This window comes from Phascolarctos cinereus, unplaced genomic scaffold (genome assembly GCF_003287225.1).
Source record: "Phascolarctos cinereus isolate Bilbo 61053 unplaced genomic scaffold, phaCin_HiC Scaffold_1;HRSCAF=81, whole genome shotgun sequence".
In the NCBI taxonomy this organism is placed as follows: Eukaryota; Metazoa; Chordata; class Mammalia; order Diprotodontia; family Phascolarctidae; genus Phascolarctos; species Phascolarctos cinereus.
This window is the reverse complement of record NW_027555514.1, coordinates 199,672,672-199,816,850: the sequence shown is the minus strand read 5'-3', so window position 1 is coordinate 199,816,850 and position 144,179 is coordinate 199,672,672. Positions and strand designations below refer to the sequence as shown.

At 38.5% G+C, this 144,179-nt stretch overlaps 2 protein-coding genes, 2 long non-coding RNA genes and 1 pseudogene across 17 annotated transcripts in view; 2 read left to right on the top strand and 3 right to left on the bottom strand.

Moving 5' to 3' along the window:
- The window catches only part of IL2RA (interleukin 2 receptor subunit alpha), a 55,673-nt gene extending 3,372 nt beyond the window's left edge, over positions 1-52,301 (top strand). Inside the window, exons 1-10 of one of the 8 annotated variants that reach the window (XM_078156375.1) lie at positions 1,098-1,914; positions 4,366-4,738; positions 27,773-27,961; positions 29,382-29,495; positions 33,866-34,054; positions 36,581-36,634; positions 37,460-37,513; positions 38,367-38,420; positions 40,288-40,354; positions 46,865-52,301. In XM_078156375.1, coding sequence (XP_078012501.1) covers positions 4,690-4,738; positions 27,773-27,961; positions 29,382-29,495; positions 33,866-34,054; positions 36,581-36,634; positions 37,460-37,513; positions 38,367-38,420; positions 40,288-40,354; positions 46,865-46,979 — 885 coding nt within the window. In that variant the 5' untranslated portion in view covers positions 1,098-1,914; positions 4,366-4,689 and the 3' untranslated portion in view covers positions 46,980-52,301. Of the gene's footprint in view, positions 1-1,097; positions 1,915-4,365; positions 4,739-27,772; positions 27,962-29,381; positions 29,496-33,865; positions 34,055-36,580; positions 36,635-37,459; positions 37,514-38,366; positions 38,421-40,287; positions 40,355-46,864 lie in introns of those variants that run through there. The other 7 variants (XM_078156378.1, XM_078156391.1, XM_020973665.2 and 4 more) reach the window with 7 other exon arrangements.
- A 1,775-nt stretch (positions 52,302-54,076) lies between these two features.
- Positions 54,077-54,715, bottom strand: LOC110198994 (cyclin-dependent kinase inhibitor 3 pseudogene; annotated as a pseudogene).
- Positions 54,716-63,394: 8,679 nt separating this feature from the next.
- LOC144457814 (uncharacterized) lies at positions 63,395-64,922 on the bottom strand. The gene is made up of 2 exons (XR_013487332.1): positions 64,836-64,922; positions 63,395-64,227 (listed from the first exon to the last, which is right to left on the bottom strand). It is a non-coding gene; the product is annotated as an uncharacterized LOC144457814 (long non-coding RNA).
- Positions 64,883-114,702, top strand: IL15RA (interleukin 15 receptor subunit alpha). Of its 5 annotated transcripts, XR_013487327.1 has the most exons (8): positions 64,893-65,221; positions 91,459-91,653; positions 92,696-92,767; positions 94,474-94,749; positions 95,470-95,502; positions 104,579-104,684; positions 106,085-106,323; positions 112,456-113,342. XR_013487327.1 is itself a non-coding variant. In XM_078156414.1 (7 exons), the coding sequence occupies exons 1-7, from the start codon at positions 65,110-65,112 to the stop codon at positions 113,313-113,315; spliced, it is 756 nt and encodes a 251-aa protein (XP_078012540.1). In that variant the 5' UTR covers positions 64,883-65,109; the 3' UTR covers positions 113,316-114,702. The 5 variants fall into 5 exon arrangements, 3 of the variants coding, with proteins under 3 accessions (XP_078012540.1, XP_078012535.1, XP_078012537.1); XM_078156414.1 differs by lacking the exons at positions 104,579-104,684; positions 106,085-106,323 and having other exon boundaries at positions 64,883-65,221; positions 94,576-94,749; positions 112,456-112,519; positions 113,210-114,702; XM_078156409.1 differs by lacking the exons at positions 104,579-104,684; positions 106,085-106,323 and having other exon boundaries at positions 64,892-65,221; positions 112,456-112,519; positions 113,210-114,702.
- LOC144457813 (uncharacterized) lies at positions 74,766-126,989 on the bottom strand. Of its 3 annotated transcripts, XR_013487329.1 has the most exons (7): positions 125,373-126,988; positions 124,906-124,965; positions 118,329-118,566; positions 113,148-113,307; positions 105,117-105,557; positions 95,494-95,636; positions 74,766-78,248 (listed from the first exon to the last, which is right to left on the bottom strand). It is a non-coding gene; the product is annotated as an uncharacterized LOC144457813 (long non-coding RNA). The 3 variants fall into 3 exon arrangements; XR_013487330.1 differs by lacking the exon at positions 118,329-118,566 and having other exon boundaries at positions 125,373-126,989; XR_013487328.1 differs by lacking the exons at positions 124,906-124,965; positions 125,373-126,988 and adding an exon at positions 120,761-124,861.
- Between the last annotated feature and the right edge of the window lie 17,190 nt (positions 126,990-144,179).

The following is a 144,179-nucleotide window of genomic DNA, read 5'->3' as shown; positions in this document are numbered from 1 at the left end:
TTGTATTATTGTAGGATTTGCTCACAGACTACTTAAAGTACTTTCCCTTCTTCTTATACCACAAGATCGTCTCAACATCCTTGAAATCAAACCAAACATCTCTTAGGAACCTGGGAACTTAGTAGAAATTAAATATAAAATGAAACAAGTCTAGTTAAAATGAGATATTTTCAAGTCAGATATACTTCTAAATAAAGAAGGTTTCTAATATGAGAATATGCGAGACAAAATCTAAGTTCAGAGATCTTGGAGCTGTCAAAGGCTTATGCTTTAGCACATTATTTACATATTACATCATGCTCTTGTATGACTCCAACTACGTCCATAATTAGAACTGCTTTAAGAGTCATAGCAAAAGGGCAGCTGGGTTGCACAGTAGATATAACACCGGCTCTGGAGTCAGGAGGACCTGAGTTCAAATCTGGCCTCAGACACTTGACACTTAACTAGCTGTGTGACCCTAAGCAAGTCACTTAACCCCATTGCCCAGCCAAAAAAAAAAAAAGGAGTCACAGCAAAAATACAACTCATTATTTTTTTCTCCTCTCTTTTCTGAGGAAATATTTGCATTGATATGATGTCCATAGACCCCTACTATCTCTATTCCAGGCTGCATCTACTATGAGAAAGCCGCTGCTCTAAAAGAGGAAGACTTCATCTTTAAATGAGAATGTCTCCAAAGATAACATGTTCCCAATCGCTGGGAATGTTATAGCAAAGAACGTATAACAATTGATTAAGGCTGTTGCAAAAGTCATTTGTATGTGCTACAAACCATACTCAATGACCTCTAAGGGTTGTCTTCTCATAATCTGGCCCTTACTTCTTCCTTCCCCTTCCCTGCCCAAGATTTGCTAAAAAGTGGTTTCTAGGTAATAAATAAGGGGAAGAGAGAGAGAAACACAGGAAAACTGGGGCAATGGAACCCCTGTCTTCTTTCTCTTTGTCCTGAGCTACTGGATTACAACAGCCTCAAGAATGGCTATATTCTAAATCTCTGTCTTGACTTTTATTTCTCTGGCTTATTACCTTGGGCTGGCAGAAAGAAGAAGAAAGAAAGAAAGAAAGAAAGAAAGAAAGAAAGAAAGAAAGAAAGAAAGAAAGAAGAAGAAAGCAAGAAAGCAAGAAAGCAAGAAAGCAAGAAAGCAAGAAAGCAAGAAAGAAAGAAAGAAAGAAAGAAAGAAAGAAAGAAAGAAAGAAAGAAAGAAAGAAAGAAAGAAGAAAGAAAGAAACTGAACCTGACCATGTTTTGTGACCTAGTAGCTCACAAATTATTTGGCTACTTCACCACCCAGAGCCTTTCTCCAAAACAGGAACTGGATAAGTGTATTATTATACATTATTCCAGACTGCTTTGGTTCTCAATTTCTATTGCCCAAATATCCATCAGCTTAGCAACCATTATTTCATATATCACAATAATACAGTAAGCAGTGGTAATAATACAGAAATCCAAGGTGGAAAGGGAACTGTTTGGGAGCACACGACTTTCCTGTGTTAACTCCATCTCACAAAAAAGTGAAGCAAAAACTATGAAGGGGTGGAGAAATTAATGGCTGCTGCCCTCTTCTCACTCCCCAACCCCCACCTCCCAGAGCAATAGGAAGGAGAATTTGTCTTTGCTCTAAGGAGAGCAAGAGTCACCTCACTCAATCTGTTCTGCTAGACTCAACGATCACATTCTCACACTACCTTCAGGCACAATGCTGGCTGGTGTACCACCGTTGCAATAGAATCACATACTCCTTTCAGAGTCTCTGAACTCTGGGGAGAACAGAAAAGCACAAATCTAATGTGAAATGTTGGAATCTGCAAAAGCCTAAAGGACCTCAACATAGCAGGAACTCAACTTTCCACCCCTGAATTGTGACATCTTTCATCTTCCACCCTCAAATTCTTTGAGAACCATCATAGGTAACCCTCAGTTCATGACCTTAACATTCCTTTAGGAAGTCATTCCTTCACATTCAGTTTTTCTAATTTTGGAACAAATATAATAATTCTGGGGGGGGAGGGGGATAGTCTCTGAGCAGCTCGTGATCTTTCTGTTATTCTAAAGCATACATACACACACACACACACACACACACACACACACACGATGTCTATAAACAGTTTGTTAAGCTATGTTAGTGGCCAACTCTATGTATGGGAAAGGTATACATTGCCTGTATGCTGTAATTTTTTTAATTAGTTTTTTATTTTGATTTAAAAGAATTTAAAAATCTCTTCCTCCAAAATTATCTTCCCCACCATTATGCCAGACAGTTTCCGCTATTAGAACCCCAAGTGCCTGAAGGCTTTCTGAGGACTGTGCAGTTCAACTAAAGACATATATCTTACTTTGAAAAGAGGGCATACTAAGTAGTCAACATATTGGCAAACACATTTCTTTGATTAACCTATCAACACCTAGCAGAAAATATGGCCCATATAGAAATGGGCTGCAGAACATTTAAGCTATGATAGGGATAATGAGGTAGGAAAAGAAAAAATGTTTTTGCCTCCTCCTCTCTTCCAGTGAGGCAATTGAGTGGGGGACCCTGGACAGTCAGAGAATATCAAGAAGACAACAAGAGCCTAGATAGCAGAGCATTGAAAGTAGAGATGAGGGATTAAGTGAAGAATAAAGACAATCTTCATCTTAGGACAAACTCTGCCCCTAACACGCTCAGGCAGAAGCAATGTCAATACTTCTGTGCTGAGCCAGAGTTAGCACTTTGGTTGATCCTGGACTATGGAATACAGATCAAATTTGATTATAGCAAACCCAAGAAAGTTGTTCATACTGTTTCAGTGAGCTTGAATGTGGTTCTATCAAACATTGCTTGAAATAGGAAGGTCATTATCTGGAGGTTGAACATCATGTTAATGTTATAAGAAAAAAAATCATTTATTATGGATATAATGAGGTTAGAGTCTTCAGAATCTAAGATACAACTGCTAATGGTATTATCCCTATGGCTACATAGATGAGTCTATGACTGGTTATCTCAAATGGTCAGAGCACTGTGCTAATGAGGTCAAGGCCATGGGTTTAATCATTTGACTCATTTCTATGATTGGCTGTGCTCCATTATTCAATAAGGGAGAATGGGGAAGATAGTATGGATGAATTTATTCATTCAAAAATATTTATTAAACACATGCTTATTGTGCTAGGTACATATGAATCACGGAAAATTCTTTATCACTATTAGAAAAACAACTCAAAGTACACACGCTGACTGATGCTGGCTCATTATATTAAAGATAGTATTTTAGTAGTGATGACTATAATCACACTAGTGATATACCACTTTCATGTCCACCTAGAACACCTGGAGGGAGTTAGACTATAATCTATGGTTACTAAAGAACTCTCCATGTATACCAGGTGTATAAGGCAACAGTCAACTTCAGTCTCCCATTTCATTGAAATGATTTTGTTGCCAGCCCAGACCCCATATGCATCATTAAGGATAATAATCTTTGTGGAGATAGGTTCCACTTTTCCATCTTCAGCATCTAGCACAGTGCCTGGAACATAGTAGGTATTAATAAATGTTTGTTGACTGATTTATTTTGATATCTATGTAGAGGATGACTTGAAGGGTAGAGACACTAGAAGCCAAGAGTCCAATTATGAAGTTGCAATAGTCCAATCAAGAGGTGATTAGGATTAAACTAGAATAATAGCTATGTGAGTGAAAAGCAGACAGATACAAGGGATGTTGTGAAGATGGAATGGGCAAGACTTTCAACTCATACGTATGGGGCAAGAGAGAGGGAAAATATTTTGAACTTCAGTGACAGAAAGTGTGATAGTACTCTCAACAATAGTAGGAGAGTTTGAAGGAGAGAGACGTTTCAGCAAATAAGGCAAAGATAATGAATTTGATTTTGGAAAGGTTGCATTTGTGATATCTTTCTCCAGCTGGAGATATCCAACAGGCAGATAGTATTGACAATATTTGTGTATACATATCATATCATATATTAAAGTTATTTAGATAGAGATAGTAACTCATAAGATACTTTGCTCTAAAGAACAATGAAAATAGGATGGGCAAAGTAGGACAGAGTAGGATGAGGTTTCCTCCCCCCCAAAAAAAAACCGTCCTGAGAAGCCTCTGGGTAAGAGGGGCATAATCAGTATTGCAAAAGCAAATGTTTAGAAAAGTCGGGGTTATAGCGATTAAGTAATAATAGAAGCAAGCTGTAATCAGGTGCTTATAAGTAGAGGGAAGCAAGAGACAGCTGTAATGTTAATAAAGAAATGTGTTTTCATAAAGAAAAAAGTACAAATGAATAAAATAGTCTTATATCACTGTTCTCGTTTATCAAAAGTAAGACTAATTCCTTGGTCTATGTTACCCTCCACAGGCACTCCGGTTCATGTGATCTGGTGGCAACTAATTATCCTAACTGAATGATGGAAATACCCTCTTGTCAATTTTGATTCTCTATATCCTGCTTCTGTCACCTCTAGCTCCCTTTCTGTCTCACTCTCTGACCTCAAAAAAGCAGTTTTGTGTTCCTTCTTTGCATATAACCCGGTTTCAAAGAAAGCACCACAACCTAATCAAGTCTGCCCCAAACAGCCCACAAAACAGAGGAAATTCTGAGCCTCTCAGAAATGGACTAAACCTACTACATTCAGGAACTGCCATTTCTGCCCACGGAATCACCCACCATTTTCTGAAACAGATGAAAATAGATATCTCCCTCAGAAGCTTTGCAACAGCTTCTTCTATTGGTGAGGCAATGAATCACTCTACATATGTGTAGATGGGGTTGTGTGAGACCTCTAAGCAATAGCTTTATGAGTAAAAACGTTGAGGTTTTTCGTTGCCATCGTGTGTCATTCAGGTTGAAAAGAGACTTATAACCTCGTTGTCTGTAGTGTGGTCTATTTAGGGGTTACAGCAATTCATAAAGACTATCCACAAAGGCAGAGAGAAGTTGTGATCTGCCAGTGGATGAAATACTAGTGGAATCACAACTAAAGCAAACAAAAGATGGCCTGATATCGGTGATGCTAGGGAGACAGAGAGCTGCCTCATCCTGAAGGATGCTCTTGAATGCCAAAACAATATCAGGTTCGCCTTGGGTATTCTTGGGTCTGTGGCAGTTCCTCTGAGACTCCCAACAGACCCACACCTTCAGCCCTTAGCACGACCACCACCCAATAACTAATCCATGTTTATATTGAAATATAGCAACTCTAAATATTTATGTATAGATAGTTCCCTTTTTTCCTTTCAATAAAGTCATAGAATTTGAGAAGTGGAACCTTTAGGAATCTATTTTCCCAACCACCTCATTTTTACAGATTAGGAAATGAAGGCCCAGAGAAGAAAGGTGATTTGTTCAAGGTCACACAAGCTGCAGTTTCAGACCTTGAGTCCTCTTACTCCAGAACTCATGTCCTTTCCACCACAACACACAAAGAACACTTTTATAATTCAGTTCAACAAACATTTACTCTGGGAAAAGCATCGTACTAGGCACTAGGGAAGATACAAAAATAAACACGACCCAGTCCCTGCCTTCAAGGCTTTCACAAAGAAGATATTACAAAGAAAATAAGATGTATGAACAAATAATTACCATCCAAAAGATAATGTGGAAAGTGCTCAAAAGAAGTATAAAGTGGGAATCTGGGTCCCAAAAACCCAAAGATCTTTTTTGACTGGTGGATTTCAGAAAGGTCTTGAAGAATAGGTGATAAATATTTCAACTGGAAGGAATGAGCAGGGAGAAAGTATTCCAAGAATAGAGAATAAAAGTGGGAACCTGCTGAAAAGGAAAGCGTTAACTCAGACTCCACTTACTGGAAATTTGATTTAAACGAATCAAAACCAAAATTTTTCTTTGTTGAAGATTATAAGTGTTCATAAATCATGCAAATATATAGGATAAGCTATTATAGATGAAAGTGTTTAAAATCCTTGAAAGGCCAAACTGTAACTTCTTTCAAACACCAATTAACATTGTATTAACAATTAATATGCTAATTATAAATGTCCAGGTGTCAAGTAGCTCTTTAAGAGAGTTTGAATGAATGAGTGAATGAATATTATACAAAAGCAAAAAAAAAAAGCATTTCTTTTAAAAATATCTATTCATATTGGTTTACCCTTTGCCTCAGTTAAGATTTTTAACTGTATTTTCTATAAGAGGGGCAGGCAAAAGGGAAATTTTCCTTACGAAAAATCTGTTTATTAGGTTAATCTATGTTGATTTTTTGTTAATTTATGTTAATTTTATGTTATTTTAAGTTATAACTAATTTATGTTATTAGTATTTGCTTAGAGCTCCAGGACCTTAAACTATTGGACTTCTTCCGAACATAGTATTCTATAAGTTTCCCCATCCCTAGAGGATGACACTGAACTCTCTTCCAGGTGCCTCACTTTACAGAAGACTTTTGCATTAGCTCATCCACAAAGTGAGGTGCACCCTACCCCACTCTAGCCTTTATACCTTAACTAGATGAAAATTAATCTCAACCAATTATTCACAGCTTTAGACCAAGTGTGAAAAGTCTTTGAAGGCCATTGAATGAAGACAAAAGATGCCAGACTGAAAGTGTCTGAGATTTTGTCAGGACCTCTTGGTCTTGGATAAAAAGTTAGCTGGAATCAGAGTGCTCCAGAAAGCAAATGTTCAACTTTAGAGTTCCGATTCCTTGACTTTTAGACAGAGTAGGACCTTATCTACTCCAAAGGGTCCCCACTCTCCCACCCCAGAACAGCAGAAAGCTAAAGGGAGTGTCTGCATCAGAAGCCAAAGACAGACTGGATATAGTTTCAGTATGGTTGAAGGGAAATTTTTAAGTATCCAACAAAAGGGGGAAAGTGATTTTGAGTAATCAAGGGCTATGAGTCACCCCTTTGTCACCGGTGCTCTCTAAACTTGAGCTCACTTTCCCCTAAATTCTGTATATTATTATAGGAAAGTATGTCATAGACTTTGAGGGGGATGTTTTAGATGAACTTTTATTACCACCTTATTAAATATCACCTTATTAAGTACCACCTCGGTAAGTACCCTTTTGTAAAAATTAAACTATTTTCTTGAAGGGGAAGGGGATAAGAAAAGGGGGTGGGGTGGGGTGGGTATAGCCTTGTACATTGTACAGCGTTCAGGCATTTTCAACCAGATCTTTACTAAACAGATTAATGAGTTAAAAAAAACCTAACCTATTTTCAAATGATAATCTTGGGGAAAAGGCGGGGAGCACAGAGGTTTGTAAGTTCTTTGAGGGTAGAGACTGTCTTTTGCCTCCTTTTGTATCCCTAACACTTAGAACAGTGCGTGGCATATAGTAGGCATTTAATAAATGTTTATCGATTAATTGAGTCAATGATATTAGATAATCACACACACACACACACACACACACACGCGCACACACACACACACACACACACACACACACAAACTCACACACACACTCCTCAAATGTACTCCTAGATCCCAGAGGAGTCTGCCTTCCTAAGCATCCTAAGATTCACTAAGATCCTAAAGAATTGAGATTAGCATATTCAGAGAAACTGGGCTAAACATCTCTTTTGCCCAAAGGTAATGTTTTTATGTTGTTTCTACCTCTGAATAAAAACAGAACTCTGCCCTTGAACCACGCTGTATGAGGACTGCGGCATCTGTTTCCAGCTGTTTTGATACCACATGCCCTCTTCAGAAAACCTATTTCAGAGTCAAAGATCTATTCTTTCTCTTAATAGAAAAAAAAAAAAGAGAGATCCTGCTAGCAGCCACTGGCTAGAACACAGAGACCACACGTGTTAGAATTTAGCTCTTGATCTTCACTTATTTTTACTTTTCACTTTTGGCTTTCACTGTTCTCCTTTGCCCAAACCAGACCCACCAGTTTCACTTTCCCTCTCCTGTCATTTGCACTTCTTTGGGGCTAAATCTCTTGTTCAAGTGAATACAAATCACCCTCCTCAACATAGTATGACTATCCTCCCTTTTTGATTATCTTTCTTTTTTCTCATTTACTCATAGGAAAACAGTATGATGTGCATTCTTGGATTTTTTTTCAGGGCCCCTTAGACAAACTTCTGATCTCTTCTAATCCATTTTGTAATCCAGATAGTTTTTGTTTCCCAGGCAACTAAGACTTAAAATTACAAAGGAGTTACTGATCTGTATTAGTAGAGGTTTGTGAACCAGATTGCCTATACTTAAGTTTCATTGTTCACAGCAGCTTCTAGTCTAGTGGCCCCTCACTGTCTATAATTCTTTGTCCCCAAAACCTAAACTACTCTACCTGACATTCAAACTTTTCCAATACCAACCCTCAAACCACCTATCCAACTTAATCTCCCAGAAAAAAAAAAAGAATCTCATTTACTTATTCCCAAACTCCACCCTTTGCTTATACTCCAAGCTCAACCTTTCCGCAATAATATTTTTTTACCTTCCTGTTCAAATTCTGCCTGCCTAATGAAGAGACAGTTCAAGTACAGCAACAAAAGATATATGAAATCATGGGAAAGGAAAAGCATATGGACCTAGTCAGACACCTGGGTTCTTTTGCTTTAAGATATAAGTGGCATATATTTATATTCCAAAATGTTCATTTTCACACACATTGATCTTATGTTAGAAGACAGACAACTTATTTCCCTAAACTTCATGACTGGGATATTGCTTTAATGGTAAAGTAAAGAGAGAGCAAGTGGGCAAGCAGGATGGATATACTCTTTTAACCTTTCCAAAATTCGTTTGAGTTTTGATAAAGGTAAAGTTTTGGTGAACAATGGGCTATATGTATATCTGAGGATAAAAAGTGAAACTATTCAATACTTGCCTAGTATTTTCCTTGCCTGAGTATTAAGTCTGTGAGTGTATGCTTTCTATCTTTTATAAAAATTCTACCATTTTCCACCTATAAAAACACTCAAGGAAACATCTGTCCTGGTTTGAATTCTTTCTTAGTTCAGATAACACCAATACCAAGGCAACACTCCTTTTCTTTTTTTATGTTTTGCATATTTTAATTAAAATTTATTTTTTCTCTTTCCCACTTCCTTTGCCAAGGAAGGAAGGAAGGAAAAGAAGAGAGAGAGAGAGAGAGAGAGAGAGAGAGAGAGAGAGAGAGAGAGAGAGAGAGACAGAGACAGAGACAGAGAGAGAGAGAGAGAGAGAGAGAGAGAGAGAGAGAGAGAGAGAGAAACAAAGAAACAAAGAAAGGAAGGAAGGAAGGAAGGAAGGAAGGAAGGAAGAAGCTAACATTTAAACAGCACTTACCATGGTCTAGAGCTAAACACTGTACAATTATTACCTCATTTGATCCTCACAACAACCCTGGCACATAGGTAATATTATTATCTTCATTTTACAGATGAGGAAACTGAGGCAAAAACAAGTTAAATGACTTTCCCAGGATCACACAACTATAAAGTATCTAAAGCCAGATTTGAACACTCAAGTCTTCCTGACTCCAGGGAGGGAAGGAAGGAAGGAAGGAAGGAAGGAAGGAAGGAAGGAAGGAAGGAAGGAAGGAAGGAAGAAACGAAGGAACTTCATTATATTCATGAGCCACAATTCATTTAACTATTCCCCGATTGATGCGCATCTACTTTTGCCCCAATTCTTAGCTATCACAAAAAGTGTTGCTATAAATACTTTGGGGTATACAGGGACTTGCTTATAAATGGCTTCCTTATGGTATAGGGCCAGAAATGGAGTCTCTGGTCAAAAGGTATGGACATTTTAGTCACATTAGGTACATAATTCCACATTGCTTTCCAAAATGGTTGTACCATTTCACAGCTCCACAAACAATGTATTAGTGTCACTTTTCTTCCACAACCCCTCCAACATTAATTGTTGCAATTTTTGGCCATTTTGGACAATTTGTAGAATGTAAGGTGAAATCTCGAGATTGTTTTGATTTATATTTCTCTTATTAGTAGTAATTTCGAGCATTCTTTCATGTGGCTCTGAATTCTTTGTAATTCTGCTTTTGAGAACTGTTTGTTCATATCCTTTTATCATTTATCTATTGGGAAATGTCTATTAGTCTAATACATGTTTATTAATTGTTTAGATAGCATGGATATCAAACTTTTATCAGAGAAATTTGATACAAAAAGCACTTTGTAAATGAATCTATGCAAGTTTTTTGCTTTTTGAAGGTCTATGCATTTTGTAGTTACTTGGAATAAGATTTCCTTTTCTGTTATTGGTTCTCAGATTTTTTTTATAATTATATAAAAATGCAGTTGATTTCTGAGGGTTTGTTTTGTAGCCTTCAACCTCGTTGAAGCTGTTGTCTCAATTGGCATTAGATTTTTCTAGTAAACCATTACATCACCAGCAAATAAGGATTCTCAATGTTTAAGAATAATTTGTCAAGTAAAGGCATTAATTGTTCTTTAAACATCTGATATTATTCTTCTGGGAATCCATCAGGATCAAGAAAGGTTTTTTTTATTTATTTGTTTGCTTTTTGGTAGTTAATCTACAAATATGTCTACTTTCTTTTCTGAGATTAGGTTATTTAATATCTCTATTGAGTCTTCTGGCAGTTCAGATATTTTATATTTTGAAGGTATATTTCTACATATTTTGCTCTCAGTTTCATTAGCATATAAAAATGTATTCTGATGATTCTTTCTATTTCTCCTGGTTTTGTGGTGATTTTACCTTGCTTGTTTTCTATTTTATTGGTTCAATTTTTTTTTCTTTTGGTGAGGCAATCAGGGTTAAGTAACTTGCCCAGGACCACACAGCTAGTGAGTGTCAAGTGTCTGAGGCTAGATTTAAACTCAGGTCCTCCTGACTCCAAGGCTGGAGCTCTATCCACTGCATCACCCAACTGCCCCTTGCCATTTTCTTTTAAATCAAGCTAACGCTAAAGGTTTATTAATTTTATTAGTCTTTTCAAAGAACCAGCTCTTAGTTTTTTCATCGTTTCTATTTTTTTTAGTTTGTAATTCATTTATTTCTCCTACATTTTTTAATATTTCATCTTTTTTGTTTATTTTAGGTTTGTTTATTTACTGGCTTTTTAATTTTTTTTTAATACAGATTTAGTTAATAGAAAAAGAAGGGCCTTTTTCTATTTTTTCCATATATTTTATAGGAATATAATTTCTCCCTTAGGAATATATAAAAAAGTTTTTGATATATTGCTCCATCATCATCCTTTTCTTTCATATAATTATAAATTATATCTATGATCAATTCTTTGACCTACTCTTTGTTTAGGATTACATTGTTGTCTCCATTTGGATCTTCGTCTTTCATTTGTGGTCTCCAAACCAATTACTTCTTATTGCTTCATGATACATAAAGGATATATTTACTACTTCTGTCTTTTTATATTTGTTTATAATATCTCTGTGCCAAAATACATGGTCATTTTCTAAAAAAAGTTTCATGTAGTGCTAAGAAATATATCCTTTCGAAGTCCCATTAAGAATATGCTCTAATTTTTTTAGCTCTAGTTTCTCCAGCAATTTTTTCAGTTCAATATTTTCCCTTTTGCTTATCTTTCTGTTAGACTAATCTAGACCTAATGAAGGAGTATTGAAGTGTTCTGTCATCACTATATTGTTGTTTTTATATTTTTATAATTCAATTAATTTTTCTTTTATGAATGTTGTTACTAAAGCATTTGGAGGATATATTTATTACTTATTGATTGGTTGTTTATGGTTCTTTCAGCATAATATAGTTTTCATTTTTATCCTGTTTTCTTTTTTCTTTTTCTTTTTTTAATTTTAAACTTAAATACAAAATGATAAAAGAGAAAAAAAACACTGCCATTTACACAGCAGAATGTAAGAGAGGATTTAATATAAAAAAAATTTCCATTTCAAGAAAACCTGCATAATAAATACTATACATTGTTTTCAAAGCTGCCCAGTTTTTCTTTGCTTCCTTATATGTTTTCTTTTGTTCCCCGCTGTGCACTTTTTACTTTATTTTTCCCTTGCCTCCCTCCCCTCTCCCCTTCCCTCAACCTAAAGAAGGCTACAATTAAACAAAGATATAACCAGTGAGCTTTGAAACTTGGCTATGATATTCTTGTAAGTTTTCCTCCTGGGATCTCTTTCAGATGGTGATCAGTGGATTTTTTTTCTATTTCTACTTTGCCTTCTTGTTCTAGAACTTCAGGGTAATTTTTCTTGATAATTTCTTATAATGAGGTATCAAGATGCTTTTTTGTATCATAATTTTCAGTAGTCCGACTATTTTTATATTGCTCCTTGATCTGTTCTCTAGATCAGTTGTTTTCCTAATGAGATGTTTCATATTCTCTTCTATTTTTTTTCATTCTTTTGATTTTGTTTTAATATTTCTTGGTGTCTAAGGATATCATTAGCTTCCCCTTGCCCAATTCTAGTTTTCAAGGAATTATTTTCTTCCTTAAGTTTTTGATTCTCTATTTCAAATTTGTTGACTTTCCTTTCATAATTTTCTTGATTTTCTTGGATTGCTCTTGGGGTTTTTTTCCTAATTTTCCCTTGATTTCTCTTATTTGATTTTTTTAAAGTCTTTTTAAAGTTCTTCTAAGAACTCATTTTGTGTTTGGGACCATTTGACATTTCTCATTGAAAAAGGAATGGCTTTTCTAGCTCCACTACCTTCCTCTGAATATGAACCCAGATCTTCTCTATCCCCATAGTAGCTATCTATGGTTAGATTCTTTCTCATTTGCTAACTCATTTTTGTTTTGTTTTGTTTTATTTTAAGCAGCTATTATTGTAACCAAGTTCTAGTCCCAAGGTATGGGGAATGATGCTACAAAACTCAGGTCCTTCTTACTGTTATTTTCTGACATGTGTCCTGGGGCCCAACCTCGGACTGTGTTCTCTACTCATAAGCCATGACTAGGGCCCTTCAGCCATATGATACCACAAATGATCTGGCTCCCTGTAACTGAAACCAGGGACTCTGCTCTCCTATAAGTGCTCGCAGCCAACAGGATCCCTGGCCCTCTGCTACTACACTCACCAGGTGTGTGCTAGCTCCTTCTCTGCTGCAGCAACAGCCTAGGAGCATCTGGTTAGCACAGCTGTGCTAGGTGTGCCTCAACAGTGGAAGGTCCTTCAATCTTCTCCTACTCAGCCATCAGACTCCCACAGTGTCTGTGAGATGAAAGCTTCTAAGGTGAGACTGCCTCACAACCCAACTACCTCCAGGACTTGTTGTTTGTTGATTCTGCAGAGTCACCTAGAGGTGTTTGCACTTAACTCAGGATGAACCTCAGCCCCTGACAGTCAGGTCTTTCCTGAGGGTCTTCTCAAACTGTCTTAGGAGGACAGCTGCTTTACTCCAACTTTTGATTATTTCTGCTGCTCTACATTCCCTCTGAGGTGATGTGTTGTCTTTTTTTTGTGGAAGAAATTTGGAGAGCTGAAAGTTTTCTGACCTACTCCACTGTCTTCCCAGAATCCCCCTGTTTTATTTTCTCAATGTTTGTTTTTGCTTTGATGACAATATTGGAACTCCTAGGTTGTTTTTTTAAATTCACTTAATAGAAATATTTTATTCTGTTTTATTTTATTCTATGTACATCTTTGTTCTTTACTTGTGTTTCTTGTAATCAATAAATTGTAGAGTTTTGTTTTATTATCCAATCTATTGTTCTTTTTCATTTTATGGGTGGTTTAATCTATTAAAATTATGAGTTAGCTTTATGCTTTCTTCCATTTCTTACTAAAATTAAGTTTTTAAATTATGATTTTTCCCTCTTCCATGATAAAAATAGTACTATATCTCTTCAGTTATTTTAGCTTAATATTTTTTAAGGTGGCCCTACTCTGACTCTCTTCCCTTCATCCCCTTTCCTGTTTGTTAACCCTTTCCCTTTGTAGTTTTCCTTTTTAGTTCCTGGTGGAGAAGTGGGCCTGAGATACTGCAGACAGAATCTTGTAGCACCTCACCTATAGGTGAATCAATTTTCTGTGTATGGCACAAAATTATAAAATTGGGGCATGAATGGAAGCCAGAAGGGGAAGAGAAGGTTATAGCAGAGTCTGTGATGAAAGGAAAGAAAATTTCCATACTTTAATTAGTTATTTAATTCATTCCCTCTTTTTTTCCCTCCCTCAAGCAGTCAAACTCTTCCTGTTTTCCCCTTCAACTAGTTTTATTCATTAGCATTTTAAATTTCTTTTTTTGTGTCTCTTTGCAGAGAGGATTTCTCTCCTTCATTCTCTTCACTATCCATACACTTTTCCTGTCTATCCTAGACTTTCATTCTCTGGTTCATAGCCCTTATACTTATTTAGTCCCTCTCTTTTCTCTGCATTCCTGGTACGATCAAAACTTGTGTTGCATCCATTCTGGGTTCTCCTCTCTAAGCAGTTTCTGGATAAGAGACCTTGGAAGTATAAATTAAAACAATTGGAAATAAATAATCTAATTCTAATGAATAAGTAGATCAAAGAACATATGATAAAAAGAGTTAATAATTTCATGAAAGATAGTAACAATGATGAGCTGATTTTATAAAATAAATCACTGGTTAATTTGATTACAAAAAAAAAAGAAAGAAGAAAACTAAGTTAGCAGTATCAAAAATGAAAAGGATAAATGCACTACCAATGAAGATGAAATTAAAGCAATTATTAGGTGTCATTTTGCCCAGTTATAGGTCAATAGAATTGACAATCTAAGTGAAATGGATGAATATTTACAAAAATATTAATTTCCCAGATCAACAGAAAAAGGAAATAGAATACTTAAACAATCTTACATTTTTTAAAAGAAATTGAATAAGCCATAAACAAACTTTATAAGATAAAATACCCAGGACCAGATAGATTTAAAAGTAAATTCTACCAAATATTTAAAAAACAATAAATTCCAATATTATAAAGACTTTGAAGAAATAGGTAAATAAGGAATCTTACCAAATTCCTTTTGCAACACAAATATAGTTTTGAGACCTAAACCAGGAAGAACAAAAATAGAGAAAGAAAACTATAAACCAATATCCCTAATGAATGTTAATGAAAGATTTTAAATAAAATGTTGGCAAGAAGACGACAGAAATATCTTACAAAGATCTTATACACTACGAGTAGGCTGGATTTATACCAGCAATGCAGGACTGATTCAACATTAGGAAAATTAAAAAGCATTATTGACCATATATAACAAAAACAACAAAAATCCTATAATTATATCAATAGATGTAGGAAAAGCTTTAGACAAAACACAATACCTATCCATTAATAACACTAGAAAGCATAGGGAAAAAAATGGGGCTTTTCTTTTTTTATATACTTTATTAATTTATTTTGATTTATCAACAATCACTTCCATAAGCTTTTGAGTTTTAAATTTTTCTCCCCCTCCCTCCTCACCTCCCTCTCCAAGCCAGCATGCAATCTGATATAGGTTATATGTATACATTCCTATTAAACATATTTTCACATTAGTGATGTTGTAAGGAAGAATTAGAACCAATAGGAGGAACCACCAGAAAGAGGAAACAAAACAAAACAGAAGAAAAAAATAGCAAATAGTATGCTTCAATCTGCATTCAAACTCCATAGTTCTTTCTTTGGATGTGGTTGGCATTTTCCACCATGGGCCTTTGGAGATGTCTTAGATCCTTGCAGTGCTGAGAAAGGCTAAGTCTATCAATATTAGTCATCACACAATGTGGCTGTTACTGTATACAACATTCTCCTGGTTCTCCTCACTTCACTCCGTATCAGACCATACAAGTCTTTCCAGGTTTTTCTGAAGTCTGCCTGCTCACCGTTTCTTATAGCACAATAGTATTCCATTACATTCATATACCACAACTTGTTCAGCCATTCCCCAATTGATGGACATCCTCTCAATTTCCAATTCTTTGCCACCACAAAAAAAGCTGCTATAAATATTTTTGTACATGTTACTATCTTTCATGTACATGCTATAAATATTTCCCATTTGTATGATCTCTTTGGGATACAGCCCTAGAAGTACTATACCAGTCAAACTACCAAAAAATTATTTTATAGAGTTAGAAAAAAATAATAACCAGATTCATTTGGCATAACAAAAGAACCAGAATATCAAAGGAATTAATGAAAGGAAATGCAGAGGAAGGTGGCCTAGCCATTCCAGATCTTAAATTGTATTATAAAGCAATAATCATCAAAACTGCTTGGTACTGGCTCAGAAATAGAGTGGTGGATCAGTAGAATAGGTTAAGTATGCAAGACACAGTAGTCAATGACTATAGTAATCTATTATTTGATAAACCCAAAGACCCAACTTCTGGGATTAGAACTCACTATTTGACAAAAACTGCTGGGAAAACTGGAAAAGAGTATGGCAGAAACTAGGCATAGACCAAAATCTCACACCATATACCAAAATAAAGTCAAAATGGGTTCATGATTTAGAAATAAAGGCTGATACTGTAAGCAAATTGGGAGAGCAAGGAATAGATTATCTCTCAGCTTTATGCAGAACAGAAGAATTCATGGCCAAACAGGAGATAGAGAATATTACAAAGTGCATAACAGATAACTTTGATTACATTAAATTGAAAAGTTTTTGCACAAACAAAGCCAATGCAACCAAGATTAGAAGGAAGGTAGAAAATTGGGAAAGAATTTTTATAATCAGTGTCTCTGATAAGGGCCTCATTTCTAAAATATGTAGAGAATTAAGTCAAATTTATAAGAATACAAGTCATTCCCCAATTGATAAATGGTCAAAGGATATGAATAGGCAGTTCTCAGATGAAGAAATTAAAGTCATCTATAATCATTTGAAAAAAATGCTCTAAATTGTTATTGATTAGAGAAACACAATCAAAACAACTCTGAGGTACCACATCACAGCTATCAGATTGGCCAACATGATAAAACAGGAAAGTGATAAATGTTGGAGAAGATGTGGGAAAATTGGAACACTAATGCATTGTTGGTGGAGTTATGAAATGATCCAACCATTTTGGAGAGCAATTTGGAACTATGCCCAAAGGGCTATAAAAATGTGCATACCCTTTTGGAGCTTTTCTTTAAATGACAGATAATATCTACCTAAAACCAAGAGCAAACTTTGTAATGGGGAGAAATAACATCTTCCCAATAACAACATGAGTGAATCAAGGGTGGCTATTTTCACTATTATTATTAAATATGTACTAGAAATACTAGCTATAGAAATAAAAAAGAAAAAGAAATTGAAGGAATGAGAATAGACATCAAGGAAACAAAAATATAACTCTTTACAGATGATATGATAGTATATTTAAAGAACCTTAGAGAATCAACTGAAAAATTAGTTGAAACAATTAACAATTTTATCAAAGTTGCAGGATATAAAATAAACCCATATAAATCATTAGTGTTTCTATACATTGCCAACAAGACCCAGCAGGAAGAGATAGAAAGAGAAATTGCATTTTAAATAACTGTAGACAGTATAAAATACTTGGGAGTTTACCTACTAAGAGAGACTCAGAAACTCTATGAACGTAATTAGAAAACACTTTTCATACAAATACAGATCTAAGTGATTGGAGATATATTAATTGCTTATGGGTAAGGTAAGCCAATATAATAAAAATGACAATTCTACCTAAATTAATTTACTGATTCAGTTCCACAGTCAGCAAACTACCAAAGAATTATTTTAGAGAGCTAGAAAAAAAAATTCATCTGGAAGAACAAAAGGTGAAGGAAAGCAGCCTAGCAGTATCAGATTTCAAACTAAGGTACCAAGTGGTAATCATCAAAACAATCTGGTACTGGTTAAGAAACAGGAGTGGAACAATGGGATAGATTAGGCACACAAATGCAGAAATAAATGACTATAGTAATCTAGTGTCTTTTGTAAACCCTAAGATCCAAACATTTAGGTCAAGAACTCACTATTTGACAAAAAATTGTTGGGAAAATTGCAAAGTAATCTGTCAGAAACCAGGCATAGACCAAGATCTCACATCATATACCAAGACAAGGTCAAAATGGATACATGATTTAAACACAAAGGGTGATATCATAAGTAAATTAGGGGAGCATAGAAAAAAATTATCTGTCAGATCTATTAATAAAGGAAGATTTTATGACCAAACAAGAGATAGAAAGTAGCACAGAGCACAAAATGGATAATATCAATTACACTAAATTAAAAATGGTTTACACAAATAAAATCCAACGCAGCCAAGATTAGCAGAAAAGGAAGAAACTGGGGGGAAATTTTTACAGCAAGTTCCTCTGATAAAGGCCTCATTTCCCAAATACATAGGAAACTGAGCCAATTTTATAAAAATAAGAGCCATTCTCCAATTTATAAATGGCCAAAAATATGAACAGGCAGATTTCAAAAGAAGAAATCAAAGCTCTCAATATACACATGAAAAAATGCTCTAAATCACTAATAATTAGAAGAGTATACGTTAAAATAACTCTGAGGTACCACTTCATACTCATCATTAAGATGATTAAGATGACAGAAAAGGAAAATAACAAATGCTAGAGGGAATGTAGGAAAGAAGGTGCCCTAAAGAAGTGTTAGTAAAGTTGGGAACTGATTCAACCATTCTGGAGAACAATTCAGAAATATTCCCTATAAAACCTGCTATAAACTATGCTATGAAACTATATCTTATAGGCAATAAAACTACGTATGCTCTTTGACACATCAATATCACTTACTAGGTCTGTATCCCAAAGAGATCAAATAGAAAGGAAAAGGACCTATGTGTACAAAAGTATTTATAGCAGGTCTTTGTGTAGTGACAAAGACTTAAAAATTGAAGGGATGCCCATCAGCTGGCGAATGGCTAAACAGGTTGTGGTATACAATTGTGATGGAATACTATTGTGCTGAAAGAAATGATGAAGAGAATGATTCTGGAAAACCGGGGAAGACTTACATGAACTGGTGCAAAGTGAAGTAAGCAAAAGAAGGAAAACACTGTACATAGTAACAGAAATATTGTAATTATAATCAACTGTGAAGCAACTGTGTGTTGTGCATGCACTCTTTTCATTTTTTATATTAGCAATTTGGTTTCTTCTTTCTTTTTTGCAATCAAATTAGTTACTGCCCTGCAGGATTTACTCCATGGATTCCCCTTTTCCATTGTGCCTTACTCTTAGAACAATACCTATTATTGCAGGTAGCAGAGAAAACACTGATAGGACACTCCCCCCCCCTTCCCCCCGCATACATACTGAACTATGCCCTCTCTTGTTGATCTTTTTTCTCTACTTTTGCCTGGAAATCTCCTCTCCAGGTCCATGCTTTCCCAGTCCTCCAAGTGCCAGGTGCCTCAAGGGGTTCCAACTCCCCCTCATTCCACCCACCCCTCACCCCAGGATACATAGACTTTCCAAGCACCAAATCCTCCAGGCCTCATCCAGGGTAAGGTCCTCATCTCTCTTCATTCACAGAAGTATTCATCATTGGAACGCCCTCTCACCTCTAAAGTAAGGCCTTCTTTCTTTTCTCCCCTTTTCAGTCTTTCCTCTCTTCTTCTCACCCACTTCCCTGTAAACTCTTCACTTTCTAAGACCACAGAGGTCACCTTCCCCTCATTATTAGCCCTTGATTTGGCCCTGGGACTTCATTCATTCCTTTCTATCCCCCTGCTCCTCCCTGCCCCCTTTGATGTACCCTCCTATATTATAATGTAATCTCACAAAAGAAATATTGTCAGGGCATCACTTTTGAGGTCTAAGGGTGCTGAGAACCCCAAAATTCAAGGGCAAAAGGCATAGGTCTACCTCGAAAAAATTCAACTCAAGCCTTCTTTCAGTCAGAGACAAGGTTTATTGTATCACCAACAGAAGCAGGCAGATTTTAAGAATCTGAGCATTTGGTAGTTAAGACTGACCATTGACCTTTTTCTTAGGGAAAAAAAGATTGCGGGAAGATTTAGTTGGGATCAAAAAGTGGCTAATAGGCCAGGGTGACCTGGAAGTAACAGAGAAGGGGTCTAGATGGGATTACGGGTATGGTGGTCTGGAGTGGTCTGGAGGTAACAGACAATGAAGGGCTAGGCTGGGTTAGAGGTAACAGAGAATTGAAAGTCAGAGCCACAATGAAAGAATAGTTGAAAGGATTATTCTGGGATGAGCTGATGCCCCAGAAGAATGCCAGGGACTGGGCCACATGGGAAAGTTCAGGGGCTTTTCCTTTTTGGGGTCAAGATCCCAAAGACATGGTCTTTTCCTTTTAGGGGTTCAGATCCCATCCCCATCATCACCAGGTTCTGTTCATAATCCACCTGTCCACCTCTTCATTGTTATCCCTTCTGATTTCTGCATTTACCTTCGTCTCCTTGTGTACATTTGGGGAAAAAGTCTCTTACTGGTCTTTCTGGAGTTCTATTGCTGTTGCTGTCTGTATTTATTCACTCCTCCTGCATTTCTGTTGTTTGAGGTGTTTAAGAAGTAAATAATCTTTTCAGTTCTGGCAGTTTTTTTCTAAAAACATTTCAAGCTCTTTTTTTTTTATTATTGAATATTCATCTTTTGTCCTATATGGTTAAGCTCAGATTTGCAGACCTAGACTTCGGCTATCTTGAGCTCCAGGGCACTTCAGAATCCATTATTCCATTCCCTCCTTTTTTCTAGTGAGTATGGAGTAATGGAGTTATTCAAATGTCCTTTTCTTTGCATTTGAAGATTTTTCTCTGATCGCTTACAAAACTTGCTCTTTCTGAATGGAATTCTTAAATTTAACCACACTGTGTTTGCAGCGTTGCATCCTTGTTGGAGTTTGCAGCCTTCAGATTTTTTTTCTGGACGTGATCTGTGAATTCTTTCAATTGGAATTTCCTTTTCTATGGTCAAAAATTCTGGGGAGTTAACTTGTGTTCGTTCCTTTATAATGGTGTTAAGGCTTTTTGTCCTGTCATGTTCTTTTGAAGACTTATGATCCTTAAGTTGTCTCTACACATCCTGTCTTCAAGATCTGTATGTTTTGCTTACATAGTGAGCATATTTTCTTTCTCGGGTTCTTTGTTTCTCTTCTTCTAGGTTATCTTTCACTTTTTTGTATTTGCATTCCCAATCTATTGTTCTCTCTCATATTTCTTTAGTGAGGCTTGTCATTTCAAATTTAAGTTTTTCTATTCTGTTTATTATTTTTGCTGTGCAAGACATAAATTCTGCTCTCATAAGTCTCATTTCTCTTTTAAACCACTCAGAAGAAGCACACTGTAGTTCCATTTTCTCCTCAAATTCCATAGGACCCTCTGTCTCATCAGCTATTGGATCATTTGGGGGTCTAGATCTCAAAGTGTCTCAACCTCCTCCCACACTGGATAAATCGGTTCACCAGCCAGGTCTCTGCTTCAGCAGATTTTGGGTAGTCAGAACTAGCCATAGCTGGATGCTATGTTCTTCCCTTAGGCTTCGTGGAGTGCTGCACAGTTCCCCATATGCACAGTGTCTTACCCTGGTGACCTGTCTGACTCCCTCTTCTCCTTAGTTCTCTGACCTGGCATCAATGGTTCAGAGCCTGCTTTCCCTGGCACTGGTAATTCAGAGTTTTGCAGTTAAGGTACAGCAACCATTCAGAACTTATGGAATTGTTCCATTCTTACTGGGGGCAGGGAGACAGACAGAGGAAGGAAAAAGGAAATGAATCTAGTTGTTACTGTGGTGTTTTAACTTTCATTTGGAGATTTTGTTTCATATTTTTTCAATTTATTATAGCCTCTTTTTTGCTTACTTATTTTTAGTCTCCCTACTATACTGGGAATGTTTTTCTTTGTCAGTTTTTTGTTTCCTTTCCCCTTTTTTTCTTTTATTATTGCTTGTAATACTTGATGTTTTAAGAGGATGAAGGAAAGCTAAGCTTAGACATAACCATTCACTCAGACATATTGCAAGAAGTCTTTCCAAAACAATGTACAAAGAGGTAAAACAATACACATTTAAAGGATTGTGTTGTACATTGGGCCACTTTTAGCTCATTATCCTACTCTCTCTCATTTATTTCCTCTGAGAGAGATGGGAAGAGCACTATACATGATTCTTTTTAAGATGAAGAGCATCAGGTGCAAATAATTCTCTATTTGGAACTTAGAGAATTAACAACTCATTCATCTCTGCCTTATGGAATCAATTTTAGGAAATCCTACTGATCTAGGAAGCATCCATTTGTTGAGGTGCAAGGCGTGTGTCCTGATGTTGTCTCAAAAGAATTCAGATTCAGACTGTCTCCAAACCAAGCAAGGGTATTTATTCAGGGTGACACACTGGGCAGACTCTTCTCCTTAAGGGAAGCAGCAGCCCTAGCCAGGAGAAGCTAGGATTTAGAGAAAATGTGCCATGTGGGCAGGGAGATGAGGTAATCAGAGATAAGCAGGCAAGGGGTGACAACTCAGAGTTCTGCACGTATCCTGTTCAGACACATCATCATTTCATTGGCCAGCCCATTTACCCAGGGCAGAAGGACCCCTGTTAATTTCACCATTTCATTGGCCAGCCCATTTGCCGGCCATCACATGCACAGAATTACAGAATCTTAGAGTTGGAAAAGACCTTGAAGGTCATCTGGTATAACCTGTATTTGAACGATAATCCACTATACATTGTACCTGACAAGTGATTATTGAACTTTTGCTTGAAAACTTCTAGTGAAAGGAAACATACTACTCTTCAGGTGGTACATTCCATTTCTAGATAGTTCTAACTGTTGATCACTTTTTTCTAACTTTGACGCTATTTATCTCATTTCATCTTCTACCTCATTTTTCTAATTCTGTCTTCAGGGGCCAAGAAGAAAAAAGCTAATTCCTCTCCCATTACAGGTCTTCAAATACTTGAAGACAATTATCATCTCCCTTGGGTGTTCTATAGGATATATCCCCAGTTGCTTAAAACTAATCTTTATATGTCATGGCCTTGAGACATTTCACCAATCTGTTGCCCTCCTCTGGACTGTTTATCGATGTCCTTCCTAAACTACAACATCCAGAATTGATCACAGTGCTTTAGATAGGGCCAAGGCACCAAAAAATGGAAGCCAAAAGCTAATAGTGACTGACAACTCAGAAGTAATTGGGCTAATTCCATTTTTATCATCAAAGGAAGCTACCTTCACATTGGAAGGAATAGAATCACTTGGCTAGAAGATAACCTAGCTGTATATGTGAGGAGATAGTAAAATAGTCCCTAGTTAGTCTAAATGAATTTATCTCATCTTCCAGATGAATCTCCTCAAGGGAACTGAAAGAACCTGCAGAGGAGCCTGCTGAGCTACTTAGAAATTAGCTAAGAGGTTTATGTGCTTTAGTTGACCACAAATTCAAAATAAGTGGATATTTTGATGTTGCTGACAAAAGTTAATTTGATCTTTTACCCTTTTCTACTTCCTCATCCAGAAACCAATCAATGTGGGAAATCTCTCTTAAAGATTTACCTAGGCCAAGATCTAATCAGACAGCAAAAGAAATTCTAAGTTTGGGCTAAAATAAGTTGGGTGTATTCCTGTTCGTTATGTTTGCTCAGACAGGCCTGGGAAAATGTCAATTCTCTCATTCTTTCAAGACAGGTATGGAAATTAATGTCTCTTTTGTCAAAATGTCAAGATTTGAATGACCTAAGTCACTTTCCCCAAGATAGCCCACCTCCCATTGAGTTAACTAATCAGAATTGATTAGGCACTCCTGAGGAGCACCTACTCTTAGAGAGGATTATAAACTGTGAGCCCACCACCATGAGGGGTCTTTGGTCTAAGAGAGAGCCAAATGACCATCCTTTTATTAATAACCTGCTGGCTTTATTAAGAAAATGATTAAATTACCCAGAAAAAAAATTGATCTTAAATGATATTAATAAACACACAATGCCCATAATGAAGCAGTCAATTAATGAGAATATTTTGATCTATCAAGGAAACATGATTAAAGTCTCAAAAAAAAGGCCTAATCTTTTAGCCTGATTACTCTCTATATTTCTAAACACTGGCTCAGCAGGGTCACATTAATTTTCCGCACTGAACCTTGTTGCAAATGCTGAAATGGAGCAAAAAACTCCAGGTTCCAAGTATCTTCTTACTCTTGATGATTTTCTGTGGTTGAAAAGAATGGTTTCCAACAAACCTCCAATGCAATTTTTTCCTGGTATGGACATCCTTATAAGCATTCACTGAAAAGCTCCTTTTAAGCCTTCTAGGAAGTTTCTTCCACATTCTTCCACAGCAACTAAAAACCTAACCTTATTGGTTTACTTATAAGTCACATAGAAGGCAGTAGGACTGTGCACATAACCACACGAGCAGGGTGAGTTACTAGGCTTTCACGATTCTGGGAACTGGTAAGTAGGTGGCTCACTCAATGGATACTTTTTTTTTCCCGAGACTCTGCTCTTTCTTTGTTTTTCTCCTACCTGCATCACCTCTTCTGTTTATTCATCATCCATCCATACCACAATGACCAGCTGTGCTTTTGTCCTAGATCCTTTTCTCTGTTCTCTTTACACTCTTTTACTGCATAACTTCATTAGCTCCCAATAACCATCTTTATGGAGATGACTAGTGTGAAGCCATCTTTTTTTATCTCTGTTAGTAAGATGCTATGTTCTCCATCTAAGTCTATAGAATGTAAAAATTTTTTTAAAGTGTGCAGCGTTATTGTTATACACTAGACACTGCTAGAAACTGGGGGTTCGACAATACAAAATTAAACAATACCTGCTTCACAAATAAATATATACAAAGTTGCATGAAGTAACTTTAAAGAGGATTTCCCACTTAAAATTAGCAACTTCAGGAAAAGCCTCCTTGAGGAGGTAGCATTTGAGTTGTGCTTTGAAAGAAGCAGCTAGGTGGTGCAGTAGAGAAAGTGGTGGTCCTGGAGTCAGGAAGACTCCTATTCCTGAGTTCAAATGTAGCCTAAGACACTTATAGTCGTGTGACCCTGGGAAAGTCACTTAACCCTGTTTGCCTCAGTTTCCCCATCTGTAAAATGAGCTGGTATCTTTGCCAAGAAAACCCCAAAGTCATGAAGAGTGGGACACAACTAAAACAAGTAAACACCAACAACAAGAAATCCTAAGAGACAGAGATGAAGAGGGAGTGCATTCTAGATATGAGAATGCCTGTCCAAAGGCACAGATCTGAGAGAAGCAATGTCATGTACAGAGGACAGCCTGCAGCTTACTTTGATCAAAATAGAGACTGTGTGAAGTAGATTAATATGAAATAAAATTGGAAATACAGACGGAAGCCGTATTTTGGAGGACTTTAAATGTTAGGCTGAAATTTTTTTATTTTATCTTAGTGGTACTAGGAAGTCACTGAAGATTATTGAATGGTGTGATGATATGATCAGATCTGTGCTTTATTAATATCAGTGCAACAGCTGTGTGGAGAATGGATTGGACAGCAGAGAGCCTAAGATGCTGTTGCAATTTTGTTCAGTCAAGGCCTGAGAAGGGCTCAAACCTGTAGAGGCTGCATGAGTAGTGAGAACAGATACAAGATATGTTGTAGAGATAGAAGTGACAAGACTTAGCAATTGATAGGATGGGTGAGGGGAGGTGATGAAGGAAAAAAATAAAATATGACCCTACTATTTTAAACCTGACTAGGAGAATGGCAGTGCCATTGAGAGAAACAGGAAGGTTTAGATCAGGAATGAGTTGGAGATGTGGGGTGGAAGGTTGGTGTGGAGGGAATGTATTGAGTTCTATTTGGGGCTTGTTGAGTTTGAAAGACCTATGAGACATCCAGATGAAGATATACAACAGGCAGTTAGTGATACTGGACTAAAGTTTAAGAGAGATATTAGGTCTGAATAGATTTGTGAGTCTTCTTCACAGAGAAGGGGAGGGGAAAGTAGAGAAGAGGAGAGGAGAGGAAAAGAGGGGAGGAGAGAGGAAGGGAGGAGAGGGGAGTATAGAAAAAGAGTGTAGGAAGAAATGAGAAAAGAATCAAAGACAGAGCCTTGGAGAATGCCCATAGTTAGCCAATGGGAGCAGGATGATTATTCAGCAGTGGAGAATAAGAAGTGTTCAGAAAGGTAGAACTATGAGAAAGCAGGAATTTTATAGTTGTTTGTTTCTTTTTTCTTAAATTTTAATTTTTTGTTATTCTTAACTAGCTAAACACAAGAATGAATATTTTATATATAGTTAACCTTAGTAGCCTCTCCTATATCCTCACAACTGCTGAAATACAACAGTATTTCCTTTGCCCCCCAAGAAGCCCCTCTGTTCTGGATGCCAATATTCCCTTTTTACCAGACATTCTGTTTTTACTATTTCTGAGGCAACTTGGCTTCTAATGAGAGATTTTAGGCTCTTTGTCCTTACCCTCTGGCTCATTAAGTCCCTATCCTGCACTGAGAGGATGATTTTATTAATAGTTCACATTCAGGGCCTCCTATAGAAAAAAAAAAAAAAGGGAAGATGAAAACAAGCAGCATTCAACATATACTATGAATCAGGTATATGACAGGTCATTTCTTGCTATGCACTAAAGCAATGCTAAACACAGGACTTTCACAAGCACGCATTTGATGAAAAAAAATTTTCTCAGATATATTTCTATGTAGCAATGAAGGGGCCTTGTCTATACAAGCTAAGTGTTAGAATATGCTTCTTGAGTATTTCTTTCAGTGCTGTGGCTAAAAAACTTCCTTTTACTAACTATTAAATGACTGATTTCATCCCAAATTGAAAAACAGTGTACTGACCTGAGTCAGGCCCACCTCTCACACAGGTGAATTGTCACAGTGTTCCATTGGTATCTTCTTGATGTTGAAAGAAATCAAGGAAGGTGTCAAGCATATTGGGTGAACCCTTTGTGGAACTTTTGGGAGAATGTGGATAAGGGTCACATAAGATAAGCAAGATTGCATGGAATGCAATCTGAGTCTTTGGAGAGAACTCCTGAATTGATGATATCACAAAGCTATTTGAGTAAATTTGTACATATTGGCTCCCCTGACAAAAAATGAGATTCTGAGCTGGGATTGTTTCACTTTCATTTTTGTATCTGCAGTGCCTGACACGTAGTAGGTGCTTAATAAATGCTCACTGATTGATCTCCCAAGCACACAGGTTATCCAGGATGCTTTTGGTATTTGGCCAGAGTTGGAACCCTCTAGGCCTCTCTCTCTTTTTTTTTTTTTTTGAATAGGCAATGGGGTTAAATGACTTGCCCAGGGTCACACAGCTAGTAAGTATTATGTGTTTGAGGCCGGATTTGAACTCAGGTCCTCCTGAATCCAGGGCTGGTGCTCTATCCACTGCACCACCTAGCTGCCCCTAGTTCTCTCTTATAGTGGTAGTTCCTGACTCAATCAAGCAAGTAAATATAGAGATTAAATATTCTCAGCAAGTGTTGGGTTAAGTAGGCCAGTGCAGGAATGTAGGCAGTGACATCTATCTCCTTAGAACAAGAGGTAGTCACATACAGAGAAACTGAGTCTAGCAAGGTCAAAACAGGGCAGCTGTTTTGGGTAGGCAAAATCAGGAATGGCTTCTGGGATTGCTAGTAAAGAGGCAAAAAGTGTGAATAGAGATTTGTTGCAAAATGTTGTGTTTAAATAGTTATTCTATGCTTCGTGGAATGAGCTCTTGACCTATGGCAGTAGCTTTGTCTCTTTTAACCTAGTCTTCCACTGAGTCTGTTCAAAGAGGAAGCAGTTCTTTGTCCTAGGGTGGTAGAGGAAGTCTTCCAGGTCTCAGAATAGCCAAGAACCCTCCACAAGATCATGGCTGTTCAATTCATCCCCTGGGGATAAAGTCTTTGAAAGGTACATTTGCCTAAAACATTTGTCTTAATGTGCTACTGATTTTTGTCTTTTTGGGTTTTTGTCTTTCAGAAGAATGCCCACATCCACCTCAAATTGACTTTGCCTCCTTTGAAACGCAAATTTATATGAAGGGCACAATCCTAGACTGTTCCTGTAAACCTGGTTATGATAGGAAGGAAGGCACTCCCTTACTTATTGTGTGTGAAGACACACAAGGGCATCTTTCCTGGAATGATAAGTGTCAGTGTAAGGGTAAATGTAAGTGTTTCTTTTTGTAATTCAACAAGGAAGGAAAACTGTGGTTTGCATATGGGAACTTCATAATTCTATAAGAATTCTGCACGTGATCCACAGACTTCTCTCCTTCTCTTATAGAATTTCTGCTAATAAAATGATATTTGGGTTTTTGTTTCTGAAAATAATGAATAATTTATTGACAGCTCTCCAAAGACAGAACAATTCCTATTTTATTTTGGTCTACATACTTGGAAACTCCCTCCACCAATGCTGATCAGTAACTCCTCAGTGACAGTCTTAGAGATCTTGCCTGGGGCAATGAAAGGCTAAGTGATATGCTCATGGTTACCCAGATAGTGTGGGCAATCAGAGACAGAACTTGAACTCAGGTCTTTGTGACTCCATTCACTCCTGTATATGGTCATTTACATTTAAAATTGGAAGCAAGCTTAAGGGTCATCTTTTACAAATGAGACCCAGGGAAGCTGCAATATCAAAAGTCGCATAGAAATATCATCAGTAGAATTCATTATACCATGTTGCCTCTGCCTCTCAAATGAATCACACCTCACAATGATTTCTGCCTCCTTGGTGTCCAGTGCTGCTTTCCTCAGCCTTCTCTAACTTCCAGTTCATGGTGGCTGGTACCATCATTTTTGGCCACTACAAGTATGTGGCGGACCAGACTCAGAGTCAGGAAGACCTGGTTTCAAGTCCTACTTTTGACACATACTAGCTATGTAACCATTATGCAAATTAGTTGTTGATCTGTATGGAGGAAGATATCTTTAAGAATTCACTAGACCAATGCAATGACAGATGTGGATGGGGGAAAAAAAGAAAGAGAGAATGTTCCAATAACCCTTTCTCTTCCAACAAAGCATAAAAATATCTCCATCATTTAGCAAAATTACAAAATTGGAATTGTTCAAAGAACAAGTCTCTGTTGCTTCTAATTTCTGATACCCAACTAATAAAAAATTTAGGCACAAGTGTACAGCTTCTGGGGTCTGGAAGGTATCTCAGCCCTGATCAGAGGTCAGAGGAAGTATCTTGTCTATTCTGTCAGGTGATTTATTTATAGGTGGCGACATCAGCCAGTGACCCAGAAGGAGCACAATAGACATCCAAAAAAATCTGACGTTTGAACTTCGAGAACTTGGTTCTTTTTCCTGTTTCTCCTACGGGGATTTCATCCCTGACACCTGCAATCATCAACATTAAAATGATAGTAATTATAAGTAATTGCTTGAGCCTATATGTGTCACAAGACTAAGAACAGCTGTTGGTGCATTTGACCAGTTTGCTAATCACTTACTGTTATTAGTTAAAAGTACTGTGTAGTAACTACTGCAATGCAATATTTTCATAGATTGGTACGAATTTCTACATAATTTTCAAGTTTTACGTTTGTTTGCTTTTTGTTCACATGTACGCTTAGCCCCTCAGAGCCAGGAGGAACAAAGTGTTTTGAGCGCTCCTATTAACTCTAGAGAACAGACAGACAGAACTCAAACAATTACAGACAACAGACTTCAACCTTACAACCTCACAGGTAAGAAATGGGGCAGGTAACAATAGAATTCTCTGACTCCTCCAGCAGTGGATATCTTCCTTCTCATAAGTACACAACGTATTTTCCTTGAAGACTTTGAAAGCTTAGAATATCATATTATCTGTTCGCCTCCTCTTAGGATATCACTTTTGCAGGAGATGCCTACCACTGTCTCAGACAAATTTACACTGTGGCAATCTGGACTCAGTGTTCTCCTAGAGGTAATATAGACTATCAGTTTGGGATGGTGAACTAATAAAGTTGTGAGTTGGAGCTGCACTGTATTTCTCTTTCAGGCACCAAGTATCAAACCATGAGCAAGAAAGAGTTTAGGGAAATGAAAGTAACAATTTCTTACATGTCATGGTGATTAAAGACTGACAAATGATCACAGGAGATGGTAGAAATTCTGAAGATACTTAAAAACTGGAAAGGCAATTATCTTTCTTGCACATCTTAATTATAGAACTGCTTGGAGGCAGGATGCAGAATTGAATAATAATTTACAATTTTATAGAATGTTTGGGTTATCAATATACTTTATTTGCAACAGTTTTGTGAAGTAGTTTTACAGATGACCAAACTGAAGTTCACAGAAGCTGTCAGTTGTCTAAATTCACAAAACCAATAAGTTCTATGATTTTATAAGCAATTCTCCTGTCTACATGACCAACCCTGTGACTCTGTTTTATTAGTAACTCCTGTCACCATCGGTTTTGTGCACCTTTCTACCTGTCCTCCCCATATCTACCTTAACATGGATCAAAGAAACAAAAAATATAAAATAATTAAAAGTGATTAACTTTTTTGGTCACTTTCATCATCAAAAGGAATCTCCAGTTAAGAAACTCTTTCTACCTACTTATATATTTAGAGAATTGCTTGGTGCACTGAGAGTTTAAAAGCTGTGGGTCACACAGACAGAATGTTTCAGAGGATGGACTTGAATCCGGGTCTTTCTGGTTCCAAGGACACAATGACTACTGACAGGTTTTTTAGTCCTCTTTCTCTAAACATAGGGTCTTTGAAATTTTTTAAATATTGTGATAACTATTTCAATTTAATTAATTTCCTTTGAAATCTTAAGTATTTGGTCATACATTTAAAAGCCTTATTCTGAGAAGAGGTCCACAGGTTTCACCAAACTGCTAAAAGGGATCTGTGACACAAAAAAGCTTAAGAACCTCTGCTTTAAATAGAACTTTATTCAAACCGTCTTTGAAAGCTAGATTCTGTTTCCTTCTTTATATTGGGATGCCCCTTCTCTTATACATGAGAGGCAGAAGTGTGTAAGTGTGTGTGTGTGTGTGTGTGTGTATGTGTGTGTGTGTGTTTGTGTGTGTGGAGAGGCAGAGAGAAGAGGAGAAGAGAGGAGAGAAGAGAGGAGAAGAGGACACAAAGAGGAGAGGAGAGGAAGTATAGAGGAAGAGGAGAAAAAGAGGAAAGTGGAGAAGAGAAGAGGAGAGAAAAAGGAAGAGAAGAAAGAGAGAAGAGGAATAGGAGAGGAAAAGAAGAGGAGAGAAAGAGAGGGCAGAGAGGGGGGATGGGAGAGAGAGAGAAAAAAAGAGAGAGAGAGTTTGACCTTGAAATCAAGGAGATTTGGTTTCATGCTGTCCCTTTGACACAAATTACCTGGATCCCAGGCACTCACTAAGACTATAAGTTTATATATGTGAAATATATATATTTCCGCACATATGTAAAATCTGAGGCCTAGACTATATATATATGTGTGTGTGTGTGTGTGTGTGTGTGTGTATGTGTATTAAAGGGTTAGGAGGATGACCCTTCCTATGTAACAGGATGACCTGGAACATCAACTTTATAGTTCACACCTCACAGCCTGCCACTAGACTGGTTCTTATATTTAATCTTATCCTTACCTCAAGCATAATCCAGGGGTATGTTTGTACCTTTTCTCATTAATAAAATGTCATCATATTACTCAATCAACTAAGACTCAGAACTCTAGTCCATCGTATGTTATTTATTTAATAAACTAGAGAAACCTCCTTTTACAAGGGTAATTATTAATATCTTTCTATATGTTAAATCCTTTAATCTCCTGGGCTTTAATATAAAATTTCTGAATAAATAATTTATTAACAAATCAAACAATTATAAGAGCAATACAAAGATAATTTACAATATTTTAGCTGTGAGAAAGATAACAGATTCATCTGAAACCCTTCCTATAACTGCAGATGCCTCCTCTTCACTTCTGAGAATATGGTGACACACCATTTAGTTCACTTGAATTAACAAATAAATCAGACCTCTAGTTAAATGGAATATTCAGTGGGAAAAGCCTTGGACTAATAATACTTATATAGCACTTTGCAAGCATCCTCTCTTTCTCTTCTTTCAAAAAAAGAAAAGACAGATCCCTTTCATCAATGATCTCTTCCTCTTCTTTCTCTCTGTCTCCTCCAACTTATCTCCAGCCATAACAGGAAAATAATTTCTTCAGCTTCTCTCAAGTCATAATTCTTAAATGTCTCTTTATAGACTCATTCCTTTATAAATTTCTTCTTATAATGTTTCCTCAAAAAATAGCAATTGAGATAGTTTGCTCAAGAAAGTTTCTCCCCACTCTCTCTGTCTTCTCCAAAGTTTCTCCCAAATTATTTCCTCATAGATCCTCATAGACCTAAGTTAAAACTCACATGCATCCTGACTTTAGAGACTGACACATTATAGAATGGTAGCATAGAATGGTCTTAAAAAGACAGTAATAGTTTCTGTTGTCTCCTTAGAAGTTTTTGAAATAAGGGTCACACATAGATAAATATGTAGGTAAAATTTATTTAAATACACATAATATATTTCATTTGAGCCTCATGAATTGGTCCAAAAGAAATTATTAGGCTTGCTTGATAAACAGAGACAATATAAGTACCTGGTGCTTCAGTGGTATCTATGTGTGACTTAGAGAGTTTGTTCTGAGGGGACCTCCTCCAGGAGATCATCACAGTGAGGAAACATACTTTTAGGCAGCTTGTCACTATATTGTAGTCTGTGCCTATTACTCTTTCCTCCCCTCCTTTCTGGAATGTTTTGGGAATGAGTTTAATTCTAGTTAAGTTTTTGCCTCTTAGACTCTCTGGAATCTTAAAATCTTTAAGACTCTACTCAAATGCTACCTTCTGCAGGAGATCTTTTCTTGTCCCCACAGCTGGTAGTTCCCCGCTAAGATTATTTTCCATCTGCTCTCCTTGTGTGTTGTGTGTGTATATTTACTTATTGTCTGCCCCATTAGAAGGCAAATTCCTTAAGAGCAGGGATTGTTTTTGCCTTTCTTTGTATATTTCAGTGTTTAGCACAGCACCTAGTAGAACAGAAAGTTTAAATAATTTGTCTAATTTCCCAGAGAGAGGTGGTAGCAGGTAGCAGCAGGACTGGAACTAGACCTCAGGCCACTTGATCAATGGATGTATGTGAATGTAATGTATGTAAAACACTTTGTGAAGCAGCTGGTAGCTTAGTGGATAGAGCTCAGGAAGTTCTGAGTTCAAATCTAGCCTCAGACACTTAGTAATTGTGTGACTCTAGGCAAGTCACTTAACCTATGTTTGCCTAAGTTTCCTCAATTGCAAAATGGGGATAATAATAGCATCTACCTCTCAGCTGTTGTTATGAGGGTCAAATGAGATAATATTTGTTAAAAGTGCTTGACACATAGTAGGTGCTACATCAATGCTTATTCCCTTCCTTTCCCTACTTTGCAAACCTTAAAGTGTTATATAAATGGCTCTTTCCACTGATAATTCCACTTAACTATAGGTCTAATTTATTTATAGTTTCAATTACAAAAAAAGGTAAAAGAATCTAGGTTAGTTGTTACAATGTGATTTCTCCACCCTTTCAACTCAATTGAGATATGTATTAGATATCTACTATGTATAAGGCACTGTACGGGTGCTGAGTAGCAAAGATAATTAGCAGTAGTCTAACCCTCAAGCTTATATCCTAGTAATCGTTGGGGAGTGTTGGGGGTCGGGGGGGGGAGTAGGTTGAGCAAGAGCATATACAATATGCACAAAAATTAACTTTCAAAAATATAACGTGATAGAGCCACTACAGTTTAGCACCGGAATAAAATCTCAAAAATTCATTTAGTTCTGCGTTTTGCATTAACACATACGGACAATATCATATCCATAAACAGTTTTGAAGTTCCTAAAGTAGAACTAAGACAAATTAATGTTTTTCCTACAAGGAAAAAAATAATAAATGTCTGACTTTGTAAAGTCAGCAATGAATGAGTACCAAAGCTCCATTTCTATCCACCCTCTAGGCAAAAAGTCAATTACTTGTATTCTCGACACTACCTTCAATTTCTGCTCAGATTTTTTTTTTCTCTTTTTAAGGTCACTGCCTGGAACCTGTACTTTGGAGCCATGCTAGCGAAACAAAGAGTTATCAGTTTGTTGTGGGACAGACACTTCAATACCAGTGTCTCAAAACAGCTAAATATAAGGGTACTGCTGAGAGTACCTGCATAAACAGCAATGGAAAACCAACATGGACTAAACCACATCTGAAATGCTCCAATGTCAGTTAGTATAGTCCTTTTCCAGTTACCTCTGTGATCCCTACCCTCTCCTCCACTCCTCCAACCCCGACTCCCAGCCTAGTGTATGGCTTCTCTTATAGCCAGTAGCATGACTTTAGCTTCCCAATCAAAACACTGCAAAGTGTTAACCCAGTGTTATCCATAACAGATTCCCCATTTTGAGGTTCAGTTTAAATACTAATTAGTTTTGATCAGTCAGATGACCTCTTTGGTGCCTGATCAGTGATTCTGAATGGTTTTACCATGCAGTTTGAACTGGGGTAAGGATGACATGGAAGTGACAGTTCATTAAAGTCAATGCCTTGCTTCCAGATACCCAAGACACAACAACATCTCCTGCCTTCTGGTTGGACTTTCAAAGTCTCCTGGAACACAATAGCCACCTTTCCTTCTTTCACTCTACCCCAATTCATCAACCAATTCAGATTATGATGACATTCTCTCTGTATCTCTCTGTCTCTATCTCTGTCTCTGTCTCTCTCCCCCCACCTCTCCCCAATCCCTGCCCTCACACTAGGGAACTTACTGCTGATATTCCCTCAAATACTCTGACTTCTCAGCTCCTCAATCTATTCAGCTCCCCATGACCTACCCCTCCATTCCATTCAGCTACATAAAGAGATATTCACATCTTTCTTTGATTATAGTATTCCACTTTCACGTTCAAGATATATATGCAATTGGTGTTAAGTGACTTGCCCAGGGTCACACAGTTAGTAAGCGTCAAGTGTTTGGTCTGAGGCCAGATTTGAATTCAGGTCCTCATGACTTCAGGGCCGGTGCTCTATTCACTGTGCCACCTAACTGCCCCCCCCACTATATTTTCCTTCACTTCAGCATCTGATGATGAGATGGCCTTCTTGCCAAGGGCAATCCCTCTATATGCCCCCTTGATTCCATCATCTCTCATTATCTCCAGTAGACTGCCCCACTATCATCCTATCATTATCACTCTGTCTCCATCTCTCTCTGTCTCTCTCTTTTCTCTCTCAGAAATTCATTCCCTTTTTCATACAAATAAACTCTCTACCATCCCTAAAAAATAGTCACTTATTCCTACTATAGTCACTGACTTTTATCTTTTACCTCTCCTCTCCTGAGTTGTTTTTTGTTTTTGTTTTTGCTTTTGGAAAATCAGTATATTACCTACCTCTACTTCCTCTCTTCTTGTTCTTCTAAACCTCTATAATTTCATCATTCTAACTTCATCTAACCTCATCATTCAACTGAAAATTCTCTCTTCAATGTTCCCAATGATGTTTTAACTGCCAAATCTACTAACCTTTTCTCAGTCCTCAATTCTTCCTGACCTTTCTGAAATATCTGGTGCAACTGACCACCTTTTCCTGTATATTTCTCTCTAGGTTTTTGTAAAATTGCTCTTTCTTAATTTTCTTCCTACCTTTTTGGCTGTTCATTAGAGTTTGCTTTATTGGATCTTCACCCACTTGACACTCACTAACTATGGATGTCCTCCAAGGTTCTGTGTTTGGCCTATTTCTCTTTTTTCTCTATAGTCTTTCTTTTAGTAACCTTAACAGCCCTCATAAATTCAATTATCAGCTCTAACCTACATGACTCCTATGTCTATATCCAGCTCTTTGTCTTTCTCCTAAGCTCCAGTTCTGCATCACTATCTGGCTATTGGATATTTTGAACTTATCAAACTATATCAAACTCAACATATCCCAAACAGAACTGAACATCCCTTTCCCAAACTCACCCCTCTTCCAAACTTCCCTCTCATTGAGAAGAATATCACCATCCTTACAGCCACTACTGTAAGCAACCTGGGTATCATTTTCAAATCTGTACTCTCACTAACCTCACACAAAAAAAATTTGTAGTGAAATTTTGTCTCTCCAATATCACTTGCATACATCCCTTTTTCTATGTTAACACATAGCTCAAGTCTTCTTCACTTTTCTCCTGGAATATTGCAATAACCTTCTCTCTTTACCTCAACACTCACCCCAAACCATCCTCAACACAAGTGCCAAAATGATTTTCCATGGAGAGAAAATATTGATTGTAATACTAGGAAACAGAAAGTGAAAAGTGATTTACTTAAGTAAATGCCTCTAGCAGATACATTGTGATATGTCAGTAAACCCTAATGACTGATATAGTTGATTACACGGTGCAAAGGTGCAGCCAACCTTTCCGTTTCCAAGAAACCCCAATAGAGAGGGGAATGGAACAGGTATCAGTACCCTTGGCTTTACTCTGATTTCATTCATGCAAGGCTTTAAGGGAATAAAAAGTAGTTACTCCTCATGAAAAGGTAAAAGATCCTTAGCCTTGAAGACAAAGTGTGGCAAGTGCTGGAAGGTTAGAAGGAGGGAACTAGATTCATTGTCTACCTTCCTACTTCTCTTTACCAGACTGTTGAACTTCTGTTCTATTCATGAATCACATTATTGTACTATTTGATATAATTAGAATAACATAGACTCTTCCCCACCTGTCATGGTTCCTAGAAAACATACTCAACAATTCTTTTTTACAGCTTCCACTGAAACATCCATACCATCTTCATTTACTACAGAACATAAAATAGCAGGTAGGTTATTAAACATGTAAAAAGCACCCATTCTAGGTACTGTGTAATATTTGTCAAAGTTAAGGACAGATCCTGACTCTAGCATAGCTCATATTGAGACATAACTTTTTATGATAAGTTCTCAAACTAAAGTCAACCAGTTGCCAGAAACCTAACTTGAAACAGCAGAATGCCCTTTCAGCCAGGAGATATTTAAATGTGATGGATGGGACAAGGGTAAATATAAGTGAAAGCAAGAGTGATGGTGAGGTGAGAATATGATTCATATTAGAGAATATGACTTATAATAGAGAACTAGAGAAGTAGCATTCTACAATTGTTAACCTTTGTTTTCTCATCAGGAAAATCTGACCCATAAGACTACATCTGTAAAAAGTAGAACAATCCTGGGACCATGGGAAGAATTTATGAAGGGGATGACACTGCATTTGGCAAACAAAAAAAAAAGTTAATCATTCATAGAAATATTGAACGATTCTTGTTAGATCAAGAGTTACCTGAAAATTAACTTCCCTATTTCTATAGGGTAACTAGCATTCTTCTAGCCACCTGAGTTGGCAACCAAAGTCATCCTCAACTCTTCATTCTTAATCACCCCCCCATCTAATCAGTTGCCAAGTCTTGTTCATTGTACTTTCTCCACATCTCTTCCAACTATTTCTTTCTGTCTCCACAACCTCCATGCTAGACCAAGCCGACATCATCTCATTTGAACTATTGCAAGAGCTTCCTGACTGATTTCCCTGAGCACATTCTATCTCATCTAACCTCCTCCACACAACTACCAAACTGATATTCTTAAATTCCAACAATTTTTTTCCACAGCTTCCACTGAAACATCTGTACCATCTTCATTTACTACAGAACATAAAATAGCAGGTAGGTCAAATTATTTTATGGATAATATTTGTATCTTAAGAACAGTTATTAAACATGTTAAAAGCACCCGTTCTAGGAACTACGTGATGTTTGTCAAAGTTAAGAACAGATCCAGACTCTAGCAAAGCTCATATTGAGACATAACTTTTTATGATAAGTTCTCAAACCATAGTCAATCAGTTGCTGAAAAGCTAACTTGAAATAGCAGAATGCCCTTTCAGGCCTGGAGATATTTAAGTGTGATGGATGGGACAAGGGTAAATATGAGTGAAGGCAAGAGTGATGGTGAGGTGAGAACATGAATAGAGAACCAGAGAAGTAACTTTCTACAATTGTTAACCTTTCTTTTCTGGTCAGGAAAATCTGACCCATAAGACTACATCTGTAAAAAGTAGAACAATCCTGGGACCATGGAATAATTTATGAAGAGGATGACACTGCATTTGGGAAACAAAAAAAAGTTAATCATTCATAAGAATGTTGAATGATTCTTGTTAGATCAAGAGTTACCTGAAAATTGACTTCCCTATTTCTATAGGGTGACCAGCATTCTTCCAGTCACCTGAGTTGGCAGCCAAAAAGTCATCCTCAACTTTTCATTCTTTAGTCACTCATGCCCCCCCCAAATCTAATAAGTTGCTGAGTCTCATTGATTTCAGTTACTCAATTTTTCTTCCATCTATTTCCTTCCATCTGTTTGCACAACCTCCATGCTACACTAAGCCCACATCATCTCATCTGAACTATTGCAAGCACTTCCTACCTGGTTTCCCTGAACATAGTTTCTCTCATCTATCCTCCTCCATACAACTACCAAACTGATATTCTAATATCCAACAACTTTTTTCCACAGCTTCCACTGAAACACCTGTACCATCTTCATTTACTACAGAACATAAGATAGCAGGTGGGTCAAATTATTTTACATATAATACTTATATCTTAAGAACAGTTACCAAACATGTTTAAAGCATGCATTATAGGTACTATGTAATGTTTGCCAAAGTTAAGGACAGATCCAGACTCTAGCATAATTCATATTGAGACATAGCTTTTTATAATTTTTCTTAAATCTCAGGTTTCACCTAAAGCATAGGTCACTCACCAGAAGTTTTTGAGGTACCCTATTGTCTCTAGAGTACAAACTCCTCTGTTTGACCTTTAAAGTCCCTCACAACATGTTTCCAACATATCCTTCCAGTCTAATTACACATTATTCCCCCTCACATGCTCTACCTTCCAGGCCAATTGACCTTCTTGCAGTTCCACATACTTCACATTCTATCTCCTGCTCTACCTCACGCCTGGCATGTTCTACCTCACTTCTACCTTTTGGTTTCCTTCAAGACTCAGCTGAAGTACCACCCCCATCAGAAGATCTTTCTTGATTCTTCTGATTCTTAGTGCCTCCCCGTATCACTTTTCTCATATTTTGTATATGTCTGGTATTTACTTCTACAAAAAAATTGTGATTTTCTTCTCCACTCCCCTTCCCCTAAGTAAAATTTAAGTTGCTTGAAGACAGGATTTTAGTATTTGTATCCTTAACATCCAGAACAGTGCCAAGCTTGTAGTAGTTGCTTAATAAATGCTTATTAATTGGAAATGAAATTGGATACATAATTTTGCCAATATATTAATGAAATGACAAGTGAAATGAAAGAAATAATTCTTAGTTATGTATTGTTGTAGGGTAGTTTTTATAATGGCAGTGTTCTATTAAATCTGAATAAATTGATAAAATATAAAATAAATATATTAGTAAATATTATTCCATTCAGCAAATACTTAGGGTAACAAGTAATAGGACTAACAATAATAGAACATTAAAAAATCATTGGTTTAATAGATTAAATGTGACAGTTACACATCAAAGATGATAACATATACCTAGGGATAGCCAATAGTCAGGTGTTTGTCTTACACCTGCCCCTCTTTCCCTACCCTCCTCAAACTTTCCATTCCCTACTAGCATCTATCTTGAGGCCCAAGATCAGCTTACTATTCATCAGTGGGGGGAGGTAATTTCTTTTACACATAATACCTCACTCTCTTGCTCTAGAGATTAAGAAAAAATTTTTTTTAATTTGGTACCTATTAAGCTTACAGCTGTGAGAAGACAGAGACTGGTTTCACCCTGGGAATTAGCTTGATACCAGTAAATGTGAAAAGTAAAGTTAAGATCTCTGAGTTGGACTTCGCTGGGTTCTACACTTGGCTTCACTCTGTAGTCTAGACCCTACTCATCACCTCCCTTCCTATATTGGCATGACCCTCTGCCTTCCCTCCTGGACAGACTTTGAGGGAGGTGACATGAATAGCCTTTGCCATAGGCTAGCTCAGCTATCATGAGTCTGGATGGCATTGGCTTAAGTAATGTATAGCATTGGAAGAGGGAAATAAGTTCAAGATTAATAGGCCTGAGCTTAGTATACTCTCTTTTCTGGTGTGCTGAACCTTTCTGAATTATCTCCTCTCAGCCTTCACAAGTATGGCATAGTAGGTATGACACCACCACATTTTCCACGGAAAAGCCTTCTCCTCAACCCTGCTACATTAGCTTCTAAGAGGGCCAGTAGAGAGAACCTGAATTTTTTGCTCTACTCAGAGTTGGACAAGGAAATAGCAATCAATCAGTCAATAAATATTTGCTTCTTTGGGGAGTCCTTGCCTAAATACCTAATTGTAAAAGAGATTTGCCTAGCCTACCAGGCTCAAGTTAGCTACTACCTCCTATAAGCTGATAGACTTAATTTTGTACATCTCCTCGACAGTTGCTGCTTGTATTTTCCTGATGAGTTTTCTAATCTTCCTGGTCTGGATCACCTGGAGGAAAAGATGGTAAGTCAAGTACTAACACAAACATTTTCCAGAACTGGAAAAAGGCTTAAGAATAGAAAATAGTAATGGACCTGGGCAATATCCTTGTCAGCTACAAATATAACATCAATCAATGAATCAACAAGCATTTATCAATCCCCTACTATGTACCAATCACTTTGGTAAGTGCTAAGGATAACAAAAAAATGAGAGTTCTTGTGAGCAAAGAATTTATACTTTTCAGGGAATGTACATCTTCCCAGACATGTAGATAGAGGCTATATGTACTAAGTACATAAAAATGAGGGAGGATGAATGATACTGACATTTGTGGGAATCAGTAAAGATGCATTTGAGCTGTCCTTGAAGAGAGATAGAGATTCCAAGAAGCAGATATAGAGATGAAAGATCATTCCAGACATGATAGACAGCCTTTGCAAAGCCACAGAGGCAGGAGATAGAACACCCTGTACAGAGAGTAGTAAGAAGGCCAATTTGGCTAAAGTATAGAGTGTGTGAGAAGGAATAATGTATTGGCATCCTACAAAGAGGGGAAGGGAGGAGTTTAGATGAAGAACAGAAGCACCACTCAGGGGAGAACTGTTAACAAAACTTCATTGTTACTAACAGAGGGAAAGCCAATGTGAAACAGTCTTGCTTAGAGGCCTCCATTGCCCTTTGGTAGCAAAACATTGGGATGTGGTCCCCAGGCTAGTTTTTCTCCCAAGATGTGAGGGCTACAGAGCATGTGTCCTAATGACTATCAAATGGCCAAATGGGAGAAATAGACATGTTCTGGGTCTCCTTGACATTGAAACCCAAATGGTTGTAGTACCAGGATACTTTCAAGGGTGTGAGGTCAGGAGAGAGGGAAGATATCTAAGGTATGTCTTCTTCCCTTACTTTGCTTTTTTATTTTTTTATGTTTTGCTTTTTAGGCAATTGGGGTTAAGTGACTTGCTCAGGGTCACACAGCTAGTAAGTGTCCAGTGTTTGGTCTGAGGCCAAATTTGAACTCAGGTCCTCCTGACTTCAAGGCCGGTGCTCTATCCACTGCGCCACCTAGCTGCCCCCTTCTTCCCTTACTTTGAAGGGAGGGGAGAACTACAGGGTTGTAAGCCAGAGATTCCATTCTAGCAGAAAACAAACTTTCCAAGCTATCTCTACCTCCTTGTCCTCTTCCTCCTCCCTCCTGTTCCTCCTTTTCCTCCTCTCTCCTCTTTCATCTCTTCCTCCTTCTCCTCCTCCTCTTCCAAAGTATGCAGGGTTCCCCTGTGATCTGTTCTAAAGATGAGCTACTCTGGATCCTCCTTGCCTCAAATCTTCCGTCAGGGGTGGGGAACCTGTGGGCTCGAGGCCACATGTGGCTTTCTAGGTCCTTGGGTGCATTGTTTTGGCTGAGTCCAAGTTTTACAGAACAAATCCTTTTATTAAGGGGATTTGTTCTATAAAGTTTGGATTCAGTCAGAGGGCTGCACTTGAGGACCTAGAGGGCCACATGTGACCTCAAGGACGAAAGTTCCCCACCCCTGTTAAGTTTATACCATTTATCCTGCTTAACCAACTACCTAACCTCTTTTATTGAGGCTGCCTAGGGGTGGGGTGGAGGGCCCTGCATCTCTGTATTTCTGCCATAAGACGGTATTAGGGGCTATGTCCTATTGTGGTGGGGGAAGGGAGGGGGCAGTCTATGATCTAGCAACCATCACCACATGACCTTTTGAGAAAGAGATCCTGAGGGAAGTCCCTGACTCTGATTGCTGTTTTCTGACCTCCCATTCCCAGAGTCATCTCTCAAAGGAATCCCAATCCTTACCTCAATTGGTCTCTAGTCTATAAGCAAAACTTTTTCTATCTTTATCCCTTCCTCCTCCCTGGGTCCTCCTAGTCCCCATTTTCTTTGCCCATTTCCCTTGCATAATGATCAACAGCATCTGTCTACTTGTCTAGACTGCAAAGCAAATGCAAAGGAGGGAAAGAAGGTCTTGGCTGCTTCCTGATTCCCGCTAACAGCAGTAGTTCTTTTTTTTTTTTTTTTTTGGCTAGGCAATGGAGTTAAGTGACTTGCCCAGGTCGTACAGCTAGTAAGTGTTATGTGTCTAAGGCCGGATTTGAACTCAGGTCCTCCTGAATCCAGGGCTCTATCCACTACCTGCCCATTAGTAGTTCTTAAAAGAGCCTTACCCTTTTTGCCTGAAAGGCTTCTTATCTGTTAACAAAATATTGCTACCTGTTTTCCTTCTCCTCCCTCTGTCACCTCACCGGGAGAGGAAGATGTGGAAGAGAAGCTTCCCAGACTACCTATTTGTAAATCTCTTTGATAGCAGCAAAAAGGAGTCTGACAGAACTGCTACTGTCACGTGAGTCATGCAAGTTCTCTCTGCATTCTCACCTCTTTTTAGAGTCAGCTGATCGGCAACTGCTGGACAGATTAGAGTTGGTTTTGAGTTTGCCTCTATTGTTCCTTCCTCCTCCTGGGTAAGAGCCTCTATCACTGTGATAAGCAGTTAGGGATAGAATCTTCTTTGAGGTTAATTTCTGATCCCAGGAAAATTAACTCTAACCCTGTCATGAAAACAAAAGAATGAGGGGAGGGAGGCAAGTAATTCCAGGTCTCTGAGTTTATTAACCTTAGCAGAAATGCATCTGGGGTGGGTGGGGGAGTGGACAGCTGAGGCTGTACCAGTAAAACCAGTTTTCACCAGCTCAGATAGGCTGGTGCTAGACTATGAAGAGCTTTAAAAGCCAAATAGTGGAGTTTATATCTTAGGGGTAATGGGGAGCCATGGTTGCTTGAATGACATATTCAGACCTGGGCTTTAGGCTTATGGTTTTGGCAGTAGTGTGGAGAATGAATGACAAAGGTGAGAGATTGAATACGGAGTGACCAATCAGGAAGATATTACAGCAATCCAAGTGAAAGAGAATGAAAAGAACTGAGTAAGTGGAAAGGAGGGGACAGATATGAGAAATGTTGAAGAAGTGGAATGAACAAAATTTGACAACTGATTGGGAGAGAGGCTATTATAGTTTTAAGAGTGGTGGGGACTATAGGTGTTCGCATCCTAAATCTGCCATTTACTACCTGTGTGACCTTGGAGAAATTACTGAAGGGCTGCTCACGATGGCAATGTGAAATGTCTAGAAAAGTCTGGATCCTTTAAGAAACACCCCCAGAAAAGATTTTAAAGAGCACTAAATGAAGAAATGATACAATAAAAAAAAAGGGGGGGAAACATCAGTAAACACCTCCATCCATTCTAAGACAAGAAGATGGCCAGAGGCCTGTGTGTGCTTTCTTTAAGTTAAAGTCAGCATGAATGAATTCCCCTGAAGCCAGTGCAATCTCAGTCCTAAACTGTCAGAGACATATCAGTCGTCAAAACCAGCTCCAAAAAGATAGAGATAGAGATAGGACAGAGCCTCCTTAGGCAGCTGATGCTGGGATTCCCAAGGAAATATGTGCCCAGGGTGATTTCAAATCTCAGACATATTGTTTGACCTGTGAGCTATTCAACAAGAGAAAAGGCCAACTACCATTTGGTGACTAAGTACAAGAGGAATGAGGCCGAGGCAGAAAACAGACTAGCATCTTTGGTGGGTTACTAGAGGATGATGCAGAAGACAGGGCTTGGTAGTAGCTCCAGATCTAGCTCCTTATCCCAGGTTAGGATTATGGAAGAAGGCAGGGAGGGAGAACTAGGATGTAGCCTCCCCATCTAATAGTATAGGATAGAACCTGGCAAAGCACAAAGTCATGACTGAGGAACTAAGACGAGAGACATGCATGTAATAGGGAAATAACTAAAAGGGCTCTAGTCCTGGCAATATGTGCAGGGTACCCAGTACCCACCTGGATGTTTGATGGGCATACTGATAGGGTTTGTAATGAGGTAAAATTCCAGAAGCAGGTTCACCAAACTTCCAATGGGGCTCCTGCACGTGTGGCCAGGATTGGAACCCTATTAGTTAATCTCCTGTTACATGAGTAAATGGAAGAAAACTCTTAACATGATGAAGAAATGTTATGGGATAACAGAAGTCCAAAAGGTAAACCCAGAAGAAGAGAGTAACTCTAAAACAAGTAACAAACAGAACCTCTGAAAAAAAAATGGCTTGGCCATAAGAACTCCAAGAGTGGATGGAGGAAATAAAGCAGAAGATTAAATTAAAAAGGTGATGTATACAAATGATATTGTGGAGGCAAGATTTGGCAACTAATTTTCTGTGTGGGTTTAGTGACAATAAGGATTTTAAAGTGACACCCAGGTTTCTTACATGGGTGGCTGAAAGAATGATGTTCTTAGTGAGAGGGAAGTTTGGAAGAGCTGTGAGTTTGGCAATGTACCAGAAGAATACACAAATAGGGAAGTGCAGGCTGGGGAGTACAAACATCTCACGCACCACATGCTTATTTAAACCTGGCACGAATTTAGTGTGAAAATACATTAAATTCAATGGGAGAATAGGGACAGAGAAAGGGGAAAAGGGGGAAGGAAAAGAATATATTCAAAAGTATAACCAGTTCCAGCTATGGAGGGCAGATTATAAAGAGGGATTAAAAAGGAGAGACAGAAAGAGAATCAGAGATTGGAATATGAGCTAAAAGGAAAGGAGGGGGCAGAGGAATGGGACCAGTTATACATTATTAGTGTAGATTCTATTCTCTTTTTTTCTTTATTTTCTTTGAAGGGAGGTAAGAAAGGAAAAAAAATTATAAGATGATATGATGGAGGAAAACAAATAATTAACAATCATAACATTGAATGTGAATTCATAAAATGGAAGATATAAAATTAAAAGAATCCAACAACATATTATTCACAAGAAAAACACAAAACATAAAAATTTGAAAAGAGATAAAATTAAGGTTGGAGAATAATTAATTATGTCTCAGTTGAATTCAGAGAAGCAGGAATGGCAATCATAATCTCAAACACAGAAATAGTAAAAATAAACATCATTTGAAGAGATAAACAGGGAAATTACATTATGCTTAAAGGTACCATAGTTGATTAAATATATATGTACTTAATGGCACAGTATCTAAGCACTTAATGGAAAAAACTAATCAAGCTACAAGTAGAAATAGACAATAAAACTATAAAACATTGATAGTGATGTCAACACTCCCCTTTTGGATCTATATAAACATAACAAAAAGATAAACAAGAAAGTTGTTAAGAACCTCCTTATCTTTTTTGGTTAACAAGCGTTTCTTTTCTTTCTCTTCCATCCCTTCCACTACTACCACCACCACTGAGGGGAAAAAAAGGAAAAACAAACCCTTGTAACAAATACTCAGAGTCATAGTGACATCATAAACAAATTAGAGGAGCAAGGAAAAAACTATCTTTCAAGGATATAGCTAGGAGAAGAGTTCATGGCCAAAATAAGGGCACAAGATAAAGTGAACACTCTTGATTACATAAAATTTTTAAAGTTTTGAACAACCAAAACCAATACGGTTAAAATTAGAAGGTAAACACATAACTAGGGAAAATCTTTGCAGCAAATTTCTCTGATAAAAGCCTCATTTCCAAGATATGAGAATTTATAAGAATAAGAGCTATTCTCTAATAGGTTAAAGGATATGAATAGGCAATATTCAAAGGAAGAAATTCCACCTACCAAGAAGCAAATGAAAAAAGGCTCCAAACCACTAATAATTAGAGAAATGCAAATTAAAGAAACTCTGTGGTTCATTCTCACACATATTAGGTTGACAAAGATAATAAAAAAGAAAACGGCAATTATTGGAAGTATAGTGTGGATACATGCATAGTAGTATACTGTTGATGGGACTGTGAACTGGTTCAGCCATTCTGGAAAGCAATTTGAAGATGTGCATCTCCTTTGAGCCAGCAATACTACCTCTGGGTCTATGCCCCAAACAGATCAAAGGAAGAGAAAATTATACATGTGTGTAAAATATGTGTAGCAACTCTTTATGTAGTAGTAACTACCTGGGAACTAAAAGGGGGCCCATCTATTGGAAATGACCAATCAAATTATATACAAACGTATTAGAATAGAATTGTACCATAATTAAGAGAAACCTGGAAAGAACTGTATGAACTAATGCAGTATGAAGTGAGCAGAATTGGTAGAAAAATTTATATAATAATAATAGTATAAAGAAAAACAGCTTAGAGGGCAGCTAGGTGGCATGGTAGATAGAGTCAGGAAGACCTGAGTTCAAATCTGGCCTCAGACACATGATACTTACTAGCTGTGTGACCCTGGGCAAGTCACTTAACCCCAAATGCCTCACCAAAAAGAAAAACAGCTTAGAAAGACAGTCAGTTTTGGTCTCTAGTCTAGTGAATCACTGAAGATTTATGAAAACTTGTACCCAAATATTGTCAGTATCCTGATAATAATAGTATCCTGGAATGGAATTTAAAACTAGACTATCTGTAAAATTTTCATTTTAATTTCTTCTCCTTATAATGAGGATAGAGAACAGCAATTTATCTGGAACTGTATTATATTATTTTATATAGCTGTGCTTGTATTGTGTTACTACAGGAGAAGAAGACGGCAAACTGACAAAGAAAAGACCAAAAAAAGAGAAGTAAGAAGCCAACAATATTGTGGCAAGAATCACATGCCTGACCATCCTGTAGGACTCTTGTCTGCTTAGTGTGCTAGAAGCCATTCTTGTTTTTCTCTGCCATCCCAAGGAGCAACCACATAAGCTAAATGTTCACCTATCAAGCCCATATTAATGGCAGCAAATCTTTCAGAAATGTCAGTTACTGACATATTTGATCCCCTGACTTAGAAGACACAGCTCTAGAGTTATATCAAAAACAAAGATTAGCACTCATCAGGACTGCTTTGCAGAATAAATGTTGTGCTCTGTCAGCTTCTAAACACAGTCTATCTTGATCCATCTGTTGTGAAAAGCTGGTGAGCTTTCTATTAGCATGGCCTAGTAGAGACATAGAAAAAATAGAGCCCTTCGCTAGGCTAAAATAATAACTTTCCTTTGGGTGTCAAATCTGATTCCATTCGTTCAACAAAATGTTTATTAACCAATAGCTATGTATTGTGCAAAGGCTTGATGAGGTACAAAGATAAATAAGACTTGTTCTCCACCTTAAAAGAGATTTGTATTTGGCTGTGGAGTGAGAGAGAAAGGACATGAACACACACACCCCTCTAATGCTTAGTAATATTTTTCCAATTATAATGCATGTCCTTTTCATTCTCAAGGGAATGGAATAATGACTATGTTTGACCTGACTTCCCAGGCTTAAGAGCAAATGAGAGGAGAATACCCATTTTTAAATCTGGATCTACTATTTAACTCCTAATTCCTCATCTCTAGCCTTTAAACTTTTAGCACAAATAAACCACACGATATTCCTTCTCATCTCCAGTATTTAAGTATATCTTTCACTCTTTTCCCATATCCAGGGTACTCCTTCTTATTCCCTTTGTGTCCTTTTCTTGACCCTTTTGAATATATTGCCTGTCATCTGTATCTCAGAACTGGAGGAAACAATGAAGAAGCAGAAGCAAAGAGAGGGGAAGTGATCTGCTTAAGGTTACAAAAAAAAAGTTTTAAAAACAAAACTAGAACTATAGCTCCTGTCTTACAGTACAACCCTGTTGCCACCATTTATTTAGTGGATGTCATGCCTGAAACTTAAGATTAATGAGGAAAAAGATAAGGATTATCCAGAGATGACTTACCTACACACTACTCTAGTTTGTTTTTATGAATGAAGATTTGTTAGCTAATAAGTAGGATATTCCTCAAAACTACATAGAGTGTAAAGAAAAAAAGGCTCCTTTGGGATTTGCCTTACTTTTGCCCCAACTTCCTAACACAGAATGACACAACCATACAAAATCCCAGCACAAATAAGTGATACCTGACCCTTTTGCTCCAATTCACCCCACACCTTGACAACCTGCCCTGGTTTCTGTAGACTCTTTGAGTAAAGATTGCTTTGTTTTGTATTTGTATCCTCAGGCCTGGCACACTGAGTAGAGCATAACAGGCATTTTAAAAATGTTTGATTATTAATGAATTGATGGTAAACACACTAAAAGCTATAGACAAATGACTTTTCAGTTTTTCCTTTTTAGCTTACAGTTCCTTTTTTAGCTTGATTCTACCTAGTCTTCACTGGGAATGGCTACTTAGATTATAAACTCCTAGAAGGCAAGTGACATGGCTTTATAACTTTATGCAGCATTCAGCACAGTACTACATCCATTTGGGCACTATGATTATAATCATAGAAACTTAAGACTCAAAGGATCTTAAATGGTCATCATTGGGACTAGACTCAAATACAGCAATGTATTTGTGATGTCATTGATTTTAACATTTTCCTTCTGATCATAAAGCTCTCAACCCATTCAGGTTTGCCCATCCTATGTAACTCTTGCCTATGTCTTCCCATAAGTTTGCTATACAAGGTCCACTCCACATGCCAAAGGCCTTCTTTATTTTTTCCTGACATCCCAAAGATATCAGTGAAATACTCAGGCTATCCACTTATAATCCTCTACCCCCAGCAGGTGACTGACTATAATATGTGAAATTTAAACATAAGCTAAGTCAATCCATTGGTTAATTGTACTTCTCTGACAATATTTGGCTAAATCAGAATGTATGATAAGACTAACACTGACTAACATGCATAACAGAAACCACTTCTTAGCAAATGCATGAGTTGGAGTTCTTTTTGGTTTCATCACTTTACCCAATTTCTAAATGGTCCTTGGTAGAACCAGCATGGACCCAACAAAGTTCCCAACCCAAAGATCACCTTGGGCTCAAGTCCTAGGAATCCTGGCTTCTTTGCTAGGCTGGCTGCAAAATCTGGCCTCCAACATTATCATGGCTCAAGTCCAGATCCAGGGACTCTAGCACCTTTGCCTAGAACTATAAAGAACAAGCAAAAAAGCAAAAAGAAAACCTGAGCCCGTTTCTTGGAGCCATAGGGTCTGATGGGGGGGAGGGGAGACACGATGTGAGTGAACAGGATGTTTCCCCTTTGAATGCTGCCAGAAAGAATGTCTGTCTGTTAGTTTTAAAGCAGAAGCCTGTTCTGGCTATGCAACCTATGGGAAAAGGCTATCTTCACCCAGATGGTGAGGGAATATAGAAGGTCATCTCCCACATAGGTGATCTGAGTAAGCACAAAGCAAAGCCCCACATAAATAAAATGATGCTTTACATGTTAGTTGCTATATATGTTACAAACCATGTTTAGAAATCTATTTTCAGATAAGCGTATGGCACCTATTCAATTTTTTAAATATGGATTTTAAGGGTCATTTGAAACTATTAGGACTACTAGCTCTGAGTAGAGCTAGTCCAAACTGATAATTTTCTGTCCAACGAGTTCTGCAGCCTCTTTGACTTTCAGCTAAACAAAATTCTCAAAATCATGCATAGTAGAGAAGTACTTTTATGAGTTGTTTTATTTTTTCAGCTTAATACAAGTTAGATATTAAATAATGTTCATAACACAAGGTAGGTATTACAATTTCATTAGGAATAGTATTTCAAAATGAGTTGGTTTTAGATGGGTTTAAATGGTGTGAATCAATCCAAACAAACGTGTATTATGCACTCAGAGTATAATTCTTTTGATTTGTCCAGGGCTTATTTACCATTAACAAATAGACGCCTATTTACAAATGGACCAGTTTCTAAACATGAGCCATAACAAAGGAGAAACGTGAATATCTGTAAGTGAGCTCCTAATTATTCCTCCAGTAGAGCAAATTTTATCTTATAACCATATTCCTTCTTCACTAACTCCTCCCACACTTAGCCTACAGCAAATCACCTTAAGGTTTTCAAAGGACAATGCCTAGCTTCATTCACAGAGACTTCTTCCCAAAATTAATTGACTCTTATTCTCTGCAGAAGTTGTAAAAAATGTTGAAATAGTTAATAAAAAAAAAAGATAGATGACTTTTGCTTCCAAAGAAAATGTCACGAAAGATTTCAGGAGCATTCTCAAATAAGAATAAGAATATGTTCTTTTTCTCCTGGTGTGGAACCATCGAACAGCTCTTGTCAAGTATGTTCCAAGGACAAGTGTTTTTCAGACAGCTGGCTGTAACTAATAGTAATTTCTGGTTATAGAAAAAAGTCAGCAAATAACCTTGGCTTCTCTAGCACTATGAGCTAACTCACAAAACAGGCACAGATTCACTTGGAAGGATTTTACTTATTGAGATCTGTGATTTCATCAATGTAGGCAATGTGAGGAAACTCCCTTTACAATCCAGATCAGAAAATTACAGCTTAGACAGTTGCCTTGAGCACTGAAAGACAAGTGATTTGCTCAGGGTCATACACCCAGGATGTGTCAGAGGTGAGTCTTCAACACAGAATTTTCCTGATTCTGTGACTAGTTCTCTTTCACTTTGCTACACTGATTCTTTTAGAAAGAAATCTGAGAAATCAAGCCCAACACCCTTATTTTACAGATGGGGATGGGAGAGAATATATGCACACATGTGTATATATATATACACACACACACACACATATATATATATATATATATATATATATATATACATATATACATATATACACACACACATACATATATATGTATGTGTATATATGATATATAAATGTGTGTATATTATATATGTGTATATGTAAAAACATATATATCAAAGAAAATATCTTGGAACTTATTAATTCTTTAAAAAGCAACCAAAGAAACATTAATAACTACCAACCCATATGCATATTCTCCCACCTGTACAAAATCTTTTTTTAATGTCAAATTTTTAATGTTTCAATTAAGTTGAAAAACAAATACAGAAATATAATACCTTTTTAGGTGCTGTTGATTTGTAACAAACAATTTATCATCCCTTCCCCTTGGGTTGTCCGTAAGTGCAGTATTTGTTGAGCATCAGTTTTTATGTAAGTTAACATTAGAGTGTACCTAGAAAATCCTATATACAGCAGCTGATTTTCAGTTGGTTTGGACATTTTGTGCCAAGAAATTCATCAAAATTGCAAATGCATTTCTGTGGTATCTCTGACCTTTCCATAGCCTTTTAATAAACATTATACATCTGGCAAGAAATTGTATAACTGCAAGTTATTCAGAAGCACTGATGAACAAGAACTATATTTTGACATAGTAATAATCATTTCAGTGTAGAAGAAAGTCTTGTTAACTGTACCACCAGTAGTGAAGGATATTCATTCTTAAGTTTTTTCAACTTTTTATACCAGTTGTAAAAAGTGAAATAATTTATATTGTTATTTTACCGCCAACAGGCTCTTTAGTATTAATATTGTACTTGTTTACTACTGTTCAAAGAATATTTTGGCATTAATAAATTCCAGTGAATCAGTATATAATAGCTTGTATTCAGGAAAAAGCAGGGTTCTTCTATTATCATAGCTATTACTGTCTGAGATGATTATATTTATAAAAGATACTGTTTTAGTTAGACTAAGGATATAGCTTTAATCAACAAATTTTAACTCTGGCATTTGGTTTGTTGGGAGTTGGAAAACAGTTTTAACTATGCGGTGCTGCTACAATGTTGTAATAGTGTCGCTTCAGAAGCACTAGTAATTTTAGTAGTGTTCATTGTGTATCTGTAGATCTATTTAAAGACCATCTTGATATATTTCAGAATTGGTATTTCACATTTTAAGTTTAACTTGTCAGGTTTTTTCTATATATAATCTACTTTTCCTTAGTTATAATTTTCTTGTCTTCTCCCTGGAAGTAATAGTGCAATTAAGTAGTATACTGGAATGAGAGATAATTCTGGACATTAAGACTGACAAGACAACCAAAATATAGTTTATTTGAGCATTTAGCTTCTTTTCTTAAAATTATCAAGTTTTAACCTTACAAGGTTTTATATGTGACTAAAGAAAATTGGTACTTACAACTCAATGGATTTATTCTGCATTTGTATATTTAATAAAAATTGTCACAAAATATTTGTGGTTTGTGTGATTTATGTTAATGGCGTCCTGGGTTGGTACATTAAGCTATTAATTTAAAATGCAGTTATTTCTTATTTGGTTTGTGGATTTTCAAACTCTTCCAGATTATTTTTATTCTCTCCTTACCTCCCTCCCCCTGTTTTGGCTGTGTCATTCATAATGAACTCCTTCACCCAAGATCAGGCAAAGAAAATGTTTCCTCCAACTATCATGCCATATACTAATTACATTTTCTTGTGGTATTTGGAGCAGTGAGTTTCTTTTGTCTTGTGTTTCCATTATACAGAAAATTATGTTTACTGCTTAAAATAATTTAGTTAAGTGGATTCTACATGTTAATAAATATAAAAATAGCATTTAAATAGAAATTTAGATATAACAATGAGTATTTAGTTGAGCTTAGTTAACCAATGGCATTACCTTCTGCTATTATCCTGAATAGAAGAGTTGGCAGCGTGATTTCTAACATGTGAAAGCAAAATTAAGATTCAAAACTGTTTGGTGTTAGAAAATTTGTTTAGATTGTGCTTTTATTCAAATTGCAGAATGTGATTTCTCATGAAATCTCTGTGCTATTTCATTACTCCTGAACTTTCACTGTTCAAAAATGCCCTTGCTTTTGGTAATATGTAGTGGCATTTGTGGTTTGAGATACTAATTTAAGTTCCTAGGACTTTCACTTGGATATTAATGTGATATGTAATTCTTTACATATTCCTTAGTACTACTATGAGTTGGCTTTCTAATTAACTAAAATAGACATTAATATAATTAGTTTTATGTCATGGAACATGTGGTTTATAGTTCTCGAAAACACTGATAATCATTTTGAAGCACTTCTTTCAAGTACTACAATTATTCCAATAGCAAGATGTGCTTCAGTTGTTGGACTATTTGATGGTCCAATTCAAATTTGATTTGATTTGACAAAGATTTCCTTTAGAGTTTCTCAGTGTTAAAGTACAGTGGAAACTAATTGTGCTTTGGAGACATATCAATACTCTACGGAGTATGGTATCACTGCCTATGGCTAATTAAAACTAAGTGACCTTGAATATTGTTGTCTTCCTTGTCTAAATGTCACGTGAGAGTTTTGGGTATTCTTGGGAGCATAATTCAAAACAGAATATATCTTTACTAAATTGGTTTGAGAAGGAATATTAAATTAGGTTAGATTTTCTTAATTTAGTTGAGTCAATGCATGTGATTCAGTCTAGGTTGATTAAAATCAACAATAAGCAATTAGAGTTAAGATCTTTAAAGAAAACTGATATCCATATAATTTTAAAGGTTAAAAATAGGAAAGTAAGTGAAAGGAATTCAGATGGGGCAATACATAGAGAGGAAAAAAAACAGACAAATTATGTAACAGTCAGGATGCACACCATTAAAAGTAAACCAGGATCAATAAAAATCAAGAACCAATGTACCCAGAGGAATTTCCAGTCTTCTCATAGTCAAGCACTACATAGTGACATCAAGGATAGTTTCTGTTCTTCTTACTAATTAGCACTACATAGGGGTCACGAGGAATAGCTAAAAGATGTTGAATGAAATCATACAATACAGTACCATATAAAACAGACAAGGGGCCCATTTACTGGAAGGATATTTTTGTGCATCCAATACCCTCAAATAAGAACACAAAATGAACACTGTCAAAACATTTTAGGGATATATCTGTATAGGCATGTTTTCATTTGAATTGGTTACACTAGTAACTGTTTCAGAAAGCACCTTATTCATGTGTGGTGAATTGATGTTGTTCTTTATCTAGATACAGATCTTGATACTGAGTCTCTTGTTGACAGATGTGCAGCCAGTTTGTCTGGGAAATCATGCAGATAATTACACTGTTTTATAGTCTGTATGCCCCAGATCCTCTTAGATCTCAAAGGTTGTCAATTGCCTGCTGTGATGATACTGTATCAGATAAGTATAGTGGGAGGCAAGCTGCTACAAGACAAGAGCACCCAAGTCCTCCATAACAATGAATTAAGGTTTTCCATTTTATTTTCAAGACAGACTGCAAGCTATTGCAGGATTCCACAGCCTCAGTCTATGTCAGAGGTATCTCCAGCTGGGATGGGATGACGGGGAGTGATGATTCCATGCTGCGGATAGAAGCCTAAAAGTTTCGGTACCCGATATTTTGACAGCTCTCCTCTAGTACAGAACACAAATAGATCTTGTATATCATAATTCTTAAGTTTGTCCATGTCCTTTTGGAGTTTTCTCCTAATATCTTTAAATATGCTCCCTGAACGAGAACATAAGCCTAGTAACTGAGAACAATTCACAATAGATAAGGGTAGCCATGATACCTGAAATAGAGTCTGCTCATTTTCAACTCGCTCTTCATTTGATGAATCAAACTCACTCATCTGCCTTGCACTGGGCACCTTCATCACCTTCACAGCAAGGCTGCTGAGAGCTGGACCTATACCAAATCTTTATAGGAGTTATCTATATACAAAATAAAGGCATCCTCATTGTTAGGGAAATCATGATTCAAGTAGGCTAGTAGTAATAGTTTTTGGTTCAGCTGCTCCTAAAGGAGGGAGGGTACCCAGGAGCTCAAGTGGACTGCAATTACTGCTTCCTCGGATTTCTTCTCTCTTAGTCCTAAGGCAATATGTATATCTAGGACACACAATACAAAATTAAAATGAGCTGAACTCAGAGTTTAGCGGGCGTAAAAAGTAATGCAGGAAACTAGTTGGATTACTTTGGGGAAATGGCAAAGTTCCCTGAATTACCCCCAAGCTTCCTATGGAAACATTCTACTGGTATTATATGACAGTGAAACATGAATGCAATAGTGTTTGAAGAATTGAAAATGAGTATCACACAGAGAGTAATAGAGAAAAGCATGGTAGGTACACCAGGCTGCAACATATAATCAATAAGAAACTTGAAAGACCAGAAGTTAAAGATGTTATCAAGAAAATGTATGGTAGTAAAGATGATGGACTGGCCGTGTGTCAAGTGGGTGGAATAATAGGCAGATAATCATAGTCAGGATGGACCCCTGTGGCAAACTTATATAAGAACACAAACGACAATCATGCAGCTTGGGCTGACATGCATGGGCTGTGATCCGCACAAGGGAATTTCCAAGTCAGTGAAATCACAGGTCCATTTGAATGTTTAAATATTTGAATTGCTGGTCCTATAGCTGAGATAAGAGTGGCTCCTTCACTAAAAGAGCTTTAAAAAAAAAAACAGCTCTGGCTTTTGAAACAAAAAGGCATGGCAGATCCCACTCTTCTCATGAGGAAGTAAAATTTCAGTCAAAGATTGCAGCTAGAGTCAAAAGCTGGAAACAGATAAAAGCTCCTTTGCCGCATGACCAGTCAAGCCTATTCCAGGAGGCATTTGAGGAAGGCTACAAGTTCAGCTGTGTGATATCCATCCAAAGAGTATTCATCAGAGCAGCACTAGCAAACTATGTGTCCTGTAGAGACCAGCATGGTGGGCGAAAGATGAAATGACTGAAAAAACAAAGGTTTGATCTTTTAAGCATATTGGTTTATTAAGCAATTAATGCCTAAAAAATCAGGGTCAGGACCCTGCCTTGGCTTAGGGCTGGACCCCAAAAATAGTCTACACATTAAAAACAATCAATCAAAGAAGGCCAATTAACTGAAAGGAAATAATACAACATTAGGTAATCTGATTTCTAATTAGAAGAAAGACTAGGGACTTTCCAAGTCGGGAGAGGGAAAGTGAACGTGTGCAATTCCCTGAATTCAGAAAAAAAAGGTGCCCCATTCCCCCCCCCAAGCATCTGTAAACAATCAAAGGAACACAGAAATAATAACTGATTGATCAGTATTGGGCCAGTTTTCAGATAAGACATATGGGTTGCTTGAGATGTACATTTGTGAGAAATTCCTTGCATCAGTCTTTGGATCTGAGTTTCTCGTCAGCTTAACCTAGGTCTTTGGTTAATGGTCCCTAAGTAGCAGGGAGGTGATCCAGTTTCCCGGCTACTCAAAGCTAGGTTCGAACAATGCAATAAGGTTTTCTCCCAATTCCCACAAATGAATAAAGTTTTCTCACAATACAGAAATTGGACTAGACCCTTGGTTGAATAGAAAGATAACTGAGCTAGTTCCAGAACTGACTCACAAGATTGAGTCAGTACGGTTCACTGATTCACACACTTAACCATCTGCTGTCCTAATCCCCTCAATTTCCTCACCAGTGGGGAGTAGGTCTAGCAGGAGCAAGAGGATGAAATATCCAATGAATATACAGCATACTTAAAAGATGATATCATAAGCAAGGAAGAAATTACATTTCACATCTATGGTTGAGAAAGAGTTTGTAATTAAACAAAGGATAGAGAAGCTCACATACAATTTAAAAGATTTTGCACAAACAAAACCAATGCAAGTAAAATTATAGGAGAAACTGATAATTGGGGAAAAGATCTTTGTAGCCTGTTTCAATGATAAAGATCTCATATTCAAGATATACATATATGCACATATGTGTGTACATATATATTCAAATTTCTAAGTATAATGAAAGTCTATGGAAAGACTTATATGAACTGATGCTGAGTGAAGTGAGCAGAACAAGGAGAATGTTGTACACAGTAACAGCAACATTGTGTGGTGACTAACTTTGATAGACTTAGCTCTTCTCAGCAATGCAAGGATCTAAGACAACTCCAAAAGACTCATGATGGAAAATGCTACCCACATCCAGCAAAAGAACTATGGAGTCTGAATGCAGATCAAAGCATATTATTTGTTCTCTCTTTTTTGTTTTGTTTTATTTCTCCTTTCTTGTGGTTCCTTCTCTTTGGTTCTAATTCTTTATAACATGGCTAATGTGAACATGTTTAATATGAAAGTATATGTAGAGCCTATATAAGATTGCATGCCTTCTTGGGGTGGGGCAAGGAGAGGGGTGGAATTTCGAACTCAAAACTTTATAGAAATGAATGTTGAAAACTAAATATAAATTAATTTAATTAATTTTTAAAAAGTATATCCCCTACATGTAGCAGGGATGTTACTGCGTGACTTGAAGAGGGCAGGGTAGACATCTCTATCCTCTTCTTCCTCTACCCTTCCTGCCAGGAAGGGAAGCAAGATGTTGAGCCAAAAGTTTGGCTCTCCTCAGAGAGAGAAGGTACCAGGCTAGAATTATATTTACCTACTCCCTTAAATTCTACTTAGTCTAGGTGATGTGATTTCCAGGTTCAAGCTAACAGACCCCAAGCTTTACATCTAGGGCTTAATTTCCCACCAAATACCAGTTCCACAATGAACATACAGAAGAATTAGGAAAGAAACCAATTTATCCAAATCAATAGCAAAAATAGAGGTCATATAAGAAAACATAGCAGACAACAGAGAGAAGCTCTCCTGTTGAAAGTGAGATGACTCAGCTCAGCCACGAGAGGGAGTCCTAGATCTCAGCCAAGGAGAAATTCTTCATAGTCTGTAACGTAGCAAGCTGGGGATAGGAACACAATTGAGGCTGCTAGTTCCTCTCATGTCAACTTCCTTCCTTCAGCACTCTGAAGAGGGCTTGGAACAGTCCGTCTTCTCTCAAAGCTATAAGGCAGAGAAGCACCTGAAGCCCAAAAAGACTGAAAAGACCTGAAGAGATTCTCAGGCTTAAGGAAAGAAAACTTCTCCCTCCTGCTCTCAGCAACTGCACTAGGCTTCTCACACAGGCACCAATGAAAAGAGAGTCCCATTCTGACGGACTTTGGAACTTAGGTTCCATAAGCATGATAAAATTCCCCAGCAGATAAATGGTCAAAGATGTAACAGTCAGGTTTCAAAGGGGGGGGAAATGAAAGTATCAACAATCACGTGGGAAAATGTTCAAAATTAATAATTAGAGAAATGGAAATTAAAACAACTCTGAAGTTTCACCTTACACCCATCATACTAGCAAAGATGACAAAAGTAACAAATGACGAATGTTGGAAGGGTTGTGGAAAAGCAAGCACACTAATGCCCTATTGTGATAGAGCTGTGAATTGGTCTGGCTATTTTGGAAAGCAATTTAGAACAATGCCCAAAAATTCACCCAGTATTGCCACTACTAAATCTATACTCTCAAAGAAAGAGGAAAATAACTTATGTGTACAAAAGTAATTCTATCTGCTCTTTTTGTAGGAACAAACAATTGAATATTAATGGGGTGCCCATCCATTAGGAAATGTCTAAATATATTATGGGATACAAAAGCGATAGATTATTATTGGACCATAAAAATTACAGAATTGACATTTACAAAGGAAATTGGGAAGACCTGTATGAACTGATGCAGAATGAAGTGAGCAGAACTAAGGAAACAATTTGTACAACATTATAAATCAAAACAACTTTAGAGCTCTGATCAATGCAATCACAAACCATGATTCCAGAAGGCCAAAGGTGAAACATGCCATTCACCTTCTGACAGAGAGATGCTAGACTTAAAATGCAGAATGAGATATACATTTTGAACATAACCAATGTGGAAATGTGTTTTGCTTGACTTTGCATATTTGCTGTGAAATTTTTGTTGTTGTTGTTAAGTTGAGGGACAGGGAGAAGGAGTAATTAATTGTTCAATAGAAAAAAAATAAAGTTAAAGTTAAAAACAAAAAAAGCTATGAGGTAGATAGTACAAAAGTTATTATTTTGCTAATATATTAAAAAAAAAAGTATGTTCATAAAGTCTCAGCTTGGAAGGTAAGAGGGGGAAAAAGTAAATTTTGCTCCTGAATGTCCAATTACTATCATCTGATCATTGTGTTTCAAAGGAAGGAGTAAGGGAGCTATCATCCAAAAATTGAGTGTCCTACTTGACTCTCCTTGGATTCCCCTCCTATGCAGTAATTTACAGGAAGAATGACTGATTATTCAGTTTCTGACTCCTCTCTCCCAGAAACCATACAAATCACCATTCCCAGAAATCCAAGATCAAATATATCATCAACTGGTGAACTCCAGAATTATTTCTGCTTTTATCTCTTTTATTCATAACAGTATTTATAACTCCAGTGCTACATATATTAGACATGATCCACCCTTTTTGAGAGTCAATAGTCAATAAAAGTTTACTAAGCATTTACCATGTACCAGGCATTGTATTAAGTCCTCAGGATACAAAGCAAAGAATAAGACAATCTCTGTCCTCAAGGAGCTCACAATTTAATGAGGGAAAATAATACATAAAAAGAAGCTGAAGGTGCTGGGAAAGCTGGGGTGAGGGGAATGGAATGATGAAATCCTCCAGCCTGGGTAGGGAGGTGGGATTATCTAAGGAGGTGTGAATTTTGGAGTTGACTTTATTTTGCAGAATGATAGTTTTTGGAAACTATGAAATTCAGTAGATCATTTGGGTAGGAAATAATGAAATGAATTCCTTGGTTGCCCTCTTCAAGAACAGGGTCTAGGCTGGGGTGGGATTTGCTCTATGAAGTTTGAATTCAGTCAGAGGGCCACACTTGAGGTCCTAGCGGGCCATTTGTGGCCTCAAGGCCACAGGTTCCCTACCCCTCCGAGGAGCTCCCAGATATACACTCTCACTCTCTCCTATTAGAAGAAGACAGGAACCCCTACCGAGATCAGTAGGGAGTAAGATGTGTACTGTTAGTTCTGCTTCCAGATCTATGCTTTGGGATCTTTAAACATGATAATTGATTGAGGTGGGTTAGAATCATAGGACTGAAATGTCTCTCATCCACCCAAGGCTGGTTATCAAGGTGAATGTGAAGGATCATAGCTATGATGTTAGGGTCCTTAGAGCCATTTGGGCCCAATTGGACAATTACTTTTGGAATTATGAAAGGAGAGACAAGTGGAGGGGCTGATTTTGGAGGTGGAAGCAAAAGAAAGCAAGATTCAATTAAAACTACATAGATATATATAGTATAGTAGCCATTAAACTCTCCAAGGAGTTTGGCCTCTAAATTGGCTGGCCATTGCCAGGAAGATGACCTTAGATTTTTCTTTTTTTGGTCAAGTCAGGATCAAAGGCCCATTGCTTATAGGTTTTTCCCTTGGTTTTTACATATTAATGCTAACTCAGAAGGGGGAATAAGGAAGGGGGAATAAACTTCTAATACACAACAATCCTTTGATCCTAAGGAGACCTCAATTATGAACATAACTATGTATAAAGGTATGCAACAACCCATCACACTTGTTTATTAAATATCTAGACACTAGGGACACAAAGGCAAAAAAAAGAAATAATCTCTGCCCTCAAGGAGCTTACATTCTAGCAGGGAAACAATAGGTACACAAGTAGGTAGAATCCATCCAAGAATTTTTTCTTAAGGGAATTGAGGTTAAGTGATTTGCCAAGGGTCACACAGCTAGTAAGTGTGTCAAGTGTTTGGTCAGAGGACAGATTTGAACTCAGGTCCTCCTGACTTCAGGGCCAGTGCTCCATCCACTGTGCCACCTAGCTGGCTCTCAGTTACTTTTTAATTGACTTTCTAGGGTTTTCTTAAGGAGGGAAGTCACTAGGAGTTGGAGAATATCAGAAATAGTTTTGTGTAAAGTGGTACTTGAGTTAAACTTGAAGGAAATAAGGGATTCTATGAAGTGAAGGTGAAGGGGAAATGCATTCCAGGCATAGAGGATAGCCAAAGCAAAAGCACAAAAATGGAAAATGGAGTATTATATGTGAGGAATGGAGAGAAGGCCAGTTTGGATGGATGCATGTGGAAAAGGGTGTAATGTATACTGGTGTTGAAAAGGTAGCTTGGGGACTTCTGCTTCCGGGAGCCAAGATGGTGGAGTGAAAAGGTAGTCATTCTCACTCTCCCCTATCAACCTCTGAAAACCCAGAAAATATCACCCCAGAAAAAAAAAACCCTGGAACACCTGAACTAGAAGAAAAAGTAGCTTGGGACCAGGTTATAAAGGATTTTAAAAAGGCAAGCTGAGGAGTCTGTTTTATCCTAGCATCAATGGCATTTACTGGGTAGGAGAGAAACCTGGTCAGATTTGTGCTAAAGGAAAATCACTTTGGCAGTGGCACTCTGGCACTTTGGCACTTGTGGAAGGTATATTGGAGTTGAAGGAGACAAAGTAGGGATACTATTATTGTGACTTTTAGAACAGCACTTAATATAGAGCTTGGCACGAAAACAGGTGTTTAATAAATGTTTATTGATGGATCGTATGAGTATATATTTGAGAGATGTGGAGGTGGAAAACGGCAAGATTTGGCAAACTAAGGACGAAGAGGGAAGCATTTATCAAGTGCTAGGTACTTTGCTAAGTGATGGAGATATAAATGGAATATTGTAATAACATTAAACTATTCTATTACATAGAATAACTATTAAACTATTCTAGGAGGCCTAGAATTTTCATGAATTTATTCAGTCAATGCAAGTGAACATAGTTTGAGAAATTCTGGATTACTATTTTAAAATTTTTTGGCACATTTGGAAGAGGTTTATTTTTTAAATTTTTAAATAATATTTTATTTTATTCCAATTACATGTTTATATATTAATCATGTGAAAGAAAACAAAGATCACCACACACACACATACACAAACACACACACACACACACACACACAAAGAAAATGAAAAATAATATGCTTTGATCTGTTTTCAGACTCCAGTTCTTTTTCTGGAAGTAGATAGCTTTTTTCATTATGAGTCCTTTGGAACTGTCTTGGATCATTGTATTGCTGAGAATAGCTAAGTTATTCAAAGTTGATCATTATACAATATTGCTATTACTATGTACAATGTTCTCTTCTGCTCACTTCACTCTGCATCAGTTCATAAAAGTCTTTCCTGGTTTTTCTGCTTGTCAATAGTATTCCATCACGATCATAAACTACAACGTGTTCAGCCATTCCCCCAACTGATGGGCATCCCCTTAATTTCCAATTCTTTGCCACCACAAAAAGAGTTGCTATAAATATTACTGTACAAATAAGTCATTTTCCTTTTTTTTAGGTCTCGGTCTTAATGTTACAGACTACTCTTTCACAAGTATTCTGAAATAAGCATTTCCTCCATCCTGCTTGATTGCAGGTAAAGTTACAGCTAACACTAGAGTGTTATACCTGGAGTCAGGAACACCTGAGTTCAGCTCTGGCTTCAGGCACTAGCTAAGTGACCTTGAGTAAGTCACTTTAACCTCTGTATGCCTCAGTTTCCTCATCTGTAAAATGAGGATAATATTAGCACCTACCTCTCAGGGTTGTTGTGAGAATAAAATGAAATATTTATAAAGTACTTAGGAAACCTTAAAGAATGGTAGCTATTATTACAAGTGGACAGCTAGGTGGTACAGTAGATAGAGTACCAGACTTGGAGTCTGAAAAATTTGAGTTCAAAACTGACCTCAGACACTTGCTAGCTGTGTGACCTTGAGCAAGTCACTTAACCCCTATTTGCCTCAATTCTTCATCTGTAAAATGAGAACACAGATTTAATGATGTCTGAGGTCGCTTCCACCTTTAAATGTATTATCCTATGAATACTCATAATTTCCAGACTATGTGGAATTAAAAGCTTTCAAAATATAGAGACCTAGCAGAAAAAAATTAAACTCATTGTGGGAGGACACATGACAAAAGGCACATGTAATTCCTTTCATCCTATCTGCTAGTGGAGTTGTCCCAAAGATGCTTTCAATAGGTCCAATAGAAGATGAACTTATATCCCAGTACTCCTATTCAATCACCAAAAAAAAGAAAAAGAAAAAAGCAGGCCATATATGGTGGTTGTCCTTCATTCTCAAAGAGGACCAAAATGACATCACTATGTTAGAGTCAAGTTACAGTGTGTCTGACTGTAGCTGATCAGACCAATCTGAGCTTGGAATGCTCTACCACAGGCCAGGCACAAATAATCCAGATGAACATTTGGGGTAGATTCTCTAAACTTGAGCATTCCCTGTTTCTTTCGAGCTACTTCAATTCTGCTTTGCTCATAGAGCACAGCACCTTCTCTGATGAGGGCACGCCGTGCTGGGGCCATATATAATTAACTATAAAAGAATACTAGCAAGGTAATAAGCTGTCTTCTGGTCATTTCTATTTGAACTTCATCAAAAAAGATAAAAACAAGACAATAAACACCTTCCTTGCATTTATAGGACTTTATTTTTTAAACTTCTTTCACACTCATTTAATTCTCACAATAAATCATGATATTTATTCACAATTATAAACACATTAGATAAATATTTCCCCAGATGAAGAAAGTGAGGGGCAGAGACATTAATGCCTTCTGTATAAAGCTACACATCAAGTTAATGAAATAGAGTGACTAGTCTTTTTAAGTTGTCTTTTTTCCATTATGGGTTTGTAATATGGACTCCAGAATGGAGGTAGACTAGATAAAAATGCTACGGGGATTATGAAGCTATAGAAGGACAGAGAGGTTGTTACTTGCCCATGGCCATATAGTGGGCCATGAACATGGGGTTCTGTTTTCATAGCATCTGAATGTGACTCTCTCTTAACTTCAAACCCAGACACTTCTGATGTCACCAATGACATAATCCTTGCCCTTGATTAGCTTTACAATTGTTGTTCAGTGTGTTCCACTCTTCATAACCCCAATTAGGGATTTTCTTGGCAAAGATACTGGAGGGGTTTGCCATTTTCTTCTCCAGCTCATTTTGCAGATAAGAAACGAAGGCAAACAGGATTAAGTGACTTGCCCAGGATCACACTGCTAGTAAGTTTCTGACTCCAGATTCCAACTCGTGAAGATGAGTCTTCTTGATTCCAACGCATTGCTTTATCCACTGAGTCACTTAGCTGCCCAGCTTTACAATATGTTATTGGAATAAGATAGCCAAATAAGTATTATACAAGGAAGAATTTGATGGGGCAAAACAAAGATGTTTCTGAGACCACCTGTAAGATCTTGGACAAATCACTTTATCTCTCTGGAACTCCATTTCCTCCCCTGCAAAATAAGGGAAATGGAATAAATGGCCTATAAGGTCCCTTCCATCTCTAGATGTATGATCCTTGACGGAATGCTACAAGAAACTTTGAAGGAGAGATCACTTTCAGCTGGGCAGGAAGAAATCAGGAGAAACTTCGTGGAAAACAATTTTCTAGCAATCTTATAGTCTCAACAGTTTTCACCCCTCTAGACAGAATAAAAGTAATTGTTCACACGTGTAACCCTCAGGACTGTTACACCTGAAAGTTGTCACTTTTCATAGTACCTAATGGTGTCGTTAGACTGGATAGGCATTTGGGGTAAAGTGGCAGGGAGAAAGAGGAAGAGAATCTCTAGAAGTTGTGCTAAGTGGCAGAGCATCTGGGGACAAATTGCTGCACTCTTCTTTCTAAACCAGCCTCTAGTAAGACGGGTTAAGTACCTCTGGATGCTGGCCCAGAAGTGTTTTGGGATCAGGGTCAGGAGAGATGGATGAGGAATCTTCGTGTATGAGGGAGAGGATGGAGATGCTGCCTTCTCCTCCTCACCTCTCCCCAATTCTCCCTGGAGCTAAAGCAAAAGCAAAAGCAAAAGCAAAAGTGAAAGTGAATGTCACCGTCCCTCACCCCGGACCTCCGCCCACCAGCAAACTGCACTCAGGCTCTTTTCTCTCTTTGCTGGGTCTCTTTAGTCACGTCCTTTCCCCTTCGCTCTGGCTAGGAGAAGCTGGAGCCCCGGAGACCGCAGCCTCCTACGAGTGGAGGCAGAGCTGCTGCCGACGAAGAGAGCGTGGATTGGAGCGGGCACGCGGTTAACTAACCTAAGGTGGCGCTCTGGCGCTCGGACACTGTGGACGGAGCGTGTAGGGGTGGGGAGGGCAGAGGCGGGAAGCCTCAACTTATGGCAAACTGCAGCCAGTTTCTGCGCTGCCGGGTCATCGCCCTGCCCTTGCAGTGGCTACAGCTCCTCCTCCTCCTCCTCCTGCTGCAGCTGCCGCCCAGCATTTTGCGAGGTAAGCAGAGGAGGTTGCAATAAGACCAGTAGGGGAGTTCGTGGAGGGAGACTTTCTGGAATGTGGGGGCCGCCCCATCCCTAGAAATGACGTGTCTCCGCCGGGCTGGGGATTGGAGGTGAAAGGGGGAACGCGGGGTAAGGATTCCTAGAAGCTGCAAGGGGCATCCAGCCTTCTCTGACTTGGAGTCCCGAATTCTTTGCTCTAGAGTTGGAGTCCGGCTTTTGAGAGTAGAAGAGGGACCTATTTACTTTGCGCTGCTCCGCTAGTCCACTACTCCAGCTGCTGAGAAAGAGCCAGACGCGAGTTAACCTCTTAGAACCGCGCGGGCTCTAACAGAAGGTAGGGAGCTAGCTATCGGAAGCCCAAGAGAACCGGACACTGGGACTTGGGCAGAACTCTGTGCCCAGCTTTAGGCCCAGGTAAAACTAAGGCAACTCCTGGGTAGCAGCCTCTTGTAGTCTATGCCAATTTCTTGGCTTCTTGGATGAGCTTACGGGCGGTTTCATGGGTTCGACTTTCAGTTTCAGAGCCTCCTAACTTCTTGACTGGGAGTCACATCTCTCGGTCAGGTGTTTTTAATTGTTGAATTAGCTACCAAGAGCTTGTGTGCTGAAAGATCACTTTTAATGAGCAACAACAAAAAAAAAGCGTGGTTCAGATTTAGCGAGGTTATGGTTTGACGAAAAGTTAGAGAGACCACCAGCATTGGAGGGGTTAGAAAAGGAAAACCTCCTTGTTGGGAAAGGATGGGATCTAGTTCCTGGAGAGGAGACCTTTATACTGGATACTGAGGAAGGGAATATATGCAGTATAGTAATCAATCAATATTTATTAAGAGCCTACTATGTGTTAGTACTATGTGTCAGGCATTGTGCCCAGCATAGTTGGAAGACAGCTTGTAGGGGAGGCTGGATTCTAGTATGCCTTGGAGCAACTTGTTGGAAACTCATTTTCCTCTTTTATGAATGCGCCTCAGGGACTCAGAGAAATACAGGAGTTGAAGTTCCTGAAGTCAGAATGGGTCCTTGGGTCAGAATGAAGCCTCTGGGATTGGAAGATTAATCCCCCCGACTGGAGGAGGTAGGAAGGAGGGGAGACAATTGTAGAAGATGAACTGGAACTAGGCATGAGAATATAGATTCCAGTTTCAATTGGTAGAGACGGCTGTAAGAGCTTCTCCACAGAGTTTAATTGGCAGAAGGAACCAACGTGATGATTGTTGCAAGATGATGAGCTCAGAGGGGCCTCTGTAGGCGTTTAGCAATTCAAGGTGCTAGAACAAGAGTCATGGAAGGCTGGTCTCCGGTCTTGAGAAAACAACTGGAGAAGGGGGCGGGGGAGGGAGGGTAGGAGGCATGGCCAGAATAGACTGAGAGTGCTGGCTAAGATCAACCTTTTTGAGAGCTGCAAGACATTTAATTTTCCATTCTGTCTTCTAGGTACCTGTAACAGGCAAGTACTTTCTACTTGATTTTCTTTATTTCTTCAAGCTGCTTCTATCTTCTAATTTTGTCTCCTATAAACTTTGATCACCATAATTTCACTGTGATTCATATGTGTTAAATAATTGCGCGGGCGGGGGGGGGGGGCTGGCGCGGCGGTGCAGTGGAAGACACCAGTGACTAGTTTGGTATTGGAGTCAGTAGTTTTGACTTCTAACTAGAATGCTAAAGATTCCCTATAAGCACAATGTGAGAGAATTTTATGGTTTTTACTTTTATTGATAACTTTTAGGAGCTCTGAAACAGCAGAAATACATGAACTGTTTGACTTAAGACTGCAACTCTTAGATTACTAATGGAGTCATTGGTGAATCACATTCATAGGGCTTAAGACACAGGTGCCTCAAGGAAGTTCCAGCTTCCAAAACTGGGGGAGTGGGACCGAACCAATGGGAAGAAAAATGTGTGGTTTAGAAAGAATCTATCCTGCTCACATTCCTATGGTGGGAGGGAACCAGAAGAGGAACTAGCTCTTCCTTTTGCTTTCACTTTCCATCCTAAACTTCTAAACTAAATAAGGAGAGAGGGCAAGATTGGACACATTCTATGGAAAAATTTTATACTTGGTGGAAGAAAAAAAATATTGGGGGCAGAGAGGGATGAATAATGGGAATGTACAGAAAAGGGACGGAGGGAAGCAGTCAGAAATAAGTTGTATTTTGTTTCATTGTAGCCTAACCCCTGTAAGGATATCCAAGAATATGCGGCTTTCAGCTCTTTCTGGGGAGAATGAAGGAGAAGGCAAGTGTAGTTAATCTCCCTTTATGTTAAAAAGATCTGTTTAATCTGGTATGAGTATAGCTATAGTCTTTTCGTCACAACTATTCTCAGGGTTTACACAGATTAGCACTGAAGCACTTTGCTTTCAAGGATGCCCAAAAATCTTTTCTCAGAGGCTGACTATGCATTCCCTACCGCCGCTGGCTCTCTTGATATGCCAGCTGTTGTTTTTGCCTGTGTTTCCATTCTCATCTGGCATGAAAATGAAGCTGTAATTTAACTCTTACAGATTTTCTTTTTGTTGTTTGATTGTGTCTTCATGACCCCAATTGGAGTTTTCTTGGTAGAGATACTAGAGTGGTTTGACATTTCCTTCTCCAATTCATTTTACAGATGAAGAAACTGAGGCAAACAGGGTTAAATGACTTGCCCAGGGTCAAACAGCTAGTAAGTGTCTGAGACCAGATTTGAACTCAGAAAGATGAGTTTTCCTGACTCCAGGCCTAGCATTCTATCCACTAGGCCACCTAGCTGCTAGACTTTTTGAATTTGAAAGGTTTTCCTTTGGTTGGAAGAGGAGACAAAGACTCTTCTTCCCTTCTAACCCAACCCAAAGGATTCCTTTTCAGATGTTTGGATGAAGCTGTCTGCCAGCATTTCTGGCCAGTAGAATGGTAGATTCCAAACTAGTTTGCTACTTTAAAAAAATAAAATAAAAATCCCACAGGGCATAACCTGATCTTCAAATAATCTCATTAGTTTATACCTGTGATTAATTGATTCACTGGAGCATCCGGCCTTGTTCACACCTCTGATTAATTCAATCAAGAAATCTGGGTACTCTGTTCTTCTGTAATGGCGAAGACCCCTACCCTAACAAATAATAATGAAATGCTGCAGCATTACCACACAAAACAGACAGGATTTAGGATGTATTAATTTTACAATAAAGAATAAACATAATTTATTACCCAGTACAGATATTAGATTTTTTTCCTACTTTTAGCACTTTGCATTTGTGTTCTTTGTTACAGAATGGAAGAGAGGACAGTGGGAAAAAAAGGAAGAGATTCATTCACTCATTTGGAGATTGTAGAATTGAAGAGTCAGTCAGTCAGCTAGTATTTATTAAGTGTCTATAATGTGCCAGACACTCTAAGAGGTTTGCAGAAAGCTACAAATTCACCATCTTGCTGGTGATACGAGAAGCATTGTAAGGGGGGAGAAGAAGGTAAACATTGGGAAATATAGGGGATATAAAATCAAAAGGTAGCAATAAAACCTTAAAAAATAAAAATAACCATATTATTTCTGGATGACTGGAGAACGAGATGATGGTGGAAGTAAGGCACTTTTTTAAAAAAAAAGGTTATCACAAGCATTTATTAAGTACCTACATTAGACACTGGGCATATGAAGACACAAAATAGTCTCTATCCTCACAGAACTCACATTCTATCAGGAGAGACAATATAATCACATATACATATATATGTGCAGATATATCTGCATATATTATATGTTTGTGTATTTATATATGTATATATGTGTGTATGTATGTATGTTAACCATTGTATTCCTGAAACTTCTGTCTTTAAAATTCCATCCTTCTAGGAAGGATAGTATATTCAATTAATAACACCTTTCAATTAGTTTTTTTGTTGTTGTGTCAGTTGTGTCTAGCTATTTGGGGTTTTCTTGGCAGAGATAGTGAGGTGGTTTGCCATTTCCTTCTCCAGATCATTTTTTACAGATAAGGAAACTGAGGCAAACAGGGTTAAGTGACTTGCCCAGGATCACACAGCTGGTATCTGAGGTCAGATGTGAAGTCAGGTCTTTATCATCCCAGGCCCAGAGCCTCTATCTACAGTGCCATCTTATTTCTCTTCATTCCTACCTAGCATTCACCTGGGGCACTTAATCTCTTTATCAACTTCAGTGTTGTCTAATCTTCTGTTTCCTTTGTCCTCATTTCAGGTCTTACCTCTGGTATCCTATGCTGTACTCCAGCCATAATATGGTTATTTAAAAAAAATACATTTGTATTGATATCTTTTGACTTTACATGTCCTGTATTTACCATTGTATCCTTTCCCCTCCCCCCATACAGTACTTCTCCTGTACTAGCAAGATGGTGGATTAATAGCTCCCTGCATATCTCTCCAATCCTTCAACCTCCAAACAAAGGACTTAAATACCATATGGGGAGTAATTAAAGCTAAAGCCTCAAGGAAAGAAGACAGAACAGTGTAAGGTTAAAAAAAAAGTCTTATGAATTGACACTGAAGAACTTCAATACTTAGAGCACTAACTTAGTGAGTATCCTCCCCTTGCCTCACGTGGCCATGGCAGTGAGCATAAAATAAATTGCAGGATTATTCATGGCACAGTTCTAATGTAGTAATTCTGTCCAAACACCTCTGATATTTGATGACACCAGTGAAGAGGGAGGCATCAGAATGAATGGTAGATAAAAGAAGACTACAAGACAAAAGATATCTAAAGAAAAAAAAAACTTCAATGAAACAAACTAGCAAAAAAGGATTCTCCAGATCAGGGGGGGAAATGTGCAAAACCCTAAAGAAAAAACCAAGTACAATTAGCAAATATGAAGGAAAGCAAATAGTGTGTGATGAATGAGTTTCCTGTAGTGTCCCCTAAAGATCATGGAATGACATCAAGAAATGGCTCAAAATGACAATGAAACTCATAAAAGAAGAAATTATGAGTGAAGGTCAGAAACCAGATCTCTCTTTTTCTGTACCTTTTTTCTAAGGATTTTTCTGAGGATTCCTTTACCTTGTTCTCTTCATTAATCTCTACCCTTTCTATCTATTCTGAACTTTTTTTTTAATTTATCATATATACATATGCTTGTTTGTTCCTTCTGAAACAACCTCTGGCCACAAACAAATTTGTTGCTAGAGGGTACTGCCAGGGCATTATTCATTCATTTATTATTCATTCACTCAAGGATCTGACCCTAGAGTCCTGTTCCTAAGACCGGGTCAGCACCTCATAAATCTGAAGGGTAGAATGGAAGGGGAGTTCCCTTTTGCTGAGGCTTGGGATTCAGGCTATGGCTTTTACTCTTTGGTGAGGTGTATCTGCCAGGGGTCCTACTCACAGCCTTGGTCAGCACTCATGGCTCTAAGGGAAGAGGGAGTAGGGGAAAAGGTTCCTCAGATAAATCCTTGCTTTGGAGTCTTGAATCATGGCAGTGGTTCTCGTTAGGATAGCAATGGTTTATAATCTAGTCCCTATCACTGAAGCATGGGTTCAGTGACTGAGCCCTCACTCTCACTGGTAAAGATGGGGTGGAGGGGACAAGACAGTTGCTGATTCCATTACATTCATGGAGGTGTAGCTGCCAGGAACCTTATTTGTATCTTTGACCAATGACTCTTGGATTAAGGGTACTCGTGATCCAGGCTTGGGCTTGTTACCCATCCAAGTAGTTCATTTGGATTTTGTCAGGAAGGGGTGACTCCAAAAGTCACAAGAAGTTTTATTAATGTTAATACTTATAAGCACTGGCAATCAGTGGGTAGACTGCAGTGGTCCTGAGGCAAGGTACAGTGGCAATTAAACCTAAATGGGGACAGGGGAAGGGAGAGGGGCAGTGCCTTAGGGAGCCTCATACAGAGGGTTAGGTGATTTCTCTGAATTGGAGGAATTGATCTCTGGGCATCAGCTGAGAGTGGGAGACAGTCGAGCAGTACAGGGACATTGTTCCACTAGCTAAGGATTTGTGTGAGGTTTTTATAGTGGGTTTTTTGTTTGTTTTTTGGCTAGGCAATGAGGTTAAGTGATTTGCCCAAGGTCACACAGCTTGTAAGTGTTAAGTGTCTGAGGCTGGATTTGAACTCAAGTCCTCCTGATTTTATAGTGTTTTATAGGGCGTTTCTCCCAACCAACTGAACAGGAATAGGACAATACTCCTCTGCCTCTGTAGGAGGATGTGACATTTCCTCTAGCTATGAACCAAGGAGGGTTCCCCACCACAGCCTTGAGGTGAGGCAGAGCAGTTATCTCCCAGCATTTAAGCAAAGAAGGCCTTCTACTTGGTAGATGAGGGATGACCCAGTGTCCCAACCACAGACATCTTGACAGTGACGGCCGTATGCCAAGGAACAAGGGTAAAGTGTAGTAGCTTATCAGCATACAGTCAGAGGAAGCAAAGCATGGGGGACTGAGCCAGCCAGCCAGCTAGTTAGTTTCTATAGCCAATTAAAACTGTGTCACACATCAGAATTACAAGATGGGTCCCAAGTGGAAAAAAAGGAGTTTAAGAAACATCAAAGGCTCACACAGCAAGACATATTTCCTTCTACACCTTGAATTTGTAGTTCTTCATGGTTTGGGGAGAGAAGAATAATTTGAGATTAACCTCATGGGGAACAGCAGAAGTTTTTGCAACTCTTATGGAGAATGAGGAGAGAGGAAAAGAGAAGAGGGGGTCATCCTGTGGCAGTGGTCAGTATCTGCCAAATCTGCAGTTTCTTTAAGACCGTGAAAGATGACTTCTAAAGGGACAAAGTGGGAAGCATGTGACTCTGTTTTTATTATGGCATTTGCTTCAGTAGCAAAAGAAATTGACAAATCAACTAGAGAAACAGAAGGGCCTTCTTTCTGCTTAATTGTGGTGTATGGTTTTTTTTCCAGTATTTTGCTAAAGAATATATTTGCAAATTTAATATTATGTCTTGTAAACACTTGTGGTTGACTCTGTCTTGATATTGCCCAGGGACCCTTTGTTTTTGGCATGAGAGCAACATGGGAACCACACAGGAGAGAGAGATCTTTCCTAGTGCAGAGCTAGGAGCTCAACCCACAGCATAATGATGGTTTGCTCTATAACTAGGGGGATGAGCACAAGCCACTTCATAACTACCTCTCTAAGTGCAGAATTACTGTTTTGTAAATCTGCCTCATGGACACAAGCTGATGTTATCTTGTGGGAATCTCTTCCTGGAATCAATTTTTGTTTTTCCTTCAACGTTGTCCAAGAACTCATTACAGCAATATTACCAAAGTTTATTTCTCATCTTTATTTGGATTAATTTTTGTTATAATTTTACTATCATTATTATTTGTTTTATCACTCGAGTTGGAAGCTGAATAAACCCCTAAGCCACCCTAAGTGGCTAATTTTGAGCAGAATTTTAAATATCAAATGTTATCAAATTTATTTGGATTTTTTTCTGAGGTGGGATATAATTTTTTTCCTGTTTGTTTTGGAATTGATTTGTTTTTCAGATCTTAGCAAATACGACCCTTATACACTATCCAAGCATTATAAATAATAATGCTTGACATTTGGTGCCACCATAGAATGCTACTTGTTCTGTGACTGCTTTTATTAGTATCTCTATAATTAGAATGTTGCTTCCACATGACTAAGTTTAATGGTTGTTACTGTTGCGGCTGAGTTATATCAGGTTTGACTAAATTGTTTAGTAAGCTGTATATTGTTCTTTGGTAATTGGTTAGACATTGGCATTTTGGAGCAACATTGTGATCCTCCAATATTATTATTGACAAAATATTGTCATCTTGCAAATATTGATATACATAAAGGGTTTAATGATACTTGGAATACTGGGATACTGGATACAGGGAATGAGGGTGTTAGGAAAGTTTTGAAGGACAGGCAATATAAGCAAGGTAGAGTACATTAGGATGGTCTATCTAGGAAGGAGGTTAGGACAAGCCGCTGTGGATGTGCTATAAGAATTGTCAGAGTCATGTGAACATAACAAATTACCAGAAGAAATTCAGACTGGGAACAGTTCATGAATATTGGTGTGTAAACTGCCCCCTCCTTGTGAGGTAGAAGAGACCTTGAATAAATAATGACTCTGAGCAAAGAGGGCAACACAGCACAGCACTTGATAATCAGACTTGAAAATACATTTGGGTCCATAACTATTTCAAGATGCTAAGAAAAAACCTTGGTCAGCTGTAACAGACAACAAATGTGTTAGTGATGGTGAGGCCATATTCTATGGGGCAAAGAGTCTGCCTTTTCTTATTACTAGAGCTCCAAGACAGTATATGTACCCTGAGACTATCAACATGGCATTGGGGGAACAACTCAATGCCAAGTACATTAGGATACTAGAAGACAGATCTCACTGAGAATGTTGTTGTGCATACCCATTTTCTCTGAGTCATACAGTGAAACCTCTGCAGAAAGCCAAAAAATAAATAAATAATAATTAATTAATAAAGGAAAGGCCCCCTGGTTGGAGCATAAACACTCCTCCAGCTGGTGAGCGTAGGATGAGGTATATCATAGCAAGAAAATTTTGCTGGCTTAACTTAGGAATTTTCTCAGGAGAAACTCATGCCCCAGGGAACAAACATGGGAAAACCAGCTTACATGGATGTCAGTGGTACTGCATAGTTGAAGAACCTCTAACATAGTAAAGAGGGATTAGCTGACAGAGAATCTCAGTAGAAATGTTTGTTTGTTTTAAATTGGTGGAACACCCAGGGAAGCATTTGCTTCTCATTTGGAGGAGTAGCCTCCTCCTCCCTGTTTCAACTTCTGCCATCCCCTTTGCCTCCAATGTTTTTCTACTTTTGGGAGGCCTGATGTCCAGGAATCCAGATGTGATACGGCAAAATTGCTTACAAAAAGTTGGAAAACAATCTAGGGCTGGTGAAACATCAAGTCATTATATCCCACATTTGTCACATCTATAGATGTAGAAATGAGATACCATAAGATGTTATGCTCTGAGTGGATGCAAAATTATTGAGATTAGTAGACCTAAGGACAGTAATGGCTGAGATGGAGAATGAGGTCAGCTTAGAATAAGTACGTGCAGACCTCAAATATAATGAATTCCTTCGAGTACAGTTGGATAGCTGAGATCTACCTAAGTCTGAAGAGTTGCTAGACACTGTGACATGGAAAATAGGCCCAGGAATGTCCAGAAGAATACCCACTGGGAAGCCTAAAATATAAATGGTCCAGGAATTCATGTCAAAGCATGGACTAAAGATATGAGGTGGAACAGTTACAGAAATGGAAACAGAAGCTCACAAGAATGCTTCCAAGGAAAATCCTAGGTACAGCATTGGTCTCTGGGATATGACCAATGTTTTGCTGACACAACTTCCTTCACTCCCAGTTTCCTTTACACAGTTTTCTTCTCACACACAACTTGATTGGCCCCAGCCTTTCAGACATAGTTTCCTGGCTGAGAGGCATAAAAAGTCCTAGCCACAGATAGTCTAGGTCACTCAGACTTGGTTGGTGCCTAAAACCACGGGAGTTTGGAGACAAGAGTGGAACTGTCCAGAAAAACTAAATGCCACTGTATCTTTATTGCATATTCTTTCTGTGTTAAGGCAAAGTAAACCTTCTTTGTTAAATATTCAATGACATGAGAGTACCTCATTTCATCCCATAATTGAACCTGAACTAAGAGGGTACTAGCTTGGACCATGCCTACAGTAATCCTCTTGGAAAAGTCCTGGACTTCTCCTGGATTGGAGAACACCAGTAAAATGACTGATATGCATACATTGTAATCTGGGGAAGATCAGGGAAGTAGAATTGACATCCATTACAATTGTGGAGAAAATGGCCACATAAGGCTAAATGTATTAGAAAAGAGAATGCAACCTTGGAACTTCAGAGGCCCAGGACCATAGGACCAGTTTCAGGGGAAAGGAAGTTGGACCAGGGAAGGAGGTCATCCCAGCTCCATCAAACACAGTGATCTCATACTCAATGCTACTGGCTCTTTTCCACCTGGTCTTATAGGACCTCACAAAGAGGTGTCCATAATAATTGAGAATGTGGAGTACACTGCTGTCGTGGACAGTGGAACATGAGTGATTATTATGTTCCAGTCATTTGGAGAGACATTTGTAGAAAATGTACAGCCATTTTTTAGGTTTTAGCCTTGGAGGACCGAGTAACAAAAACTACCCATACTTGGGGTACACTGGAATAGCTTGGGAATTTCCTGAAGATATTGCTGGTGTCAAAATAAAGTGACATTCTGGCCCCTGGTTTGTACAGGTATTGGTGAAGTATCAGCATCACTTGGAACCAGTTCTAGTCTGTTCAAAAATACTGCAAACAACAAGCTGAGACTCAATATCTGCACATTTTGGCCATCCATGGAGCTTGCAAGGAGATGTACCAGAGGATAGGGTGAAGTGGTGACAGTAATCACCTCACTCCTCAATTCCTGAAGTGGACTTAAGGGATTCTCCAGGGCAAGAAGAATGGAAGGAGCAGCTGAGGCAGAAACTCAGCAAAGAAGACAAATGTATTCTCCTTGCATGTGTAGGATGTGCAAGGGAATAACTCACAAAATCCAGCTTACCAATTCAAGACCATTTCATGATTGATCTAGAAATATCCATTTGTCTGTGGATGATGGACTCAGAAAATATCTTAAGAACCTGCTGGTGAATGGAATCATCAAGAAGTCCAATGGAATCCATGGTGGTATTACCAAAGAATGGAAAGATGTGTAGACTACCAGACTTTTAACAAGAGAACCAAAGTAGATCAATCTACTATGCTAAGTGCTCAAAATATCTTGGATTTTCTATTAGGCTATGGTTTTCTGTACTGGATTTGTGAAGTTAAGGTTAAGCACAAATAACAGAGGAAGATAAAGAAAAGACCTTCATCTGTCCATCTGGATTTTATCAGTTTGAACTTATGCCCCAAGGCATCCCAGGGGCACTTGACACCTGCCACCACTGGAAAAAAAGTAGTTAGTGACATGAATCACCTGCAAGTTTTGGTATCCTTCATGATATCTTCAAAAGTGTTGTAACAGCTAGAGGAAAATGACTTGAAACTTTCAATTGGCAAATACTAGTTTTATAGAGACTCCATCATTGTATCACAAAAGGACATGAGCATCAACCTAGTGAAAATAAAGGCTTTCCTGACGTAGCCTAAGCCAAAAAATCTTCATATGGAGGACTTTTTTCAAATAGTTATTATTGAAAATTTGTTTAAAATTATACTGCTGTTACTAACCTACCAAATGACCTTACTCAAATATACATGATTAAAGAGACACAGAAACAAGCAAGAAACACAAAGGTGTTTTGAAACTGACATATGGCAGGGCAGAGCCAAGATGGCAGAGTAAAAGCAGTGACTCGCTTGAGCTCTCCCCCAAACCCCTCCAAATACTCATAAAAAATGGCTCTAAACAAATTCTAAGGGCAGCTTAACCCATAAAAAGACAGAGTGAAACAAATTTCCAGCCCAAGACAACCTGGATGATTGATTAGAAAGGTGTATCTCGCAGGGCTGGGAGCAGAGCACAGTTCAGCATGGGCGCGCAGGCTACAGCGAACCTGGAGCAGGCCTCAGAGGACTGAATCGTGGGCAGCTGTGGAGGTTTCCAGACTCCTCAATCCACTTATGCCAAAGACAACTTAGAAGGTCAGTGGGAAAAGTCTGTTTCTGCGGTGCTGAGACAGGAAGGTGGGGTTTCAGCTCCATTCCCCAAAAGCATGGCCCTGACATGGGCAGCTGCTTCCTGAGCTTCTGGCCCACAGACTGAGGGGGAATCCAGTGGCTGATCAGAGAGGGACTGCAGGGATCTCTTTGCCAGTGCTGAGGCAGCAATCTCTTGCTTTGCCCGTGTTTGGATCTGGGTCACAGTTCTGGGCTGCGGTTGTGGGGTGAGCTTGTAGTGGCTGTGGAGAGGAACCCCTCCTCACAGTTACACTCCAGGAAAGGAGTAAACACCTTGCCCCTTATCATACCACCTTGGAAGAACTGAAAATTTACAGGTCCCTACAAGTATCTCTGAAAACAGCTGTACAAACCTTTGAAGCTTGGGACAGTACATTCTCCACACTGGAAGGAGACCCCTACTTTAATAAAGAGATTATAACTCAAGTAATTGTCTGGGATCATAAGCAAGCAGCACAAAAAGAGTCAGACTATATTATCTTACTTTGGTGACAAAGAAGACCAAAACATACAACCAGAAGAAAACAACAAAGTCAAAGCTCCTACATCTAAAGCCTCCAAGAAAAATATGAATCAGTCCCAGGCCTTAGAAGAGCTCAAAAGGGATTTTGAGAAGCAAGTAAGGGAAGTAGAGGAAAAACTGGGAAGAGAAATGAGAGTGATGCAAGAAAATCATGAAAAACAAGTCAACAACTTGCTAAAGGAGACCCAAAAAAATACTGAAGAAAATAACACCTTAAAAAACAGCCTAACCCAAATGGCAAAAGAGGTCCAAAACGCCAATGAGGAGAAAAATGCCCTAAAAAGAAAAATTGGCCAAATGCAAAAAATGGCTCTAAACAAATTCTAAAGCAGCAGAACCCACAAAAAGACAGAGTGAAACAAATTTCCAGCCCAAGACAACCTGGATGGTTGATCAAAAAGTTATATCGCACTAGGCAGGGAGAGGAGCTCAGTTCAGTGTGGGCACCCAGGCAAAACAGGCTTCAGCGAACCTGGAGCAGGCCTCAGAGGACTGAATCATGGGCACTTGTGGCAGTTTCCAGACTTCTCAACCCACGAAGCCAAAGATATCTTAGAAGGTCAGTAGGAAAAGTCTGTGACTGCAGAGAGAAAGAAGCTCGGGGTCCCAGCCCCAGTCCTGATTGCATCCCTGGGGTGGTGGCTGCTTTCAGAGCTTCTGGTTCACAGACTGAGGGGAAATCGAGTGGCTGATCAGAGGAGGATTGCAGGGATCTCTTTGTTGGTGCTGAGGCAGGATTCTCTTGCTTTGCCAATGCTTGGATCTGGGTCATAGTTCTGGGTGGCGGTCGTGGGGTGAGGAGGAGCGCTGGAGTGGTGGCAAAAGATAAAGCAACAATATTAAGGGAAAAAAATCAAAAGAGAACATCAGTTCTATGCAAACAAAAGTGACTGACCTTGAAGACAGATGTGTAGAGATAAACTGTCACCCAGAACGCATGACTTTTTTTTTAAGTAAAGTGTCATAATACAAGAAATTATGCAAAAAAAAAAATTATTCAGAACCTTTAACTAAAGAAAACAAGGTGAATACACAGATTTGGTGGGGGTCTGGAGGAATCCTGCACTTCAGTCTCAGCATAGTGGCTAAATATGATAATTTTGATAACAAACAGTAAACTTTGCAAATAACAGGAGAAAGGTCAATTATGAAAGAAAGGCAATTTGAGTAACAGGATTATTCTATTGTTACTAGAACTCAGAAAATACAATGGAAAAATATATTTCACAGGGCAGTGGTGTTCAAGCTGCAACCAAAATGACATATCCTGAAAATCTGTGTCTAATAATTTAAAAAAAGAGATAACTGAAGCATTCCTACTCACATTAAAAAAATAGAAAAAGAGACAAGCCGACTGTTTCACTTTTGAACACCCCAAACAAAATCACAAGGTATAAAAAAGTATAATTATTAAGAGTAAGCAATGACATCAATTATCTAATGCTGATAAGCTGGTGTTTTAAAACAAAAGAAAAAGGCAGGCCTATAGAGTAAAGGAAAGAACAAAGGGACAGTTGAGCAATAAAAGGGACATAGAGGCTGAAGATTTCAGGGAACTTAGACGCAGGAGTTGAACTGGCCTAAATCCGCTGAGCCTTCACTTATGAATCAATACCTTTTATGGGAAGGAATAGCAAAGTAGGAAACTGCATAAAGGGGGAGGAAGACAGAGGAGAATAAGCAATGTTTTCCTTACCAGATCTGCAGTTGAACAATGGAAGACTGGTGATTCCTATTACTTATCAACAAGAAGAGGGGAGAGGGTGATAGGAGTGGTGGAGGGAAGGGACTTTTGACTAGGGGACTGGAAATGAGGGGAGGGCCTTAGGGTAAAGATTATCACACAGGACAGGGATGTCATGATGGGTTTAGTTTGGGGGAAATGTATGTTGTGCACAGCTAACTCAGCTCACCACAAGAGCAAGGATCCTATACTAACTCTGAAGGGATAAGGCCAGCTTAACCTTCTATCTCGAATGCGCATTGATGAGGTGGGAGACAAGATGGAAGCAACTTCATTTAATTTAAACAAAGCATTCACATAAGTAGTAAAGTAACAGGAACTTCTTCTCAAGTTACAATAGCATAGAGCTCATGCTTGCTAAGGACAGTGCATGCACATCCTGTGCATTTATCTGACTCCAATCACGATAAACTGCTAATGACCACACAGTAACTAAGGGAGTTAAAGATTATCAAAGATCCATATAGTGGAGCACCGAACCAGGCGACCTTTAGTTATAGATCAGCACCCGAGAGGGGCCTCTGCCGATCAGTGAGACCTCATGAACAGCCTGTGGCCCTCTACATCCTTACAGATCCCCAACAAATGTACAAATTGGGATCCCTTCTGGGATGAGCCTGACTCAGACTTGGTCCCCTGGTAGTTTAGGTAAAATGAGGCACTCATAAGTCATTCTCCAATTAACAAAAGATTAGCCATAGTGGGAGGATATTCAACTGGAAAAAGTATTGATGATACCTGGAGTTGATTCAGCTGAGTAGTCCACCTGAAAATCCTGGTGAGTGTTTTATATCAAAATAATGAGGGGCAGCTAGATAGCACAGTGGATAGAGCACCAGCCCTGAAGTCAGGAGGAATGAGTTCAAATCTGGCGTTAGACATGTAACACTCACTAGCAGTGTAACTCTGGGCAAGTCTCTTAACCCCAATTGCCTCGCAAAAAAACAAGGAAGTGATATCAACAATGAGAGGCTCAGAATTTCTAAGCCTTTAGTCTCTTGATCCAACCAAGTCTCGTGGGCTTTGGGGTAGGGGTTATACTCTTTATCATTGTTATTATTGTTTTTTGTAGAGACCAAAAGCCAAACGTGAGAACCATGGTTCCCTTCTAACCTCTCTCTCCAACATCTTAGATCACTGTTCAGGATTTGTATTTTAAGAGGCCCCCAGAAAAGCCCTAAAGGAATGAATAGAATTCTAAGCATCAACCCTCAAGAAGATGGGAGAAGGAAACATATTTGAAGGTAAAAACTAGACCTAGGGGTGCCCCTGAAAGTATACCGCAATAGAATGTCAGCTCCTTAAAGTCAGGGAGTATTTTTTACTTCGACCTGTATAATTTCAATGCTGAGCACTAGACCTTGGACAGAATAGTTTCTTTTTTTTTTTCTTTTTTTTTGTGTGTGAGGCATTTGGGGTTAAGTGACTTGCCCAGAGTCACACAGGTATGAGTGTTACATGTCTGAGGCTGCATTTGAACTCAAGTACTCCTGATTCCAGAGCCAGTGCTCTATCCACTTTGCCACCTAGCTGCACCCCCCCAGAATAGTTTCTTAATAAATACTCCCTCAACTGAATTTAATTTAATTTAATTTAACTGGAGGATGATCTAGATCCTCCCTTCCTTCTGATCATCAATGGCTTAGGAGATTAGATTGTGAATTTCAAGCATAAAGTTGCTCTCAGCAACTGGATGGTATATCCAGAGCCAGAAGAGGCACTGGGATATGTAATTCAATCTCCTCATTTTACAGATGTGGAAAGTGAAGCCTAGGGAGATTCACATGACTTGATCAAGGTCACCCAGAGATGGCATTTGAGCCTAGGCCAGTGTTCTTTCCACTATATCACAGCTTTTTGTTCCTAGTATATTATGGGGTTAAAAAAAAAGTCTTCGTAAAAAGAACAAAAATTTAGATTGTTGTACCAAGAAATCAGTGAGCGAGACCCACACGTAATTTAAAATGTGGATTTATTAGCGCCGCGGCTGCCAGGGGTATACACATCGAAATCAAGCAGCCCCATTCAGGGGTCGAGCTAGGGTTTATATGGAAAAGAGCATGGGAAAGAAATGCCAGGAACACTGATGAGGTAATCCAAAGGTGTCTTTGGGGGCTATGGATGGGAAAGTACAGGGAGTATACCGGACAGGGAGGGGGATGGATCTTTGGAGTCTGGCAGGAGGAAGAGTCCTTGGGCTGGCCAAGGACACCCCTCTCCCTCTGTCTTGATGAAAGAATGCTCTGCAACAAGGGAAAGCTTTCTCACAACACAGGAACTTACTAAGGAATTGGGAGGCTTCCAGAGACATGATCTGCAGGCTGGGGCCTGAGCAGCCCAGCTCTGTGTAGCTGTACCAGGGAGACAGATAAGGGTCGTGCTGAGGCCCATGCATGAATAACTGCTAGGCACAGTGTCCTTGGGCTGGGGAGTGGTTGTCAGAGACAGTGTTTCTGAGACTAGGGAGAAATTGGGGCACAAGTACAAGCATGAGCACCCCATCATTACAGGTCAGAGACCACACAAACCAGACCAGGTGTCCTGGTCTCTAGTATAAACATAATTATCTAAAGCAATTATATTGCAAGCTTTCTTACCCATTTGTGTTGGAGGTACGGGATATGCTGAGCTATGCAAGAGTACATTTCACTGTTGTTTAGATTTAAGAGGAAAGAGGTCTGGGGCAAGATTAAGCACCAACTTTTGCTTTCCATGGATTAAAGGGCCCTTCTACCTAAATGGCAAAATAATGTTCTGTATTACAAGATACTGATAGTACCAATAAATTACTGATATAAACTGTTAACTCTTGGGCTGCCTCAATGCTAACACAAATGGGAGCTTGCAATCCACTAAGCCCCATCCCACTCCCAAATTTTTTCAGACAAACTTCTGAAAAATTATACATCCCCCATTTTGACTTGTGAATTTGATTTTTTTTATACTCAAGCATAAGATTTTATCTTTATCCCTATTGATTTCCAACTGATTAGATTCAGTTCAATGCTCTAATCTCTCAAGATCCTTTTGGATTGTGACGTGGTCATCCAGAATACAACTAAATTTGTATTATCTGCAAATACCATGTTTCATCACGTAATCATCACAGATTTTATGCCAAATTTTTTCACAAAAAAAGGTAGGGTGTGACCATTATGTGAGGCTTTTAAAAAATTGTTCTGGTATCACTTGTCTTTTAGTTTCCATTAGTTCTTGTGCTAAACTTTTCACTTACTGAAAACTATCTTTCCTCAGCTCTGTTTCCATGCTTGTTCAGCGAACACAATCACTTTCAGCTTAAAGCCCACAGAATAGCTTTGAAAAAATGCTCCACATGTTAATGTATCACTGGCAAACAAACTGTACAGTTTGGCTAGCGAGGGAAGATGCAAGTCTTACCATATCATGTGACTTACTCATGGCAGCTTTGCCTGCCTACCCACTCCCCTTGCACCTACTTCACTGGGTTAAGTGACAATACCATCAGTACTGCAGTGCTCTAAACAAACCATGCAAGTCAGCTTTTGGAAATAACTGAGAATTCTAGGCTCACAGCTCACAATGCATGAGAGATGAATGCATATCTGTACGCAATTGATGAATATATTACTGTTCTATTTACCTTTTAAGCAGCATGATGAACAAAATTATACCATGTGACAATTACACCATGAAAGGTTATAAACCAATTTTTGGACTGAAAAAAAAAACAGGGTCCAACGATTATGTAGTGAAATATGGTATTATAAGTATACTATGTATGATCTAAATATTCCTTAAAAATTCAAATATTGATAATATCCACACAATGAAGGGCTAGGCTAGGTTAGAGGTAACAGAGAATTGGAGGTTTGGGCATGGGGCCACAATGAAAGGCCAGTTTAAAAGATTATAGCCTCAGGCAAATGCCATAGACCTAGCCATATGGGAAAGTTGAAGAAAAGTTCAGGGGGAGGTTTCCAGGGCCTGGGCCCTATCAGGGACAATAGTAAGAATAAGCCATATATATATTGTGACTACCCAAACACAAAATGGGAAAAGTAGACAGAGAAATTCAAAAAATCATTCTTTCTACTGAATAATTACTGCTGCCTGAGACCAGGGTAAGAAAGGATATGACCATCAAATGGAAGTATGGGATTGAAATTTTGCCCTTTCCTACCCAAAATAGTTACATAGAATTGTTTCTGAGAATAAAGAATGGCTATCTAGAACCCTACATTAATGACCTTCCAAGTCAACATTTTTACTCATATGAAATTGGATTAAAATCAGGAGTGTGCTGGTAAATGCTTAATAACTTTCTCTTAAAGAATATACAACATACACTTTTAAGTTTATTCTGCATTAATATTTTCTAGACCAGTGCTTCTTAAACTGTGGGTCATGACCCCATAACCGAATGTGGGGGTTGTGAAAAATTTGGCAAAGGTTTCTGAACACATAACGACCAATAATTAATTCAAAATCAAACACATAATGAATCCAAGGTTTCTGGCAGTGCTTGCCTGTGTTGCATCATACAACTTCACACAACATGTACTGCACATGCTGGCACGCCACACAACACCAGCAAACAGTGCCAGAAACACCTCAGCTCAGACTTGAGACTGTTGCATGTTATGAATTGCAGTGTTTTTACTGTACATACAAAATATTAAATGAATTTTGGCTTGGGAGTATGACAGAATTTCTAACTATTTCTGAAATGGCCCTAAACATACTTTTGCCATTTTGTACTATGTATTCATGTGAAGTGGCATTCTCAGCATTGACGATTATAAAATCAAAATATCAGTCAACACTGAAAAGCATTGAGGATGTGCTATGTCCTGTAGTATCAAATATTCTGCCAAGAATTATCTCTTTATGTAAAAATAAACAAGCACATCTATCTCACTAGTATGCACATTTGCTTTCATCTTTAATAAATGGTAAAATTATGTGTACACCAAAGAATTGTTTTAAAATAAATTTCTTTATGATTTATTATCAGTAAATATTTGATTTATATATGTATTTTATATACCTATTTCTCTGGAGTCGCGTAAAAATTTCTTGGGCAAAAATGGGTCATGAGTGGAAAAAGTTTAAGAAGCCCTGACCTAGACAATCAACAGAATAATAAATCAAGCCCTGATATGTATACAGCATTGGCATATTTGCTAGGTGTAAATGCTCACACTGAAAATTTAACAATCCTTCTGGATCAGTGGTGTCAAATGCAAATAGAAACAGAGCCCACTAAACCATACATAAGGATCCCCAACTCAGAAAACCACGTTTATTATATGTTTCTTTTTTTATTATGCATTAGCACATTAAATTAGAGAAGAACGACATTTTAATCTGGTTCAGGTGCAGCTGGGAAGTGCTGTGTTTGACATCTCTGCTTTGGAGAATCCAAAGGATCTAGCTGAAACACACGCCTGATTGAAAGGAATATCGAGGACAACCTTGAAAAGGAAAGAAGTCACAAAGGAAGAGGGGGAGGAGGGGAAAGTGAAAAGAGAAAGGGGCAATCTCAGCTTTGGCATAGCTTTGGTGTTTAGTGACTGATTGTATGTTTATGAACCTAAGGTCTTTTATTTTTTTGTTTAGCACTAGGGTGTACCAACATTGCTGCCTCTCTAAATCACTGACTAGGAGTCAATGGGGTCAGATTCTCACCAAATACTAGAGATGGCTCTTGGCCAAATAGCTAAACTGAAACAGAACCTCCCTATTGAAATTCTTTCTGCCTTGAACGATCTGTTTTAGAAGAAAACATTTGTTCCTTAGAGGATTTTCAGGGAGAACAACAAAAAGAATTAAAACTTGGGGAGGGAGGGGAAGAAAATAAGACCTATAAAGAACTTCCGAAATTCAAAGAGCTTAGATTATTTAAACTAGAATTTAAGATGTGAAGAGGAGAAAGAATTAAATGATTCCATTCCTAATTTAAAAACAACAACAACAATAGCTAACTCTGAGCACACCATCATCAAACTAAGGCTTTAAAAAGCACAGGAAGAAAATACAGGGGCATAAAGGATGTCCAGAATGGTTTGCACTCATTCTGAGGCGGAAATGCAATCAAAGATTGTAGTGGCATAGTGGATACAATATAAGACCTGGAGTAACAAAGATGAGATCAAATCTACCCTCAGACACTTAATAGCTATGTGACCAAAGGCAAGTCACTTAACCTCTCTGTGCCTCAGTTTCTTCATCCATAAAATCTGTCCAAAGTAGGCAGTGGTAGTAACAACTGTCCATGAATCACCAACTCACAAGACTGTTGTGATGATCAAGTGAGATCATACTTAAAGTACTTTATAACATGAATATATAAAAGTCACTTTTAGAAAACAGCCTCCACAAAACTGTAATGTCTCATAGTAATATGAAGGTAACCTCGGGTTCTACAAGACTCTGACAGTAGAAAAAACACTCTAACAGGATATACCAAGAGCAAAAGTCTTGAAGTGTAGTGCTGGCCACAGTCTGTGTCAGCTTTCCAAGGACCAGCCTACCTAATACAGAGAAGCTCCTTGCCTTCTGGCAAGCCTTCAGCTCCTGCCTGGCTACTAGGTGATGAATTCCTTGGCCTCTGTGACCCAGGAAACAAAAATACAAAATGACTTTTAATTCTGTGGGATCCCCTTCGAAAGCTATAGCAACAATCACCAAGAAGTGAGAAGGGGTAGAGGAAACTCATTTATACATAGTACTCTTGGTATTCTGTCCAGTAACCAACCTACAAGTAAACATCTTACTAGATGAATTAACATACCAGTCTTGGCATTCTGGCTATAAATGAAACCAGATGACAACAGGAAAGTCATCTAAATGACGGGCTAACTTCCTTGGAAAGACAAAGGAGTAGGTAAAGTTGGTTTTATTATGCACCCAAAGGCAATAATAGACATCATTTCATGAGGCAGTTGTGCATCCAGAACTGATCTTCTTATGATGAACACTTGCAAAGAAACTACAACATATAGAATGAAACGTATATTTTGAGGGATGACAAATGTAGATTTCGTTGGCTTGACTGTGATTATTTGTTAGAAGGATTGTGTGATTTTAATTGCATGGGAGGAGTGGATTAGGACAGGAGAGAAGAGCTAACAATAGGTTACCCCAAAGAAAGAACAGAAAGAAAAAAGGGTCATTGAAGCATTTTTTAAAGTGCAAAGAAAAAAGGAAGTTGAGAAGGGAACAAACAGCTTTGAAAATAGCATGCTGAATTATGTAGTTTTATTCTAAAAAAGGGCAGCTAGGTGGCACTGGGCCTGGAGTCTCATGAGTTCAAATCTGGCCTCAGACACTTATAACTGTGTGATCCTGGACAAATCACTTAATCCCCTTTGCCTCAGATGAGGAAATCTGTAAAATGCGCTGGAGGAGGAAATGGCAAGCCACTCCAGTATCTTTGCCAAGAAAACCCCAAATAGGGTCACAAAGAGTAGGACATGACTGAACAACAACAGCATATTCTAAAACGAGCTGTACATAATGGAGATTCATCTTTTCACATGTAATCTTCCTTTTCTTTTTTACTTTGCCTATAAAAATACTCTCTTTTCTGTTTGTTAAATCCAAAATGGTTTAAAATTTTAAAATAACTTTTAAGAAGATAATTGCATCTTGAGATGGTAGATAAATTTTATTTTAAAAAGCTCAATAAGACCCTCCAAATTAAATCAGCATGAGGGTAGATGGCAAAAAAAAAATGTGGAAAATATGGCCCAAGAATTAAAAAATGAAAGAGGCCAAAGGTTTGTAGACTACCCAGGAGTTTCATATGTAAGTACTTGCTTCAAAAAGAAAGTCAAGTGGATAGAGCACTGGCCCTGAAGTCCAGAGGACCTGAGTTCAAATCCGGCCTCAGACTAAACACTTGACACTTACTAGCTGTATGACCCTGGGCAAGTCACTTAACCCCAATTGCCAAAAAACAAACAAACAAACAAAAAGAGAGTCAAATAGTGCTGGATGTGGTAAGAACTTGTTAGAGCAAGGATCAAAATAAATATCAAATCTAGAAGGATAAAAATGAAATGACATGGCATGCAATTAAACAATTCCATACTATGTTTAAGCAAACTGTTGATATCAAAAGATAGGAAATCAAAAAAGAATGGATATCAACACAAATTACCTCCATTTTTTAGTGAAGTTTAACTGACAGAAACCAGTGAGGTGATCAGGAAAGCCCAGAAACTATTTCAGCCAACAAATACTTGATATTCTTGTGAAGCAGAGAAATATGATAACCAAGGCAGCTCTTCTCTAACTTTATAGTCCTATAAACTAATTTGTACCATCTTATGGAGGGAGATGTTGATTATGAAGTGTTAGGAACATCAAATTGATAGAAAGCTGCATCACTCCCAAGAGTATTTATGGATGGAACTATAAGGATAGTAAACAGGTGAAATATGGGGGGGGGGGAGAATAAAAACATGTCAAGATATTTTCTCTATCAGTGATAGTGATGCTATTACATGCTAAGACTCAGGATCACAGAGATTTTGGAAGATTTACTGGCATCTCGGAGACTTTGGAGGACCTTCCAAGTCCTTGAAACTAGACTGTTCTCAGGCATTTAGAAGAGCTGAAGTTTTGAAGTTTGTTTTGAAGTTCCAGTGGCCTTGAGGAAGAGACTTCCATCAAAGTTTTGGTGTGAGAGCAGGATGCAAACGGATAAGTACACAGAGAGGAGAACAAGAGGAGAAAAGTATGTAGCAGGAGTTTAAGGGCCCAAAAGGCAGTTGTGACAGTTGATGAAAGGCAATCTGAGTAAGTGACTCCTTTCTCTTCTCATTTTGCCCAAAGCACATCTTTGGGGACTTTTCCCCCCAGACTTTTCCATCCAGAGTTTAAATTTCCATCCCTTTTTTTGGGAAATCTCCCTCCAATCTCCCTACTTTCCTTTAAGTCCCAACTAAAATCCCAACTTCTACAACTCCCTTTAATTCCAGCATCTTCCCTCTGCTAATTACTTACTATTCATCCTATGTATTGCTCGCTTTGTTTATATTTGTTGTCTTCTTGTCTCCCCTATTAGATTGTAAGCTTCTTGAGATCAGGGACTATCTTTTACCTCTTTTGTATTCCCAGCACTTAGCACACTGCCTGGCACATAGTAGGTGCTTAATAAATGTTGTTGATTGACACCAGTTGGGCAGAGTGGTGCAGGCTTGAGACTTTTAACGTTACATTCCCCAGTATGCTACATAAGGAAGTAAAAATGGCCTTAAGTAAACATGGAAAGGAAGAGCAACTGAACTATACTCAGAGGAGGTATATGCTTGAGACAGCAGAGGAGACTGAGAAGGAGCAGTTAGACAGGAAAACCAGGAAAGCAGTGTAATGAAATTCCAGAGAGAGAGAGGACAAAGTGTCCAGGAGAGGAAGGTGTTCAATAGTGTCAGATGCAGCAAACTAGGTAACATAAATTTGTAGTGGTTGTATTCGGAATGATTTCATTATTTCTTCCAGCAGAGTTCAGCAGCTTAGGAATAGGAGCAGAAGAGGTAGATGGTAGGAGCTGCCCAAGATTGCAGATTTTTAGAACAGAAAAAGTGGTACATTGAGGGAACAAAGCAATTAAGAGAGAAGAGGCATTATTGAATTGCCTAATCACAAGGTAAAAACTAAGTAGGGAAGAGTTAAACTACAGCAAGACTGATAAACTAAAAGTACAGTGAGGTAGTGAGCATTATTTCACATTACTCCCCTTCATGTATTCTCTGTTCCATATAAACTGAATTTTCAAAATCTCCTCTTGCAGTCTCCCACCTCTGTGCATTTGTTCAGACTTCCCACCATGCCTGGAATGTGTATTCTTCTCACCTCATATCTACCTATTAAAATCCTTCTATTCTTTCAAAGGAAGGCTCAGGTGTCACCTTCTCCATAATCTTCCCCTGATCTTCCCATCTTAAAATGATCTCTCTCACCTCAAATTTTCCCATAATATTTTATCTTCATCTTTCCTTTTTCATCCCTCATTTTATCTCATTTTATCCTTATTTACGTGCATGTCTTATCACTCTCCTAGCAAGTTGTAAACTCTTTTAATTTTTGTGCCCCAAATACTCACAAAGCGGTACATTAGTAGGTACTTTTAAAAAAACGTGAGTGCTGAATTGAATTGGTTTGAACTGAATTGAATTCAGTCAAATGATGAATGATGAATACTATAATAAGAGCTCAGAACTGGGATTGGAAGGAGTAAGAGATGGAGGACGAAGAGGCAGAAGTGATCAAACTATGGTCAGAGTAGGAAATTTCAGAATTGAGGATCTTGGAGGTAGAGCAGTTTTGAATGATGATGAGGTCCAAGACTGGAGACCACAATGATTAACTTAAGTAAGGTGGAGATGAAGGTCATAGGAACTGATAAATTCAACAGTCTGGAGGAAAAGGTGTTAGAATGGTTTTCAGGATAGATAATTTAGACTACAAAGATGCTGGCAAGAAAAGAGTGCTGAGGAGACTGTGAAGCAAATGCTGTTATAATAGAGGAAAGGTGGATGAGCGATCTGAAAATTGATAGATGATAGTAATGAGGATTGGAAGGGATCTGAGTAGTTGGCTAGTATTAACCTTAAATGAAACTCTCCCAAAAAAGATTTGAATGAGAGGTTATTGACAGAGATACTGGGAAGCAAAGAGTGTGCTAACTATTCTCTGGTCTTGAGAGATTAGGGGTGGGGAGGTAGGAAGAGTGAGAAGACATGTCCAACTTTATAGTTGATAGCCCAGGTTTTAGTTAATTAGAGGAGATAAAATGAGTGAAGGAAGATAGCAGGAAGTTTGATAACAATGAAACAGGACTCTCAGGGGACACAGTCAGTATAAAGGTCAGGATAAGGCCTAAGAGGAATCAGTGACAGGTAGCAACAAGACAGGCCATATGACTAGAATAGTATACTTGTGTGGCAGAGATTAGTGGCATATTATGGTGGGAGATAAACTAGGGGAACCTGTTAGCCATCATTGAAGGTAGATATGAAAGCAGGCAAAAAAAGCTTGCAGAGTTAAGTAGACATAAAATTCCTTTTAAAGCACTGGTATGGAAGAGTGTGCTTCCGCAAAAAAGGCACTGAATTTAGAATCAGAGAACGCTGGTTCAAATTCTGGTTTTTTCACTAATTTCCTATGTGACCTTGGGGAAGTCACCAAAACCCTCCAGTCCTCATTTTTCTCACCTGTAAAATGAGGTAGTTACACTAGATGACCTTTAAGGTTCCTTCTGGCTCCAGATCCTCTGAACCAGCAAAGTTTACACCTTAAATTCCTACATGATCTCTCTACAGTAGAGCTGAGGGGAAGGGACAGAGTTTGCCAATTCAATTATCTTTCCACTCAGATAAAATTCACCTCTTTACTTACTAATCTTGATTTCAGTGAAAATTTTGTTGGTGACCACGGACTAGACCCCATGACACATAGGGATAAGCCAATAATATTGACTAAAACTTTATAGAAGTTAGTCTGTATGGTTTAGCTGTAACATAGCTGGTACCACTGTTTCGTCTTTGTTTGTATTTGTGTTCCCAGCTCTTAACACAGTGTCTGGCATATAGGAGGTACTTAATGTTTATTGATTGACTGATTGTTAAGGGAACCCTTTCAGACTTTTCATAACATCAGACTCTCTACCTTGCATCACCATCATAGAATACACATATTTTAGATGTTACCAAGATCTTGCAAATGACCATTTTCCCAAGATTCATAGAAATTTATATTAGGTAAAATAGTAAGTAATATTAATTTCCTTCATTTTTGTTAGACTGTAAGTAAGCTCCATGAGGGCAGGGACCAGGTCTGATTCTTCTTTGTATTCCCCAAATACCTTGCAAATGAAGAGTGCTCCATAAGTATTTATATAGCACTTTAAGGTTTGCAAAGTACTTTTCTTGCAACATATGTGAAGTAGTAGGTACAATTGTTATTATTCCATTTTATAGGTGCAGAAATTAGGGTTTAAGTGATGCGCCAAAAACCACATAACTAATAAGTGTCTGAATCAGGATTTTAGCCTAGATTTCTTTCCTCTATTGTACTATGCAGCTTTCCCTGTGCTAATGCTTCTAGCAGTATAGCACTGATATGCTAAAATAGGGCTGTGAGATCCTTGGAAAGACCTCTAGGCCACAGAAGTTTTTTCTTTTTTTTAATCAACCTTCTAGAACTTAGGGCATTTGTTTTAATGGTCTAACAGTAACAATAGCCCTGAGTATTCAATCTTCCTTCTTCTCTGTACTTTTACAGAAGTGACATGCCCTACTCCCAGATCTGTTGAACATGCAGATATTCAGGTCAAGAGTCACAGCGTGAAATCCAGGGAGCGGTATGTTTGTAATTCAGGCTTCAAACGTCAAGCTGGGACATCCAACCTTATTCAGTGTATACTTGACCAGAACTCGAACACTGCCCACTGGACAGAGCCCAGTCTGAAATGCATCAGTAAGTGGCCCCTTTTCCAACAGCTTTCCTGGGTCAGTGGGAAAGAGCATACTAAAAGCTATGTAAATCACTGAACGATCAAAGTACAGATGGCTTGTTAGAAAGAATTCTTTGTTTGACATATAGGCCTTAATGGATTAATAGGACTGTTGTCAGCATTCCCTCACCAGCTTCATTGCCAGTAAAGTTGAATTAGGTAGGCAGAAATATGTAGGATTTGCAATCATGCCCCAAAAATTGTCAGCTAGAAGACTCATCCTAACCAGCTCAGCCATCATCTTGCTATGAGGTCCAAGATAATGCTGCCCCTCGACCTGTCCCACTGAAATGACTTGAAAGTTAATGGCTCCAGAGTGCTTAGAAGACAAACATGGGCTGGAGAAAGAACTAACCCAGGCACAAAGCCAGGAAAAGACTTGCTACAGACTGTGTGTCCCTTCATGACACAGGCTGAATATGAATAAGGCTTCTTGAGTCTAGACGAAGAAGAGGTTTCCATTTAGGTCGGAAGTGCCAGGAAGGTTGTACAAATCTGAGAAGCAGTCATCAGATGGAGATTGCTAAGGAAAAGGGACAGAGGCAGGATGCTGGGTTTTGCTCAGGTATGTGAATCAGTATCACAGCAGCTGAAGAACAAATGAAGAGAGATGGTCTGTTCAAGTACTGGGATAATTAGGGGAGTTCTAGAGTTCAACAGAATTTATAGCCCACATAGTCCTTACATGTTTTTATATCCTGGTAAAAGAAATCAGGTTTTACTCCTAGTTTCTCCCTCCTGCCACTGGTAGTATTACCTTCAGAGGAAACTGCCATCTATATATGTAAGCCATGGCTGACACCCAAAATAGTAAAATCCTATAATCAGCTGGAGGAATTTCAAGGCAATCTTTAGTTTATTACTTGTACCTCTAAAGTCAGCCAGCGTAAAAAGAGAGTCACTACCTCTTTGTTAAAAAGAAAAAATAAATAACAATGGTATTACATTTATGAACTACCATAGTTCAGACCTTAGCCGTAAATATCATCTAATTTTCTTCTCTAGGAGATCCCGCCCTGGTTCGCCAAAAGCCAACTTCCTCAACAACAGAGGAACTTCTCACCCCTACTGGCAAAGGTAGGACTATCTGAATCTGATGCTGTTGTAGGACTCTTTCTCCTGCTATAACCTTTATTTCCATTTCAATAAAATGCATAAATTGTGCCTAGGAAACTTAGCAAACTTGTAAAAAGATAGCTACAACTAAAGCCCAAAGGAAAGGTCTAACATCATCTTAATTTCAGTTCTTTAAAATCAAGAGAACTTGACTATTGTTTCACATCTTGGTTTTATGTTTCCTAATTGGCATCATTTTAAAGTGAAGTGTTGAGTGGCTCAAATCAAATCAGAATTATGATAGTTGGTTTATTACCATGATGTGGTATAGTAACAAATGCTATCGCATTTTGGTTGAGCCTGGGGTAATCTTCCATCCCTGTTTCTTCAGGGCTGTTCATTCTCAGGATTCGTCAGTTAACAAATTTCTAGAATGATACACTCAAATCTTAGCTGGTCATACTCTTATTTTATAGTCAACTGTAGATTAGTTAGAGATAGATTATGGTATTTGCATATCATCCAGTCCCTTTGTTTTTTCTGCTGCCTCTTCTCCATCTATTTCACTATCCATTAGTACATCCACCAAAGAATATATGGGGAAATGAACAGTAAACAGTTCCAGATTGTTTTTTTTTAAAAAGGAAGACAGAACAAAAATAAGTTTGTGAATTTTCTGTGGATTTCACTTTTGCTATGTAACTTACATTCCTGAGCCTACCCTTGTCTTGATCAAAAATCCTCAGCTCCAAGCCTGATAGTTCTGCTGTCAAAAACTCAGACAACTTACCATATGTGTGCTAACTTTGCTACTCTAAGATATCTATGGAGGAGGAATGTTTATCATGTAAATGGTGCTTTGGCACATTTCTATGGGCAGTATATGATAAATGGGAGTGGTAGCAAAGAAAGTAGAGATTCTACACTGAGTTTATAGCTAGGGGAGTATACAGAAGAAGCCATAAATAGATATAACCAGAGAGACATAGAAGGACTTGCTTTTCAAAAAGCTGCTTTCATAGTGGAGTCGGCAAGCAAATTTGAGGCTATCATTATCTGGTACTATGGGGGGTTATGTTAGAAAGTTGTGTATTAAACTATAATTCCTTTTATGGAAACTGGCAGAAATATCCCATTATATTGGCATTTTGCAATTATGTACCACATAGGAATGATCAAGCTAGGTCTTCCAACCCATGCTTATCTCTCTAGCATAAGGTCAGAATAGAGTTTAAGGTACTTAACTCTCTGAGCTGGGGGAATTGGACAGCTAAGGGTTTCCTTTATTTCAAAGTTTTGAGAAAAATTTAGAAATTTGAAACCTGAATCCAAGGAATCTTTGGTAAATATAGTAAGTATTTGGTTTGGTTTTTTTAAATAAATCATCCCAGATACTTTGCTTCACAGATTTTATAGAAATGCTTCTTGCTGCATGTCTGTACCTACTAAAGCCTTTGTATCCTTTTCCTTACATTGTGATAGAATAAATAATACTGGATCCTCTCTACTTCCCAGAATTTTGGTAGTCATTCCAAATGAGATAAAATATTACACTTCAAGAGATGTCCTAAAAGGTTAGTTTCAGAAAGCAAAGGTTAATATTAGATTAGTGTCGTAGGGTCAGAACTAGATTCTGATTATTGGATTATGTTTCTAAATCAGCCTTCACCCCAAACCCTGCCACAAAAGAGACTTGCTTTAAAATATTTATGTTCTCAATATCTCAGGCTTCACTGTAGAACCAGAAGCTTCCAAGTCAGACACCACAGTGGCAACAGAGACAGTCATGGTGTCAACCTCTATCTCCCTTTCATCATCCATATACACAGCATCTCCAGCATTAGCAGGTACGGTCTTGAAGCCAGTCTCCAAGGACATATCATCAGAACCACCTTCTGCAACAGTCACAATAACAACCCGAAACTGGTCCTTCACAGCCCTGGCTCAAACAACAGCACAGACCATGGAGCAATCCTCCCCCACTACCCATGGGATAATACCAGGTTAGCCACTGACTCCTCTCCACTTTAAGAAAGATTAGCTACACATTTCTTGTCACTTAAATTTGGTCTGATAGCTAGGGCAAAGCAATTTTTGCATGTTGTTTGTTACATCCCGGTGCAGAGTCAAAGCTGAGTTAGCTCTCTCCCTTTGGCTCCTGGGTATTCCCACAGCCATAAAAAGACTATAGTCTTTATTCTATGGAATAACTTAGCCAAGTCCACAGGGAAAAGGGCATACATCTTCCAGAAACAAAAAAGCTGACCTTATTAACCTTCACGGCAAGGCTGGTTCCAGAATAAGATTGAGCCATCAAATTATAGCATCTCCTTAGAGATCCCCACTACAGAGGAATAGAGGATACTTTCCAATGACAAAACTCTTCATGTTGTACTGTGTGTACTTCTTTTAGAAGTTTGGGGGTGCTTTGCATTTCAAATAGGACATTATTTGGAGTCTTGACCCCCTTCTGTCATGTGTTTGCCAGGGCTTTTCTTATCCAAAAGTCTGGCCCCACTTCCAGTGAGTCACATTCTTCCAGGACACATATTGTGACAGCCCTTACTTCCAAAAGAATGAGTCAAGCACCTACACTTAAGTCATACTTTTCCTGTGTCTCTTTGGTTAAAGTTCAGTGGGGTAGGGGGCATGAAACACTTGTTTTATTTAGCAGCCTCAGGGGTTCAGCAGTAAACGTTTTTCTTCTCCTCTTTCCTTTGCAGATGCACAATATAATGTTATCCTACCTGTTTCTGGTAAGTGCTCTTTAGCTGGATCTTGCTGATGTCCCTTCGTAGTAGATCCTCTTTATTTGACAGTGTCATTTGTGTGAACATCCATATCTTCTGACAGTTTGCTAACGTGAACAGATTGTAAATGAACATCACGCCTGCCAGGAGAAAGGGTTATTTTAAAGTTTCATCAAAATTTGTCCTTAGTAAAAGCCAACATTTGCCAGAACAGGGTGGGAGATAACTTATTCACTCAACATATATTTATGGTGTGCCAACTATGTACAGAATACAAAGTCAGAAAAATATGGTCTCTCCCTCTAGTAGGGAAGAGATATCGTAGATGGAAACACCAAAAAAGAAACCAGTAATCAAAGCCTTTAGTGGGGAATAAAGGTGGAACTAAAGCATATATAATTAAGGTACTTGTGCCAGCATTTCCATCTTTTTTTAATAGAAAGACATATTATCAGACTAAAAATTTCATTCCTTCTTAAAGACTGAAAGTTCTCTAATTGTTTTAGAATTTATTTCTAAAAGTAGGCATAAAAAGTATCAAAAAGAGTTGGCACAGAATAAATATGGAATGTCTTCATGGGTCAAGCAGAGAAGTTATTTAATAAAAATTTCAATGTGATTTTGGCAAAATTTGAATTGTATGATGAGTAGAACAAACGATGACTACAATATTTAAGATATTAGTTATCTCTTCCACATCTCGGGGGATAGGGGCAAGGCATCGCCTCAATCTGGAAAATTCACATAAATTTTTTTGGCCCCACCTTCATCCCAAAGAAGAAGTCTGAATTTTTTCTTTTTCTTTAATGGGGTGTTTACAGTGCCTTATTGTAAATTGTGGGCTAAGTATTTGGTCCTAGGCTTTGTGGCATCTTCTGACCTTCACATATCATCTGCGGCTTCTACAAAATTCCCCCCAAATTCCCACTTAATTTCTTATGCCGACCTGCAATTTATCAAAACCACAATGGGGAAAGTCATGAGGTGGCTGGGATAGCCATACTATCATATCTTACTGTAGCGTTCTTTTTGTCCATCCCACGTGTAGAAATGGCAGGGGTTCTTGTTGTTGCTGTTGTTTGTTTTTTGGAGCATGTTACTAATATGAGTCATGGTCTAGGCATGTGAAAATCCAAAAATAAGCTCTAATGAAAATGGATCTGACCTGATAGAATCTGCCCAAGTTAGAACTCTACTGGTAAAGCTTTTAAGGACCAGGGTCACCTCCAAGTGACAATGTGACATCATAAAAGAAAGTTCAGCTGCCCAGCATAAGGAAAGGCCCAGAAGTTATAAGAGTGCAGTGACAGGTCAGATGGTAAGGCCCAAGGGGCTTTAAATTAAGAGAACCTTGAGAGCACCTAGATTAATTCCTTCATTTTAGAAATAAGAAAATTGAAGGTTAACAATGCTAAGTGACAAAACCAATATTTTTTTTCAATTAAGAAATATTTTTAATCTATCCCACCTACTAACCCTCATTGATAAATTAAAAAGTAAACTCCCAAATATAGTTCTCAAAACAAATTTGTCCATTATATCTCCTTCTGCATTTAAAATATATCACCTCTTTATCAGGAGATGAGTGGAATATTTCAATTTCATTCTTTTGGATTCATGGAGTATCATTGCATTGATCAGAGTTCTACAGTGTTTCAAAGTTATTTTTCTCTATAATATAATTTTTATTTTATTTATTGCTCTCATAGTTCTGCTTACTTTGCTTTGTATCACTTCACAAAGATCTTCCCAGTTTCCTGTGAAATTGTCCATTTCATCGTTTCTGTGGGTTCCATCACATTCACATATGACAATGTGTTTAGTCATTTCTTAATAGAAGGATACCCTCTTACCTTCTAGTTTAGGGTTACATACACACATACATACATACGTACACACATACATACATGTATATATATATATGTATATATATATATATATCTTTTATACATACACACATATACACATATAAAAATTGAGAGAGGCAGAGCTGCTATAAATATTTTTGCATATAGATTTTTGCATATATATTCTTTTCTTCTTTCTTTGATCTCTTTGGGGTATAGGCCAGTTAGTGGTGTAGGTGTGTCAAAGGGTGTGCACAATTTAGTTACTTTCTAGACTTAGTTCCAAATAGTTCATAGTTCCATCAATGGTGCACTTTGTTTAGTCTTTTTCAGTCACGCCCAACTCTCTGTGACCCCATTTTCTTGGCAAAGATACTAGAGTGGTTTGCCATTTCCTTCTCCAGCTCATTTTTACAGATGAGGAAACTGAGGTAAATAGGGTTTAAGGTTGTCTAGTATCACACAGCAAGCGGGTGTCTGAGGCCAGATTTGAACCCAGGAAGATGTCTTCTTGACTCCAGGCCCAGCATTCTATCCACTGCCCACCTCGCTCCCCTATAATAGTGCACTAATACCTATCAGCCACAATGACCAAGGAAGAAAATGGCAAATGTCATATAGGCTTGGGAAAATTAAGCACAACACATAATAATAACATAATAGTGCACTAATGTGCCTATTTTTCTTTATCAGAGAAATGTTGCAAAAAATTTTTCCCAGTTATCTGGTTTCCATATAATTTTTACTGTATTAGATTTGTGTAAAACCTTTTTTAATATTATATAATCAAAATTGTCCTTTTTATTTTATATGATCCCCTCAATCACTGGTTTAGTCATGAACTCTTTCTACATCCATAGATCTGAAAAGTAATTTTTTTCCTTGCTCCTCTAAATTGTTTATGATGTGACTCTTTGTATGTCTTTCGTATTCATTTGGAGCTCATAATGGTTTATGGTGTGAGGTGTTAGTCCAAATCTAATTTCTGCCAGCCTGCTATTTTCCCAGAGGTTTTTGTGGTATAATGAGTCTTACACCACTAACTAAATTCCCAAACTTTACACTACTGTGTTTGTTGTATATCTAGCATGTTCCACTGATTACCCTCTTTAAAAAAAAAAGGTACAAATAATCTTACTGATACATTCATATAACATAATATGTTTAACTATTTCCCAATAGACTGACACTTCCTTTAGTTTCCAGTTCTTTGCTACTTCAAAGAGAGCAGTTATAAATATTTTTGCACCTATGGGTCTTTTTCCTTGTTCTTTTATCTCTTTAGGGTAATAGACTTGGAGTCAAAGGGTAATAGTAGTAATAGTGTCACCAGGTCAAAAGGTATGCAAGGTTTAGTGACTTTTAGAGCATAGCTCTTTCTAGAATGACTAAACCAAATCATGATTCCACCAACAATGTATTAGCATGCCTGTTTTCCCACAGCTTCTCCAATATTTGTCATTTTCCTCTTATGTGTCACCTTTGTTAATCTGATGGGTGTGAGAACTTCAGAGTTACTTTAATTTATATTTTGATAATTACTAGGTTTGGCACATTTTTCATATGATTATTGATAGTTCATATTTCTTCCTCTGAAAACTGCTTGTTCATGTGCTTAGATTATTGGAAAATAGTTCTTCTTTTATATATTTTTATCAATTCTTGGATATAAGACCTTTATCAGAGAAACTTGCTGTCGCACTGCTTAGAAAGCCAGGAAAACGTCTGTCCTTGCAACTTGCTTGCTGACCACAAAATAACAAAAGAGCTTTTTTAACAATGAAAGGAAAGTCATTATATATCATCATCAATTACAGGATAGTAACTCAAAGTCCCAAAAGATTCCTTAATGAATATTTCCCAATGTCACATTCTCAAGCATGTGGAAGCTTCTTACACCATCACACTTTATTTCTATAAAATCTATTCCTGACATGTGTATTTGTCTCCTATTAGAATATAAGCTCTATGAGAATATGGATTGATACATTCTTTGTGTGTGTGTGTGTGTGTGTGTGTGTGTGTGTGTGTGTGTATAAAAATATAACCTGGCACATAGTAGGCCCATTGACTGATTGATAAAGGGGGTGGAGCACACATAAGGTCCCTATCCATTTTCCCCATATCCAGAATAAAGACAATCCTGGATCCAGGGCACTGAAAAACAGTTCAGCAGACAAGGACTGTACTAGATACAGGGAGGGATACAAAGACAGGATACAAAGAAAACAGTCCCACCCTTAAAGGAGTTTTCATTCACCTAGGAGGGATATAGGTACTCAGATCCACAGAAAGATAATTTGAAAAGAGAGAAAGCAGCTGGAGGATCAGGAAAGCATACAGGGGTGACAAATGTGCTAAGTTTGAAAGATGTTAGAAATTCTAACAGATAGAAGTTAAGAAAGAGAATATTCCAGTCATGGAGGATGAGCTGTGTAAAGGCAAGATAATGGAATGGCTTTGAGTAAACCAGGATAGCATGGATGTTCCACAGGAGACCTTAGCTGCTACTCGGCAAAAGGCAGTGAGTCTCTTGCTTTTATACACATATACATATATATCCCAGCCCTCAACCTCTATCGCACTTGCCCCAAATCTTTTAAACATAGATATCTTGAACTGAGATTCTCATTTATGTTGTTGTTCAGCTGTTTCAGAAGTGTTTGACTCTTCATGACCCCATTTGGAGTTTTCATGGCAAAGATACTAGAGTGGCTTGCCATTTCCTTCTCCAACTTATTTTACAGATTTCCTCATCTGAGGCAAAGAGGGCTAAGTGACTTGCCCAGCCAGGGTCACACAGCTAGTATCAGAGGCCAGATTTGACTTTGGGTCTTCCTGACTCCAGGCCCAGTTCTATATCCACTGTACCACCTAGCTGCTGTTAATTTATATAACACTATCCAAAATATATAGGGAGGGAGGAGATACAACAGATTAAATCCTAGACATTTGCAACACGTATTTCATAAATCTCTCTTTCACCCTTCTCTGGAAAGGGACTTAGGGTTACAACTGACCTCCATCTTGATCAGCCGATAATTCTCTGAATCCTTAAGAATTGAATAGTATGGCAGTTGACTGGCTGTATACCCCTAAATAAATTGAGAAAAGCAGCATGGTACCAGGAACTGGATTTGGAGTCAGAGCATTTTGAGTCTGCTGTAATTGCCTGTGTGGCCTTGGAAAAGATAGTTAACTTCTCTGGGCCTCAGTTCCCTCATCTGTAAAATGAGAAAGTTGGACTAGATAATCTCTGAAATCCCTTTCATTTCTGAATCTGTGATCCCAGCACTCTTGATAAATAGGGAATTCTGCTCAATGTATGAGGAGAGAAATACTAATGAAGACCAGCAGGAACTTTGGGGAAAATTTCTAGCTCAGTACAACCATATAAATCCATCAAAAGTAACTTTTATAAATCAAGAATATAATTATTATACTTTAAAGTTTATTGCCTCATTTGAGTTAACTTATAATTATTTTAAAATTCCATATAATTTTTATATTACATTCATTTTGTTTTTATTTTCACATTCATTCATTTCCAAATGTATCTTCTCCTTTCCTCCCCAGTGAACCGTCCCTTGTGTCAAAGATTGCAAAAGAAAGAGAAATCAAACAGTTCCACAAAATTAACCAACACATGGACTGTATCTAACAGTATATTCCATACTTATAGTTCCCCTACTTCTTCAATGAAGAGAGGGAGGTACATTTTCTCAGCTATTCTTGAGAGCCAAGCTTGGTCATTGTAATTATGCAGCATGCAATTTTGGTTATTCTTTCCATTTACATTGCTGGAGATTTTAATGCCCTCAAGCTACTTGAGGGCAGGGACTGTCTTTTGTCTCCTTTTTGTATCCCTAGTGCTTAGCATGGTGCCTGGAACATAATAGGTGCTTAATAAATACCTATTGACTTAGGTTAAGAATCCCGATATAATTCTTAACTATAAATCTTGGGATTGGAGAGAGGAGGGAGATAGATACAGGGATAAATCTAGGCAATGTAAAAACAGAAGAAAAAATAATTCAAAACATATTAAAAAAATAAATCTAAAGACATATGCAGAACCATTCCTGAAAATAGGATGGAATTAAATTACCTCCACTCAGTTCATGTGAACCTACTCTGACCAGGGTTAAGCAGGCTTCTCCATTCCAATCCAAGCAGAGAAAGGCACATAAAAATGAGGACTGAAGGATAAAGACAAAGATCACTACCTCACATTCCTCTGTCTACTAGAGAAGAAAACAAGAAGGGACAGAGGAAGAAATTAGAGGCAAAACTATGCCTTCTGGATTTGAAACTCAGTATCACATCTGAGGGCCACTGGAAAAACTACCTCTTTTAAAGGGACAATTCAATTTGAGGAGATCCAACCCTGTTACAAACAGAAAGCCCTCTCCTTAGTCACTGCTGCCCTTCTTTCTTTATTTTTCTTTATTTTTTCTTTTCACATTAGTGATGTTGTAAGGAAGAATTAGAACCAATAGGAGGAACCACAAGAAAGAAGAAACAAAACAAAACAGAAGAAAAAAATGGCAAATAGTATGCTTCAATCTGCATTCAAACTCCATAGTTCGTTCTTTGGATGTGGATAGCATTTTCCATCATGAGGCTTTTGGAGAGAGATATCTTAGATCCTTGCATTGCTGAGAAGGGCTAAGTCTATCAAAATTAGTCACTGCACAACATGGCTATTACTGTTTACAACGTTCTTCTGGTTCTGCTCATTTCACTCAGGATCAATCCATACAAGTCTTTCCAGGTTTTTCTGAAGTCCGCCTGCTCATCATTTCTTATAGCACAATAGTATTCCATTACATTCACATACCACAACTTGTTCAGCCATTTCCAATTGATGGGCATCCCCTCAGTTTCCAATTTTGGCCACCACAAAAAGAGCTGCTATAAATATTTTGGTACATGTAGGTCCTTTTCCCATTTGTATGATCTCTTTGGGATACAACCCTAGAAGTGCTGGGTCAAAGGGTATGCACACTGTTATGGCGCTTTGGGCATAGTTCCAAATTGCTCTCCAAAATGGTTGGATCATTTCACAATTCCACCAACAATGCATTAGTGTTCCAGTTTTCCCACACCTTTTCCAACATTTATCATTTATTTGTTTTGTCATGTTGGCCAATCTGATAGGTGTGATGTGGTACCTTAGAGTTGTTTTGATTTGCATTTCTCTAATCAATAGTGATTGAGAGCATTTTTTCATATTCATATTTCATATATTCATAGATGTCTTTAATTTATTCATCTGAGAACTGCCTGTTCATATTCTTTGGCCATTTATCAATTGGGGAATGACTTGTATTCTTATAAATTTGACTTAGTTCTCTATATATTTTAGAAATGAGGCCCTTATCAGAAATACTGGTTATATGCTGCCTTCTTTTCTGAAATATATTGTTTAGGCTGGAGAGAGAGAAGTTTGTTCACTACCCCCAATACACTCATAAAAACACATTTATTTTAACTAGCAAGGCAGTGTCAATATAACATGATCCTCCTGACAAGGATAGCTAAGAAGGCCCACTCTAACATCCTCTACTTGTTACCTTAGGAAGACATGCTATCAGAGATGGTTCTAATGCAACACCCTCTTCATTCAAGTTTGATGTTTAGACAAAACAAATGCTCAGAAGTCACTGAACAGTTAACAAATGGTTTCCTGTGCCCTAACACATAGCAAGGTTATGCGATAAGAATACAGCAGCAGTTAGCCTTATATAACGTTTTGGTGTTCTACTATCTCATGACAAAGATATATGTAGAAGCAGTCTATATTTTTGTTTCCTTCTGATTGTGCCTATTTTCCTGACATCTTCCTGGCTGGTTCTGCAAAATATTCTCATAGCTGTGTCACTCCTCAAATCCCTTATTTCCTATTATTTGTTTGTTTTTTAAAGAGATTAATTCATTCTACCTAAGCTGTTTTACACACTCTCTACTTTATTTTTTTAATGTGTCACTAATTTTCTCATCCATTTTCTCACCATTTTCTCACCCTTTTTTCCCTCTTGATTATTAAATCCTGTTGATTCTATCTCCACAATATCTCTCATCTCCATACTTTCCTTTCTCATTCTGTAATCACCCTAGGTCAACTCATCTTCACCTCTCATCTGGACAACTGCAAAAAAGACTCCTAACTGACTAACATAAATCTGCCTACAACAACTAATTCATTCATTCAACAAGCATTTCTTAAGTGTCTACTATATGTCGGGCACTGTGCTGAGATACAAAGACAAAAATGAAACAAATCTCTCATATGCACACAGGTTAGAAAAAAACATAAAATATTATGCTCGTTTTCAGTAAAGGGATTATTATAGGTTTTCTGCAGATCATGGCATTTATACTGACATCTGGAGGAGTCTAGGCAGTCTATGAGGCAAAGGTGAGGAGGAAGTACATTCTGGGCAAGACAGCCCATGCAAAGGTGGTGAGACAGGAGATGGACTGTCCTGTACAGTAACCAGAAAGTAAGTCTCTTTGGCAGAAACAGACTGTGTATATAGTATACATAGTGCAATATAGTAATCAAAAGTCAACATTACCTAGCAAAACAAAAGTTTTTGTTTTGATTTATTTGTAATAACAGAACAATTAATGTTTGTCCACACCCCCTTAGAAAAATACCATCGATTAAGTCTGTTAGTTTCAGGGAATCAAGATTATTCCCTGAAATTATTTTTCTTCTGTTAATGAAAAATTGATTGGATTTTTGATTCAGATGAGTCCAAGGACTTCAGAATAAAACACTGTCATGATAATTTTCTTATTAATATTTTATAACACAACTGAGATGGATCTTATTATCCATAGATATGCTTCTATATTCCCTCCTTTTTTTGTATACTCTCTTCATTTGGTAATGAAGTTTTGTAAACTCTTTTCATTAATTCCAGGATCCCATTTTGCATCTGCTCTCCTTGATCTTAGGATGCATTTGATCAGTTACAAGGTACAACCAACTAACTATGGAGCTTTCTATACTTTGGTTTAATACAGCAGATGTGGCAAAACAATGAGCTGAAGTGAACTATTCCAGATACTATAAACAGTATGGCAAATGGCATAATATTGTTGAGGCATTGCCTTAATTATGACAGATTATATCAATTAAGATATAGAAAGCTATGAAGTGGGTGGAGACAAAAGTCCACTGTTCAGACATACCTGAGTCTCCAGTTTTTTATTCTCTTGAACAGCAGCCAGAAGGCTATGAAGATAAAGGGAGCTATCTGGAGTCTGGATGGTCCAATTAAGGGGCAATTGGAACTTCAACGTAACTTTATTCTGCTGATCAGCTAACAAGTAGGTTGTCTGATCTCTTTAAGCTATAGCTATTAAAATGGATGTTCTGAACTTATATATTGATTATCCTAATACAGAACATCCTAATAACTCATCTGAAAAGTGTACTTCCTATTCTTTGTTCAATCCAAAAAAATTTTATCCTGCACTGCAACTGCATCTTTATCTCTAATTGTTATGTACACTGCAAATGCACTGCTTTAAAGTTCAGGAAATTCCTTGATTCCCTCCTTCTTACCAAATATCTAACATTATTCCAAAAGCACTTATGAACCAACTAGACTGTCTCAGGTGCCCTGCTCTCACCACTGAGGACTATTCAATCCCACATGTATCCTCCCTAGAAGCTCTGTAAGCCCTGAGTCAAGATCCAAATTCCTTTAACAGCAACATAGGCAGGGAAGGCACATTATGAGTAGCTGAACTGCCAACCTGAGAACCTCCAGGCAATCCTCCATGGCCTTTGATCAAAGGGATCTCTGGTTTGTTATGTAGACTGTCAAGCCACAGTTGACAAGTGATGACATATTTATGGCCCATATCTGGTGATTCAAGAAATCTTCATCCTCAAAGAATGTTCTTTCCAACTGGAGTGTCTCAACCTGTTAGGCAACCACACTCATCAATGAGTAAAGGCATATTATCACATAGATTCCTGGTGCAAAAATGAGATGAAGCTCTCCCAAACTTACCTGGAACTAATTCAGTTATTTTAATTGTTCCAGTAGTCTCTTTCTAGGCCTTTATATATATCTAGACTGAAACTGCAGTATTAGTGGTCCAATTAAATCTAATTTACCTGTCCCAGGCAGGCAGTAAGGAGACCCAGATGCTAGTCAGGGCTTTGAGTTGTGCCATTCGGGTAGTTGTTCCCTAGGAACAATGAGAGTTTGGGGAAACAGTGGGTTGGTAAAGAAAGGATAATTTTTGTAATCCTAATTTATCACCATCCATCTTCTTTACCAGTTTTAGATTCTGTAGTAAGATAGTGCCATTCCACTTAGATCACTAGTTCCAGGAACCATGGCTATATCTATTTCCTATCCATCTATGATAATCTGTACATCAATCATTAATTGTATACAAATATGTATGCGTCAAATCCCTTCTTAAAGAAAACAACTGTGGCCACTGAGCCGAAGGTGAAGGTGCCTAACAATAAGGGTTAGCTAGCTGCTTCCAAGCTTCAATAACTATAAATCTCATATTTCTAGCTAAATATTTCCCAGTTCCCTCCAGGAAGGAACTCATGAGGACTAGCCATTTCAATTCTCTTAAGGCCTAAACAGCTTTTAATGAACAAATTTCGTCAGAGACACACATAAAAGACAAAAATAAATATTTCTCTCTCTCCTCTCTCTCTCTGTCTCTATATCTCTCTGTCTGTCTTTCTCTTTCAGCCAGCAACCTTCCTTCATAGAACCAACAATGCTCAAAGTCTTAATCTCAGAAGGGAAAGACACTACCACAAGCACAGGCTCTTTGCTCTGGAGTAGCCTCTGTTCTTCTTTGGGGAGTGAAGAGAGCATTGGCCCAGTCATCGTGTCCTTTCCCTTCAAACTCCGTTGTAGCAAAAGTTCCTCTGCAGTGGGATACGTGACCCCAGAATTGAAGACCTTGGCTTTCAGCAGCAGCTTTGGTGACTAACAGTATTTAGTTGCAGAATCTTTGAGCACTGTTTTTGTGATTGTTTTGAAGCTTGCTTTTTGGCAGTAATATAAGCTCTACCTCATCTCATATTCATACTCACGACATTTTTATCATTTGAATATAATCAACTTGTATGTTAACAACAACAACAAAAAGACTCATTCTGTATGCTGCCCTGTGTATCGTGACTGGTTTCCCAGTATTACGTAACTGGTAAATGTGGGAGGTACAACAGTTGGGCTATTGAAGGAAAATTCTCTCCTTCTTGGCTTCCCTGACTTCTTTCAAGTCTCAGCTAAAATCCCACCTTCAGTAAGAAGTCTTTCTTCATCCCTCATGATGCTCTGAATTTATCTTCAATTTATATTTATATATATATATATATATATGTATGTATACACACACACACACACACACACATACACACACATATATGTGTATCTATATCTTATGGTTTACATGTTGTCTCACTCATTAGATTGTGAACTCCTTGAAGTCAGAGACTATTTTTGCCCTTTTTCTATCCCCCCTGCTTCACACAGTGCTTGGCACAGAGTAGGTGCTTAATAAATGCAGGCTCAGTTTCTCTTTTTGTCAAATAAACCATTTATCTAATTTGGTTTCTTGCTTAAGAATCTGCAACTTCATAGTCTGTCCTAATCTTCCTTTTTCTTTTTGAATTTAATTCTTTTTATCACTTTGTTTCTAATTTATTAACAACTAAATCCTGCCACACCATTCAGATTAACCCACTATGGTCAGACAAATCAAGTTCTTCGTACCAAAAATGAAGCATTGACTTTTCCCCAAAAGTGTTTGGCTTGCTTTGTGGATGAAGCACCTCTTTTCCTCAAGAAATGATAAGATGTCTGCTGGTTGATCTGTCCGCCACAAGTCTTTCCTCTCTCCAATCTATCTCCACACCACCACTTTCCCCCATTCCGCAGGGGCTCCCTATTGGCTCTAGGATAAAATATAAAATCCTCTCTTTGGCCTTCAAAGCCCTTCATTACCTTCCTACCTTTGTAGTTTTCTTACATTGCCAGCCCCCTGACCCCAATCATACACATACTCTACACTGTTCTCCTTGCTGTTTCTCTCACACAATAAATACTCCATCTCCCTGACTAAATGTTTGCACTTGCTGACGCCCATACCCGAGATGCTCTTCCTCCTCAGCTCTGCCTTCAAACTTCCCTGGCTTCCTTCAAGCTTCAGCTAATGTCCCTCCTTCTGGAAGAAGGCTTTCCCAGGTCTCCTTAATCTTAGCGCCTTCCCTCTGAGACTACTCCTAGTCCTATCCTGCATGCAGCTTGTTTGTACTTAGTTGTTTGCATGCTGTCTTCCCCTTTAGACTATGAGCTCCTTAACAGTTGTCTTTTGCCTTTGTATCCACAGTGTTTGTAGCACAGCTCTTAGTAGGGACTTAATGAAGCTAGTTTTTTTGACTGCTAGATAGCACTAGCCGTGGTGGAATACTAGCAGTCCACTGGAAGTATTTTTAGGGGAAAGTGGTAGCACTCCGATACCTGCAGTGTGGCAGATAGAGCCATGTCTTTGTTGTACTCGGATCCTCGTTATCTGAAACTTCAACCTGACCCTGTATGGCATCTCTTCATCTGCCCTCTGAACTCTATTGATTCTTTGATACCAACTTACACTTCTGATTTGTCCCTGCCTAACTCACCTGAAGTTTCTGGCCATCCAAACTGGATCCTTCTAATCCCAGCTTTTTCCTACTTTGCTAGTCTGGAGAGCCTTCAGCTTACCCAACCCAAGTTTCCAAGAAATGTTACACATTGATTTCAGTAACACAAGGCCTTTTCCTTGCCACATTTCCAAGAAATGGGTATACCTACCACAAACAATGAAAATTTCTGGCTCTGTGTCACTTTAGTCATTTAGTCTGGTGCTACTTAGAATTTTTTTTAAGCTCTGCTGTCTGGAGTTCTCAAAATGTATGTGTTTTAATTTAAAATGCTCTTGTTCTGTTTTCTTCCACAAAATGACTAATATGGAAATATGTTTTACATGATTGCACATGTATAATCTATATCGGATTGTTTGCCATCTCAGGGAGGGGGAAGGGAAGAAAGGAGAGAATTTGGAACTCAAAATTTTTTAAAAAACCAGAAATGTCAAAAATTGTTTTTACATATAACTAGGGGGGAAATGAAATTATTTAAAATTTTTTTAAATATAAAATAATTTTTGATCATTGATCATTCTCACCTCTCCTGGACTGCTGTCCAGCCTTATACCACCAGGCCCAGAACTAGGCTAGTGCTGGTGACCCTAGCCTGAGTTCAAGAAAAATACAACAGTAGGTTGGGGCAAGAAGACCACTGACAAGGACATCTTTGCATAAGTACCATCTCAAACTGTTTTTCCTTCTCCCTCACAAGCATTACTATGGAACATAAATATCCTGAATTCCTAAATGCTTAGAAACCACAATTTCATGGCCCATAGCAAGTAGGATATTGTCAGGAAAAGGGAGCTTCTGGCCTCTTTCACCTTCTCTCCAATGGTAATACCCTGATTTCTTCAACTCTTCTTACTCCCTTGCATCTCCAACTTTTCTAGGTCACACACCCATCTAATAAGCTCAGTAGGTGAGACAGTTTGGCAGTTGGTGTGTAAATTCATGACCTTAGCTCTACTCTGAATTTTTTCATATGAGGGTGGGGTATTGAAGCAATGGAAAAAGCTGTAAGAGACTGTGGGTTTGTGTTTCAGTCACAAAATTTAGCTGAGGAGTGTCTCCCCTACTCACCACCCTCCTTTTTTCACTTTCACTTTTAGTAATTGTACATTACCTTTAGTAACTGAACAAAAACAGGAAGCAAGTATTATGAAAGAGAAACTAGATTATTGGCATCCACTTGCTTTTTCCAATAAATCTTACCAGCTACAGTAAATGGAATGCTAACCTTATTGTCTACTGTGAAGATAAACCTAGGTGACTAATAGGGACTATTTGGTAGTCCAGCCTTTCTTTTTTAGCTTTCGTGACACAAAAGCTAGTGTTTCATTCAAGTCTGAAAACCCAAATCGTTTCTAGCAATGCTGCCTGGCCTTTCCGCCTCCTTCATGACTTATTTTCCCTAGGATCTGAGTTATCACTGAGTCACAAGAATCAATCCTAATTGCCTGCCTGGTCATTTGTCCTCTTTGCAGTTGGTCAGTTGTCTCAGTGCCTGCGCATCTGGAGGCTGCTTCTCTACATATTTAGGTGACTTCTATGCGTTGTTGTGGTTATCTTACTCACTGTATGCTTCATGCTTTTGAAGGCTGACTATGTCAAGTCAGACTCACTGAACTGATTTGGAGCTTGTTACTATTACACAGTGACTCTTAAAGCTGCTGTCTGATCCCTAGCCTGCTCCTTCCTTCTTCTACCTACAGATTGCATTCTCATTGCTACAGCTAAAAGACTGTCTCTCAGATTGGGACTCACAAGGGAGCAACATCTCACTGAGGTTATCATAGGTCTGGTCCTCAGCTTTGCCCGCTCAGGGACTTGATTTTACCAGTAAACATAGAGGTTATTTGGTTCCAAGTTTATGTTAACCATACAATGTTAGTTTATAAAAACAGAATACCAACTTTTATAATGGAAGTTATAGCTGGCAAGATAATTCATACATTAAAACATACATTATCATTGCACAAAGCACTGACTCTGGGTAGTTCTACTCAGGAGACCAAACTGTAGGTCAGAAATCTTTGGTAACACAGAATTACAACAGAGAGAGTTAAATGTTAAGTGAGATTCCCATCAAGACTTATTAGCTGGTTAATTGGCCTTCTCTATTCTAGGACTGTTTGTCTAGTATAACTGTTACTGATCAATAGAACACCCTGAACAATACTGGATAAACACTAAACAAACCTTACTTTTTGGCTCTCTTTTTACTAGACTTCAAGCATGTCTTCCCCCATCTTCCTACCCTACTAGAATTTTATCCATGATCTTAGATTTTTTACAGTTTATTATTATTATTATTATTATTATCATTATTTTTGGTTAGGCAGTGGGGTTAAGTGACTTGCCCAGGGTCACACAGATAGTTAGTGTTGTGTCTGAGGTCAGATTTAAACTCAGGTCCTCCTGAATCCAGGGCTGGTGCTCTATCCATTGCGCCACCTAGCTGCCCCTACAGTTTACTACTTTATATTAATTACATGTTAGATTCTTCCATTAAAGTCTGATGCCTCATTGTGACATGGACAGAAATACGAATTCTTTTAAAAAAGAAAAAAGTTTTATTCACATATTTTGTTTTTACATCATAGATTATTGAGTCATTTCTGGAAATGCCCCTCTACTCTCCCCAGAAATGAAACAAGCCGTTTTACCAAAGAAACCTTACACATATATTTAATCCTATACAGGGACTAACAGTACACTCAACGTCCTACTGTCGTAGTCCCCAAGGTCTCAGCTGGGAGGAGGGAGCAGCCTTTCATTATCTTTTCTCTGAGACCATTCTTGGTTTTTAAATTGCTGAGAGTTTGGGGGTAAGCCTGAATTCTTAAACATGATTCCAGCACATCAAAAGTTCTGGATATGCTTTGGGTATAGACTCAGTAATTGCCCAAGATAAAAGCTGGCTTTTGGTTGTTAAATATTTTTCAGCCATAAAAACTCATAAAGACTCCTAAGGTTAAGAGTTTTGTGATGTTTCAGTAGAGTGGCTATACGTATTAAATCGCAGTTTCTTGAAATCTCCAAGTCTCCACTTTTGTTTGGTGCCTGAAAAGGTTTCATTTGAAAATTCTGAGGGTATATCCCTACACATTTAGTGCTTATGGAAACTTGTGTCCTATCTACACCTCCCATCTCATCCTAAAAGCCTTGGATACCTTTCATGTCTCTAAGGCTCCCTTTCCTTCTCCTTGAGACATCTACTTTTTCCTCTTACTATCCCACTCTTTTATTCTTATGCCTCTTGGCTAAATCACACAAGAAGCATATATACATTTCTTCCTTTCCTGTGTGAATAATTTATTCTCTTTAAATACTATGTTCTCTTTTTTTTTATTCCCCCAGCCAAAAATAAAATAAAAGCAACAGTAGAAGAAGGAAAAATGACATCTATGTGTCTATGTTCATGTTCTTTTTCCTGTGGGGTCATGAAAAAAGCCTTGGACTGAAAATTTAGGTCCTCTTACTAACTTCACTCTCTAGGTCTCCTTTTCCTTATCTATTGAAATGAGGCAATTAGATTAAATGATCCTCTACTTCCCTTCCAGCCCTGATATCCTGATATTCTAATGATTATCTTCTCAGACAATCTCTCATTATTTTTTTTTACGTGTGGGTTCAGGGAGACATTTGTACTGAGGAACACCATATATCTTGAGACTTATATTTTTTTAAATTTACACATAATAAAATATCCTCAATAAAATATATTAGCTGGTGAATCAGCCTTCTCCATTCTAGGAGAATGGTGGATAATATAAGTTTTAAAAAAAGTTAATTTCGGAGGGAAGGCACTAGCCTAGGAGATAGTAAAACCAGTTTCTTCCCTTCTAGAAACCTTATCCTCCTTAGAAAGAGTTTAGATTGTATCGATATTCATTGAGGGAACTGGTCTACAATTTTCTTTCTCTGTTTTTGCTCTCCCTGGTTTGGGTATCAAAACCATATTTGTGTCATAAAAGGAACTGGGTAGGGGCTCCTTTGCCTGTTTTTTCAAATAGCTGATATAGTATTGGGATTAATTGTTCCTTAAATATTTGGTAGAATTCACTTGTCAATTCTTCTGGTCCTGGGGATTTTTTTCTTAGGGAGCTCATTTATGGCTTGTTTTATTTCTTTTTCTAAGACAGGAATAAGTATTCTATTTCCTCTTCTGTTTATCTGGGCAATTTATATTGTGAAGGGAGCAAATAACTGAAGAGTAGGAGGAGGACATGTATAAAAGGGATCAGGGATAAGGTGACTGAGATGTGTGGGATTATATAGAGCTCTTTCTACCACAGACACTCAGAGAATTCAATAACAAGTATAAGCTGGTTGCAAATTGTAAAGGATTTTTAGGATCTTCGACATAAATTAAATCTTTGGCTTTATCATGACACAAAGATTTATTTTCTGTTTCTCTTCCAGTGGTTGTTTCCATAAGTATCCCGGTAGCTCTTTTGGCATTATATGTGTTCTGCTTCAGAAGAAGGTAAGTAGCACAAGAGAAAAATAGCAGAATTCATTCTTCATTCCATGTAAGAGAAATTAATTCCCTTATCAGAAAATGGAGAGTTGCTGTCTTCTGTGATTTCATTGCCAGCCACCAAGATGGTTACAGGCTATGACCCTGCTGTTCCTTAGCCTAATAGAGCTCCAGAGTGGAAGGTGTAGCCTGCTCTGCTCTCATTGTCCCTAGATCAGGCCACGTGAGTATAGAGGGGCTGTTTAGTCCTCTGTCCCTCCCTAAATACACTGTCAAATTCACAAGTCAAAAACTGTATCCAATATGGCTTGGCACGTCTCAGCTTTCTTCCAAAGAGGTCAAAATACATTCACAGATATTATTAACTCATATCTTTAGTTCATCTCCAGGACAAAGGTTATCTAGGCCATTGGCCCACATACTGGGAATTGAAGGTCCATTTCAACTGTGAGGTCCTATGATTTCTAAAGGAATCAAGATGGGCTATTGAAAACCAAGGAGTAGAGTAAATATGTTTTCTATGCTTCAGTACTTGAAAATAGCAATATTATACAAAATATTATTATATAATACTTTGCACTTCCTTTCAGCATCCAGCATAATGCTTTACACATACAAAAAGGTCAATACATACTTGCTGGTTTGAGCTCAGGAGATACTGGACCTTCTGACACTAATGAATTTTCTGTTTTGCAGGGATCCAGTCCCAGAACACCATGTTGAGATCGAAGAGATGCCAATGAGAGGAGGGACTGACAGCCAGAGAAGATGGCGTAGACAGCTAACTACAGAACCTATATAGCAAAAATAGAAAGACAAATTCCTTTTATCCATTGCTCTTATGTAGCAAGATCTGGGGTAAAGAAGCCACATTTACCTTAGTAGCTTTCTTTGGCTTAAACAAACAGGAAGAAACAAGCCAGAATGAAAAATCTAAGCACTGCAGGTGAGGAGGGATTCACAGCTCTTAACTTTAAGCATCTATTGAGTACCCTAACAACAGGATGAAATTTGACTGGAAAAGTTTCTCCCTGGGTACACAGGTGAACTTATAAAAGGCAGGGCACTTAAGAAGTACTTTGTGAGGAACAGCTAGATGTCGCAGTGGATAGAGCACCAGCCCCGAAGTCAGGAGGACTTGCGTTCAAATCTGGACTCAGACTAAATACTTGACACTAGCTATGTGACCCTGAGCAAGTCACTTAATTCCAATTGCCTAAAAATTTTTTTAAAAAAACTACATTGTAGGAAAGTTTGCCAGGCAAAAGCTCAACTCTCCAGATCCTTATTAGTAGGTACTTACATCATTTGGTTGTGTCTAGAGATCAAAAGGAACCCAAGTATTTCCCCCCCCAAAAAAAATCTAACTTCCAAATGACAAAGACAACATATACCTATGACAGTAATTACCTGTAAGTCTTCCCCATGAAATGTCTGGTTAAAAGATTTGTGATTCTTGAATGAATAGCATGAGCATTTCAATGCCTAAAAAACATATCTCCAGCTAGATTGCTTCCCTTAAAATGCACTATAAGGGAGTCACTGATCAGGCAGAAGAGAAATGTGCAAATTTAGGCATAAATGAATCCTTTTGACTGATGACTTTGGGATCAGGGGTTCAAAATAGATGATATACTTATTTTATATGTGTATATGTCCAATTTATATACTTATTTGAATATGTAATATGATGTAAGAGAAAATAAAAATTATATTTAAATTTTTTAATATAAAAGTGAGCAGAATAATGTTTAAGGATTAAAAATTATATTATAGGTGAAGGAAGGAAAAAAATGAAGAGAGTATAAGCTTTCTGTACTTTGTTGTTGTAATATGGGAAAAGAGAAGTGGGATTGGAGAGAACCTGAGGGTTCCTCCTCCACACTGGCATTCCTCTCTGGTGGCTCTTTACAGCACTGCTTTTTTTCTGGAAATATTGGAGCAAGACCCTATGAATTACCATTGGTCCTAGCAATGTTATTTGACACCCACAAGGACTTACACACTTCCCATTTCTATACTATTCATTTCTCTCTCCTTATCTGGTTGTCCAGGGTTCCCAACTGGTACCTCCTCCGTGTCCATTGTTCTTAAGCTACTCCTACCTCCTCATCAAAATTTCCATCACCTCCCTATCAATCTTAGCTAGCTATCATGGAAGAACATAGATAAAGCCAATTAAGTGTTAATGATAAGTATGAGCTTCATAATTCATATTATATTCATAATTCATTTGTAGTACAAGGATTTTAATATTATGGATACTCTACAAACTAATACTTAGTGGTCTTCCTTTCCCACCATTATGCCCTCATCACTGCAGAAGAGGAAGAATAATATACAGGATTGAGGGCCATTGTGAATTGTTCTGTTTCCTGAATTCTGATGAAAGAAAACTCAAAAAACCTGAATGTAAGCAGATAAATTAACAGGGAAGACATTAACAACAGAAAGTATACAGCCTCCAGATCTAATACGCAAGTTTAGGCATCCATGAATACATCCATGACCCTACACTTGATGAGACAGAGGATCCTGTGGAATTTGAGGAAAACATAGAACCACAACATGCTCTTCCTAGAATGGCTGAAAAAAAGAAATCAGAATTGTAAGAGCAGAATTTATGGCCCGCACAGCAAAAATAATTGGCAAAACAGAAATACTTGAATCTGTAATGACACATCTCACCAAAGAAACTAAAGAGTGAGCAATCAACTGGGAATGCAGATTGTTGTTGTTTGTTGTTCTTAGTTCTCCAAGGGCGATGTCTAGACTTGCATATGAATTGAACTGAAGTGAGGCAGAGCTGTAAAAAGTCATCAGCCTCACTCTCACCTCCAGAGTCATCAGAGTCCAGTGGCAAGACAAAAGTCAAAGACAGCTGGTGATGGCCCCGGAAATGAAAATTGACAAAGGTGAAGAGCAATTTAGAAGAGAAACAAAAAACAGTAACATAAAAAGAAAACGTGCTCTTTATCCAAGCAAAGCATGCTGATTTCCAAGACAGGATGCATAAAAACGAACTGAGAATCATAGACTTATATCTGTTAACAGGATGTTACTGTGTCAGTCTCTAACCTGTGAACAGCTGGAGCCACACAAAACAGACCTAGGGACAGGAGTGCCAGGAATCAAGTAGTGGTTTAATTAATCAATTTCAGAGTGAGGAACGGTTTACATGCTGAAGTAAAGGCACAAGTTATATACATAAATCACAAGTGGAAAAAGTGGGGGAAAAGTAGATAACAAACAATCATTTCCACTGCCTGAGTAGTTTCCCATGACAAACTCAATGAGTGTAGGACGAGACAGGTGTTCTGCAGTCCTATGGGAACAGTATTGTTTCAAGTGGGGGGGTCATTACTTGGTGGGTCACAGAATCAGAGTTCTATGACAGCAACGGGTTCTACAATCTTTGATTTGCTTCACTTAAGGTACACAGGCACAGGAATGCAATGATTATGAGAGCACTGTGAAGGATCTGATTGATCATTTCAAGCTGCATTGTAAGCTTCTGACTCCCAAGCCAGAAAAGGTAGCTCTGAGAAATTATCAATTTATGAATTACACATATATCAATTAATAAGAAAATCATAATTCCCTTCACATTCCCTCCTTTAAGTCAAAATAGGAATGACCCTGAAGACCGATGAGAAACATTCGTCTTAAACATGATTTTGATTTTATGTAAGAATAAGTGAGTTACAACTAGAATGCCAAGGTAGACAGCAAGGCAAATCAAGGGGAAAAAAAATTAGACTGGGGAGAAATTTGTTATAAAAGGAAAAAGAAGGACACAGTTATCATTTAACAAGGGAAAAACTCCCTTAGCTCTGTTTTCACTGAGTGTAGTCACAGGATTAACCAGGTAGGAATTTTCCTTTTCCAAATAACACAATGGAGAAATAGAGTCAGAGGGATCCTAACTAGGCTGTGTCCTAGGTTAGCCTCACAACCTTTCCCAGGCACAAATATCCATCTTTGAAGTTCCTAGACTGCTACACATGCCATTTTCTATTATTGGCTTTGTGACAATTCAGATAACCATCCTGGTAATCAAAATTCAAAACAAATTACAGTCCCAGGAATTTTTACCTTAAATAGCAAATTTTTCACTAATCTCAACTTAGGGAGATAAGTACAATGTAAAAGTGAAAGGGAAAAAAACCTGCCACTTCCATGAACATTGAAGATTGAGAGGACAGTAGCAAGGAGAAAGAAAACATTTAGTTTATAGAGGGAGTAACTGCAAACCTCAGCCCACATCTGATGTCTTGAGTTGGTAGCCTACATCTGCTTTCATCTGCTTCTCAGCCTGGGGCCTTGGGAACAGCTGTCTACCTCAGATGTTGGCTGCTTTAGATTCCATTTAATTTTTAGGGTCAGGTCACCAGTAGGTTCCATAACTCCTTTTAAGATATGACAGCTGGATCCAGGACTCCACTCCCCAAGAGTCTGGCTGCAATAGGGGTGATGAACAGGACTTCAAAAGGACCCTTCTGCCTTGGCTCCAAGGAGTGTTTTCAAAGACAATGTTTTCAGTGACTGGGTTGGATCAGGAGCTGTCTTGGTTAGAATTTCTAAATGGGACTGTGAGACAAGTTGGTAGGTCTTTGATATTTTCTGAGCTAACCTAATATAGTATTGTAGGAGGGAGCCTTTGGCTGCTATGCTTCCCACCCACAAGTACAGTAGCATTGGATGTCCTGTCACTATCTCATAGCGATTGAACTTATGGGAACCAAATGATCTAGATCTAAGGCTTAGCAGGGCTAAAGGAAGAGCTTTATGCCAGGGGATACCTATCTCCTCAGAGAATTTAGCAATCCACTAATTCTTTCAACCATTCCTGATGACTGGAGGTGATAGACACAATGGAGGGGCTGAATAATTAGTCAGGATGAAAACAGCTAAGCTAATGAAGCTCCTGTGAAATGGGTACTTCTGTCACTATGTATTTCCTTAGGAAACCCCCCACCCACCCACCCACACACACACACACCATAATGGAATGATTTTTTTCTAAGGACTTTTGCTATCCTAGAAGCTGTGGCAATACAACAAAGGAATATTTCCACCCACTGGGAGAACACACAGACCAAAGCATATTTGTAACCATGGGTGGGTCACAATTGAATGAAGTCAATCTGCCCGGTTTCAAAGGGCAAATCTGGGAGAGGAAACTGCCACAGGCAGGGGTGGGACACATAATCAGTGACAGCAGCCCTTTAACCCCACCCCACCACCAATATTTTCAGGCAAGCTCCACTAGCCTGTCAGGTCCCCAGTGGCTGAATGAATGAAGGTGTTCCATCATAGAGAGGGATAAATTCTTAGACAGTACTATAAATCCATTTGGGCCATTTAATCCTATTTAATCCCAGTTTATCAAGCTTACATCCTTCCTTCTGAAGCTTTTCTTGCTTTGTGATAAGCAATCTTTTCTGGACTGTGGCTATTTCTTCTTTTGCTAGGCTGAGAGGCTTGGGCAGGCCTTCCGGTTGAGATGTAAGCTAAGGCTGTACTTATGGGGCAAAGTGAAAGTTCCATAGGAACCTGTGCTATGGGAGCCATGCTCTCAGGAGTTTGGGGAGTTAAAACTGTGGTTTTAGCTACCACCAGCCAAGTGATTTCCACTGGCATGAATGGTGTTTTCTTGGCTGTGCCCTGGAAATTTAATTACTGCTACAGCCTGGGGAAGCAGTGAACAATCTAATAGACAGGAAACCTGCTTCTGATTTTTAATGGCTGTCCTGAGGAGGTGAGGAAGCCCCAAGGTTTCCATAGCATCCCATGTGCCACCCCAAATGCATACCTGCTATCAGTGTAGATATCAATCCTTTTTTCTTTTCCTAATTCACAAGCCCTGGCCACTGCCTCAAGTTTGGCTTGTTGTGCCAAATGGGCATCAGGTAATGATGAAGCTTTAACCCCATCTGTGGTGGTGGTGATGCCTTAACTAACACCCAAGTCTCCTTCCTCATTTCTGAGGCAAGATCCATCAGCACACCATTCAAAATCTTCTCCCTCTAAGGGGGTTTCCTTCAGGTTCTCTGGGGAGAAAGCAAGACATCCAGATAAATTACCAGTCATCGTCTAAAGTCTCAACCTCACCTTTCCCCTCAGGTAGACAGATGGTAGGATTGAGTGTGTTTATATGTTTAATGGTCAGATTAGGCTTGGACGACAAAGTCACTTCAAAGTTGGCTAGCTTGCTAGAGGATAAATGCCACGTATGGTGTGAATTAAGAGTGTTTCAATGGCATGGAGAACACGTGCTGTTAAGGGAGAATCAAGATAAAGGTCCTCAGTGGCAGAAACAAGCACAGCTGTGGCTACTATTGCCTGGAAAAAGCCTGGGAGACCTTTAGCAACATTGTCCAAAATTTTACTGTAGTATCCCACAGGACAAAAGTTTTCACCACATTTTTGCCTTACAACAAACTGCATTCCCTCCTTTCTCAAAAATTAATAAATCAAAAGAGGGCGAATAGTTGGGGAAGCCTAAAATTGGTGGGTGTTGGAGGGCAGGCAATAACAGCCAGGGGTTCAGAATCACTAAGAAGGAGAAAAAGTATTATAAAGTGGGAGTATGCTAAGGATTTTGGAATGAGTTCTGGAAGATTATCAGTGACTAGAGAGAAGTTTATTGAGGGAGGCAGATAATTAGACAGTTCAAAGTCCTCCCAACCCTGACACAGGTGTTGACATTAAGTCCTGTGAGGTTCTGGAAATTGGACCTCCAGTAAATTGTAGCAGCCAACAGTATAGCCAGGGGGGAAGCAGGACTGGTAGCAGGGGCTACCAATCAGAGATAAGTCTGGTCTGGGTACAACTCTTAGTCTACTAGAAAAGGCCTTGGGGTGAATAGAGAGGCCTGAGACTCGGATTCAAGGCTGACACAGCAAAGCCTGGAAGGACTCAGGATCAAGGAGGCCACAGGTAGGTGGGCTGTGTCTGGGGTACTGTCAAATTCCCTGAGAAGCTGCAGAAGTAAGGAGGTCACTTGTAAGCTGTATAAGTTCCTTTTAAATATGCAATAAATTCAATGTGCAACTTTCATAACTATCCTGATTGTCTTACTTCCTTATGGCACTTCCTTTCATACATTAAAAAAATGTGTGTAGCTATTACTTTGGACACCAGCTACAGCTCCCTCTCATTATTTTAGGGGCATCCCTGAGGAATTGTAGGGTGTCTCTTCCCTAAAGGTTTGATCCAGTGTGATCAGTCAGCAGCCATCAACACTGAGGCAAGATCCTCCACCAGCAAAAAGGTACTACTGGTACTGTACTACTAGTAATTAGCAGCAATTTCATTTAACCAAATATAGGCGTACCTTGGAGATATTGCAGGTTTGGTTACATGCCATCAAAATAAAGCAAATATTGCAATAAAGTGAGTCACAAATTTTTTTTGTTTTCCAACATGTATAGAAGTCATGTTTACAGTATACTGTAGTTTAAGTGTGCAACAGTTATTATGTCTAAAAAATGTATATACCTTAGTTAAAAAATACTTCATTGCTTAAAAAAATGCTAACCATCATCTGAGCTTCAGCAAGTTGTAATATTTTTGCTGGTAGACAGTCTTGCCTCAATGTTGATGATGACTGGTTGCTAAAAATTGGGGTGGCTGTGGTAATTTCTTAAAATAAGACAAAGAAATTAGCCACATTGATTGATTTCACTTGAACACTTAGAGGACATTTGTAGGGTTTTTAATTGGCCTAATTTCAATATTGTTGTGTCTCAGGGAATACAGAGGCTGGAGGAGAGGGAGAGAGATGGAGGAATGGCCAGTGGGTGGAACAGTCAGAACACCACATTAATCAAGTTTGCTGACTTTTATGGGTGAATACAATAGTCTTACAGTAGTAACATCAAAGATCACTGGTCATAGATCACCATAACAGATGTAATAATAATGAAAAAGTTTGAGACACTGTGAGAATTACCAAAATGTGACACAGACAAGATATGAGCACATGCTGTTTGAAAAATGGCACCCACAGACTTGCTTGATGCAGGGTTGCCACAAACTTTCAATTTGTAAAAAAATAAAAATAAAAAACCCCCACAATGTCTACAGCAATAAAGGGAAGCACAACAAAATGAGAAATGACCGAAACATCAAGTAGCCTTTACAAAGATATATTTACTACAAAGATACAGCAAGAACAGAAGTGGAAAGATCTCCTCCCCCCAACCCACTACTGGACTACTCTCTTTTATACTACTTCAATACCTGGGAAGAATGGGCTCAAACTTAACACAGTTTTTTCACAGCATTGATTCCACCAAGTTCATTTCCAAATGCAGCACAGCCACTGGATGGATCTACCTCTCAGCTATCACTGGGTTGGATCTCAAAGTTAAATCCTCAGGACCCCGACATTGGACTGGTTAGCTGCAAAACTCAGCATGGTCTCCATTCCCAGATATCTTGGTGGCTTTTGACCCTTCAAAGCTCACAAGGTCAAAACTGTTTCCAATCTCCACTCAAAACAAGAAAGAATGCAAAGATACAAAGAACAAAGACACATTCCCTTCTGACATTTTCTCTCTTTAACTAGAACTTAGGCAGAAGGAGTCAGACCAAGGTACAGGCCTGGCTAATGAGTGTCTTTTGAATGCACCCTGGTTCCAGTTTCCTGGCCAATCAACAGGGCTTCTATTTGTGGCATGGTTGGCAAACTGGTTATAGAATATCTAATAATGTTCCAAAGTTCACTTGAGGATTATATCAGCCAAATACTCTGAACACGTTCATAAGTACTAAGCCCATCGGCCAATCCCTTGTTGCAAATGGTTTAATGGTTTTCTTTTCCTTTCCTTTTTTTTTGGGGGGGGTAGGGGTAGTAGTGTTGGTAGAAAATTTGTCCTTATACTAAGGGACTTCAGTGTTAACACCCTAATCTCCCAATTCCTGGTCCTCTTCATATCCCACATAACCTTTAAGATTCCATGCTGGGCCCTCTTCTCTTTTCCTTCAATACTACCTGAACAGGTGATCTCAGCAGCTCCCATGAATTTAATTACCTTCCCTATGCTGATAATTCTCAAATTTGCCACAAACTCTTTGCTGACCTCCAATCTCACTTCTCCAATTGCCTTTCAGACAGTAGATATCTTAAACACAATGATCCCCAAAATTAAAGTCCTTATCCTTCCCCCTAAAATTTCCTCCTCCTCCTACCTTCCCTATTATTGAAGATGGCAACACCATATCCCCAATCCCTCAGGAACACAATCTAGGTCTGATCATGTCATCCCCCTATTCAATAAACTCCAGTTTGCCTCCAGGATCAAATACAAAATGCTCTATTTGGTACTGAAAGCCCTTTATAACCTAGCCCCCTTCTTATTCCACTTATACTCTCCAAAATGTACTCTTTAATCCAGTGACACTGGCATCTTGGTTGTTCCACAAACGAGACACTCTATTTATTGGCACTTAGCACAGTGCCTGGCACATAGTAGATGTTTAATAAATGTTAATTGATTGATAACTGGAAAGAGACTCCAGGGAGGGAATGAGAAGGAAGGTGTTGTGGACTGAATTTGTTCATTTCACAAGCCCCAGATCTGCCAATTCTGCTCTCAATTCTTTGCTCTAGTCCCAGTCTATAGTCACTCAACTTGGTCTAGTTGCCCCCTCTACTCCAGTGTTGGTTTCAACAGTCCTCCACTTGTTTCTGCCAGCCTGTACAATGGCTGTCAAACATTCTACACCGTCAATCGAGAATGGAATCTCACTCATGTCCTCTGTCAATCCTGCATGAAACCTTTGTTTCTCTGAGTGGCCACTGTTTTTCTTTGGAAGTCCCTTCAAGGTCAAAAGCTATGGGAGCTTTGAGAACATTGAGTAATATCTGTCTGCTCATGGACAGACATTTCCAAACCACCAACAATCTATGGTCATGACACAGAGCTATACTATAAATACATGAGGGTGAAGAGCTGCAATGGAGTGTGATTTGACCAGGGCTTAGACCACTCTCTAGAAGTTGTTTTGCTTGCTACCTCCCCATGACCACATACTGTAATATTTCTTGCTTTCCCAACATGGTACTGTAAAAGCTTCATTGATTCTTGAGTCAGAGGTGGTTGTTATTCAGTTATTTCAGTCATGTCTGACTCTTTCTGATCCCATTTGGGGTTTTCTTGGCAAAGATACTAGAGCGGTTAGCTGTTTCTTTCTCCAGCTCATTTTATAGATTTCCTCATCTGAGGCAAACAGGGCTAAGTGACTTGCCCAGCCAGGGTCACACAGCTAGTGAATGTCCAAGGCTGGGCTGAACTTATGTCTTGCTGACTCCAGGCCTAGCACTCTGTCCACTGCACCACCTAGCAGCCCTGTTTGAGTCCGAGGACCTAGGTTCAAATGCCACCTCCAACATTTATCATCTTTGGACCTTAGACAAGTCATTAATTTCCCTGGGCATCAGTTTCCCCACAGGTAAAATGTGAAGGTTGGGCTAGATGGCTTATGAGGTCCCTTCCAGCTCGAAATCCCATGATCTTTTCTAGGGATAATTCTGTAATCTTAATTCTCTACTCCAGGTAGGAGATCTCCTCAGGAGATCATTATCTGCTTTGACTTAATCTGTTTCTACTTAAATATTCAACGTTTAAGATGAGAAGGCATCAAGGGAATTGAAACTTTTAGGCTGCTAGGTGGCTCAGTGGATAGAGTGCTGGGCCAGGCAGGAGTCATGGAGACCCGAGTTCAAGACACCTCACACACTTATGGTGTGACTCTGGGAAACTCATCTAACCACTACTGCTTCAGTTTCTTCAACTGTAAAAACCAGAAAAATAACAGCACCGACCTCCCAGAACTATTTTGAAGATTAAGTGAGATAGTATTTGTAAAGCATTGAGCACAGTGCCTGGTATATGTAGGCACTTAGTAAATGCTAATTTCTTCCCTTTCTTCCCCATGTTGATTCAGTCATGTCTGACTCTCTGTGACCCCATTTGGGGTTTTCTTGGCAAATTTACTGGAGTGATTTGTCATTTCCTTCTCCAGTTCATTTTACAGATGAGGAAACTGAGGTAAACAAGGTTAAGGGACTTGCTCAGAGTCACACAGCTAATAAGTATATGAGGCCAGATTTGAATTCAGGGGCAGGAGTTTTCCTTACTTCAGAGGCAGTGGGCACTGCACCACTTAGATGCCCCACGACATGACTTAGGAAAGGCTAATTACCTTCCTGATCTCATTTCAAATCTTTGATAAATCCCATCACCACTCTAGGACAAAAAGCTGGGATGCAGATTCCCAACTCAATAAACATGTGCTTTAACAAGTTCCTTACCTATACAGTAATCATTCCTTTTGTCCGTTTCCCTCAGCCTCCAGAGGAATAAAAGCATTAAAGAGTAAAGGTATATTTGTACAATTATGTCACATTCAAAGAGTTATTTCCAATCTTTTTGGAGTTTTAAGGTTCATGTTTTTGTCATGAGAGGACTAGCCTAGACAATTGGGGGGGAAATCCTTCTACACAACAGTGGGGAAATCCACGGTTTAAACTGAGCAAGATTCAGAGGCAAAATCTCATTGTCAATTTGCTTCATCAAACAGAAGAATCATTTAGTTTTCAGCAAACCCTAAAGAATCACTTTTCTAAAACAATTCAAGATGTCTTTTTGACCACCCCCTGTAAGGATTTTCCTTTCTCCCTGGTCAAAGAACTCAAGACATACTTCCACTAACTAAAGTAATAAATACTTTCTTCCTTTTTCCAGTTTGATCATTGTTAGACGGGCTTACGTTTCCACAGGTAGAATAATGCAGAGATTTAAAGAACAACAGCTCTAGGAAGTAGTACACTGTAGGTGGGCTCGGGCTTAGCCAATAAAATGTAAGTTGATGGTTCCAAAAAGACCCCAAAATCAAGATAAGGGTCAAGCCAGCTCAGATCAGTTAGGGTCAACCTGAGGACATCTGAAAAATGTTAGTGCACCTACTTAATGAACTTCATTACTATTATCTGACACACCCCGCATAAAATTAGAGCCTCATTAACGAATCATGGGATGTATGACCAAAGGAGGGGGAACATATTTGAGCATATCAAGGGGAAACATGTAAGGAAAGGTGTAACCTGGGAAGGGATGGACCAATCCAGGCCTGGGAGGTTTCCAGCTGAATTCAACTGCATAAAAGCACACCTGCCCTTGCACTCAGGGCCAACCTGAAGAGGGGTGGAGCGCGCTTCTGGCCAGAAACATCTAAATCCTCTGGACTTTCTTTGTAATAAATTTTCTTGATACTAAATTTTTGCTGTCAAGAATATTTCTAACAATTTGGCAGCTGTGTGGGACAGCGACCCTAACCCAAATTAAACTCAGAGACTTCTCAAGATGGAAAGCAAAGGTTACCTTTATTACAATCTCGAGAGATGGCTGTCTGCTCCTTCCATGCACGTAGGACAGAGAGGCCTGCAAGCAACAGGAGACTCCTTATAAACCCTAACGCAACAAGTCCCCACCCACCACTATCCCTTATTCTCCTTAACTGGGGGGTGGGCTTACATTGTAAGCTCGAACTTCAAGGCAAGGAAACGGGGTATAGCCAATCCAAGCACACATACTCCCATTCGGTAAACCTGATGCTGACATATCAAGAGGGGGGAAGGGGTTTAGGGCCGAATTCCCAAGAGCTAGGCAATTCCTAGGAAACCGAAATCCTCCCTACCCCCCCCTTTTCCCCTATCCCAGAGATGAGAAAACAGTCGGGAAGCCAAGGGCTCAGGTTGGGGGGCCAGGGCTTATTCTTTCTGTTATGTGCTTAAAAACAGGGTCTGAGCGGGGGAGGATTTTGAAAGTAATAATCAAGAATTATTGACCTTTTGAGGAGGCTTCACTTCTGAGAGTTCATCTCTCACACACCCAACGTGAGGCTCAATCTAGACTTCAGAGGGGACAAGGTAAGACATCCCGGGAAGAGCGCTCCCACAGTATTTCAGCGGTCTTGGTGAGTTGAGCCTTTCCCAACCGAACTCCTGATCTTGGACCAAGTGGGAGAAGTCCAGGGGATTGGGGAAGTCGCCGGCAGACCACAAGAGCCAATATATTGGGCAAAGGTAAGAAACAATCTTTGCTGGTCTCAAACTCCCGAGATCCGGGAATCTGATCAGTTAGCCGTGAGCTAAGAACAGGTTTGGAGATGGGAGGGACAAATTCGAAGGTACCTGGAAAAGGGGGAGGAATCCCCAGGATGACATTCCTTCTGTTAGCCCTCTGGGAAGGATGTTAGAAGGTTGGGAGGATGCTCCCAGGACTAGAGGGAAGAAAATGATTAAATATTGTCACCAGGAGTGAACTAAGGAACCTATCCTGGCACCATCAGTGTTTTGGCCTAAATTTGGATCAGATGAGGATTGGATTAGTCAACTGCTAAATTTGTGTGTAAATGATAAGAGAGAGGCCTCTCAAGAAGAAAAAGGTTATACTGGTTGCTGGGGCCCAGAAGGCTATAGTCCTAACAGCAAGTGCTACATTCTTAAGTGAAGTAAGAGGAAAAGAAAAGGAGGAAAAAAGAAAAACCTTGGAACCCATTCAAAGGGAACCTGGGACAAAATGAGTTTCTCTTGACCAGTGAAGGTTAGAAATAGGATCGTGCGCACCTTGTCTGCCTGTCTGTCTGTCTGTCTGTGGATGTTTTGTGTCTGCCAGAAAAATTTTTGGGTAATTTTTGAGGTCTGAGACTGGAAAAGGAACAGTGGGAAAGACCTTCTGCCTCAGGCTTTCTGGGGGAGATTGAGATTAGAATGAAAAAGGAGAGAATCTCTCAGAAGTTAGCGGTAGATGCAGCAAGCAGCCTTTAACTGATAAGGAGCTGGCTGCCCAAGATGGCTAGGGCCAAAAGAGAAGAAAAAGGGCTGAGGATTAGAATTCAGGTTTAATGGGATCCCAAGGCTAAGAATGGCTGTCTTTATCCCTCCCGCCAATGTGTCTGGTATAGGGGCAATGTGTTTAACATTACTAAAATAAGGGTTTTAACATTATGAAAGCTATTTGGGGAGAGGGTAGTAGAGTGCTTTTCTCTGGATTTGCAATTCTTATGGCCCTTCTGAGTCCAAAGCTGCCCCAGCCTTGGGGAGTGTGATCTGGGTGGGAGACGGATGTTTTAAGGTAAGCCACCCTTGGATATTGATTCTGGGTGACTTAAAGGGGTTTTTAAAATGTGAGGAAGTTTGACTCTGCTTTGGGTAGAAATGAAGTGAAAATTTTGCAGATCATTGTGATTGGAGATTGTTACATAAACGGGCTGTTCAATTACTTATTGAAACTCTAGAAGCTTTCTGCCTAAGGGGAGAAAATTGATTACCCCCAGTTAACATTGAAGTAGGAAAGAAAAAGAGAGATAATTGTTTACAGCAGGAATTATTTACACATGTCTTTTTAAGGGAATATATAAATTTGTGGAGAATATTTCCTTTTAAAGGGCCAAGAGTATTGGATTTAAAACAAAAATGTTTTTAAATGTTTATCATATATAGCAATTATAAATTAGGATCTGATTGGATTTAAGTTTACTGTTCTATAAAGGAAAAAAAAATAATGGTTATTATGGAAAAAAATGAATGATGATTGTAGAGTGCTTAATACAATGGCATATTTTAGAAGTGGTACTATTTATTATTTAATGTAATTGTTAAAAGCACTAAGAGTAATAAGAGAGATAATTTCTATATGTGATAATCTGGAAATTCAATTGATGTTATCTGAAGTTTATTGTTTTAAGTTATTACTGTATTTCTAAATTGTATTGTATTTCTAAAACTCTTAGACTGTAAAATTTGAGAGACCATTATGAGGTAGAAATGGTGTTAAAGTAACTCTTGGCCTGGAATGGGTCTTTAGTGATAAAGAGTGGAGATGTCTCTTTATCTTTAGTGATGAAATTGAGATAATTTGAAACTGTTAAATACCTAGTGAGGTATATTGGGTTCTAAGACTATGACAGTAGATTTTCATTTAAAATCTTGACTATTATAAAAATACATGGTGGTTTAAAGTTATAGTCTCAATATATTAATGATGAGATGAATGATTTTCTGTACAAAGTGACTTAGAAGAACATCCATCTAAATTGATAATGGGTCATTTCAAAGTTTATTACAATTGTGGAAATAATTTTATAATGTATGCCCTGTGGTACAAACATTTTTTATTGTGGAAAAAACTTATTGAAATGTATTTGGAATTAATGAGGTATTCTCTCATATCAGGGTCTCAATTAGAAATTAGAAAAAATATATATATATATATGTTTTTCAAACCAGGCCTTCTTTAGGCTAACTATTGAATTTGTTGGGGGATGGGCTGTATAAGCCAGGCTCTTCAGGCAGAGACTAGCTTGCATGGGGAAGTTTAGGCCAAGTAGTGTCATCAAGGTTGAATCTGCATGTGTTCCGGGGCTATCAGACCCCACAGATAATAAAGAAAAGCCAGTCTAATGGGGTGGGAGTGGCCCCAGGAGACTGCTGAACCTGGTGAAGGGGTTCAGAAAGAAAGAAAAGGTTTTTTTAATAATAATTAATTGGGTCTGTTCCAAGTTTTTAATATACTGCTTACATATTTCTGAATTTTCCTATGTGATGTAATCTGGTAAGCAATTGTATTAGTTATGTTGCTGGAAGAGCAATTCATTTTATAACCTAGAACGTTAAATTAAGAATTGTGCCTTCAGAGAAAAGAGAAAAAAGGAATGGGTAAAGGCTGTTGGGGTACTCTATATGACCCTGTTCTATAACATTTCCTTTTTAAGTACTATAATTTGAGAAATGAGAACTTAAAAGTTTTCTCTGTTTAAAGGAAAGTTTTAGCTGGGATTATCTGGCTCTCACTTATGAAGTTTAAAATTGTTAACTAAGCTATCTGGAGTTACTGTTTAAGTGAATTACTGGTAGAAGTATTTTTGTGTGTGCGTAAAGAAACTATGTAATTATGCAAAGAAAGTTTTGTAAAATCTAATAATTCTTATCAATCCTGTGCAGGAGTTTTGTGAGATGGAACTCTTACTGATTAAGTGGCCCACTGCAGACACCTCTGGACTAAAGAAATTAGGTAACTAGGAATTTTACGGTGATAATCGTTTAAGATCAACTGAACCCCAATAAGGGCCAAAATCCTGAATTGATCTTTTCTTCCTGAGTAAGCTAAGAATGCCCCTTCCTATGTCGACAACTAAAGCTGATCAAGAGCATTCTTGTTTATGAACACTGAGGCGCCTTTAACCCAGACACTACCTTGATGGTGGTAAAGGAAACACACAGATATCCTGGATCTGACATTTGCCTATCTTATTTAAATTTCCTTTCTCATGTTCAGGTTAAACATTTGGAGACCATGAAACTGAGTAACCCAGATGTCCTGAGTCAGTTATCACTAGCTTGTGGTCTCTTTAACCAACATCCAGGTAAATTGAAAAAGCTCTTTTTAAGAAAAGGAGACACTTTTATGAAGAAGATGTTTTGATGAAGTCTTTGATATTCTTTTAGAGGGCCCACTAAATTTCTATTTGCAAGCTAAATTGTTGCAGTAATAATTTATTGTTGATGAAAATTATGTTCAAATCCTATGAACTTAGAGTTTCATTCCTGGGTTTGTTGTGTCCTTGGATTGGGTGCTTTTAGAGAAACAGTCTCAATGGAAGCAGTATCAGAGATCTAAGGCTAGTGATTAATACTAAAGCATCTACATTTCTGTAATAAGCTGTAAGCAGGAAAGATCTTACTGTTTTGATCTGAATTCATTCCATGGCCTAGAAAGAGCTAAAATTACTATTTGAACTTATATGTATAAGATTCGAGTCCTGAAAGTGTCTCATTCTTTCAGATTAAGGATGGTTAGAGGGATAGATAAGCTTGAGAAACAGAAAGGCAAATCTATTTAGAGTAGCAACTTATGATCTTAATGGAAATTTGATTTTACTTAGGATGTTATTAGGAACCAGAACATGTGTAGGAAGTTATGCAAGCTACTTAGAGCTCACTTTGGAGATGTTCCCTAATTAATGTGAAACTATAGTCACACCTGAAACTCTGATGAGGGGAATTTGCTATCTAAGACCTTGGAATCTGTTAATGAACTATTACTTTGAGACTAAAACCAGGTATGGTTAATAACGAACTGATTGAGCTACTGACCCATGATGTCAGCAACCTGCAAAGAGGTTTGTGAGCTGCACCTATGAGCTGCAAGAAGGTGTTCTCATGGGAAGGTCGGGAGAACGACTTTTCTGCATGGCTGAGGTAGGATTCTCCTGACTCCATTTCCCCACTATGACACCTGGCAGACTTTAAACCTGGCTCAATGCAGTTGGTCATTATATAACTTCTGCCTGGAGTTGACATGAATCTAGGGAAGCATTGTTCCCTTACTTTAGTTATGTTCTTTCATGGCAAATTCCTATAATCATAAGTTTGTAAGCATAAATATCGAATCTATTAAACAATAGATTGATGTGGGAACATCTGAGGTTATTATAGTAAGATGCAAAAGATTGAGTTATTTGGCCTAGAATTTCAGAATTAAGTATATTCCTGTATAAGTCAGGATCCTTTAATTTCTCATAATGGTTATGATGAGTCTGGAGGTTTGGGGTGCTGGGACTCCAAGGTCACAGCACAAGGGTCCCTCCAGCAGGAGTTCAGCCCAGGTCTTTCAGCCAGGGGGGGAAGTTTGTTGGAGATAAACCATATAGGCCAGGTGATGCCCATAAGGAAGAGCGGGTGAGAAAGTCTCTGGATCTTACATACATTAAAGCAACTTTGAGAAAAAGAGGAGGGGCTGGGAAAAGGGTCTAGGAGAGAATTCCCATTGGAATGTCTGAGAGATTGAATAGACAATGGGAATAGATACTGAAGGGAACTGGAAGGAAGAAGTTTGAAAGGCATCTCAATAAGATCAAAAGTGGGGCAGGGCTTTCAAAGGAAGATGGGGAGCTGGGGCCCTTAGACAAATGAGAGCCACATTCTTTCTGGGCAAGGGCAGGGGTGACTTGGACCCTTACCCCATCATTAGGGGATAATTAGGCCAGAAGATTGTGGAACAAGGATATTATTCTGTTACTTAGTTAATACTTAATGTTAAATTTATCTCAGTTTGTTACAATTAATGTTAAAAGAGGACTAGCTTAGGGCTTATCTTGTAAATGCCTTGAAAGAAGCATCTATTTTAATTAAGGATTATTTATTTGTACATGACTAGAAGTTGGGATTGTTTTGTTATTTGATATGTACTGGTTTTAAATTAACTACTATGTATTGGAGTGTGTTATTAATTCCTTAGTGGAATCTCATCCTCCTGATGGGGAATATGAATAGGAATGAATAATGAACTAATGCAAGGCATAAGACTAGAAGTAATGCAGAATGTAAGGCTAGGTTCTAATTTTTTTTAAATTTGAGTGTCTTGAAACATGACAATTGGACAAAGTTCCAATTTTGATCTTGTAATGGTGAAGACATAGGGGTTGAGTTAATTTTCATTATTTGCCCTGGTTATTGGCAAGGTAATTTAAAATTGTGTTGAGATCAATCTTGTAGGAGAGTGGATACAAGAAGAAGGATCTCTGCAGGAGGAGAGTCTGCTGGACACTGTTTGAACAGCACTTAGACAAGAAGACTTCACCAGATGATGTCCAGAGTGTCAGACAGCGGTATGAGAAGAGACTTCTGAAGCTTTAAATGGACAATTTATCATTACTTTTGGGTCTCTGTATCTGTACTTAATAAGGGGACTGCCCCCTTTTTAATTTGTCAATGTGTCGGTCAACTCTTCCCTTCCTTCTCTCATATTGTTTTAAGTCCCCAAAATCCCTTGATGAAATGTTGCCCAGCAGCACAGTCCCAGGTAGAACCATCACTAAGACACTGCAAGGTTTAACCACTTTAGCTGAGGAGTTGGCAAAGAATTCTGGGATAGATAACTGATTAAAGTGATGGTCAGAATCCTGGTTTGGCAAATGGAAGGTAATAATAGCAGCATCCATCATCACCTCTCTAATTGCAGCTGTGGGAGTTTTAACTGCAGTAAGGTGCTGTATCAGAGGACTAGCAAAAATTAATAGAAACAGCACTAACTGAAAGTATCCCAATAAGACCGGCTGTGGGAATTCAGGTAACAGGATCAAGTGGAGTTAAGATGATGATTGAGAGAATTAATGATCATTCCTCTCCTTCTGATGAAGAATCTGAACTAATGTTAAAACACTTTGAGGAAAGACAACAGAACAAAAAGTGTGGAAACATAATTCTTATTGAGAACAGGAGGGAACTGTTAGAGTTAAACGGGCTTACGTTTCCACAGGTAGAATAATGCAGAGATTTAAAGAACAACAGCTCTAGGAAGTAGTACACTGTAGGTGGGCTCGGGCTTAGCCAATAAAATGTAAGTTGATGGTTCCAAAAAGACCCCAAAATCAAGATAAGGGTCGAGCCAGCTCAGACCAGTTAGGGTCAACCTGAGGACATCTGAAAAATGTTAGTGAGCCTGCTTAATGAACTTCATTACTATTACCTGACACACCCCACATAAAATTGGAGCCTCATTAACGAGTCATGGGATGTATAACCAAGGGAGGGGGAACACACTTGAGCATATCAAGGGGAAACATGTAAGGAAAGGTGTAACCTGGGAAGGGATGGACCAATCCAGGCCTAGGAGGTTTCCAGCCGAATTCAACTACACATTTGCCCTTGCACTCAGGGCCCACCTCCTGAAGAGGGGCGGAGCCCGCTTCTGGCCAGAAACATCTAAATCCTCTGGACTTTCTTTGTAATAAATTTTCTTGATACCAAATTATTGGTGTCAAGCATATTTCTAACAATCATTATGCTAATTGTGTCAAGGCATGGAAAAAGAGGGTGCTGTTTTTAAGTTGGCTCAATCTAGGACCTCTTGCCCTTAGCCAGTCACCACCCTAACTCTTTCCAAACTAGACAACAAACTTTCTCCCTGAACTTTTTATCCAGTTTCCTCAAAGAAGAAAAAAGGGATTTAGTGCAGGACATTGTTTCAGAATTGATAATTAAATAAATAATGTTTCTCTTTCAGGTTAGTCCAAAGGTTTCAGACTGGGATACTAAAATAGTTTCCTTATTGTAACAGAGGACTGGAATATATACAGAAAGCATTAGCAAGTTCAAATGATACAAATTCTTCATGTTGAAGAGTCTAATGAGCCTGCTTCCAGGGGACAGTGATAATAATATATATAATAGAAATGCTTCCTTGGAGAGACTTTAGAGCATATGTAGACATTCCGTAACTAGCTCCAGTCTCATATGACTAGCTGCAGAAATCAAATTAGGGGTGCATTCAAAAGGCCTTAACCATTCTTTTCAAGTGGCTCCTTTTTCATTTCATTCTTTTGTTGACAGAGTCTGGTAAGGAACAGTGCTATAGGGGATTAGGCCTTGGGTCTTCTCCCCTTTGAAATTTACATGAATGATCTTTGGTCCTTTTGGCTCACAACTTTTTTTTTGTTTTAGGTAAGGAGATTAATCTGGAGACTCACTTTCTGCATTTGAAATGGAGAAGAGCAAGGCTCAGGGAATTCAAGGGCATGAGAAGTTTTGCAGCCAGCCCAATATTAATACCTCAGGGAACAAGGAGTGGCTTTTAGGAGAGATGTGTATTAGTTGTGCTAAGTTTGAGCCCACTCTCCCTTAAAACCAGTGGTATAGAGGAAAGTGTGCTCCAAGGTGTTAAAGGAAAATGATGGTTCTTTTGTTACTACTCTTGTTTGAAGCAACTACCTGTTTTGAAAAACTAATTGATGTTAAATTGTTAAATTGGTGATATTCACTGGCAGCTGGGGGGGGGGGGTCAGCCTTAACCCCTCAGGGTATCTCTAGAATCCTTAGAAGTACAAGTAGCTAGCCTGAATCTGGGATATTGAGGGCAGAGTATACTCACTACATTAATATTTAAAAGGGGATGAGAAGAGCCTTAGTCTGATTCCACAAACCCTAATCTCTCCAAAATAGAAAACTGTATTTTTGACATCAATATTTTTCCAAAGATGTCCAATGGCTACAAGTCACAGGTTTCCACAGTCTCTGAAGAATAACAATAGTAAGTCACCCAAAGACAATGTTTCTGCAGTATATTACCAGTAATGACTTGTGTTCAAAAAATGGTATAGATATAGAACCTATTTTCAGAGGTGAATGACTGCATACAGAAGTGGGCCAGTGAGGTAGTTAGAGCAAAGCCTAACAGAGTAATTATATCCCAGGTTCAGTGGGGGGTATTGAGAGAAATTATAGTTATTTGAGTCATAGAAATGACTCAAGTCCCCACTTGATGCATTATCTACCAACAGATGAGGAGCCATAAATCAAATAGCAGAATAAACAGGATAAATGGCACAGAAGACTCCCAGATAAGAAAATTCCTTATTCCAATGTAGGTCAGCATTTCCTCTACCACTTATTGTCTTAGAGTTAACTTAGAACATAGAGAGGTTAAGTGCCTTGCCCAATGTCACAGCCAGCTTCTGTCAGAGGCCAGACTTGAACCAGGCCTTCCTGGTCCTGAGGCCAGCAGTCTATGTACCACATTAGAGGTATCAAACATGCAGCCCTCAGCCACACGCAGCCCACAATAGTTTCATGTGGCTGGTATGAGATTAAAATGTAACTGGAAAATACTTAAGAAAATAAATAAAATGCAATGAAACACAGATAACATTACATTTTAAAACTGTTCATATACAGCCTGTAGGAATCCGTGTATGTGGTTTAGTGGCTTCCATTTCTATTTAAATATGACCCCACCATATTACAGAAAAATCAAATGCCCTTCATAAATAAAGGGGTACAATTTCCAACGGATTCCAACTCTGCTGATGGTAGAAGAAACACTCCTGAGACAACTCATGCTATGATTCTGTCTCCCAGAAATCAGCTTTGCTTTACTATTTCTATATCCTGTCTCTATGGCTGAAGATCCTCTCTGCCTCTGAAACTGCTGGTGTGTTTCCAGAGAGCTGGAGCTATCATCTGTGCTGGGATGATTTCTTCCTCAAAGGAAATACTATTTTCATGAGGCTAATGGTCCCTATGCCTGAAACCAATCAACACATTTTCAGCTTTTTGTTGTTGTTGTTAATTATACCTGTAAGGGTAGCTAGGTGGCACAGTGGATAGAACTCTGGCCTTGGAGTCAGGAGGACTTGAGTTCAAATCCAGTCTCAGACACATGACACTTACTAGCTGTATGACCCTGGGCAAGTCACTTAACCCCAACTGCCTCACCAAAGAGCAAAAAAAATTTTTTTTAAATCATACCTGTAACCACACCCAGCAGGAATACAAAAAAGCTCTTCAGGCAGCTGTCAAGACCTCTTCCCATGCCCAAACCACTTGCTTTTTCCAATAAGGTAAGATTGAATAAATTTCTTTCAAAATATCAAGGCCCTGGTAGCTAGATAAAATAAGAAATCTTAGATCAGCCTCAAGGAGGAACTTAGCAATACTAGAGGGGATAAGGAGCTAGAAATATTTACCCTGCCTTCCTGCTACTATGGCCCTGATTCCCATTTCTCCAAGTATCAAATGAATGTTATGAACTGTAAGTAAGAAAGGACTTCAGAAAAGGAGGATCACTTTGATCTAGTGTTTGAATCAGGCTTCATGGAGAAGGTATTATTGAAATGGGCCTAGAAGAAAAACAAGACCTAGGTAAGTAGGGTGGGAGAGCTCCTAAGAAAATCTGTCTCCTTTATTGCCCTCACTTCCTCTCTTCTCTTTCATTTCTCAACTCTTTGAAATCTGGCTTCTGACTCATCAATTAACAAAAAATTCCCTATCCAAAGTCACCAATGACTTTGACATTGACAATGACACCAAAGTCATCCAAATACACCAGTTGCTTTATCTGATGGCTTTTTCAATAGGCATGTTTCTGCAGCATTTGATACTTAGGCCCTAAGCATTTGTTAAATACTTATACAGTGGGAATATTTCTGATCTCTCTGCAGCATTTGATGCTTAATCCCTAAGTAGTTGTTAAAAGCTTATACTGGGAATTTAGCACATGACTAGACAACCTAAGATCCATATGTACTATGTTTGGGGACCTGCTTCCAGGAGACTGGAGAACTAACACAGATGGGGACATCCCATTTTGGACTATCATGGAGTTGGGAGGAGCCTTTTGCCATTGGCTATATAGTCTATTTTTCCTAGATTCAAATGAGAGTGAGAAACTTGACTGTCAGAGAGTGGCACCATGTGATAAAGGGGCAAGGTTCTGAGGGCATCCTTCCTTACCCTCCTCAGGCCCTATGGCCCCAAGAAACTGGACTAGGGTTTTGGCCTTGCCTGCTTTTCACTTCTAGGTTCAGGGAGGTGAGGTCTGATCTAGCCCAAAAGCTTGAAAGATCTGGGAATCAAGGCCATGTTGTAGTTAGTCCATAAGCAAAGCCCTGAAGAACAAGCAACTGTGGGCACTAACTACCTCAGGGGCCTTTGGACTTGAATTTGGTGGAACTAAAACTACGTAAGAACTGAGCTTAAACTTGGAGCTTAACTCCCCTCTATATTCATTGGAATAGTGTGTTGAGGGGGAGGAGGATTATGTCCTCTGAGGTACTGGTGAAAATGTTGGGAATATTTCTGTTTATACTTACCTATACCTTTGAGATAAATATCTCTTTGTAAAAACTAATCTGATGTTGTGGTTAAATGAACTGAGGTGTTAATTACTAGGCTCCCAATAAATAGGAAGGGCCTCAAGCTAATGGCAGGGAAGAGATAATCTTCACCCCACCCCTTAAGGTACTGGATATTGGGGGAGGGGATACTGCAGTGCACAAAGAATATAATAGGCTTGGTCCTGATAAAGTGGGACCAGAGTCTGCCATACTACACTTACTATGTGCCAGGCACTGTATTAGACACTAAGGATACAAAGAAAGGCAAAAACATCACCCATCTTCAAGAAGCTCATATTCTATTGGTAGAGACAACATTCAAACTATGAACACAAGACATATACAGTGTAAATCAGACATAATATTGAGGGAAAAGCCCTAGTAGCCAGAGAGGTTCTGAAAAAGTCTGCTTGTAGAAGGTTCGATTTGAGAATAACCTTGAAAGGAAGACAGGTGGTAGAGGAAGGAAGGAGAGCATTCAAGAAATGGAAAATAGTGAAAAAGCAGAAACAGGAGATAAGATCGTTGTTTGGGAGGAACAGCAAAAAAGTAAGGAAAATAGGAAGGTGCCAGGTTGTGAACAGAAGATCTTCTATTTGGTGCTTGAGGTAATAGTGACTGGTGTTTTTTGAGTAGTGACATAATTAGACCAATGCTTTAGGAAAACTACTGTAGTCACTAACTTGTCCTAGATGTTTTCTCGTGTTTTCATAATGTAGTTCTTAGTTCTGCTCCTTCTCGGTCTCCTTTGCTGATTTATCATCCATATCACATCCACCAACTGTGGCTGTGATGGGGTGCTTGGGTGCTTGTGTTTGGACCCCAATTTCTCCCTAGCCTCAGAAACACTATCCCTGACAGTTTCTCCTCAGCCCAAAGACACTGTGCCTAGCAATTACTCATGAGTGGGCCCCAGCAAGACTCTTATTTCTTTCCCTGGTGCAGTTACAAACAGCACCTGAAGGAATTATTAGTTTGAACTGGCTTTGCACTGGGTCATAAAGACATCCTTACCCACTGGACTATCTATACTACTGCCCTACCTCATTGTCTACATTCTGGGCTCCTCATTATCTGTATTCTAGACTTAAGACATATATATATGCTCACATATCTATGTTGTCAAACAAGACATTGATTGGCAGAAGGCTGGACAACTCTCAGTTACCCCTGAACTCCAGTTAACTTAGTGAAGTAGTAGGCCTAAAACCACACCTCCATGTGGGCCCCCGCCCCTTCCTAGCAAACTCTGGGTAAAACGCCTGAGCAGTAGGTACAAGAAGTGCATGTTCCTTTAAGAACTGACCACTCCTTAACCACTCCCTGAATCACCCACTTAGCATATTTGGCACATGTTTTATTATAATTTATCCTATATAAACTTCAACTGTACCCCTCTAAGATCGCAGGTTCCTTAAGAATCCTTGCCCACTGAAAAGCGTAACAATAAACTTTTCTGCCATCTTGACTTAAAGAATGTTTGAGTCTGTGAATTCATTCCAGACGACCCTGTGGTATACTTCAGTGTTTGAGGGGTCACAACCTCTCAGACCTCAACAACTGTACCCAAAGACTCTGACCTAAATAGGCCCTCTCCTCTCTCTAACCTCATCAGCTCCCATGAATTTATCATCTTTATACAGATGGCTCCCAGCCTTAGTTTCTCTTAGCTCATCTAGCATCACCAATTGCCTATCAGACACTTCAAACCGTTATCTCTAACTCAATATGTCCAAAACAGAATCATTATCTTTCCCCACAAATTCATCCCTCCCTGAAACCTCCCTATTTCTGTTGAATTACTATCCTAAGTCACTCAAGTTCATAATCTCAATATTAAGCTTAATTCCTCATTCTCCTCCACTCCATGTATCTAGTAAATTGCCAAATCTTGTCAATGTAACCCCCCATGGTGTCTCTTTTTTCTCTTTACTCACACCACAACCTCCCTAATTCAGGCCTGCATCATCTCTTTCCTGTTGTTGTAGCTTACTAAATGGTCTCCCTTCTCCAACTAATCCTCCACACAATCACTAAAATAATCTTCCTAGGGCACAGGTCTATAAACTCCAGTGACTCCCTTTTGCTTCTAGAATCAAATACAAACTTTTTTTGGTCTATCAAGGCCTTCATAACTGGACTCCAACCTTCCTTTCCAGCCTTGTGTTACTTCCCTTCCTGCTCTCCAGTACACTTAAACCAGCCTTCTTGCTGCTCCTCACAAACCAGAAATCTTTTGCCTATATGCTGAAGTATGAGATGTGCCATATATTAATTGGAATACATTTCATCCTTATTTCTGCTTCTAAGAGTCCCTAGTTTCCTTCAAAACTCCACAAGCTCTCAGTAGATATAAACATCCCCCCAAATGGAATGACTTCAGCCATGAATGTTAGTAGGTGAGTACAGGGCTGTCTACCAAATATGTATTAAGTGTTAGGAAAGCCAAGTAAAAGGTAAATGTATTGCATCTGGAAAAGATGATCAGCACAGAGGTATAAACCATGCTTTGAAAATGGACATATATGGACATTTGGACGGTGTTTGTTTCCATAAGTAATTTGTCATGAATAACTAAATCTATTAGCTCCTCTTTTAAGTTATTCTTTGAGTTTAAAGAAAATCACAGTCCAATTAAATTTCTTCTTATTTGTCTAACCTTATTAAGGACTGGCATTTGGAATAGTTTAACTTACTTGTAAACTTACATTTCAATCATAATCACTCCCCCAAAATATTTTTTATCTCTTAAAAAAATCCTTAAGAAATGAGCATTATGTAGAATATTTTCCACGGTTTTGCAGCTTCATTTTGTTAACAGCCATTAATGGAATTCTGTAGAGAGATGCACATTAAAAGTCATTAGTCTGTGCAAAGCATGTACTAGATGTTTAGCGCTTTTTAAAGAAATTGCACTTTTTATCTTTAAATGGGATTGCCTCCCCCATTTCCTACTCCTCCCTCACCCCAAACCCTTAGCCCATATTCAGGGGGAGGGGGAGGTGGCTCTTAGGAGAGCTTTGCCATATATAAATATATATGTATGTATAAATATACTTTTTTAAGCATGGGAGAGAGGACAAAAGGAACTGCAATACACAAAGGACTATGCACAATTCAATAAGGATGTAGTTAAATTTAATATTTTTTTGTCTTGGCTTTTGCATAACTGTATGCTCTTATTTCATAATATGCCTTGCTCCCTGGTTGTGTGAAATTATAGAAAGATATATTCAGTACTACTGAAAATATTTTCATCATACTGCTGGATTAAGTTATTTTACTCAGTCACTCTCTTGCCAATTATTGTTAGTAAACTATTGTAATAGCTTAGGATGGTGGTCATGAGGTCAGTGTAAATTTTTTTCATTTACATGTTTCCCTTATGTAAGTTTACTAAAACCACAAGCTCCACCCTCAGCAGGCCTTTTATTCTTTCATCTCCTAGTGTTCTGCCCCTTCCCTCCCCCAAATTATCTTTATTTACATATAGGTAGTCTCTCCTGTCCCCTTTCCCTCTCCTGTCCCCTTCCCTTCCCTACTCCCCCCAAAATAAGCTCCTTGAGGTCAGAAACTGTAGCATTTTCTACATATAGCATTGTGACTAAAGGGCTTAATAAATGTTCATTATTTTTTAATCTAGGACATCGTTTTTCAGACCTAGTGACTTAAACCTATTGAGGAAAACTAGATGCTGACCATCTCTTCATTAATCTTGAATTTCTAGCCATCTTTATTTCATAATCCAAAGATCATTGTCCTTGGAAGTGGGGAGAAAAAAAAGCAAAATAAAGCTGGGTGTAGCTCAGCTTTCATATTGTCATCTATCATTCTACTTACCTAAAGGGGCAGTTTTAGTTCTTTGATCTTCCTCTTTTCCCAAATAAGTTAAAATAGGACCTCTTCCATTTCTTTTGGTTCTTAGCATTCATCAGCAACCTCAGCTCATCCTAGATTTAACTGACCCTGCCACACTTCCTACAGGATCATTCTATTCTTTTGTATTTATCCTTCTTTATGTGTCCCAGCTTCTATCCTTCAATACATCTTTTAAAACATTTTTGTTGATATCTTTTGTTTTTACATTACTTATTTCCAAAATGATACATCTCCTTCCTCTACCCAGTGAGTCATCCTTTACAACAAAGAATAAAAGAAAAATAAATGCAGTTTAAGAACATTAACCGTTATAATAACAAAGTCTGATAGTATATGCAGTATTCTACATGCACATAGCACCACTTCCACAAAGAAATGAGAGAAGTATTTTCTCATCTCTTCTTTGGAGCCAAACTTGATCATTATAATTACCTGGAATTGTTTTCTATATTTTCCACGAACTTTGCTATAGTCATTCTGCATATTATTTTTGTTGTTTACTTCATTCTGCATTAGTTTATGTTTTCCTATTGTCCTCCAAATTCATAATATTTACTGTTGCTTATAATTATAACTGGGTATTCAGACTCTCCCTGGGGGTAGAAAAAGGTTCTGAAACAAAACTTTGAATACTGAGAATCGTAGTGCTGGACAATGTTATTTCTTCCTTCCCTGGGAGAGGCTATCATGAACTCAGTGAGAAGTGCAAAAGGTATTTGTGTAGGGGCAGGGAGGTTGACTTCTACCAAGCTTGACTAGGGGCAAGGTCAAAGTTCAGGTATGGTGTGGAAAACCAGTCCAATAGTGGCTAGCAAACTGGTAAGTCGGGAAGACAGACGTCCCAGCAGGGGCTAGGAAGGGAGATGTGGTTAGTCTCCCCTGTTCTCTTCTCCACCTCTGCCAACTCCTGGGAAAGGTACGTGGCCAGAACAAATGGAAGCTTGGCTGTCGTCACATCATGGGACTGGCTTTAAAAGGGCAGTACAGTCTAAACTCTCCCCGTACCGGTAGCTAACAGACATTTTCAACACCAATCTCTCCATTTGTTTAAGCCATTTTAAATTCCTGAGTCCTGTCTCCTATGACTCTTCTTTATGCTAATTTTATTTCCTGAATCACGTGAGTTAATTACATGCTAGATACAGTGCAATGAAAGATCCCTGTGATTAGCTTCACATGAACAGAAATAAGGCCTGACATGTAAACCTCTAATCCAAAAATTCTAGGGTTTCCTTTTCATACCTGAAAGCTGAGCCAATACAGGAATTTTATGGTTTTGATTTTGTTAATATATGCATAAGTTAACAGAGATGAGTCATATAACTCAAGACCATGTACTCCCTAAGCTAACAGAGTCACTGATGAGCCAGACTCAAGTGACTTGGTGTGCAGGTGTCTCGATCAAGGTCTGGAGCACAGTAGAGAAATGGAGCAAAGGAAGGTCTTACCTCCTGCCTGCCCATTAGGAGAAAGGTGTAGTTGGCCCTGTCCGTATTCCTTTTTTGTTTTTTTGGCTAGGCAATGGGATTAAGCAACTTGCCCAGGGTCACACAGCTAGTAAGTGTTAAGTGTTTGGTCTGAGGCCAGATTTGAACTCAGATCCTCCTGACTTCAGGGCCAGTGCTCTATCCATTGCATCACCTAGCTGCCCTCACCTGCTCATATTCCTTAAGGCAACAGTATCAAACTCAAATAGAAATGGATTCCTTCAAGGCACATATTGACTTGGAAAACCATAATTTAACATTATCTTCATTGTTGTATTTTTACTAATTTTGTTAAAGACTTCCCAATTACATTTTAATCTGGTTCAGGTCACAACACTCAGGAGTTTTGTGGGCTGGCGTTTTTCACTTAAGGTGTGTTGGGGTGCATGTGTAGAGGGACACAGAAAGACTTTTCATTTTGCTTTATTTTTACAACCATGAACCACAATTTGTTTAATCATTCCCAAAAATGATGGGCACCTACTTTTGTTTCCAGGTTTTTGCTACCACAGAAAAGTGCTACGAATATATATACAGAACCTTGAAAAAGATTGCTCGTTCCCTACTAATACTCTCATTAAGGATAAGCTTGATCTATGTATAAAGATTTTGTGTACATGAGAGAGTAGGCAGATTGATCAGTAGACGATGTAACTTTAGTTGCATTTTTCTGATATTAGCAAGGTCTGAGATGTTTTTTGCACTTTCTGTATCTCCCATTTCTTTAAATACTTATATATCAATCTTTTATAACCCTCACAATTATCTTACCTCTAGTATGGATCACACGCACTTGGCCCAATCTGGCTGCTCTTCCCATGTTTGGAAAGTTTTCTTTCCCCCATTTCTATCTTCTTAGCACAGGACTGTGATGGGTGGATCAAAGCATGGTGCTTCAACTGTTCTTGGGGTGAAAAGTTTGTCATAAAAAGCTTCACATTTTTCGTTGCTCTTTTGCTTTTCATACTTAAAATGCCCTTGGGATTTTATTTATATCTGGATCTCCTCCCAAACTTTCATCTTCCAATGATTCTCTCTGCTTTATGAGATGATACTGCTTATACTTATCCATCACCCCTCTCCACGAGATTTTATAAACTTCTATTTAAAACCTTTGCCTGTCATCTCTCTGCACTTGAGAACAGAGTCAAATGTTTGCTTCCAAAGGCACTTTTCTCAGCATTTTTGGTCTTGTGGAAATAGATTTACATTGGTTACAATATTTACTAAAAATACATATCTGTGATTTATTTTGCATTTCCTGCTTTTCATTAGTTGTTTAGTTTAAGAATGAGTTGTTTTGATTCTACAGCAAATCTTTTTTCTATTATTCTGGCTTTTTAAAATTCTCATCTTCGCTCCGAGTGTACACATATAGTTGGGTCAACAATAGCATCCAAATCACTACCAAGTGTTTTATCTGCTAAACCCTAACCTGTTTCATCTTTTGAGATGTTAGTTCCTTTCACTGCTCCTCCACCTTTTGAAGAATGAAATTTGATAATTACTTATTTCAATTTCCCTTGTACTAAGTATATTTAGTTGCTGTATTCTCCCTCATAGAACGGCAGCACCTGGAGGCTAAGGGATTATTTTTGTCTTCATATTCCCAGTGCCAAACTAGCACAATGCTTTGCACAAAGTAGGTGCTTATTATTGAATTATCAAGGCAGATCATAAAAGTCCTCTGTTTTTTGACATACGGAGAGCTCTAACAGATGTTAAAATAGTTGGTTATGCTAATTGAACAGGTGGACAATTAGACAAGGGCTTAGAAATTTGGATGTTTGGAGTTAACATTCAATCTGACCATGTTTGCTTTTAGTCGGTAGGGTTACAAAATTTACTTCCATTGTCCTGTATCTTAAAAAAAAGCCTTGCTCTGTGTCCTAATTCAATCCAATGAAATTTGTACTCCTAGACAGCCCTAGATAAGAACTCTTACTTCCATTACATGTAATCTTGGCAGGATCCAACCCTGGGGTAGTGAAAGGGCACCCTTTATTAATATTAAGAAGATGAGGGATAAAACAGGGGCGATGAATCCCACTAACTTTCAGAGCTCTGCTGAAGCTTTAAAAAAAGTGACAAAAGCACAGAGAAATGCTATGAACCCTTTGGCCAGTCTGGTCACTCTGGCTGACGATAAACCCAAATTCTTGTTCTTTGCAAATCCTGCCCAGGTTGAAACGTCCCGTCAGTCATTAAAAAACAGAGTCTGAGATATAATAGTTAAGTAGTGACTTAGTATCCCTTCTATTCAAATGGAAGTAATCACTAGATTTTGAAGAATTACGAAGATGACTTAAGATGATGAACCTTTGAGCTGCTAAATCAGACCTACGTGATCATAATCTATAAGTAATACTTAGCCTTTGCTTCCTATTCTGGGTCCATACAGAGTATTTGCCTAGGCCAAGGGTTCTTGATCTCCCTGATAAAGTCTGGGGAGGTGGGAGTTGGGGAAGGTTACTATTGCTCCATTACTTCCTGGAGTCAGTGTGTATCTCATAAAGCTCCTGATTTCAATTTTGGCTTGAGGAAGTAGGTAAATATATCAGGCTGAATCATTTCCAACCTCTTCACCCCATTCTTTGCTGTCGATCCTCTGATCT

Excerpts from the sequence above, each read along its gene's own strand:
- IL15RA (XM_078156409.1), top strand. The coding sequence starts at position 65,110 with ATGGCAAACTGCAGCCAGTTTCTGCGCTGCCGGGTCATCGCCCTGCCC. Across the intron at positions 65,222-91,458 it reads GCCGCCCAGCATTTTGCGAG|AAGTGACATGCCCTACTCCC; the intron begins GTAAGCAGAGGA and ends GTACTTTTACAG. Across the intron at positions 112,520-113,209 it reads GTGTTCTGCTTCAGAAGAAG|GGATCCAGTCCCAGAACACC; the intron begins GTAAGTAGCACA and ends TCTGTTTTGCAG.